General features: G+C 44.9%; 3 protein-coding genes across 3 annotated transcripts in view; 2 read left to right on the top strand and 1 right to left on the bottom strand.

Annotated features, from left to right (window-relative positions):
* LOC120065978 (reelin-like) overlaps positions 1–17,100 on the top strand; it is a 64,502-nt gene extending 47,402 nt beyond the window's left edge. Inside the window, exons 24-39 of the mRNA XM_039017018.1 lie at positions 144–337; positions 746–1,002; positions 2,613–2,767; positions 3,017–3,231; positions 3,856–4,033; positions 4,223–4,398; positions 4,579–4,685; positions 5,958–6,200; positions 6,357–6,532; positions 6,807–6,880; positions 7,618–7,779; positions 8,425–8,582; positions 10,708–10,927; positions 11,512–11,709; positions 12,019–12,117; positions 15,862–17,100. Of these exons, the coding sequence (XP_038872946.1) occupies positions 144–337; positions 746–1,002; positions 2,613–2,767; positions 3,017–3,231; positions 3,856–4,033; positions 4,223–4,398; positions 4,579–4,685; positions 5,958–6,200; positions 6,357–6,532; positions 6,807–6,880; positions 7,618–7,779; positions 8,425–8,582; positions 10,708–10,927; positions 11,512–11,709; positions 12,019–12,117; positions 15,862–15,955 (2,706 nt within the window). The 3' untranslated portion in view covers positions 15,956–17,100. The remainder of the gene's footprint in view (positions 1–143; positions 338–745; positions 1,003–2,612; positions 2,768–3,016; positions 3,232–3,855; positions 4,034–4,222; positions 4,399–4,578; positions 4,686–5,957; positions 6,201–6,356; positions 6,533–6,806; positions 6,881–7,617; positions 7,780–8,424; positions 8,583–10,707; positions 10,928–11,511; positions 11,710–12,018; positions 12,118–15,861) is intronic.
* Positions 17,101–29,300: 12,200 nt separating this feature from the next.
* Positions 29,301–75,233, top strand: pik3c2g (phosphatidylinositol-4-phosphate 3-kinase catalytic subunit type 2 gamma). Its single transcript, XM_039017915.1, has 32 exons — positions 29,301–29,512; positions 30,325–30,581; positions 31,024–32,355; positions 33,143–33,260; positions 35,586–35,697; positions 36,704–36,774; positions 37,387–37,450; positions 41,391–41,516; positions 41,843–41,873; positions 46,507–46,690; positions 47,057–47,179; positions 47,398–47,526; positions 51,439–51,553; positions 51,845–51,978; positions 52,276–52,464; positions 52,846–52,939; positions 53,061–53,155; positions 53,897–54,077; positions 55,437–55,544; positions 55,658–55,750; positions 55,969–56,098; positions 57,246–57,382; positions 58,721–58,890; positions 60,568–60,724; positions 61,722–61,831; positions 62,301–62,475; positions 64,335–64,453; positions 64,593–64,689; positions 66,922–66,994; positions 67,423–67,502; positions 68,239–68,364; positions 69,309–75,233. Exons 3-32 carry the CDS (start codon positions 32,352–32,354, stop codon positions 69,489–69,491), a joined length of 3,528 nt encoding a protein of 1,175 aa, XP_038873843.1. The 5' UTR covers positions 29,301–29,512; positions 30,325–30,581; positions 31,024–32,351; the 3' UTR covers positions 69,492–75,233.
* A 1,157-nt stretch (positions 75,234–76,390) lies between these two features.
* LOC120066503 (1-phosphatidylinositol 4,5-bisphosphate phosphodiesterase zeta-1-like) lies at positions 76,391–125,364 on the bottom strand. Its single transcript, XM_039017917.1, is given in 12 exon segments — positions 76,391–76,473; positions 77,034–77,180; positions 87,264–87,390; positions 95,996–96,168; positions 96,747–96,863; positions 97,589–97,729; positions 98,037–98,165; positions 98,253–98,301; positions 118,563–118,718; positions 119,420–119,564; positions 122,790–122,991; positions 125,175–125,364. Coding segments are annotated over 12 exon segments (1,659 nt in total).
* Positions 125,365–144,179: the final 18,815 nt, after the last annotated feature.

Raw genomic sequence — 144,179 nt, 5'->3', positions numbered from 1 at the left:
GTTCTCTCTCGCTCTCTCTCTCTCTCTCTCTCTCTCTCTCTCTCTCTCTCTCTCTCGCTCTCTCTCTCTCTCTCGCTCTCTCTCTCGCTCTCTCTCTCGCTCTCTCTCTCGCTCTCTCTCGCTCTCTCTCTCTCTTTCTGCAGAGTTGTAGTCGTCAGCTGGTGACGGTGGACCTGAACCTGACCAACGCGGAGTTCATCCAGTTTTACTTCATGTACGGCTGCATGACCCCACCTAGCAACCGTAACCAGGGCGTGCTGCTGGAGTTCAGTCTGAACGGAGGCATCAACTGGAATCTTCTGACAGAGATCTTCTATGACCTGTACAGCAAGCCTGGGTGAGTGTTCTACATTACACCTACTGTACTGTGTATATATACACACGGTTGGAAGTGTAACAGACTGGTTCGTTGTCCTGTCACGACCTGGGTTCCAACCAGGGACACTCTGCACAACAACACGGCATATTCACTGCCCCCCCCCCCCCCCCCAATAAAAAACTCCTAGGAGGAGATCAAGAAGGACTGTTTACGGAAACTTCTACGAATCTTACTGGGACTCTGCTTTCTCCTTCCCAGGTATTTCACATCAGATGTTCCAGTCCTAACCTCTGTCTGTGTGCGTGTGTGTGTGTGTGTGTGTGTGTGTGTGTGTGTGTGTGTGTGTGTGTGTGTGTGTGTGTGTGTGTGTGTGTGTGTGTGTGTGTGTGTGTGTGTGTGTGTGTGTGTGTGTGTGTGTGTGTCTAGATTTGTCAACGTGCTGCTACCCCCAGCAGCCCGTCAGGAAGGGGTGCGTGTGCGCTGGTGGCAGCCGACACACGAAGGAGCGGACCACAGCGACTGGGCGCTGGACAACCTTCTGATAGCCGGCTCTGACCCGCGGGCTCAGATAACTGACACATTTGGAGGGGTGGCGCTGCCCAACCACGAGAGAGCTCCCGCTGATGGTACACCCACAGGCAGGATAGGACTCCTTAGTGAGGGAGAGGAGGAGAGCACCTCAGGTATATACACAGGGGATCTGGACAAGGCCAGCACACACACCGCCACAAGTACACACACAACTACAGGTACACACAACTACAGGTACACACAACCACAGGTACACACACACTGCCACAGGTACACACACAACTACAGGTACACACAACTACAGGTACACACACAACCACAGGTACACACACACTGCCACAGGTACACACACAACCACAGGTACACACAACTACAGGTACACACAACCACAGGTACACACACACTGCCACAGGTACACACACAACTACAGGTACACACAACTACAGGTACACACACAACCACAGGTACACACACACTGCCACAGGTACACACACAACTACAGGTACACACAACCACAGGTACACACACACTGCCACAGGTACACACAACCACATGTACACACAGCCACAGGTACACACACAACCACAGGTACACACACAACCACAGGTACACACACAACTACAGGTACACACAACTACAGGTACACACACAACCACAGGTACACACAACTACAGGTACACACAACTACAGGTACACACAACCACAGGTACACACACAACCACAGGTACACACACAACCACAGGTACACACACAACCACAGGTACACACACAACCACAGGTACACACACTGCCACAGGTACACACACTGCCACAGGTACACACACAACCACAGGTACACACAACCACAGGTACACACAACCACAGGTACACACAACTACAGGTACACACACAACCACAGGTACACACACAACCACAGGTACACACACAACCACAGGTACACACACAACTACAGGTACACACAACTACAGGTACACACACAACTACAGGTACACACACAACTACAGGTACACACAACTACAGGTACACACAACTACAGGTACACACACAACTACAGGTACACACAACTACAGGTACACACACAACTACAGGTACACACAACTACAGGTACACACACAACTACAGGTACAACTACAGGTACAACTACAGGTACACACAACTACAGGTACACACAACCACAGGTACACACACAGCTACAGGTACAACTACAGGTACACACAACTACAGGTACACACACAACTACAGGTACACACAACTACAGGTACACACACAACTACAGGTACAACTACAGGTACAACTACAGGTACACACAACTACAGGTACACACAACCACAGGTACACACACAGCTACAGGTACAACTACAGGTACACACAACTACAGGTACACACAGGGGCTATGTCAGTCACGCAGGCTCCAGTTCCTGCGCATGATTTTAGTGATCGTCGAGTTTAACGAGCGACAAGTTCGGTTTCCTTCTAATAAGCAAAGACCACGTCAAATACAACTGCTTTAGGAGAAAACGAATATACAGAATCTGTACAAAGTCAATGGAAAAATACATTTATTTTTATATTTTTTGTAATTCTCTCCCCCTTATTTCTCTCCCTTTTTCTACCCCTCTCTCTCTCTCTCTTCCCTCACTCTCTCTCCCTCTTCCTCTCCCCTATCCCTCCCCCTCTCCACTCACTCTCTCTCCCTCCCCCACCTGCTCCCCTATCCCTCTATCTCCCTATCCCCATCTCTCCTTCCCTCTCTCCCCTCCAGTGAGTGACCATTGGCTGTTCAGTGAGGACTGTGTGGTACAGAGATTCTGTAGTTCTCCAGACGGTGTGATGGTGTGTGGTAGTGACGACGGGAGAGAGGTCTACGCTGTCACACATGACATCATACCTGACAAAGACTGGGTCATGCAGTTCAAGGTAAGACTGTGTCTGTTTGTGTGCAGTGATTTAATTAGGTACCGGTGCCTCTTGTAATATATTGAACACCTGTTCCCGGCACTTAAAACGAGTACTGTCACCTTTGTTATTCTGCAATGGCTTAGATAGATGTGTATCTCTGTTAACAGATAGCCGTCATCTTTGTTTGGGTGTGTACACAGAAACCATTAACATATGTGTCCATTGAGGTTACGATAACGGATAATGTATCCCTGTGTGTCTTTACAGATAGCAGTGGGCTGCGGTGTTCCAGAGCGCCAGGCGGAGCGGCAGGTCCACGTCCAGTACTCTGTGGACTTCGGTGTGTCCTGGAGGTACCTGGTGTTTCAGTGTCTCCCTGCGGACCCTCGCTGTGGAGGACATGTCTCCCAGCCCAGCGTCTTCTTCCCTGCCCAGGGCTGGAAAAGGGCCGTCTACCCCCTACCGGACAGCCTGGCAGACACGTGAGTGACACGTACATACAGTGGGAAGAACAAGTATTTGAAACACTGCCGATTTTGCAGGTTTTCCTACTTACAAAGCATGTAGAGGTCTGTAATTTTTATCATAGGTACACTTCAACTGTGAGAGACGGAATCTAAAACAAAAATCCAGAAAATCACATTGTATGATTTTTAAGTAATTAATTTGCATTTTATTGCAGGGGTCCTGTTCTATCAGCAGCTCTTGGGGGGGGGGTCCTGTTCTATCAGCAGCTCTTGGGGGGGGGTCCTGTTCTATCAGCAGCTCTTGGGGGGGGGGGGGGGGGGGTCCTGTTATATCAGCAGCACTTGGGGGGGGGGGTCCTATTCTATCAGCAGCACTTGGGGGGGGTTCTGTTATATCAGCAGCACTTGGGGGGGGTCCTGTTCTATCAGCAGCTCTTGGGGGGGGGGGGGGGTCCTGTTCTATCAGCTCTTGGGGGTGGGGGGGGGTCCTGTTCTATCAGCAGCTCTTGGGGGGGGGGGGGGGTGGGGGGTCCTGTTCTATCAGCTCTTGGGGGTGGGGGGGGTCCTGTTCTATCAGCAGCTCTTGGGGGGGTCCTACATTGGTTCTGAAACTATATTATGTGTTGTTATGTTCTGCAGCGCGGTCCGTTTCCGGTTTTACCAGCAGCACTCGGACACCCAGTGGGCTGTGGAGAACTTCTACATCGGGCCGGCCTGTGACGGCCACTGTGGGGGACATGGAGACTGTCTAGACCAGAGATGTCTCTGTGACCCTGGCTTCACTGGACCCAACTGCTACGCCAGCACTTCTCTCAAGGTATCAATCAGTTCATCAATCTTTATTTATTTAGTACATTTTCACACAAGTTGTTCCTATCCGGCTCAAAGACCATGTCTTTTGTACACTCCATGCCTCTTTAACTCTTGTGTGTGTAACAAAGTGTTGGGAAAAGAGAAGACACATTACCCTTCTGTGGTCAATAAAGTATCTATTCTATTCTTATAGGCGTCTCTGAAGGAGCGTTTTGACTGGGAGGGGGCCCCAGGCCCTCAGTGGCAGGTCCTGGAGGGGGGCCATCCCTGTACCGACTGTGGGGTGCTGGTGGAGGGGACAGCCCTGTACTTTGGAGGGGCAGATGCCAGACAGGCCGTCTCTACTGACCTGGACCTCCGCGGAGCCAAGTTAGTAACTCTACTGTTCGTCTTCTCAGGGTTCGGTTATACTATTTGTGTATAGTCATTTTCTGTCAATTCAGGCTTTTAAGATTCCCTTTCAGTGTGTGTGTGTGTGTGTGTGTCTCGTTTGGAGGAGTTGGGAGAAAACACTACACTAAATGTAATCTTCCTCTTCTTCTTCTTCAGGTTTGTAGAATACTGGGCCAGGATCGGCAGTGAAGACAACATGACCATGTGCCATCGCCCAACCTGTCGTAAAGAGGGAGTGCTGCTGGACTACTCCACAGATGGAGGTATGAAACAACATAAACAAATAGACGTTTAGAAACAAATCCACGTAGCTCCATCAGCAGGGGAATGCTAACGATTAACCTGATGGAAACCAGCAGGGGAATCCTAACGATTAACCTGATGGAAAACCAGCAGGGGAATCCTAACGATTAACCTGATGGAAACCAGCAGGGGAATCCTAACGATTAACCTGATGGAAAACCAGTAGGGGAATCCTAACGATTAACCTGATGGAAAACCAGCAGGGGAATCCTAACGATTAACCTGATGGAAACCAGCAGGGGAATCCTAACGATTAACCTGATGGAAAACCAGCAGGGGAATTCTAACGATTAACCTGATGGAAAACCAGCAGGGGAATCCTAACGATTAACCTGATGGAAAACCAGCAGGGGAATCCTAACGATTAACCTGATGGAAAACCAGCAGGGGAATCCTAACGATTAACCTGATGGAAAACCAGCAGGGGAATCCTAACGATTAACCTGATGGAAAACCAGCAGGGGAATCCTAACGATTAACCTGATGGAAAACCAGCAGGGGAATCCTAATGATTAACCTGATGGAAAACCAGTAGGGGAATCCTAACGATTAACCTGATGGAAAACCAGCAGGGGAATCCTAACGATTAACCTGATGGAAAACCAGCAGGGGAATCCTAACGATTAACCTGATGGAAAACCAGCAGGGGAATCCTAACGATTAACCTGATGGAAAACCAGCAGGGGAATCCTAACGATTAACCTGATGGAAAACCAGCAGGGGAATCCTAACGATTAACCTGATGGAAAACCAGCAGGGGAATCCTAACGATTAACCTGATGGAAAACCAGCAGGGGAATCCTAACGATTAACCTGATGGAAAACCAGCAGGGGAATCCTAACGATTTACCTGATGGAAAACCAGCAGGGGAATCCTAACGATTTACCTGATGGAAAACCAGCAGGGGAATCCTAATGATTAACCTGATGGAAAACCAGTAGGGGAATCCTAACGATTAACCTGATGGAAAACCAGCAGGGGAATCCTAACGATTAACCTGATGGAAAACCAGCAGGGGAATGCTAACGATTAACCTGATGGAAAACCAGCAGGGGAATCCTAACGATTAACCTGATGGAAAACCAGGAATAATATTAGAATATTACAGAATATTACAGAGATCCATCACTTCATGTCTGTCCCTCCCTCCCTCCCTCCCTCCCTCCCTCCCTCCCTCCCTCCCTCCCTCCCTCCCTCCCTCCATCCATACATCCATCCATCCCTCACCCAGGTGTGTCCTGGACCCTGCTCCATGAGATGGACTATCTGAAGTATGTGTCTGTGAGGCGTGATTACATCGTGCTACCAGAGGGGGCGTTATCTAATGCTACACGGTTGCGGTGGTGGCAGCCCTTCCACGTCTCCTCTGGTCTGGCGACATCCGGGCCGGAGCGCGCTCAGTGGGCCGTCGACAACATCCTGGTGGGAGGGTCTGACATCAACCCTTCCAGCCTGCTCGACAACTTCGATGACGGTAAACAGATTGTGCCGTATCACCTTCGCAAAGGAATGGGAGTCTCTTTCTAGGGTTTTTTATGCCCTTAGACAAATCTAAAAAAGACAATGGACAACCAACTATTCTTCTTCTCTTTCTCGTACCCCCCCCCCTCCCCCCGTCTCTCTCTCTCAGAGGGTGTGTCACATGAGGAGAGCTGGAGCTTCTATCCCAATGCGGTGCGTACAGCAGGCTTCTGTGGGAACCCCTCTTTCCACCTCTACTGGCCCAACAAGAAACAGGACAAAACACACAACATTCTGGCCACCCGCGAGCTCATCGTACAGCCTGGGTACATCCTACAGTTTAAGGTATAACCTCTCTGCATTTACAGCTTGGCAGCATCCTACAGTCTTACATAATTAACATGAACAATAATAGAGGTCCAAGAATCAATCCCTGTGGAGCACCGTATTTAATCTCAAGAGGGGCTCCTTTGAAAAGGATAGAATTAATTATTGGTTTTAGATAGCTGCTGCAAACCGTAGCATTTACAACATGGCTACATCACAGAGTTTAAGGTAAGTGTTACTGTTATCATTTCTTGTATCTCCTAATTCCTACACTCCTCTGTCTTCTGTGTAGATTGTGGTTGGTTGTGAGGCAGACAGCTGTGAAGACCACCATTCTGTCCTGCTGCAGTACAGGAAGGATGCCAGGTGAGAGAGAAAGCGATATGGATCTTCTTATCTATGCTGCTAATGTAGTGTTCCGATGCGCTAGCTAGCTAAATGCCTTCCTCACACAGTACACAGCCAGGGTTTGGGTCAATTCAGGGGAGAATGACTGCCCCCCCCCCCCCTCTCATTGATGACAGGAAGTTCAAGGCAGACCGCGGTACTGCATTGCAATGTTTACAGAAAACAGAATCCCATATTACAGTGAAGGGGAAAATGGCAATGTATGTGTAAATAAATACACATTTTGAAGACAATCACCGTACCAATAATTACTTCTATTTACCAGATGTCCTTTTATATTTAAGGATAATTTAGTAGCCTGCAGTACCCCGGTCGGCCTTCAACTTGAGATAATCAATGAGAGGGGGCAGCACTGAGCTAGCCTGCAAAGCCACTTCCCGAAGTAGCTCAAACTGCGCATGTAATGTCTACATACATTTTCCACAAGACGCCATCTTAACCAACTTCTTGGGCTCCAAATGCGCTATTGAGTCTTCCCAAAGATAAATGGTGTCATGTGACCGATGACTTTGTCCATTCATATATACAGTCATTGGATCAAATCCATGTCAATTCAGTCAATTCAGGAAGTACACTGAAATTCTAATTACAAAATGTTCCTCATTAAAAAGTAATTGGAATTGACAACAACCCTTCTTTCTCCTCCCTCTATCTCTCTCTCCCTCTCTCTCCATCCTCCCTTTCTCCCTCTCCAGGTCTGACTCATGGCAGCTGGTTCAGTCAGAGTGTATTCCCTCCTCTGTGAACAACGTGGGCTGTTCTCCCTTCATGTTCCATGAGTCCACCATCTACAGTCCAGTCAACAGCTCCAGCTGGACCAGGGTCACTGTTCAGCTGCCTGACCACGTCTCCTCAGGGTAGGACGGCTGTGTGTTTCTGACCACGTCTCCTCAGGGCAGGACAGCTGTGTGTTTCTGACCACGTCTCCTCAGGGTAGGACGGCTGTGTGTTTCTGACCACGTCTCCTCAGGGTAGGACCGCTGTGTGTTTCTGACCACGTCTCCTCAGGGTAGGACGGCTGTGTGTTTCTGACCACGTCTCCTCAGGGTAGGACGGCTGTGTGTTTCTGACCACGTCTCCTCAGGGTAGGACGGCTGTGTGTTTCTGACCACGTCTCCTCAGGGTAGGACCGCTGTGTGTTTCTGACCACGTCTCCTCAGGGTAGGACGGCTGTGTGTTTCTGACCACGTCTCCTCAGGGTAGGACGGCTGTGTGTTTCTGACCACGTCTCCTCAGGGTAGGACGGCTGTGTGTTTCTGACCACGTCTCCTCAGGGTAGGACGGCTGTGTGTTTCTGACCACGTCTCCTCAGGGTAGGACCGCTGCAACCAGAAGGCTGCTGGTTTCAGATCATGCGTTTAGAACTTAATTCGTACACCGCCCCAGAAGCCCTGAAACTGGATGCTGTCATTCAGGTGTTGATAGTCCCCCCCTGACTGTATGATAAAGCAAGTCCTATACGTTTTGTCTCATCTCCTCCCCTCCCGTCTCCTCCCCTGCAGAGCCACGCAGTTCCGTTGGATCCAGAAGGAGGGTGCTGGCGAGCGTCATGGCTGGGGGGTGGACAATGTCTACATCGGGGAGGCATGTCCTGGGATATGTAGCGGTCATGGTTACTGTACCAGCGGGGTGGTCTGCATCTGTGACGAGGGACACCATGGTGGGTAACTGATAAGACTACAACACTGACACAAAGACTACAACCTCTAACACAAAGACTACAACACTGACACAAAGACTACAACCTCTAACACAAAGATTACAACCTCTAACACAAAGACTACAACACTGACACAAAGACTACAACCTCTAACACAAAGACTACAACCTCTAACACAAAGACTACAACACTGACACAAAGACTACAACACTGACACAAAGACTACGACACTGACACAAAGACTACAACACTGACACAAAGACTACACCACTGACACAAATACTACAACCACTGACACAAAGACTACAACCTCTAACACAAAGACTACAACCTCTAACACAAAGACTACAACACTGACACAAAGACTACACCACTGACACAAAGACTACAACCTCTAACACAAAGACTACAACCTCTAACACAAAGACTACAACCTCTAACACAAAGACTACGACACTGACACAAAGACTACAACCTCTAACACAAAGACTACACCACTGACACAAAGACTACAACCTCTAACACAAAGACTACAACCTCTAACACAAAGACTACAACACTGACACAAAGACTACGACACTGACACAAAGACTACAACACTGACACAAAGACTACACCACTGACACAAAGACTACAACCACTGACACAAAGACTACAACCTCTAACACAAAGATTACAACCTCTAACACAAAGACTACAACACTGACACAAAGACTACAACCTCTAACACAAAGACTACAACCTCTAACACAAAGACTACGACACTGACACAAAGACTACGACACTGACACAAAGACTACAACCTCTAACACAAAGACTACAACCTCTAACACAAAGACTACAACACTGACACAAAGACTACACCACTGACACAAAGACTACACCACTGACACAAAGACTACAACCTCTAACACAAAGACTACAACCTCTAACACAAAGACTACAACCTCTAACACAAAGACTACAACCTCTAACACAAAGACTACAACCTCTAACACAAAGACTACAACCTCTAACACAAAGACTACAACCTCTAACACAAAGACTACAACACTGACACAAAGACTACAACACTGACACAAAGACTACGACACTGACACAAAGACTACAACCTCTAACAGAAAGACTACAACCTGTAACACAACGACTACAACACTGACACAAAGACTACAACCTCTAACACAAAGACTACAACCTCTAACACAAAGACTACAACACTGACACAAAGACTACAACACTGACACAAAGACTACAACCTCTAACACAAAGACTACAACCTGTAACACAACGACTACAACACTGACACAAAGACTACAACCTCTAACACAAAGACTACAACCTCTAACACAAAGACTACAACCTCTAACACAAAGACTACAACCTCTAACACAAAGACTACAACACTGACACAAAGACTACAACACTGACACAAAGACTACAACCTCTAACACAAAGACTACAACCTGTAACACAACGACTACAACACTGACACAAAGACTACAACCTCTAACACAAAGACTACAACCTCTAACACAAAGACTACAACCTCTAACACAAAGACTACAACACTGACACAAAGACTACAACCTCTAACACAAAGACTACAACACTGACACAAAGACTACAACACTGACACAAAGACTACAACCTCTAACACAAAGACTACAACCTCTAACACAACGACTACAACACGGACACAAAGACTACAACCTCTAACACAAAGACTACAACACTGACACAAAGACTACAACCTCTAACACAAAGACTACAACACTGACACAAAGACTACAACACTGACACAAAGACTACAACCTCTAACACAAAGACTACAACCTCTAACACAAAGACTACAACCTGTAACACAACGACTACAACACTGACACAAAGACTACAACCTCTAACACAAAGACTACAACCTCTAACACAAAGACTACAACCTCTAACACAAAGATTACAACACTGACACAAACCACTCTTGTAATCATAACCTGATGGTCTTAACTTCTTCCCCTCTGAGTCTGGTTCCTCTCAGTCTGCTGTCTTTCTTACAGAGAGTTCTAATTGACAATTGATTGATTGATTGAAATCTAGCATTCATATTGGTTCTCCTGCCTCCATCTCCCAGGTGATGACTGCTCCCTGTCCAGCAGTGACCTACCTAGCTCAATAAAGGATAACTTTGAGTCAGGCAGCGTGTCAGAGGAGAGCTGGCAACTCATCCAAGGGGGCGGGGTGGGTAGTGGGTGTGGCCAGCTCTCTCCCCACGCCCACGGAGACTCGCTCTACTTTAACGGCTGTAAGACGAGGCAGGCGATCACCAAGCCTCTGGACCTGACACGAGCCAGGTATGGACTGGACAATGGATTGTACTGTACTAGCCTAGCCTAGCCCACAGTCTATCCAACTACTGAAGGTACAGTGAGATAAGTTTGTTATACAGTACAGTACCTGTAAGACGAGGCCTGCGGTCACCAAACCTGTTGACGTCACACGAGACATGTACTAGTGGACACTGGACCATACTTGCGTAGCATAGCCTAGCATAGCTTGTCCTAGCCTTGCCCACACAGGACCATACTAGCGTAGCCTAGCATAGCTTGTCCTAGCCTTGCCCACACAAGACCATACTAGCGTAAGCTAGCATAGCTTGTCCTAGCCTTGCCCACACAGGACCATACTAGCGTAGCCTAGCATAGCTTGTCCTAGCCCACTACTGAGACCATTGAGATCAATATACAGTATTACTAAAATGGAAAACTTGGAGGCTAAACTTGTAGGACCTAGTCCATCCAAAAATACCAAGGTATTTACCAGAACTCTCTCTCGCTCCCTCTTTCTCTCTCTCCTTCACCCCACCACCTCCCCCCCTCTCTCATCCTTCTCTCCCCCCTCCCCTCCTCCTCCCTCACTCTTTCTCTTTCACCTACAGTAAGATCATGTTCGTGCTGCAGATAGGCAGTGTGTCCCAGACAGACAGTTGTAACACAGCCCTGGACCAGGCTGACACAGTGGACAGGGCAGTTCTGCTGCAGTACACGGTCAATAACGGAGTCAGCTGGCACGTTATCGCCCAACACCAGCCCAAAGACTTCATCAAGGCCCAGAGGGTTTCCTACAACATCCCACTGTGAGTGAACACAACGCTAACACACACACACACACACACACACACACACACACACACACACACACACACACACACACACACACACACACACACACACACACACACACACACACTCTGAAAGCTAGAGAGTGTACAGGTCTTTGTTCCAGTCCAGGGCTAACACACCTGACTAGTTAATCCAGTGTTTCCATGAACTACCTGTTACTTTCCAGCAGCAAAGTTGATGTCCACTAGTCTAAAAACACCTACTGACACGCTAACTGCCTACTTTTGACCTCTGACCTCCTCTCCTCCTGTCGCCTGCCCCAGAGAGGCGAGGGTTAAAGGGGTGGAGCTGCGGTGGTGGCAGCCACGTCACGACGGAGCGGGACATGACCAGTGGGCGCTGGACCACGTGGAAGTAGTGCTGTGAGTATCTCCGACCAACCTGGTACCCCTTGTCCCTAGAGAACCTAGAGAACATCAGTCTGAGAACCTAGAGAACCCCAGTCTGAGAACCTAGAGAACCTCAGTATGAGAACCTAGAGAACCTCCGTCTGAGAACCTAGAGAACCTCCGTCTGAGAACCTAGAGAACCTAGAGAACCTCAGTCTGAGAACCTAGAGAACCTCCGTCTGAGAACCTAGAGAACCTCCGTCTGAGAACCTAGAGAACCTCCGTCTGAGAACCTAGAGAACCTCCGTCTGAGAACCTAGAGAACCTCAGTCTGAGAACCACTTATTGTGTGAGACCACTTAATGCATACACAAAGCTTGTCACACACCGTTTACACACACCATCTTCACACCTGCATAACCGTCTACATAGCAGAAGCATAGAGCATTTTAATGCCTATTGCATGTTGCTGAAGGCTTTATATCAATGATAAAGGTCATTGATTATAACATGTTAATAAAGAATGTCATGCATTGCAAGTGTTTCATCTAACAGTCATGAAATGTGTATGTAAAGGCCTGATGTAGTTTCGTTAAGTGCAGGTGTTTAAGTCGTTTAGGCAAACAACAGATAGCCCATTGTTTTGTACCACTTCACACAGAGTGGAATGATATCTGTAGAACAAGGTCTTGTATGTGTAGAGTCAACACGCAAACTACACAAAAACACACACCTGCGCTGTCCCTGGTTTGGTGTGGCCTTGACCTGTCCTCTCCTACTCTCTTACTCCTACGGTTGGTTCTCAACATTCAACAACAGTGTCTGATGAACAGAATAAACGTTCGATCCTCACACTTCTCTTTTTTATTTCTGTCTCTGTTTCACAACTCCACCACCATTTCTCTCCTCCTTTTCAATTGTTTCTTTGTCATCGTGTGTCTCTCCTCTCCTCCCTGATCTCACGACACTAACATGCGTGACCACATTGCTTCTCTTCCTCCACCGCCTGTGCTTGTGCTCACCTGCTGGCTCATCATGTCCTATTATGTCTTCTGTCTCCTCCTCCTCTTTCTCCTTCTCCTCATCTCCTCCACTTCCATCTCCTCTTCCATCTCCTCATCCTCTTCCTCCACTTCCATCTCCTCATCCTTCCTCAATCTCCTCCTCCTCTTCCACCTCCTCCTCTGCCTCCTCTTCTTCATATCATCTTCCTCCTCTTCCATCTCCTCCTTCCTCTTCCTTCCCTCTCTCTTTCTTTCTGGATGTGTTTGGTCCTTTTTCTCTCCATCTGTTATTGTCTTTACATCTTTCTGTCTCTCTCTCCACCCTCTCCCTACGTTCTATATCCCTTCCTCTCTATTTCTCTCTGACTCTCTTACTCCCTGCTCCCTCTCCTCTCTTTCGCCCCCCGTCTCTCTGGGCCCCCTTCGCCTCCCCAGGCGGCCGGGGTTCCTTCCCCCCCAGATCTTTCTGCGAGCCAGCAGCATCCCCATCCTCCCCTCTCGCGCTCTAACCTCTGCTCTCTTCTGTATTCTGCTCCCTGTGGCATGGCTGTAGAGTCAGGTAAGTCTTCCTCTTCTCCCCGAATGCAGTCCCCTCCTCTTCCTCCTGTGACACCCCCCCACCTTATACCCCTGACCCTCCTCTTCTGTCATCCTCTACCTCGCCTTAACCCCCCCACACACACACACACACCACCACTACACACACACACACACCACCTCCTCCACAGAGACACACACCACCACTACACACACACACACACACACACACACACACACACACACACACACACACACACACACACACACACACACACACACACACACACACACACAGGCCACCGACTGTCATAACCCAGAGGCAGGCTCTTCTCAAAGGCTTGTCCATGACACAGACAGAACTGATTGAGGAAGCAGACATCAGGAGAAAAAAGACATCATGACATGACTGCTATCGTCCATGTCTAGGTAGTGGATATTATAAATGTCACACACACACACACACCACCTCCTCCACAGAGACACACACCACCACTACACACACACACACACACACACATGACTGCTATCGTCCATGTCTAGGTAGTGGATATTATAAATGTCACCAAAACACCTCGGGGTCCCAAATACCTATATGACATATCTGAAATACTATTTCTCAACTAAAAAAATCCCCTTTTGTGTCAATTGGTCTGTATATTTTAAACACACACATCTCAATGGTATCAATCAATGTGTGTGTATATGTGTGATGCAAGCCTTCACTATATGAATGTATCGTTACCATTTGAGTGTTTTGGGTCTTGCTACGTGTCCGCACACAGCCTAATAAGGAGTTGAGGCTGACTTTGACACACACACACACACACACACACACACACACACACACACACACACACACACACACAGAGAGAGAGAGAGGCACATGTTACAACCTCCGCTTCATTCTAATGTGGACATCAAACGTTGATCATTCACTCGGTACAGACGTTATTCACACCAGCAGTGGTGTAATGCAGAGACGGCATAACTCCAGAGCTCGAGACATCCACATAAACAAAAGACCTAGATCTCATCAAGCCCTTCATCAGAGTAACCAACCTCCATCCAACTCCTTGCATGATGGCTTTTTAATTCCAACGTTGCAAAGCCCCCCTATCCCCGCCCATCCATGGCTGCCTGTCCATGGAAAACATCATTCTGTGAATCAGGAGCCCTCTCCATACTGGCCGTCCTCTAACTCGCTCTGCGAAGGACACAAAAAAACAACAACATAGAAGTGGAAAGACAGACATCCCACTTTGTCAGCCCCTCGTCCCCCTCCCATCCCCCTTCTCTACCCCCCCCCCTCCCCCCCGCTTTGCAGGGTGCCACATGCTGCGCTCCTGGCATCACCTGCTGGATGGACGAGGCAATGACAGGCTAAGCAAGAAGAGCGATCTTCAATCACGGCTCCTCTTTGTGTCTATTTAGTTCAGTTTGCCCCTCCCCCCTTTTGTTGGTCTGTTTGTTTTCCCCTTCTGATATGGATGTTACTCAACGAGCTCAGACACTCTTCCTATAGAACCTTAGAACCTTAGAACCCTGATCAGAGTTAGAACCCCCCCCCCCAGAAACCCCGACCCTGTTTGTAGCTAGTGCCTGTGACCCTGTCTGTAGCTAGTGTCTGTGACCCTGTCTGTAGCTAGTGTCTGTGACCCTGTTTGTATCTAGTGTCTGTGACCCTGTTTGTAGCTAGTGTCTGTGACCCTGTTTGTATCTAGTGTCTGTGACCCTGTCTGTAGCTAATGTCTGTGACCCTGTTTGTATCTAGTGTCTGTGACCCTGTCTGTAGCTAATGTCTGTGACCCTGTCTGTAGCTAATGTCTGTGACCCTGTCTGTAGCTCTCTAGCCAGCCATGTGTCCTCTAGTTGTGTCCCATCATGTCTTGTCCTGTTGACTCTTTGCGTATGATACTGCCATTGAGAACATGTCAAAACCAGCTGTTGATCAATATTTATATATATTTATATACAGTTCAATATAAAGTAAGTCATGAATAGTCCACTATTTGCTTAGTTTGAATGTTTGAGGTTAGGGGTGAAACCCAACAGAAAATACCAACATGGATCTAGGAATGTGTGAGCTCGCATATGAGACTGTGTGTGTGTGTGTATTTCAGACGGTGTGTGCATGGATGCATGTGTAGATACTGTAAATGACTCTTCCTTGGTTACTAACAGTCACCATCCTCTTCCTCCCTCTCTCTCTCTCACTGTCTTTGTCTCCCTACAGCACCCGTAAACAAAACTACATGATGAACTTTGCCAGACAGACCGGCCTACGTCACTACTACAGCCGAAAGAGGCGGGCACTGCAGCATGCCTAACCAATGGATTTTCCCTACGACCTGCCAATCACACATATGACCGACCGACCGACCGACCGACCAACCACATTCCTTTCTCCTGATGCCATATCACCCTGTCAAGTCCTGCCCTCCAGCCAATGGATTCCAGTCAGCCTTAGACCACACCCCTTCCCTCTCCAACCCCCACTGCCAGAAAACATGGACCATCCCATCAGTTTACGCTGCAACCAATCAGAAGCCTTCCCCACCCCCAATGTGACTGGAAGGAAGGAGACGTGAAGGAGCAACAAAGGCGGACATTTTGTTTACTTTTAATGGACTTCCGGGTTTCTAGTTGTTTTCTAATCGTTGCTGTACGTGGTTATTATATGATGATTCCCTGTTCCAGTTGCGATACGATGATGATACTACCCACCCCTGGATTTCCCCCTATCACCCCATCCTACCCGCCTAGTCCTACTACTACCACACTGTGAAATTATTAAGAGAAATATCACTGATGACCAATGACATAGAGTTGGATAGAGGGCACACAGTCACAGAAGCGATAATGGCAAAGCTAGGAGGGGGGGCCCTGTTTCCAACTCTATGCCAGGTTACTGGGGTGTATTCATTAGTCCGATTCCATTGCAAAACGTTTTACAACAAAAACCATTTACTGTTTACTCTAGGAACCAAACGGAAACAAGCGGAGGGAAAACGGAACGAAAATGGAGAGAGACCTAACTGAATTTGTCCAATAGAAACTCTTTTGGACTAAACGGTTTCCATTGCAAAACGTTTTTGCGACAGAATCTGACGAATTAATATACCGCAGGGCTAGTTGGCTGAGCCGGAAGGAGAGGGGGAACACTCCTCCGCCTGCACCGGTATCTAGGAGGAAGATCATTACAGTGATAACGACGCTAAAAAATATAGTACTGTGTTCTTCCTGTTCTGTGAGTTATTTTCGTGATGAGTCGACTGTGGCCGTGTTTCGTTTAATTGGTTTGTTTTTTTACTAATTCACATTGCGCAATTTTTCGGTTGGATGAGTTTTTTTTCTCCCCTTGTTTATTGGATGAGGGACAGATGGATAAGGGGCAGGGTGGATGAACGAAACCCTGCCGTCAAGGTAGGCGGAAGGAAGAAACAAATCGCAAAAATAAAGGGAAAATACATAAGAAAAAAAGGTTAAATACCGAACAATGATTATTATTTTTTTTTTATATATATGTTGGCTCCTGAAAATACAGATATTTATGGTAAGCGGTTCTCCACGTAACCTATTTAAAGATACACTGTGCGTGAAATCTGTGTTATTTTCTAGTGTTAAGTTATTAGGCAGTTATTCAGCCTCTCGGCCTACAACGTCTCCCACCCCTCCCCCCAGCATCCCTCCCTCTCCCTGTGCTGTTACCACATCCCTCTCCCCCTCCCTCTCCCCGTGCTGTTACCACATCCATCTCGTGCTGTTACCCTCTCCCCCTCCCCATGCTGTTTCCCCCATCCCTCTCCCCCTCCCCCTTCTCGTGCTGTTACCCCCATCCTCCCTCTCCCCATACTGTTACCCCAATCCCTCCCTCTCCCCGTGCTGTTACCCCCAATCCCTCCCTCTCCCCCCCGTGCTGTTACCCCCAATCCCTCCCTCTCCCCCCGTGCTGTTACCCCCAATCCCTCCCTCTCCCCCCCGTGCTGTTACCCCCAATCCCTCCCTCTCCCCCCCGTGCTGTTACCCCCAATCCCTCCCTCTCCCCGTGATGTTACCCCCATCCCTCCCTCTCCCCGTGATGTTACCCCCATCCATCCCTCCCTCTCCCGTGCTGTTACCCCCATCCCTCCCTCTCCCCGTGCTGTTACCCCCATCCCTCCCGCTCCCCGTGCTGTTACCCCCATCCCTCCCACTCCCTGTGCTGTTACCCCCCCATCCCTCCCTCTCCCCGTGCTGTTACCCCCCATCCCTCCCTCTCCCCGTGCTGTTACCCCCATCCCTCCCTCTCCCCCCCGTGCTGTTATCCCCAATCCCTCCCTCTCCCCCCGTGCTGTTACCCCCAATCCCTCCCTCTCCCCCCCGTGCTGTTACCCCCAATCCCTCCCTCTCCCCCCCGTGCTGTTACCCCCAATCCCTCCCTCTCCCCGTGATGTTACCCCCATCCCTCCCTCTCCCCGTGATGTAACACCCATCCCTCCCTCTCCCGTGCTGTTACCCCCATCCCTCCCTCTCCCCGTGCTGTTACCCCCATCCCTCCCGCTCCCCGTGCTGTTACCCCCCCATCCCTCCCGCTCCCCGTGCTGTTACCCCCCCATCCCTCCCGCTCCCCGTGCTGTTACCCCCCCATCCCTCCCGCTCCCCGTGCTGTTACCCCCCCATCCCTCCCTCTCCCCGTGCTGTTACCCCCCATCCCTCCCTCTCCCCGTGCTGTTACCCCCCATCCCTCCCTCTCCCCGTGCTGTTACCCCCATCCCTCTCTTTCTCTCTGCTGATTTCTGCTCCCCGGAGATGAGGCTCCACCAGTGTTGTTTTTTGAAGTCTACTGTGTAATATGGACCCTCTCCCACCCTTCTCTCTGTAACTCCACTATAGCAATCTCCTGTACATATAAGTATATCCACTATGGGGAGACCCAGCAGCCTTATAAAAGGGAAATAAAGAACTGTCCAAACCTCAAGACATAGTCAGTGTGTGTGTGTGAGTTGTGCGTATATATAGATTTATATTATAACGTCATCGCCACATTCAAAAAAAGAGAAATTGCTGATTCAACAAAAACACATAGTCCAGTTAGTGTATAAAACATTTATTTCACAATCATAAAAATATAAATTTCTCTCTATAAAAAAAAAAAAGAGCCAAATGCATAATCTTCCGTTGTATTTGGTATAAAAAAAAAAATGTTTTTAACTTGGTTGTCCAGGTTGATGCATACCTCCGTTTGGTTGGACTGAGTATGCAGCAGTAGATGGTAAAACCATTCAACCAACAAATCCCTAGTACTCCTCACGTCCTTTAGAAGAACCAGCACCTATCTAAAAAAATTACATGATTTTTTAAAGTAGGCTTGTGAGAGTTACAGGCCCGTTAATAACAGCATAGTCATCGCCACCACGAGGGGGACCGAATTAACCGCAACACGGTGTCCGGCGTTACAGTAGTTATAGTCACAGCACGCATACGTCATGGTGTAGACAGTTCCTTTCAGTGGGAGAGGGTGTACCTGACCGCAGCCCGTCGGCGCCATGCAACCCCGGGTGGACAGGGCGCTGTGGTTGCCATAGCGACCGTTGCCCGTCATGCAGAGTTCCGTGGGAGGGCACTCTGTCAGGATGAGGTCGAAGGTCTTGTTCCGGTACATGATAGGGCTGTAGTAACACAGCAGGTTGTTGTTACAGTGGAGGGCTGGGAGGAGCAGGGACAAACACAGGATGGCGGATAGAACCGGGAACATCTGGGGCCTGAGAGAAAATAGACATCTGGTGGTGAACATTCATGTCAGTCAGCGTTAGAGAGTAGCCTGGTCCCAGATCTGTTTGTACTGTATAGCTAGCTCCTTAGGCTGCGTTTAAACATGCAGCCCAATTCTGATGTTATTTCCACTCATACTAGTTCTTTACATCCAATCACAGCAGATCTTTTCTCAGAGCTGATCTGATTGGTCAAAGGGGCAATTAGTGAAAAATAGATCAGAATTGGGCTGCCTGTGTGAACGCAGACCTAGTCAAACATTGAACGTCATCATCACATGAAAACAACTATAGGAGTTGTCCAGACATCACAACGGATCTGGGACCAGGCTAGAATTGGAGTGGTATTGGAATGTAACAGAAACTGCTGATTGGTAACCCACCGGGCTAATTAGTCAATTGGAACAAGAGCTTGATGGGTAGGTTGCCGACTTGCAATAAAAAGGAAAATACCAACTTGTCAAACAAAAAACAGTCATGCTTACATGAAGTTACAGGTAATGTCCTAGTAATGAACCTTCTAGTCTCAGTTTTATCTAAAAGACAGGTTGAAAGCCTTGTATGAGTGCTCTCAACCACATAAATTACTAACATCTTGCTCATGCAATGTCAATATGTAGGATGAGGACTTACCTGCCCATTCTTACGACTCTGGGGGTTGAGAAGAATTTCAAACTGGATAGAACAGGTGGTGTAGAATGGATGACAGATGCTCTGTATACTATCCCAACACTTACTGCTGGTCGAACCTGTACCATCTAACCTCAAACGAAGTGACCACACCCACTTCCAGACACCTGTTATTCAGATCAGGACAGACTGAAAAAAAAATAAAGGATTTTAAAGTAACTGTTCAGTGAAAATCTCGTTCTGTTAACGTACACCCAAATAATGTTGACTGATATACTCGTGTTGCCAAAGCATAATTTGAACACTTAAAAAAATAAAAACACCTCAGTGTTTCATCGGTATACGCCCACCATTCCAACACAAAAAGGGCTACATTGGATCTTTGTTAATATGTTCTATCTCAATATCATGATTTCTGGGTAACAATTTAGTACCTTAATGTGATTTATTTTTGACCGTTTGAATTAAGTGACAAAAATAGCTTCTTAGTAAATAGCAACTTCAAGAATTTAGCTAGGCCTGGGTGTGGTCTAAGAGGGGAAGGGAAAACTGATAACTAGCTCTTATTGGCAGAGGGGATTGAAACTCTTATTGGACTATCAACTAATTTACCACCTGGTGATGTCACTGGGCTGGCCAAAACTCCAGCCCACCAAAACAGGCATCCTTTTTAAAAATCACCTCTTACACTAAAAAGGGCATTATCACAATATTATGCCAACCTAAGTGTGGAAATATATATAAAACACAAAGAATTCATGTTTTTTGTTTTTTTACTGCACTGGGCCTTTAATTCCCATTGTTTTGGAAGGAAAATGATTTCACTCATTGTTCTATTTCATAGAAATGTAGAGACACTGGACAGTTACATGCTCTCTTTATTCACACCGTTCACCAGCTACCACACTGAGAACTACAGCTTTTAACATATTGCAACATCACTAAAACATAGATTACAATTCATGTAAGTTATTACAAATAATTGAATAAATAAGCACATTTACACAGGAAATAAAATCTATTTGAATAAGTGTCATCCCTTGTATGAGGGTGAGGGCAGTGACTGTGGCTAACAGGCCTGCCCCCCGGCGACAAGTAGGGCTGAATTCCAGATGGACCCCTAGCCTCTACTCTTTAGCCACTCCTGGAGATCTGAGAGGACTTTATAGATGGAATGCATGTTGTTTTCTCCATGTAGCGGAGTGACGGTGTCATCCTCCGCCACGTCCTCGTCTCCAGGGCATCTATCCAGAGGGTCCGTCGCGGTAGGAGGCTTCTCACTGTGCCCCGACGTCACTCCTAACAGCCTCTGAATGTAGGTATCAGAGGCTGGAGGCTGGTTACACTGGGCACTACAGCAACACCTAGAGAGTTAGTTAGGAAAATGTAAGTCACTCAGTATTACAGAAATTGGCAGTGGTGGAAATAGATAAAAAAGTAACCAATTGTCATAAAAGTATAGATCCCTTAATTAGAAAGTTACTCATATAACCCAGTAAAATACTACTTGAGTAAAAGTCTAAATATATTTAGGACCAAATATTTTTAAGTATCATAAATGTAATTGCTAAAACATACTTAGGTATCAAAAAGTATAAATAATTTCAAATGCCTTCTATTAAGCAAAGCAGGCGGCACCATTTTCTTGTTTTTAAATGTATACTGATAGCCAGGGCCACACCCCAACACTCAGACATCATTACTGATAGCCAGGGCCACACTCCAACACTCAGACATCATTACTGATAGCCAGGGCCACACCCCAACACTCAGACATCATTACTGATAGCCAGGGCCACACTCCAACACTCAGACATCATTACAGATAGCCAGGGCCACACCCCAACACTCTGACATTATTACAGATCGCCAGGGCCACACTCCAACACTCAGACATCATTACAGATAGCCAGGGCCACACCCCAACACTCAGACATCATTACAGATAGCCAGGGCCACACCCCAACACTCAGACATCATTACAGATAGCCAGGGCCACACCCCAACACTCAGACATCATTACAGATAGCCAGGGCCACACCCCAACACTCAGACATCATTACTGATAGCCAGGGCCACACCCCAACACTCAGACATCATTACTGATAGCCAGGGCCACACCCCAACACTCAGACATCATTACTGATAGCCAGGGCCACACCCCAACACTCAGACATCATTACTGATAGCCAGGGCCACACCCCAACACTCAGACATCATTACAGATAACCAGGGGCCACACCCCAACACTCAGACATCATTACTGATAGCCAGGGCCACACCCCAACACTCAGACATCATTACTGATCGCCAGGGCCACACCCCAACACTCAGACATCATTACAGATCGCCAGGGCCACACCCCAACACTCAGACATCATTACTGATAGCCAGGGCCACACCCCAACACTCAGACATCATTACAGAGAGCCAGGGCCACACCCCAACACTCAGACATCATTACTGATAGCCAGGGCCACACCCCAACACTCAGACATCATTACTGATAGCCAGGGCCACACCCCAACACTCAGACATCATTACTGATAGCCAGGGCCACACCCCAACACTCAGACATCATTACTGATAGCCAGGGCCACACTCCAACACTCAGACATCATTACAGATAGCCAGGGCCACACCCCAACACTCGGACATCATTACAGAGAGCCAGGGCCACACCCCAACACTCGGACATCATTACAGAGAGCCAGGGCCACACCCCAACACTCGGACATCATTTACAAAAGACGCATGTGTTCAGTGAGTTCGCTAGATCAGAGGCAGAAGGGATGACCACGTGTTCTCTTAATAAGTGTGTGAATTGGACCATTTTCCTGTCCTGCAAAACGTTCAAAATGTAACGACTACTTTTGGGTGTCAAGTACTTTTTACATGATTTTCTTTAGGAATGTAAGTGAAGTAAAAGTTGTCAAATATAAATAGTAAAGTACAGATATCCCAAAAAATAACTTAAGTAAAAATACTTTAAAGTACTACTTAAGTAATTTACACTATTGGCAATTGGCAATATATGACATATGTAAAACCACACCCATAGACCACTCAGCCTGTAGGTTCAGTCCAACCCTAATTTAACACACCTAATTAGCTGCTCGACAAGACCTTAACTAGCTGAATCAGATACGCTAAATTAGGGTTGGACTGAAAACCTACAGGACAGTAGTAATCCAGGAAGAGAGTTGGACAGCCCTGCTATAGGCAATCATAGTACAGCGTATCAGAGCTATAATACAGGAGGCGGACACCATTTTGGAACATTCAGATAGAAATATGCTAAGTAGAAGAAACATGACATGTAGAATAAGGAACTACGTCAGCTCTGTTTGTGGCATTTCTATCTGACGACTGGCTAAAACAGGGCCACTAATGTTGATGTGCGACTGTCCCCATGAAACTACATTTAATAAAGTCAAATTTGGCTACTGAACCTGTATGTCACATTATAGCTGACCCCTCGGTAGGTCACGGCATGGGTGGAGTTACAGAGGTCAGGGGTCAAGCAGCCCTGTGCAGACAGGATGTGAGTGGAACCGAAACGCCCACTACTAGTACCACAGCGCTCTTGCGGGAGACACTCGGTGGTGGAATCGTTACTGCAGGACCTGGAAAAAACATGGGAGAATCTCAATTGCATTTTCCATGATTCCTTAAAACCCATTGGATGAGAAGGTCAGAGAGGCGGGACCTTCCTTGAGAAGGAAGCAAGATGATGTGAGGAGACAAGATATTGCAATTGAGATTCTCCCCAGGAGTGAGTTGACAGACCCAAAACGGGAAACTCTAAACAAGAATCCTTAGGGAGTCCCAACTCTGACTTCACGCCATTGAAGTTGAAATTTAAAACAGTTAGGGTAGGGACGTCCCAAGGATAGCACTAACCGACTCAACATTTTTTAAGAGGAAACTTTGAAAGTCAAATTACTATGGAACGATTTTCTATATAAAAGATCAAGCCTAGTCCTGACATAAAAAGCTTTTTCAATGGAAAAAAAAATCTCCTTTGAGAATGCTTTTCAGTCCCGGACTGGGCTTAATCGGACTGTGTCTAGTCCGGGAAACTGCTTCCCAGTGATGTAATGGGTGGGGGACGACACCAACCTTCCTTTGTGCTGTAGAGGGCAGAAGTTACACAGCAGACTGGTACTAGGAATATGACTGCCCATGGATGTCACAGTTAGGACCAGGAGGACACAGAGGTAGGCTGCTGGAGCCAGGGGTTGGGGAGCGGTCAACCTGGGAGATGCACAAAATACATTCACAATCTTGAGTTTGTAAAAGACTTTTTTTTTTTTTTTAAAACCTCTATTTCTAGTCAAATGTTTATTATAGATATACCAAAGAGGTGTGGGTAAAAACCCTTTAGTGTGGCAGCAGCATGTAACATGGGCGCAGTTTTTAATCGAGGTGGTTTGAAACGTTTGAGCAAAACGTCAACAGACATTCCCAAAAAATCAAAAGCAGACACTGCTGAACATTTGTAATGTGAGTAAAGAAGCTGTTGTTCACCTGTGTTTTCTCTGTGACGCCATTTTTCCTGGTCCTGTGTTTATAAAAGACATCTTGGTCGACTGTGCCTGAAGAAGAGTCGCAAGCCCAGCAGGGTTGTGTTCATTAGGACACATAACAGAAAACTGTTTTAAAACTTTTTTTACAAAGAGGAGAGGAAATTAGTGTTCCTTATTGGACAGGTTGGATAGTCCCACCCTGTTTTTATTCAATTTTCAACTGTTTGGTGCCCAATGAACACAACCCACGGGGCTGCTGATTAGTAAAGCGGAGACAGCTGTGTCACTCAGCTATAATCAACATCTCTGTGTGTTGGATTTACATAATCAGCCGTCTTAAAATCATAACATCTAAAACTTCTTCTAACAAAACAAACCAGTAATACAACTGAAAGTAGACTACATTGTTTATTGTGGAAAAATATATAAATGTCATGCTCTTTTTTTTTTGTGGGTCTCGAAACATGTTCATGCGTCTCTAGTACTGAAGGTAAATGTGTGACTGCAGCACTATCTACTACACAGACAACACTTACACCCCTCTTCTTGAGGATTCACTGGTAGCATCAAGTGAAGGTTAATGCCACATTCAAAACAACTGGGAACTGTGGGGGGGACGAGCTCCGACTAGGTAAAATAGTTTTGAACGGTCATCCAACTCGGGAATTCCAACTCAGGAATATCAGGCCTCTTTCTGAAGCTCCGATTTTCCCGACCTGAAGATCACTGGCGTCATGATTTGACCTGATATTGTTCAGAGTTCCCTGTTGTTTTGCACGCGGCAAAAGTCGCACAACATGACACCCGCATCAGGGTTTCGGGTCAGTTCCATTTCAGTTCAAATTAATTCAGAAAGTAAAACCAAATTCTAAATCTTGACATACATAGAGGATGCATCCTGATTCTAAGCCATTTAACAACAAAAAAAAGTGTTCAAGTACACACTTAGGGAGAAGGGTGCAAATTGGGATGCATGCAGCCAGTCTTCTTTTTGATAAAAAAAAAAAAATCTAAATCAAGTTTATTTTATATAGCCCTTCGTACATCAGCTAATATCTCGAAGTGCTGTACAGAAACCCAGCCTAAAACCCCAAACAGCAAGCAATGCAGGTGTAGAAGCACGGTGGCTAGGAAAAACTCCCTAGAAAGGCCAAAACCTAGGAAGAAACCTAGAGAGGAACCAGGCTATGAGGGGTGGCCAGGATATGTGTAAAGGAAGGGAAGGCCAGTCTATAGTGTATGTGTCTCTTCAGGTAGACGTGAAGAAATCCTCAAGGAGAATTCCCTTCCAGGTAGACGTGAAGAAATCCTCAAGGAGAATTCCCTTCCAGGTAGACGTGAAGAAATCCTCAAGGAGAATTCCCTTCCAGGTAGACGTGAAGAAATCCTCAAGGAGAATTCCCTTCCAGGTAGACGTGAAGAAATCCTCAAGGAGAATTCCCTTCCAGGTAGACATGAAGAAATCCTCAAGGAGAATTCCCTTCCCGGTAGACTTTAAGAAATCTGCAGAAGGGCAGGTGATGAGCAATTTGTTACATTTAAATGTACATTATAAGAGTGTAAACTGTCACCGATCCTCAGGCCAGGTCCTCTAGCACCCCTAGAGCCCAATCTGTGCACGTGCCTGGTTGAAGGACAGCTTTCCTTCCATATAGAGAGGCTCCTGAACCCCCCCCCCCCAAAAAAAGAGATGAGATCAAATTAAACAATTTAATCAAATGTGTATCTACAGTATAAATAAAGCCATTTTTACATCAACAGACTCATAAAATGTTGCGGGGAGTGTGTTAGATATCATTTAAGAATATTGTTGTTTTATAAATACAAAAGAAAACAGCAACACGAATAAAGACAAACTAAATCATGTTTAGTCTCTCACCATCTCTTCCTCGTCTTCGTCTCGATCTTCATGCCCCCAGTCTTCCTCACTGTGTTGGTCATATTCACTGGGATCATGGCTGTACTGGGGAATCAGCACATGGTGAAGCCTGTCCTGTCTGGTCACAACATTATGTATTATTAATAATATCAAACATTTATATTATAATATATATATATTTTTTTTTACATATCTTTGGTACCAGGAATCGAAACCACTATCTTTACGTTGCAAGCATCAGGTTCTACTAACTGAGCTACAGAGGACATATGTTACCAAACACCTGATACAGGAAAAACAAGACTAGCCACCACTTAAGGTACCAATCATTCACAACTGACATTTATCCCACTCACTTTATTTTCCTTCGTATGTAAACGACCTGGAAGAATGAAGAACAACACACAACGTATTAGTGATGCCGTACGACACAGAGGCAAAATAGCAGGTCAAACAAAACCATCAGTCGTCTTACAAATGACAAAATACACTTGAACAATCAGTGGATACTAGTCATGTCTCTTAATGCTCATCCTTGAACACATTATATATTGAACTGACCTATCATACTATCATACATGTATCTCTGTACCAGACCTATCATACTAACATACATGTATCTCTGTACCAGACCTATCATACTAACATACATGTATCTCTGTACCAGACCTATCATACTAACATACATGTATCTCTGTACCAGACCTATCATACTAACATACATGTATCTCTGTACCAGACCTATCATACTAACATACATGTATCTCTGTACCAGACCTATCATACTAACATACATGTATCTCTACACCAGACCTATCATACTAACATACATGTATCTCTACACCAGACCTATCATACTATCATACATGTATCTCTGTACCAGACCTATCATACTAACATACATGTATCTCTACACCAGACCTATCATACTATCATACATGTATCTCTGTACCAGACCTATCATACTAACATACATGTATCTCTGTACCAGACCTATCATACTAACATACATGTATCTCTGTACCAGACCTATCATACTATCATACATGTATCTCTGTACCAGACCTATCATACTAACATACATGTATCTCTACACCAGACCTATCATACATGTATCTCTACACCAGACCTATCATACTAACATACATGTATCTCTACACCAGACCTATCATACTATCATACATGTATCTCTGTACCAGACCTATCATACTAACATACATGTATCTCTACACCAGACCTATCATACTATCATACATGTATCTCTGTACCAGACCTATCATACTAACATACATGTATCTCTGTACCAGACCTATCATACTAACATACATGTATCTCTGTACCAGACCTATCATACTAACATACATGTACAGTTGAAGTCTGAAGTTTACGTACACTTAGGTTGGAGTCATTAAAACTCGTTTTTCAACCACTCCACAAATTTATTGTTAACAAACTATAGTTTTGGCAAGTTGGTTAGGACATCTACTTTGTGCGTGACACAAGTAATTTTTCCAACAATTGTTTACAGACAGATTATTTCACATATAAATCACTGTATCACAATTCCAGTGGGTCAGAAGTTTACGAACACTAAGTTGATTGTGCCACGTATAAATAAGTGTACACTTACCAGTGCTATCACGCACCCTATCAATGTGAACCCTGTGAAGGGGATGAGTACATAGTACACAGGGAACAGCGTTCCATGATCAGGGGTTGAAATGTCTGGAGATGTGCTGTTGATATCCATGTCTCTATAGTATACCCCCACGCTGTCAGTCCCCTTCCTCTTCTAATACTTTGTCTCAGTGTCTCAAGTTCCTAAATTTCACTGTAATGATAGAGTTTGATATATGGTCAGTTGTACAAATGCCCAGAATGTTGTATTGCATTAGTGTGTTAAAAGAACTAGTTAGTACTAATGCTTCAACTTTTAAAAAAAGAGTCAATTCACAGGCAATGAAGCGACACAACAACAAAAAATATATATTTGTTCAAATGATCGCCAACTTACCTATGTTTGAATTATCCTTTTGAAGTGTACATCCCTTTTCTGATGTAGATAACAGGTCTATTCTAACATGTATACATGTCTAGACGCTGAGGAAACATCACAGGACACAGTATAGCTGAGGGAAAACACTACTGGCAACAGTAGTACACCTCAACCTGCTTAATGACATTCCTCAATGAGGAGAGGAGGGAGGCGACTGCAGAGAAGAGTCCGAGTTGAACTGGTAATACGTGTATTTACAGTAATGGAGGAAATTATAACATACCTACATTTAACTTTTAATTTATCTTTAAAGAGTAAATGTATTAGAGGACTTACGTTTGTATTCTACACTGATATGTAATATACGTAATATATGTAGTATACACTAGGGGTGGAAGGTAGCCTAGTGGTTCGAGCGTTGGACTAGTAACCGCAAGATCGAATCCCCGAGCTGACAAGGTACAAATCTGTCGTTCTGCCACTGAACAAGGCAGTTAACCCACTGTTCCTAGGCCGTCGTTGAAAATAAGAATTTGTTCTTAACTGACTTGCCCTAGTTAAATAAAGATTTAAAAAATGTATATAGAATAGAGTAAGCTATTCTGGGGAAGCCATACACTACAGAAATAAATATATTTTCTGTTAAAGTATTCACACAAATAGCCTACATAATGGGCAGCTGTAATAGCCTTCTCTACGTCTACCACCAATTTAGGCAGATTTGTCCACATCTGTTCACTATTGTAATGTTTATTTCATTCCACTAGAGGGCCTGGTTGCACCCCAAAGAGAGAGTTAAGCTATCCTCATGAACCAAAAGTGATTTGACTGTAAATATCACACTTCACGTCCATTACGCGCGACCTCTTTGTCGAGGAGAGCGCGCATTCGAGCACTTTGTTTATTACCGGCGACGCCACTGCCACCGTGGAGAGCTATTATTAGCATAGCCGGGGAAACCGATCCAGAAACAATTCTATACTTTGATAGTAGTTTGACTTGTTAATTGACGCACAGTCGTCTACGGTGCATACGCATACCTTCATACCTTCGCCCCGACAGGTAGCCTACTGTGCTGTGACAATGTCGGAGTTCTGACGGTAAGAATCTGACATGAGTAATGCTATTACATTTCACACAATTATGTTTCTTAAACAGTTTTTTAACGAGTTTTTTTTTTTTTTTTTTACTATTGAAACTTGAGGCATAAATATTATTTTCCAGAAATATTTTTTGGCGGTCAGAAATATGATCTGTGCCTGCTTTTATCTTGTCTGGAAATTATAGCAAATGTATGATTGTGTTGTTGTTAAATATGGATCAGGCTGACCCAAATGTCCCTCTCTGTGGTCAGTAAAAACATGTAAATAGTGGTGTCTTCAAAATAATGGTTTTGAACTTTATTCTAGCCTACAGTCTCAAAAAGAACAGCTATCTGAAACGGGCTCTGGTAAAATGTCCTGTTAACCTTTTGAAAAGTCTGTTAATTATTAGACTAACTGAAATGATGGTTTAGTAATATTGTCCGTTTGTGCTGCAGAAGTAGGCTACATACAAAAAATGACTTGTAAGGGACTCTTCAGTTATTTGGCGAATGTCATACTACATATTTGGATTGGCAGTAATTACAATACACTCTTTGATGACACCATGACTTCAACATGCCACAGAGTGAACAGAGTCCACTGATTTACCACTGAGCTGTGGCATCTGATTTGTATTTGTTTTTGTATTTAGGGTTTACCAACCTATTTTTTTTTTTTTTACCACAACTTCCCAGAGTTCAACATGCCATGGACTGAACTGAGTACACTGATTGGTTATTGAGTTGTGAAGTCTGACAGACACAGGAGTTGCATGTCTTTACTTTAGTACCCAATCAATCCTTTTGATTACGGATTATGACTCACAGAGACAAGAAGACAACTTTTCCCCAGCGTGCCTCATGGAACGATACCAGGAAGACTTAGCTGATCTGGACCCTGTCTTTCTAGAGGAGGAGGAATGGGATCTGTACAACTCCCTCTCGGCCCTGTCCCTGCCCAGCCCCCAGCCCCAACCCCGCTCCCCTCTCTGGTCCCAGGGCGGAGGCAATGGGGGCTCCAATGACCCTAACACCCAGGGGGTGGGGGGAGGGGTCCCCAACCCAAACTCCTACCTGAGATTCAGGTATGTCGAATGGTTTTAATGTTCACCTGCCATGGACAAGGGCAGCAGGTAGCCTAGTGGTTAGGAGCGTTGGGCCAGTAACCCGAAAGGTCACTTGTTGAAATCCCAAAGCCCCTTAGGTCAAAAATCTGTTGATGTGCCCTTGAGCAAGCCACTTAACCATAATGCCTCTATAATAGCTGATCCCTGGCTCTGACACCATTCTCAGGGGGAATACGATATGCAAAAAAACACATTTCCAATTCGCACTTGTACATGTGTGAAATAGGACAAATGTAAGCATCTAATTATTATATGAAAATTAGCTGTGTTAACTATATCTGATAACATTCATCAAGTTTTCTGATTTATATTTTATTTGTACTGTATATAAATCCCTGTCCAATAAACTTCATGTAATAAATTATATAACACTTTTTAATTTTTTCTTGAACATATACAGGACCCAGGCGACAGAGGTCCCCCAGAGAGGAGCAGCCCCCCTTCCCCCTCCAGTACCCCCTCGGAGGAGAACCACCAGGGCTGCTCTGCTGACTAATGCTCAGAAGAGGTTCTCCTGCGACCTGACAGTACCCGCTATCAGACTGAACCGCTTTAATACAGCCAGAGAAAGTCATGTGAGTATCACTGGTTTGGCCCTCGCAAAATAGGTTTCTAACCTCAAGAGGGTCTTTAAAATAAAAGTCAAAGATAAAACTAGCGTACTGCGGGATGGGGATTTCATTCACTGGAAACAAAGAGATCTCTGTGGAGATGAAGGAAACATGTTAAAGGTCCAATGCAGCCATTTTTATCTCAATATCAAATCATTTCTGGATAACAATTAAATACCTTACTGTCATTGTTTTCAATAAAAATTGTAAAAAAAAAAAAGGAAACCAAAATTAGTTTCTTAGCAAAAAGAGCAATTTCTCAAGCAATAATTTTGCTAGGACTGTCTGGGAGTGGTCTGAGTAGGAAGGGGAAAATTGAAAACTTTCTTTCTTATTGGTCTATTAAAACTCCATCCAACCAAACAGGCTGAAATGTCAGGCATTATTTTCACACAGCTTCTACACTAAAAGAGCACAATTCACAATTTCTCAGTATTATTCCAAACTCATTGTTTATAAATATATATAAAACACGGGAAAATCTAATTTTTTGACTGCACTGCACCTTTAACAATAAGTGTTATTTTAGTCAATGCGGCTTTATTTTGTCTTTGTCGTGGGTTCGATTCCTGCTGGGGTCACATACTAAAAATGTATGCCCTCACTGTACTGTAAGTCGCTTTGAATAAAAGCTTCTACTAAGTTGGATATACAGTATTATATATTTTTAGCTGGATACCTGGAACATCAAACTGATAGACACTCCACAAGGAAGCACCAAACAGCTGGCTTCTCTCTGCATGTTGACGTCCAAGTAAGAAAAGTCATGTCCCTTTTTAAGATGTTTGAATTTCAAGTCCAATGAATCATTTTAACATTCAAGATAAGACAAACCGTGGAACGTCTTTGCGTTGCCACTCTTCAAGTTTCTTCTTGAGACACCAAGAAATGATCCATAGCGGTGCACTTTCATTAAAATAAAAAACCGTTCTAAAGGCCTCTCCGTCTCTCTCTCTCTGTCAGACTGGTGTCTAGGTACCCCCACACTGACCAGGTGTCTAACTCAGGGGTGGTGTGGGGGCGTGTGTCACCTATCCACCCCTCCTTACTGCAGGAGGCTGAGATCACCGTCAATGTGTCCACTCCCTGGGTCCTTCACCAATTACCCATTCCCACCATGTGTAAGTAAGACACACAGCTCACGCATATGTATAACGCTGTAACGTGTGCGAGCTAAGCTACAATTATATTTCCACATATTATGGCAACTTAATTTCTGTTCACGTTTAAATGTATCGGCAATCAAATTGTATAAAAGAATATGTGAGATGTAATGGTTTATCCCAGACGTATTGCTGTATTTTTCATTGTGTGTTACGTTAAAGTGTCTTTAGAAAAAGGAGATAGGTTTAAAAATCCATATGGATTTTTTGGGACTGTGTCTAGAGTTGACCCCTTGTTGACCTTGACCCCTTGTTGACCTTGACCCCTTGTTGACCTTGACCACCTGTTGACCTTGACCACCTGTTGACCTTGACCACCTTGTTGACCTTGACCCCTTGTTGACCTTGACCACCTTGTTGACATTGACCACCTTGTTGACCTTGACCACCTTGTTGACCTTGACCACCTTGTTGACCTTGACCACCTTGTTGACCTTAACCACCTTGTTGACCTTGACCACCTTGTTGACCTTGACCACCTTGTTGACCTTAACCACCTTGTTGACCTTGACCACCTTGTTGACCTTGACCACCTTGTTGACCTTAACCACCTTGTTGACCTTGACCACCTGTTGACCTTGACCACCTTGTTGACCTTGACCACCTTGTTGACCTTGACCCCCTGTTGACCTTGACCACCTGTTGACCTTGACCACCTTGTTGACCTTGACCCCCTGTTGACCTTGACCCCCTGTTGACCTTGACCACCTTGTTGACCTTGACCACCTTGTTCTCTCTCCTCCAGTGAACAAGACAGTCCAGACCCTGATAGATGAGATCTTGCTGCTCCTGGAACAGACTAACCCAAGAGACAGTGGATACTACCTCCTGAAGCTGTGTGACTCTGAGGAGTACCTCAGGAAGTAAGTATACCGCTCCGCAAACCTAACTCCAACCCAAGCACCGTTCCCTAGCCCTCCCTGCATTCATTCCCCTTTAAGGCTGCTTATACCGTTGCTCTATCCACACGTCTGTAGACATTTGTCGCAGTGACATCGTGAGCATTCTATTGTCGTCCGGCATCAAACATGTCGTCGTCGTCATGACAAAAGTCTAAACACAGAAACGACAGGCTGCATTAACAGCCTGCTGGTCCAAAATAGCATAACTGGTGTATTTTAACAGCAATGAAACCCATCCGTTTAAACATGAATTTAGTAGGTGTCAATCTAGCAACAACTAAAATAAACTTTCTAGACAATGTTTTGGTTCATTTCAAGCTTGTTAGCTAGCTACCTAGCTAGCTGGCTAGCCAGTTCAAATAATGACCATGTCATAGCTGATAATGTCTTAACTTTAGCAAATTTGTATTTATTATTACAGGAAAATAAACTCACAACAAGATAATTATTTACAAATGAATGTCGAGCTAACAGAAAATATCTTATGTTTGTGAGTGTGACGAAATAAAAGCAGTAGAATCGTATAACTTTTTTTTGTCTCGTTGCGGTTTCAGAGACAGATCTGTCCCGTCTATAGACATTCCACCGGAGTATAAAAATGTAAATGTGGTTTTGAGCAGCGACATTTGTCTCGATATTTTTGTATTTTTTTTACCTTTTATTTAACTAGGGCAAGTCAGTTAAGAACAAATTCTTATTTTCAATGACTGCCTAGGAACAGTGGGTTAACTGCCTTGTTCAGGGGCAGAACGACAGATTTTTACCTTGTCAGCTCGGGGATTCGATCTTGCGGTTACTAGTCCAACGCTCTAACCGCTACCCTGCTGCCCTGTATTGTCGTTTATAAACCAGCCTTCACCCTCTCTAGTCCTCAGGAAACTCTACCCTCCTAGCCTTGACCTAATTCCAAGTGTGAGGACAAGCCCTCTTTGTTTTGTATCTCTCCCTGCACAATAACACTTCAGCTGATAGTCTTCCTGTCTGCTGTTACTTCCTGTGTAATATTCTTCATGTCTGCTGTTACTTCCTGTGTAATATTCTTCATGTCTGCTGTTACTTCCTGTGTAATATTCTTCATGTCTGCTCTTCTTGTGTGATATTCTTCATGTCTGCTGTTACTTCCTGTGTGATATTCTTCATGTCTGCTGTTACTTCCTGTGTAATATTCTTCATGTCTGCTCTTCCTGTGTAATATTCTTCATGTCTGCTGTTACTTCCTGTGTAATATTCTTCATGTCTGCTGTTACTTCCTGTGTAATATTCTTCATGTCTGCTGTTACTTCCTGTGTGATATTCTTCATGTCTGCTGTTACTTCCTGTGTAATATTCTTCATGTCTGCTCTTCCTGTGTGATATTTGTCATGTCTGCTGTTACTTCCTGTGTAATATTCTTCATGTCTGCTCTTCCTGTGTGATATTCTTCATGTCTGCTGTTACTTCCTGTGTGATATTCTTCATGTCTGCTGTTACTTCCTGTGTAATATTCTTCATGTCTGCTGTTACTTCCTGTGTAATATTCTTCATGTCTGCTCTTCCTGTGTGATATTCTTCATGTCTGCTGTTACTTCCTGTGTGATATTCTTCATGTCTGCTGTTACTTCCTGTGTGATATTCTTCATGTCTGCTGTTACTTCCTGTGTAATATTCTTCATGTCTGCTGTTACTTCCTGTGTAATATTCTTCATGTCTGCTCTTCCTGTGTGATATTCTTCATGTCTGCTCTTCCTGTGTAATATTCTTCATGTCTGCTCTTCCTGTGTGATATTCTTCATGTCTGCTGTTACTTCCTGTGTAATATTCTTCATGTCTGCTCTTCCTGTGTGATATTCTTCATGTCTGCTGTTACTTCCTGTGTGATATTCTTCATGTCTGCTGTTACTTCCTGTGTGATATTCTTCATGTCTGCTGTTACTTCCTGTGTGATATTCTTCATGTCTGCTGTTACTTCCTGTGTGATATTCTTCATGTCTGCTGTTACTTCCTGTGTGATATTCTTCATGTCTGCTGTTACTTCCTGTGTGATATTCTTCATGTCTGCTCTTCCTGTGTGATATTCTTCATGTCTGCTCTTCCTGTGTGATATTTGTCATGTCTGCTGTTACTTCCTGTGTAATATTCTTCATGTCTGCTCTTCCTGTGTGATATTCTTCATGTCTGCTGTTACTTCCTGTGTGATATTCTTCGTGTCTGCTGTTACTTCCTGTGTGATATTCTTCGTGTCTGCTGTTACTGTGTCTTCCTGTACGTTTCCTGTTCTTAATGCCTTTACTTTGTTGTATTCCTCAGTGAGGAGGAGCTGGGTATGCACGGGAGCATCCAGGACTATCATAAGTGTTCCCTGGAAGTCCCTCTCAGATTACTACAGGTTAACACACTACAGAACCTGTTGGCAAGGGACGTAAGTAGTTAATAATACCAATACCAACAACAATAATACACCCCACGTCATCAGAAGAGATTTTATCTAGTACAATTACATTACATTTTAGTAGGGTGTATGTGATCATGCCATTGCAAGTGTGTGCACAGGCACCAACTAAGACATACAGGACTAAAGGTTTCACACGGCTTTCTTTTGAGTGTTGCTTTCCCACCCAAACGGTCAGTCAGTAGAACATTAACCAAGGAGAGACAGGTTTCAGTGCTCTGTCTTCAAACTGCTCATGTTGCAATGGTCTCCTTCTAACTACCGTCTCCTGGCTGGCTCCTAGCCAGGCCGCTTCCCTCCAGGGGCGTGCTGGTGTGTGTGAGAGAAACAGAGAGAGTGAGAGAGTGAGAGAGTGAGTGAGTGAGTGAGTGAGTGAGTGAGTGAGTGAGTGAGTGAGTGAGTGCTGGTGTGTGTGTGTGAGAGAGAGCCCGAGAGAGACAGAGAGAGAGAGAGAGAGTGTGAATGAGTGAGTGAGAGAGAGAGACAGAGAAAGAGAGATACAGACAGAGAGAGAGAGAGAGCGAGAGAGAGGGAATTAGTGAGTGAGGGCTGATGTTTGAGAGAGAGACAGAGATATAGAGAGAGTGAGACAGAGAGAGGGAATGAGTGGGTGAGGGCTGGTGTTGCTGTGAAAACCTCCACCCTGATTCCTAGACTTTGCTCTGTTTACCTCCGCGTCACGCCTGGCATTTAGAAGCTATAAGCAAATGGAACGTGCATACTTTAAAGGTGCAATCTGCAATAGTTTCTTCTGTTCAATGTTTAAAAAATGTGGTGGGGCTTACAAATTACAGATTGTGGCTTTACAGGTGTCGTTTGAGGCAGACTCATAAAAACTTGGCCTGCCTAAACACAATTAACTTTGTGGATATGATTTATTGATCTGATTTTAATACCTGGTGTATTTATTTGAGATGTTTGTGTATTCCTAGTTGCTATGCAGTAAATAGACTGTGTATTGTGTTCCTTCTGTAAGGTTGAGGATGACAGAGCTCCATGTCACCTGTACCGGCTCCTTGGCTCTGCTTGTGTCTTCAACACATCAAGGTACAATGCAGACTTGACGTCTGCTCTATATCATTATGCTGTTGTCTCTTAGGGTACGAGTGACTGGCTCAGACCAAAAGATTATTGATGATCTAAAACACTATAGAGAGTCTTATTTATGCAATGCTTTTCTCCCCCAACAAAAAGGCACCACCTTTCACGGCGTTATGAGGAGGGCTAAAGCCACTGAAACGTGTCAGAGTTTTTAAACTTTCTTTCCATCCAACATGCCATACAAATAAAGGCATTTTAATTCATTATATGAAGAGTGCCTTGGTCGTCCTTTCTTTTTGATACGCTGTGTTTATTGTTTCTCTCTCTCTCTCTCTCTCTCAATCTGTCTCTCTCTCTCTCTCTCTCTCTCTCTCTCTCTCTCTCTCTCTCCCAATCTGTCTCTCTCTCTCTCTCTCCCAATCTGTGTCTCTCTTACTCTCACTCTCTCTCTTTCTGTCTCTCTCTCTCTCTTTCTGTCTCTCTCTCTCTCTCTCGCTCTCTCTCTCTCTTTCTGTCTCTCTCTCTCTCTCTTTCTGTCTCTCTCTCTCTCTTTCTGTCTCTCTCCCTCTCTCTCTCTCCCTCTCACTCTCTCCCTCTCTCTTTTTCTCCCTCTGTCAGGATAAGCCTCCAGGAGAAGCTGAGTTGCTATAACAAGGAGGTTAACAAACTGATGAGGAGCAAGGTTAGTGGTTGGTTACAATATATCCTGGGTTCAAATATTATTGGTTCTCCTTGAGCCTTGACTCCAGTCATTCTAGGGTTTTGGAAAGTGACTTGTGGATTGTTGGTGCAAACTTCAAACCCCGCCCATCCGGCACTTCAGGGCTGGCTGAATCAAAGCTAGCTCCAGCTTCAGTTAGCTTCACATTCCAGCTCAGGCTTCTCTAACACGAACCAGCTTCAGTTAGCTTCACATTCCAGCTCAGGCTTCTCTAACACGAACTAGCTTCAGTTAGCTTCACATTCCAGCTCAGGCTTCTCTAACACTAACCAGCTTCAGTTAGCTTCACATTCCAGCTCCGGCTTCTCTAACACTAACCAGCTTCAGTTAGCTTCACATTCCAGCTCAGGCTTCTCTAACACTAACCAGCTTCAGTTAGCTTCACATTCCAGCTCAGGCTTCTCTAACACGAACCAGCTTCAGTTAGCTTCACATTCCAGCTCAGGCTTCTCTAACACGAACCAGCTTCAGTTAGCTTCACATTCCAGCTCAAGCTTCTCTAACACTAACCAGCTTCAGTTAGCTTCACATTCCAGCTCAGGCTTCTCTAACACTAACCAGCTTCAGTTAGCTTCACATTCCAGCTCAGGCTTCTCTAACACTAACCAGCTTCAGTTAGCTTCACATTCCAGCTCAGGCTTCTCTAACACTAACCAGCTTCAGTTAGCTTCACATTCCAGCTCAGGCTTCTCTAACACTAACCAGCTTCAGTTAGCTTCACATTCCAGCTCAGGCTTCTCTAACACTAACCAGCTTCAGTTAGCTTCACATTCCAGCTCAGGCTTCTCTAACACTAACCAGCTTCAGTTAGCTTCACATTCCAGCTCAGGCTTCTCTAACACTAACCAGCTTCAGTTAGCTTCACATTCCAGCTCAGGCTTCTCTAACACTAACCAGCTTCAGTTAGCTTCACATTCCAGCTCAGGCTTCTCTAACACTAACCAGCTTCAGTTAGCTTCACATTCCAGCTCAGGCTTCTCTAACACTAACCAGCTTCAGTTAGCTTCACATTCCAGCTCAGGCTTCTCTAACACTAACCAGCTTCAGTTAGCTTCACATTCCAGCTCAGGCTTCTCTAACACTAACCAGCTTCAGTTAGCTTCACATTCCAGCTCAGGCTTCTCTAACACTAACCAGCTTCAGTTAGCTTCACATTCCAGCTCAGGCTTCTCTAACACTAACCAGCTTCAGTTAGCTTCACATTCCAGCTCAGGCTTCTCTAACACTAACCAGCTTCAGTTAGCTTCACATTCCAGCTCAGGCTTCTCTAACACTAACCAGCTTCAGTTAGCTTCACATTCCAGCTCAGGCTTCTCTAACACTAACCAGCTTCAGTTAGCTTCACATTCCAGCTCAGGCTTCTCTAACACTAACCAGCTTCAGTTAGCTTCACATTCCAGCTCAGGCTTCTCGAACACTAACCAGCTTCAGTTAGCTTCACATTCCAGCTCAGGCTTCTCGAACACTAACCAGCTTCAGTTAGCTTCACATTCCAGCTCAGGCTTCTCGAACACTAACCAGCTTCAGTTAGCTTCACATTCCAGCTCAGGCTTCTCGAACACTAACCAGCTTCAGTTAGCTTCACATTCCAGCTCAGGCTTCTCGAACACTAACCAGCTTCAGTTAGCTTCACATTCCAGCTCAGGCTTCTCGAACACTAACCAGCTTCAGTTAGCTTCACATTCCAGCTCAGGCTTCTCGAACACTAACCAGCTTCAGTTAGCTTCACATTCCAGCTCAGGCTTCTCGAACACTAACCAGCTTCAGTTAGCTTCACATTCCAGCTCAGGCTTCTCGAACACTAACCAGCTTCAGTTAGCTTCACATTCCAGCTCAGGCTTCTCGAACACGAACCAGCTTCAGTTAGCTTCACATTCCAGCTCAGGCTTCTCGAACACTAACCAGCTTCAGTTAGCTTCACATTCCAGCTCAGGCTTCTCGAACACGAACCAGCTTCAGTTAGCTTCACATTCCAGCTCAGGCTTCTCTAACACGAACCAGCTTCAGTTAGCTTCACATTCCAGCTCAGGCTTCGTCCGTACCAATACAGTGGATATAGCTCGTTCTCCTGCTGCTACCTCTAGCAGGCTTGTTAACTGAGTGTGCATGTCACACATGGCTAGTCGGACGCCAAACTATTTGTTGAGACAATGCTGAAACATCAAATCCAATTTATTTATAAAGCCCTTCTTACATCAGCTGATATCTCAAAGTGCTGTACAGAAACCCAGCCTCAAACCCCAAACAGCAAGCAATACAGGTGTAGAAGCACGGTGGCTAGGAAAAACTCCCTAGAAAGGCCATAACCTAGGAAGAAACCTAGAGAGGAACCAGGCTATGAGGGGTGGCCAGTCCTCTTCTGGCTGTGCCGGGTGGACATTTTCATTTGTGCCTGAAATCAAAATGACGGAAAAGTTATCTTAAATTCATCAGGCTATGGTGTTAAATAGGCTTGTTAAAGTAGCGTTTTTATTTTATTAACTTTTCGTTAATGCCGTCTTTGGTGTGCTTTGGTGACCTTATCAATGCACAAGCGCCTTTTTCCCAATTCCTATTGATAAAATAAAATACGTTTTACTGAACATTGTCACGTTCTGACTATAGTTCTTTTGTGTTTTCTTTGTTTTAGTGTTGGTCAGGACGTGAGCTGAGTGGGCATTCTATGTTGTGTGTCTAGTTTTCCTGTTTCTATGTTTGGCCTGATATGGTTCTCAATCAGAGGCAGGTGTTAGTCATTGTCTCTGATTGGGAAACATATTTAGGTAGCCTGTTTTGTGTTGGGGTTTTGTGGGTGGTTGTCTGCTGTCTTTGTGTCTATTCACCAGATAGGACTGTTTCGGTTTTTTCACATTTATTGTTTTGTAGTTTGTAGTGTTCATGTTTTTGTCATTATTAAAACATGATAAACACTAACCACGCTGCACTTTGGTCCGATCCCTGCTAGAGGAGGAAATCTGCCGTTACATACATGAAGTTTGAAATACATTTTGTCATTACTAAATGTGTAATGTGATAGTTATTTTAACATTATTCTTCTTTATTTTTACACACAAAAAAAAACATTTGATTAATAAAATATTAAATCAGTCGTCTTCATTAAAGCTGCAATATGAAATGTGAGCTATAGATCTGTCATTTACATTGAAATCAAGTCTAAGAAGCGGTAGGTCTATTCTATGTGTGCTATTTCTATGCTTCCTGTTCTTACGTTTCTTTTTTTTGCGTCTTTTACTTTCGGTTTTCTACACCAGCTTCAAAACAAACTGAAAATACAATATTTTTGGTTATGGAAAAAAATATTTCACAGCGGTTTAGATGGTACAATGATTCTCTATACTATACTTGCTTGTTTTGTCACATAAACTGAAATTAGGCAAACTATTAGAATTTTAGGAACCAGGAAATGGCGGAGCGATTTCTGCATTGTGCAGCTTTAAATGAAGGGGATGATGATACAATCTTTGCGAGAGGGAGGTAATCTGATTTGATTGGTCCTCAACTCCCGGCTCGGACACTTCGTTCAGGATAAATGCAGTTAGCCCAGAGTTAGCCTGCCCGCCCGGTAGCAGGTTCGTTCTGAAGGATGCGTTGCCATAGAATTTTACCTGGCTTAAAGGTGAGCCACTTTCGTGGTACCGGTTATCCCCGAGTTGAACTCAACAGTTGACTAAAATTACCTCCCTAACTCCTCAAAGCACATAGTAGTTCAGCACTCTGGTCTAGTTACATCAATACACATATCGGCTAACTGTGCAATCAAGTATCCCAGTACAGCCCTATAGTAAATGCATAAGTTACAGCTTTAAATGTCCTCAACTTTGCTTTTGGCATCACAGTGGCATACACATAATACACACGTTTCTAATGTATGTCTATTATATTCTATTTTCTGTCTCCAAAGTGTGGAAGCAATCTTAACCTACTAGTGGATGAGGTCCGTACCATCATCAACCTGCTCTGTGGGATCTCTACTGGAGAGCTGGAAGAGGCTATCGGCAAGCTACGGAGGATTAAACCTGTAGCACTGGTACAAAATCTGGATTTAATGTATAGCACTAAATACAGTAATATAAATACTGTTGATTCCTAAAGCACTGGTAGTAAATCTGGATGTAATGTATAGCACTAAATACAGTAATATAAATACTGTTGATTCCTAAAGCACTGGTAGTAAATCTGGATGTAATGTATAGCGCTAAATACAGTAATATAAATACTGTTGATTCCTAAAGCACGTTGTTAAAATTATACCACGTTCACAGAAAAATATGAAGTGGGAAAAAATTCTTTACTCTGACGGTTTCATTGTGAAAAATGCAAAATCATGTTTCCTTGTTTGTTCTTCTCCTCCAGGACCATTTGGAAATGTACGAGTGTGAGACCTGTAAGTCCCGTTATTAAGGAAGTCTATGAGATACACGCTATGAGCTCAAACCAAGCATGCTGTTAAACAAAGGTTTCAGGTTAGCCTACATCTGAGAACATGCAGTGTGAAAATCCCCTATTGTTTGCTGAGTGCTTGGCTGAAAACACCTGAATGGTTTCATGTGTACACTATTGTAGTTTATTTAACACACCAGATTTTCCTATGTGACTGGTTTTGGATTAAACCTCTGTTCTTGTGTGTCTGTTCTATAACTGTAGTATGTTGTTCTATAACTGCAGTATGTTCTATATCTGTAGTCTGTTCTATGACTGTAGTCTGTTGTTCTATAACTGTAGTCTGTTGTTCTATAACTGTAGTCTGTTGTTCTATATCTGTAGTCTGTTGTTCTATATCTGTAGTCTGTTGTTCTATACCTGTAGTCTGTTGTTCTATACCTGCAGTCTGTTCTATGACTGTAGTATGGTGTTCTATAACTGTAGTCTGGTGTTCTATAACTGCAGTATGTTCTATGACTGTAGTATGGTGTTCTATAACTGTAGTCTGGTGTTCTATAACTGTAGTCTGGTGTTCTATACCTGTAGTCTGTTGTTCTATACCTGTAGTCTGTTGTTCTATACCTGTAGTCTGTTGTTCTATACCTGTAGTCTGTTGTTCTATAACTGTAGTCTGTTGTTCTATACCTGTAGTCTGTTGTTCTATAACTGTAGTCTGGTGTTCTATAACTGTAGTCTGGTGTTCTATAACTGTGGTCTGTTGTTCTATATCTGTAGTCTGTTGTTCTATGACTGTAGTCTGTTGTTCTATATCTGTAGTCTGTTGTTCTATAACTGCAGTATGTTCTATATCTGTAGTATGTTCTATATCTGTAGTCTGTTCTATGACTGTAGTATGTTGTTCTATATCTGTAGTCTGTTGTTCTATATCTGTAGTCTGTTGTTCTATAACTGTAGTCTGTTGTTCTATAACTGCAGTCTGTTCTATGACTGTAGTATGTTGTTCTATAACTGCAGTCTGTTCTATGACTGTAGTCTGTTGTTCTATATCTGTAGTCTGTTGTTCTATAACTGTAGTCTGTTGTTCTATACCTGTAGTCTGTTGTTCTATACCTGTAGTCTGTTGTTCTATAACTGCAGTCTGTTCTATGACTGTAGTATGGTGTTCTATAACTGTAGTCTGGTGTTCTATGACTGTAGTCTGGTGTTCTATAACTGTAGTCTGGTGTTCTATAACTGTAGTCTGGTGTTCTATAACTGTAGTCTGGTGTTCTATAACTGTAGTCTGTTGTTCTATGACTGTAGTCTGTTGTTCTATGACTGTAGTCTGGTGTTCTATAACTGTAGTCTGGTGTTCTATGACTGTAGTCTGGTGTTCTATAACTGTAGTCTGGTGTTCTATGACTGTAGTCTGTTGTTCTATGACTGTAGTCTGTTGTTCTATGACTGTAGTCTGTTGTTCTATGACTGTAGTCTGTTGTTCTATAACTGTAGTCGGTTCTATGACTGTAGTCTGTTGTTCTATGACTGTAGTCTGTTGTTCTATGACTGTAGTCTGTTGTTCTATAACTGTAGTCTGTTGTTCTATAACTGTAGTCTGTTGTTCTATACCTGTAGTCTGTTGTTCTATACCTGTAGTCTGTTCTATAACTGCAGTCTGTTCTATGACTGTAGTATGGTGTTCTATAACTGTAGTCTGGTGTTCTATAACTGTAGTCTGGTGTTCTATAACTGTAGTCTGGTGTTCTATAACTGTAGTCTGGTGTTCTATAACTGTAGTCTGGTGTTCTATGACTGTGGTCTGTTGTTCTATGACTGTAGGCTGGTGTTCTATAACTGTAGTCTGGTGTTCTATAACTATAGGCTGTTGTTCTATGACTGTAGTCTGTTGTTCTATGACTGTAGTCTGTTCTATGACTGTAGGCTGTTGTTCTATAACTGTAGTCGGTTGTTCTATGATTGTAGTCTGCTGTTCTATGACTGTAGTCTGTTGTTCTATGACTGTAGTCTGTTGTTCTATGACTGTAGTCTGTTGTTCTATAACTGTAGTCTGTTGTTCTATAACTGTAGTCTGTTGTTCTATGACTGTAGTCTGTTGTTCTATGACTGTAGTTGGTTGTTCTATGACTAGTTTGTTGTTCTATACCTGTAGTCTGTTGTTCTATAACTGTAGTCTGTTGTTCTATAACTGTAGTCTGTTGTTCTATAACTGTAGTCTGTTGTTCTATGACTGTAGTTGGTTGTTCTATGACTGTAGTTGGTTGTTCTATACATGTAGTCTGTTGTTCTATAACTGTAGTCTGTTGTTCTATAACTGTAGTCTGTTGTTCTATGACTGTAGCCTGTTGTTCTATAACTGTAGCCTGTTGTTCTATAACTGTAGTCTGTTGTTCTATACCTGCAGTATGTTGTTCTATACCTGTAGTCTGTTGTTCTATAACTGTAGTCTGTTGTTCTATAACTGTAGTCTGTTGTTCTATAACTGTTGTCTGTTGTTCTATAACTGTAGTCTGTTGTTCTATGACTGTAGTTGGTTGTTCTATACATGTAGTCTGTTGTTCTATGACTGTAGTCTGTTGTTCTATACCTGTAGTCTGTTGTTCTATACCTGTAGTCTGTTGTTCTATACCTGTAGTCTGTTCTATACCTGTAGTCTGTTGTTCTATACCTGTAGTCTGTTGTTCTATACCTGTAGTCTGTTGTTCTATACCTGTAGTCTGTTGTTCTATACCTGTAGTTGGTTGTTCTATAACTGTAGTCTGGTGTTCTATAACTGTAGTCTGGTGTTCTATAACTGTAGTCTGGTGTTCTATAACTGTAGTCTGGTGTTCTATGACTGTGGTCTGTTGTTCTATGACTGTAGGCTGGTGTTCTATAACTGTAGTCTGGTGTTCTATAACTATAGGCTGTTGTTCTATGACTGTAGTCTGTTGTTCTATGACTGTAGTCTGTTCTATGACTGTAGGCTGTTGTTCTATAACTGTAGTCGGTTGTTCTATGATTGTAGTCTGCTGTTCTATGACTGTAGTCTGTTGTTCTATGACTGTAGTCTGTTGTTCTATGACTGTAGTCTGTTGTTCTATAACTGTAGTCTGTTGTTCTATAACTGTAGTCTGTTGTTCTATGACTGTAGTCTGTTGTTCTATGACTGTAGTTGGTTGTTCTATAACTAGTTTGTTGTTCTATACCTGTAGTCTGTTGTTCTATAACTGTAGTCTGTTGTTCTATAACTGTTGTCTGTTGTTCTATAACTGTAGTCTGTTGTTCTATGACTGTAGTTGGTTGTTCTATACATGTAGTCTGTTGTTCTATAACTGTAGTCTGTTGTTCTATAACTGTAGTCTGTTGTTCTATGACTGTAGCCTGTTGTTCTATAACTGTAGTCTGTTGTTCTATAACTGTAGTCTGTTGTTCTATACCTGTAGTCTGTTGTTCTATACCTGTAGTCTGTTGTTCTATACCTATAGTCTGTTGTTCTATACCTGTAGTCTGTTGTTCTATACCTGTAGTCTGTTGTTCTATACCTGTAGTCTGTTGTTCTATAACTGTAGTCTGTTGTTCTATACCTGTAGTCTGTTGTTCTATACCTGTAGTATGTTCTATAACTGTAGTCTGTTGTTCTATAACTGTAGTCTGTTGTTCTATAACTGTAGTCTGTTGTTCTATACCTGTAGTCTGTTGTTCTATACCTGTAGTCTGTTGTTCTATAACTGTAGTCTGTTGTTCTATAACTGTAGTCTGTTGTTCTATAACTGTAGTCTGTTGTTCTATACCTGTAGTATGTTCTATAACTGTAGTCTGTTGTTCTATAACTGTAGTCTGTTGTTCTATACCTGTAGTATGTTCTATAACTGTAGTCTGTTGTTCTATAACTGTAGTCTGTTGTTCTATATCTGTAGTATGTTCTATAACTGTAGGATGTTGTTCTATAACTGTAGTCTGTTGTTCTATAGCTGTTGTATGTTCTATAGCTGTAGTATGTTCTATAACTGTAGTATGTTGTTCTATAACTGTCGTCTGTTGTTCTATAGCGATCATGATGCTCCACCAGGCCCTGGGCAAACTGTTGTTCTATAACTGTAATCTGTTGTTCTATAACTGTAGTTTGTTGTTCTATAACTGTAGTCGGTTCTATAACTGTAGTTGGTTCTATAACTGTAGTCTGTTCTATAACTGTAGTTGGTTCTATAACTGTAGTCTGTTCTATAACTGTAGTCTGTTGTTCTATAGCGATCGTGATGCTCCACCAGGCCCTGGGCAAACTGCTGTTCTATAACTGTAGTCTGTTGTTCTATAACTGTAGTCTGTTGTTCTATAACTGTAGTCTGTTGTTCTATAGCTGTAGTCTGTTGTTCTATGACTGTAGTCTGTTGTTCTATGACTGTAGTCTGTTGTTCTATAGCTGTAGTCTGTTGTTCTATAACTGTAGTCTGTTGTTCTATAACTGTAGTCTGTTGTTCTATAACTGTAGTCTGTTGTTCTATAACTGTAGTCTGTTGTTCTATAACTGTAGTCTGTTGTTCTATAACTGTAGTCTGTTGTTCTATAACTGTAGTCTGTTGTTCTATAGCGATCGTGATGCTCCACCAGGCCCTGGGCAAACTGCTGTTCTATAACTGTAGTCTGTTGTTCTATAGCGATCGTGATGCTCCACCAGGCCCTGGGCAAACTGCTGCACGTTTTCTTTGACAACTTCGGCTCAGACTTCAGGGGCCAGGATGTGTACCACAACCCTCCTGTCTGTGACGTAGACCACAGCTCCGACATCCTCCAGCTCAACGTCGCAGCGCTCTACAGGCTACAACCCAACTGGTTAAACAGGTATTACACTCAGGAGACAGGGGGAGAGAGAAACCTCAACATATTGTAACAGAACCAAAACATTGACTGTTTACACAGACCTTTTTACAGCTCTGACGGCGGATTCAACTAAAGTGGTCAAAACAGGCACATATCACAGTCATTGAAAGTGAAATCTTTCTCAAATAGTGTGCTAGTCAGAGTGAAAGAAAAACAAGGACAACAGTTCATTGCTAGTACCTTTTTCTTAGTGCAGGAGGAAGTAATCTTACTGGGTGTTTTGTTCTGTAGGGGTTTTGTCAAACACCACAATACAAACGATGCGTAGAGGAAGTGCAGTGAGGTCTTATGAATTTATTTTGGTCCTCCTCTGTTTGTCGTTATCAGTTTTAATTACTTCTCCATTTCCTGTTCGCTGACGTACGGAGGGAAAGATATCTGTGAGACGGGCGTCTCCGAGAACATCAGCACAGCCTTGTCGCTTGGCAACAAGATTCAGTGTCACCGCATGTAAGGGTATCTTCAACCAGTCGACTCAGTTATTTACGTGTTATTCTGGATCCAACTCCACTTCCACTAAAATCAAGTCTCATTTCCTGCCGGGACTTTTCTTCCAGTTTTAGTCAATTTCACCTTTTTTAAATTATGTTTTTTTTTCTTTTTTCGTTTAGAATATAGAATATAAATGGATTCAGATATACTGTATATATATATGTGTGTGTTTTCAGGATGGTGTTCCCAAAACAGATCAAACAGCTACCCTATGAGTCCATGTTGACTATACGTCTCCAGGGGACGAAACAGGGCAAGTCTCCTGAACTGTTACGCTGGGCCGTCCTGCCTCTATACAGTAACAGGTAGGCTCTGTTCACCACATACAACGCTATATCTATAATATCACTGGTCTATCTATAACACACTGGTCTATCTATAATATCACTGGTCCATCTATAATATCACTGGTCCATCTATAATATCACTGGTCTATCTATAACACACTGGTCTATCTATAATATCACTGGTCTATCTATAACACACTGGTCTATCTATAATATCACTGGTCTATCTATAATATCACTGGTCCATCTATAATATCACTGGTCTATCTATAATATCACTGGTCCATCTATAATATCACTGGTCTATCTATAATATCACTGGTCCATCTATAATATCACTGGTCTATCTATAACACACTGGTCTATCTATAATATCACTGGTCTATCTATAATATCACTGGTCTATCTATAACACACTGGTCTATCTATAATATCACTGGTCTATCTATAACACACTGGTCTATCTATAATATCACTGGTCTATCTATAACACACTGGTCTATCTATAATATCACTGGTCTATCTATAATATCACTGGTCCATCTATAATATCACTGGTCTATCTATAATATCACTGGTCCATCTATAATATCACTGGTCTATCTATAATATCACTGGTCCATCTATAATATCACTGGTCTATCTATAACACACTGGTCTATCTATAATATCACTGGTCTATCTATAATATCACTGGTCTATCTATAATATCACTGGTCTATCTATAACACACTGGTCTATCTATAACACACTGGTCTATCTATAATATCACTGGTCCATCTATAATATCACTGGTCTATCTATAATATCACTGGTCCATCTATAATATCACTGGTCCATCTATAATATCACTGGTCTAGCTATAATAGCACTGGTCTATCTATAACACACTGGTCTATCTATAACACACTGGTCTATCTATAATATATCTATAATATCACTGGTCTATCTATAATATCTCTGGTCTATCTATAATATCACTGGTCTATCTATAATATCACTGGTCTAGCTATAATAGCACTGGTCTATCTATAACACACTGGTCTATCTATAATATCACTGGTCCATCTATAATATCACTGGTCTATCTATAATATCACTGGTCTATCTATAATATCACTGGTCTAGCTATAATAGCACTGGTCTATCTATAACACACTGGTCTATCTATAATATCACTGGTCTAGCTATAATAGCACTGGTCTATCTATAACACACTGGTCTATCTATAATATCACTGGTCTATCTATAATATCTCTGGTCTATCTATAATATCACTGGTCTATCTATAATATCACTGGTCTATCTATAATATCACTGGTCCATCTATAATATCACTGGTCTATCTATAATATCACTGGTCTATCTATAATATCACTGGTCTATCTATAATATCTCTGGTCTATCTATAATATCACTGGTCCATCTATAATATCACTGGTCTATCTATAATATCACTGGTCTATCTATAACACACTGGTCTATCTATAATATCACTGGTCTATCTATAACACACTGGTCTATCTATAACACACTGGTCTATCTATAACACACTGGCGTATCTATAACACACTGGTCTATCTATAATATCACTGGTCTATCTATAATATCACTGGTCTATCTATAATATATCTATAATATCACTGGTCTATCTATAATCTCACTGGTCTATCTATAATATATCTATAATATCACTGGTCTATCTATAATATCACTGGTCTATCTATAATATCACTGGTCTATCTATAATATCTCTGGTCTATCTATAATATCTCTGGTCTATCTATAATATCTCTGGTCTATCTATAATATCTCTGGTCTATCTATAATATCTCTGGTCCATCTATAATATCACTGGTCTATCTATAATATCTCTGGTCTATCTATAATATCTCTGGTCCATCTATAATATCACTGGTCTATCTATAATATCTCTGGTCTATCTATAATATCTCTGGTCTATCTATAATATCACTGGTCTATCTATAATATCTCTGGTCTATCTATAATATCTCTGGTCTATCTATAATATCTCTGGTCTATCTATAATATCACTGGTCTATCTATAACACACTGGTCTATCTATAACACACTGGTCTATCTATAATATCACTGGTCTATCTATAATATCACTGGTCTATCTATAATATCACTGGTCTATCTATAATATATCTATAATATCACTGGTCTATCTATAATATCACTGGTCTATCTATAATCTCACTGGTCTATCTATAATATATCTATAATATCACTGATCTATCTATAATATCACTGGTCTATCTATAATATCACTGGTCTATCGATAATATATCTATAATATCACTGGTCTATCTATAATATCACTGGTCTATCTATAATATCACTGGTCTATCTATAATATATCTATAACACACTGGTCTATCTATAACATCACTGGTCTATCTATAACATCACTGGTCTATCTATAATATCACTGGTCTATCTATAATATCACTGGTCTATCTATAATATCACTGGTCTATCTATAACACACTGGTCCATCTATAATATCACTGGTCTATCTATAATATCACTGCTCTATCTATAATATCACTGGTCTATCTATAACACACTGGTCTATCTATAATAGCACTGCTCTATCTATAATATCACTGGTCTATCTATAACACACTGGTCTATCTATAACACACTGGTCTATCTATAATATCACTGGTCTATCTATAATATCACTGGTCTATCTATAATATCACTGGTCTATCTATAATATCACTGGTCTATCTATAATATCACTGGTCTATCTATAACACACTGGTCTATCTATAACACACTGGTCTATCTATAACACACTGGTCTATCTATAATATCACTGGTCTATCTATAACACACTGGTCTATCTATAACACACTGGTCTATCTATAATATCACTGGTCCATCTATAATATCACTGGTCTATCTATAACACACTGGTCTATCTATAACACACTGGTCTATGTATAACACACTGGTCTATGTATAACACACTGGTCTATGTATAACACACTGGTCTATCTATAACACACTGGTCTATCTATAACACACTGGTCTATCTATAATATCACTGGTCTATCTATAACACACTGGTCTATCTATAATATATCTATAATATCACTGGTCTATCTATAACACACTGGTCTATGTATAACACACTGGTCTATGTATAACACACTGGTCTATCTATAACACACTGGTCTATCTATAACACACTGGTCTATCTATAATATCACTGGTCTATCTATAACACACTGGTCTATCTATAATATATCTATAATATCACTGGTCTATCTATAATATCACTGGTCTATCTATAGACTCGAAAAAGAGAACTCGAAAATAAGTGGTTGAAATTGTAGGGTACTAGCTATAGGTAAGCACCATCTGTATATAGGTTTTATCCTTTATCTATAACACAATACACAGGGTGGTCCTGTGCTGCTCAGTTGGTAAGAGGGTGGTCCTGTGCTGCTCAGTTGGTAAGAGGGTGGTCCTGTGCTGCTCAGTTGATAAAGAGGGTGGTCCTGTGCTGCTCAGTTGGTAAGAGGGTGGTCCTGTGCTGCTCAGTTGGTAAGAGGGTGGTCCTGTGCTGCTCAGTTGGTAAGAGGGTGGTCCTGTGCTGCTCAGTTGGTAAGAGGGTGGTCCTGTGCTGCTCAGTTGGTAAGAGGGTGGTCCTGTGCTGCTCAGTTGGTAAGAGGGTGGTCCTGTGCTGCTCAGTTGATAAGAGGGTGGTCCTGTGCTGCTCAGTTGATAAGAGGGTGGTCCTGTGCTGCTCAGTTGGTAAGAGGGTGGTCCTGTGCTGCTCAGTTGGTAAGAGGGTTGCCCTGGCAATGTGGGTTCAATAACACCATATAGATTTCTCCATCTATAGCACATGTACTCGCATAACATAACGTGTGTGACTATGTGTTTCCACAGGACCCTGGTGAGTGGTACTGTCCTGCTCAGCATGTCTATGCTGGTGGAGCTGTCTGAGCCTCCCTCTCCTGCCCTGTCAGACAGTCACAGCCAGGCTACTGGCGTCATCCTGCAGGTGAGAGCCCTCTTGTGGTGAAAGAACACATTACACCCTCCTATAAGTTTCTGAAGTTTCTTGGTATTTTGAATGCTGCTGTTATTGTAAGAAGTTTGATGAGCAATGAATCTATGACATATGGCAAATAGACTATTTCTCAAATCTATGTGTGATGCTTTCAGAAGAAACATGAACAAGCACCTTTTAAAACAATGTTTTTAACTGAAAACACATCCTCCAACAGTGGCTGGATATCTGTTGTACGGCCTACATATCGTCACTGTTGGCCTGGTCTTTGTGTGTTTCCAGTTGGAGTTCCCGGAGACAGCTGAGTGGAGGTATGAAAGGCCCATCTCCCTACCAGGGTCTGTCCTGATCAGTCCTCCGTGCGATGAGCTACACAAGAAGATATCAGAGGTCTCCCAGAAACACTGCCTCTGCTTGTGAGTGAAACAGGGGAAACTACACTCCCTGTGATTCTGCCCAGAAAGACACACTGTATCTATTGATTCTGTCCCTCCGTTCCCTTCACATTTCATGTTTTGCATATGAACTTACAATTCATTTGGTGATGGTTTTCAATTAAGTTGAGTTGAGTTCATCTTTACTCAACCACTGTAGTCCACTCAGCGATAGGCTCATGTTACCGCACTTCCAAGTCTCGTACTTGTGAAATTGAGGTTCACTCAGAAACAGTTAGAGTCCTGGGATTGTTGAGGTCTCTTATTTGTTTTTCCCAGTTTGTCAGAGAATGAGAGGGCATTACTGTGGAGTAAGAGACACTGCTGTGATGGGAGTACCACCTTCCTGCACCTGCTGCTGGGTGGCGCCCCCCAGTGGGCTCCAGAGAACCTGACTGAGATCTACACCATACTAGAACACTGGACAATATACCACCCTGAGGAAGCACTGTTTCTACTGTCTAACAAGTAACACTCACACACACACACACACACACACACACACACACACACATACACACTCACACTCACACTCACACACTCATACACACTCATACACATATACTCACACTCACACACACACACACACACACACACTCATATACTCACACTCACACACACACACGCACACACACACTCACACTCACACACTCTCTCTCTCACACACACACTCTCTCTCTCTCACACATACACTCACACTCTCTCTCACACACACACACACACTCACGCTCACACACACACAGGCCTACACCATCCTATGCCACTGACCCTTACACAACCCTGAAGAGGTTCTGTTTCTACTGAGCGACAGGTAACACGACAGGTAGTGATGCAAGTCTTTTGTCTCAGTTTCCATGACCAGACGGTGCGTAGAAAAGCTGTGCAGCACTTTGAGCAGACTTCTGATAGAGAACTAGAGGAATATCTACCTCAACTGGTACAGGTAAACGTTATTCATCTCTTATCCAATTACTAAACTGAAAATGTCAACGCAAAGCAACGGACACAAGGTGTGTCACTACAGAAGCATTGTGGATCACGTAACACTGTCTATCTCTTCCTAGGCTCTGAAGAGTGAGTGGGAGTTGAATGGACCTCTGGTGATGCTGCTGTTGGACAGGTCACTGAAGAGTATCAGGATAGCCCAGCAGCTCTACTGGTGACTACAGAATGTCTGGTCTGGTCTGGTCTGTCTGTCTCTGTCTGTCGTCTGTCTGTCTGTCGTCTGTCTGTCTGTCTCTGTCTGTCTGGTCTGTGTCTGTCTGTCTGTTCGGGTCTGGTCTGTCTGGTCTGTCTCTGTCTGTCTGTCTGTCTGTCTCTGTCTGGTCTGTGTCTGTCTGTCTGTTCGGGTCTGGTCTGTCTGGTCTGGTCTGTCTGGTCGGGTCTGGTCTGGTCTGTCTGTTCGGGTCTGATCTGTCTGGTCTGGTCTGTCTGTTCGGGTCTGGTCTGTTCGGGTCTGGTCTGTCTGTCTGTCTGTCTGTCTGTCTGTCTGTCTGTCTATCTGTCTGGTGTGGTCTGTGTGTCTGTCTGTCTCTGTCTGTCTGTCTCTGTCTGTCTGTCTGTCTGGTCTGTCTGTTCGGGTCTGTCTGTCTGTCTCTCTGTCTGTGTCTGTCTGTGTCTGTCTGGTGTGGTCTGTGTGTCTATGTCTGTCTGTCTGTGTGTCTCTGTCTGTCTGTCTGTCTGTCTGTCTGGTGTGGTCTGTCTGTGTGTCTGTCTCTGTCTGTCTGTGTGTCTGTCTGTCTGTCTGGTGTGGTCTGCCTGTGTCTGTATCTGTCTGTCTGTCTGTCTGTCTGTCTGCCTGTCTGCCTGCCTGCCTGCCTGTCTGTCTGTCTGTCTGCGTGTGAACTTGGCGTACCTTGCTTAAAATGAACTTGTGTGTATACGTATTTCCTCCTGTCAGGCTGTTGGTAGATGCCCAGGATGACACCCATTACCAGAGCTGGTTCAGTAAGGTGCAGGCTGCCCTGAAACACTGCTGTGGTAAAGCACTGAGGAAGGAGCTGGAAGACGAAACCCGGCTGGTAACCCTGCTCACGCAGGTGGCTGAGAGCGTCCGCATAGCTGACAAAAACCGCAGGAAGGTCTGTACTGTTTGGTCATCTGTTCACTGTCAACTAGGAAACACTTCATTCAGTTTCTATACCACATGATGGACTAAAGGCTTTTTGGGTATGCCAGTGGTTCTCAGTCCTGGGGACTACAGGGGGTACCTGGCCTATCTACAGGGGGTACCTGGCCTATCTACAGGGGGTACCTGGCCTATCTACAGGGGGTACCTGGCCTATCTACAGGGGGTACCTGGCCTATCTACAGGGGGTACCTGGCCTATCTACAGGGGGTACCTGGCCTATCTACAGGGGGTACCTGGCCTATCTACAGGGGGTACCTGGCCTATCTACAGGGGGTGCCTGGCCTATCTACAGGGGGTGCCTGGCCTATCTACAGGGGGTGCCTGGCCTATCTACAGGGGGTGCCTGGCCTATCTACAGGGGGTGCCTGGCCTATCTACAGGGGGTGCCTGGCCTATCTACAGGGGGTGCCTGGCCTATCTACAGGGGGTGCCTGGCCTATCTACAGGGGGTGCCTGGCCTATCTACAGGGGGTGCCTGGCCTATCTACAGGGGGTGCCTGGCCTATCTACAGGGGGTGCCTGGCCTATCTACAGGGGGTGCCTGGCCTATCTACAGGGGGTGCCTGGCCTATCTACAGGGGGTGCCTGGCCTATCTACAGGGGGTGCCTGGCCTATCTACAGGGGGTGCCTGGCCTATCTACAGGGGGTGCCTGGCCTATCTACAGGGGGTGCCTGGCCTATCTACAGGGGGTGCCTGGCCTATCTACAGGGGGTGCCTGGCCTGTCTACAGGGGGTGCCTGGCCTGTCTACAGGGGGTGCCCGGCCTGTCTACAGGGGGTGCCCGGCCTGTCTACAGGGGGTGCCCGGCCTGTCTACAGGGGGTGCCCGGCCTGTCTACAGGGGGTGCCCGGCCTGTCTACAGGGGGTGCCCGGCCTGTCTACAGGGGGTGCCCGGCCTGTCGACAGGGGGTGCCCGGCCTGTCGACAGGGGGTGCCCGGCCTTCCCTCAGGTAGTACCCGGCCTGTCTACAGGGGGTGCCCGGCCTGTCTACAGGGGGTGCCCGGCCTGTCTACAGGGGGTGCCCGGCCTGTCTACAGGGGGTGCCCGGCCTATCTACATGGGGTACCCGGTCTATCTACATGGGGTACCTGGGAAGCTTCATAGGAACATAGTCCTAATGATCAGTTGCATGCGACAGGGTACTTCAGTGAAGAGCAAAATGTGATTGGTGGTAGCTAGTAACCAGGACCGGTGGAGAACAGCAGGTGTGTGCTCTGTGTAGATGTGGTGTGTGCTCTGTGTAGATGTGGTGTGTGCTCTGTGTAGATGTGGGTATTTATTATAAGTCTTCTATTGTGTTGTGCAGGATGTGTTGAAGAGAGAGAAGTGGAAGATTGAAGGCTTCTTCAAGAACGGGATCAGCTGTCGTCTACCGTTGGACCCTGCTGTCCTCGTGAAGGGAGTTCATTTGGATGTAAAGACAGAGATCTATAAAGTCATGTTCAACATTTTATTAAAGGCAGTGTATACAGCTGTCAAATGTTGAATGGATCAACATTACCCTAAACCCTAAAATCTTAATCCTAGGCCTGTAAATTCTATAACTCCCACGCTGCTCCTCTGGGAATCTCCTTCATCAACACAGATCCTCTGGGCAGGAAAATCTCTGTCATCTGCAAGGTAACTCTCTCTCTCAGAGGCTATTTCAAAATAAAAGTTTGGAATTTTAGACCGTAAAGATATATGGTTCCTTACCCTGACAGTAGTCTATGAGCCAGGAGAAACTGTAAACCAACCTTGCACTGTTGTCCTGATCTCTCCCATAGATTTTTGTTTTAGCAGTGTCTGAAATAGGTTGAAGGTAGATGTGGCTAACTGCTAAGTTTGTATGTGTCCAGACAGGGGATAACCTGCGGCAGGACATGCTGGTGCTGCAGATAGTGCGTGTGATGGACAAGGTGTGGCTGCAGGAGGGACTGGACATGAGGATGATCACTTATAGGTGTCTCTCTACAGGGCGAGACCAGGGTCAGTAGTTTTAGACACATAGTTATACCAGACTACAGTCTGTGGTAACATATACATACTTAATATATCACCATCTACAGTGCATTCGGAAAGTATTCAGACCCCTTGACTTTTTCCACATTTTGGTACGTTACAGCCTTATTCTAAAATGGATTCCATCTGGGGGGTTTTCAATCTACACACATTACCCCACAATGACAAAGTGAAAACAGGTTTTGAGAAATGTTTGCAAATTATTATTATTATTAAACTGAAATATCACATTAACATAAGTATTCAAACCATTTACTCAGTACTTTGTTGAAGCACCTTTGGCAGCGATTACAGCCTCGGGTCTTCTTGGGTATGACGCTACAAGCTTGGCACATCTGTATTTGGGGAGTTTCTCCCATTCTTCTCTGCAGACCCTCTGAAGCTCTGTCAGGTTGGATGGAGAGCGTCGCTGCACAGATATTTTCAGGTCTCTCCAGAGATGTTAGATCGGGTTCAAGTCCGGGCTCTGGCTGGGCCACTCAAGGACATTCAAGGACTTGTCCTGAAGCCACTCCTGCGTTGTCTTGGCTGTGTGCTTAGGGTCGTTGTCCTGTTGGAAGGTGAACCTTCACCCCAGTATGAGATCCTGAGCGCTCTGGAGCGGGTTATCATCAAGGATCTTTCTGTACTTTGCTCCGTTCATCTTTCCCTCAATCCTGACTGGTCTCCCTGCCGCTGAAAAACATCCCCACAGCATGATGATGCCACCACCATGCTTCACCGTCGGGATGGTGCCAGGTTTCCTCCAGATGTGACACTTGGCATTCAGGCCAAATAGTTCAATCTTGGTTTCATCAGACCAGAGAATCTTGTTTCTCATGGTCTGAGAGTCTTTAGGTGCCTTCTGGAAAACTCCAAGCGGGCTGTCATGTGCCGTTTTGTGTGTAGATTGATGAGGAACATTTTTTACTTTTATCAATTTTAGAATAAGTGAAGGGGTCTGAATACTTTCCAAATGCACTGTCTGTGTGCCTCTGTATTCAAATGTGTGTGTGTGTGTGCGTGTGTGCGTGTGTGCGTGTGTGCGTGTGTGTGCGTGTGTGTGTGTGTGTGTGTGTGTGTGTGTGTGTGTGTGTGTGTGTGTGTGTGTGTGTGTGTGTGTGTGTGTGTGTAGGTCTGGTGGAGGTGGTTCCAGAGGCAGTGACCCTGGGTCAGATCCAGCAGGAGTGGGGTCTGGGTGGGGCGCTGAGAGAGGACACCCTGGAGAAATGGTTCCACATGTGGAACAAGACTGAGGAGGATTATGAGGAGGTGAACATACATGTATACTGCATGTACTAGTCTAGTGTTTAGGATGTGTATCTTGGGTAGCAGCTTGTGCCAAACCTTTGACCTTGCAGTTGTGGGGTCAGAGACAGTAAATATAAAATAATGTAAATGGTTTAAACTAAGATGCAGTAGATTTCCTCTGGATTTGGCCTCTATACTCCACATTCCTTTGAAAATAAAATAAAATAGTAGATTATTGGACAAAAAAGTAACTTAAGAAGTACAACTTTCTATTGTCCATATTATCTATTTTGAAGGAATACAGAAAAGCCTACTGTATAACCTTAACCTGTATAACCTTATGACCACATGTAACGGATGTGAAATGGCTAGCTAGTTAGCGGTGGTGCGCGCTAATAGCGTTTCGATTGGTTACGTCACCCGCTTTGAGACCTTGAAGTAGTGGTTCCCCTTGCCCTGCAAGGGCCGCGGCTTTTGTGGAGCGATGGGTAACGATGCTTCGTGGGTGACTGTTGTTGATGTGTGCAGAGGGTCCCTGGTTCGCGCCCGGGTCGGGGCGAGGGACGGATTAAAGTTATACTGTTACACACAGACAGAGCTGTGATATAATATTCCTGTATCTCCCTACACAGGCTGTAATGTATTTCCTCCTGTGCTGACTGGTGTTGTTGACGTGGTTGTTGTTGTTGTCGTGATACAGATGTAGGATCTTAATTTGAGCCAGTTCTGCTACAGTAGGAAAATAATCCTGCAGCAACAGGAAATAGGAATTATTATGTGGATTATAATTAATGGACATTTTCTTTGTAGGGGTTGATCATTTTTTTTGTTACGACAAGTAAAGTCTGACATTTTTAACCTCGACGGAATCGGTGTCCCTATATCGCGACGGTTGAGCTAACGTGCGCTAATGTGATTAGCATGACGTTGTAAGTAACAGCAAACTTTCCAGGATATAGGCATGTCTTATGTGGGCAGAAAGCTTACATTCTTGTTAGTCTAACTTTACTGTCCAATTTACAGTAGCTATTACAGTGAAAAAATACCGTGCTATTGTTTGAGGAGAGTGCACAACAACAAAAAACTTTTATCATGGCAACTGGATTGATACATTCACCTCTGAAGGTAAATAATGTACTTACATTCAGTAATCTTGCTCTGCTTTGTCATCCTGAGGGTCCCAGAGATAAAATGTAGCATAGTTTTGTTTGATAAAATCTATTTTTAGAAGCCTTTTTTAAATCTTGAATACACTACAAGGTTGCATTTCCTGCGGTGCAGGAAAGTTCTCATCAACAAAAGAGTGATCAAATTAAGATCCTACATCTGTAGACTATTCTCCTGTATCTCCCCATTCAGGCTGTGATGAATTTCCTCCACTCCTGTGCTGGCTGGTGTGTAGCGACCTTCATCCTGGGTATCTGTGACCGCCACAACGACAACATCATGTTGAAACACAGCGGTCACATGTTCCACATCGACTTCGGCAAGATTATGGGCAATGCACAGAAGTTCGCCAGCATCAAAAGGCAAGTCCCAGAAGACACTATAACCATGACTGAAGTCCCCACCGCTGAATGCCAAATCAACCCCTGTAGATCTGAAAGGATATGTAATAAGCAGTACATAATGTCCTACCAGCTTCACCTTGCCTTCTGATAGGCTGGCTGGAATTTCCCCATATTTCTTACACCTATCCAATCCCTTTGGATCTACTGGTGTGCATATGGAGGAGGGACTAGGACTTTAGATTTTTACAGGAGTACTTAAATAAAGGAGCTCCATTCTATTTACTCCCCCGTGTTAGGAGCTCCATTCTATTTACTCCCCCGTGTTAGGAGCTCCATTCTATTTACTCCCCCGTGTTAGGAGCTCCATTCTATTTACTCCCCCGTGTTAGGAGCTCCATTCTATTTACTCCCCCGTGTTAGGAGCTCCATTCTATTTACTCCCCCGTGTTAGGAGCTCCATTCTATTTACTCCCCCGTGTTAGGAGCTCCATTCTATTTACTCCCCCGTGTTAGGAGCTCCATTCTATTTACTCCCCCGTGTTAGGAGCTCCATTCTATTTACTCCCCCGTGTTAGGAGCTCCATTCTATTTACTCCCCCGTGTTAGGAGCTCCATTCTATTTACTCCCCCGTGTTAGGAGCTCCGTTCTATTTACTCCCCCGTGTTAGGAGCTCCGTTCTATTTACTCCCCTGTGTTAGGAGCTACATTCTATTTACTCCCCTGTGTAAGGAGCTCCATTCTATTTACTCCCCTGTGTTAGGAGCTCCATTATATTTACTCCCCTGCATAAGTTACCAACTGTTAGTGCTGAACGATTAGTGCTTTTTGAGGTCGGTTCGGTTTTCGGTTCGATTATTAAAAAATAAAAAAAATCATGGTTTTTCGATTTAGATTATATTTTTTGAACATGAAATAATGACATTACAATGATTGTAGAGCTTTTTAATGATAATCTCTGATCAGACAGTAGCAGCCAGCCAGACCATCTAACGTTATGTCTCTCCATACTGTACTGTCTGTAGTCATCCTATTTGTCTGACAAAATCATTTTACATTTCACGTGAACTATCTCTGTCTCTCTCGTCATTGTGTTGTGTACATTCCTCTCTCATGCGGTCTGTGTGTATCTAACCTAACGTAGCGGGCGTAAAAGTCTATCTGTCCAGAGATCTCTATATAATGATGAGATGCTCATGTCTATGCCCTAACAATGGGAGTCGTTGTCCCAAAGCCGGGAAGGCAGGCAACAAGTTTAGGTCCAATATGACAATAGAAATGCATTGGGATTATTTTGGACAAGATTCTGTCGAGAGTGAAACTTCTCGATTAGCCTCTTCCTCTCTGACGTGTCCGAGACGGGGAAAAATGGTGCAATGGATTATGGTCATCGTAGTTAATTAACATGTTTCTGCGCTGAACTAGGTTGAATATTTGTTTAATGGGAACGACACCTCCCTTCAGCCCAGCGTCCCACATAGGTCTAGAGTTGATTTCTCTCGTGGATGATTTGATTTCTCTCTAGAGAAACGGCACGTTGGGCTCACAAATAAATAAATGTAATTCAAGTAATTTAACCGATGTCAGTCAATTCGTTGTTTAATAACCCCCCCAAAAATTAACTAAATGTTGGTTAATCGCGCAGCACTACCAACTATCTACCATGTGACTGACACCCCTCTTCTCTGTGATGGTAGGGACCGGACTCCATTCGTCTTCACCTCAGAGATGCAGCACTTCATCACCGGCGGGGGTCAGAAACCCCAGAGGTTTCATCGCTTCGTAGAGCTCTGCTGTGAAGCCTACAACACCATCCGACGACGCACCGCCCTGGTGCTCAGCCTACTGCAGCTGGTCAGTATACCTCTTAACACCTTATGAAGCATTATGACAGGCTTATGACCACCCTGGTGCTCAGCCTACTGCAGCTGGTCAGTATACCTCTTAACACCTTATGAAGCATTATGACAGGCTTATGACCACCCTGGTGCTCAGCCTACTGCAGCTGGTCAGTATACCTCTTAACACCTTATGAAGCATTATGACAGGCTTATGACCACCCTGGTGCTCAGCCTACTGCAGCTGGTCAGTATACCTCTTAACACCTTAGTGACACTTTATGAAGCATTATGACAGGCTTATGACCACCCTGGTGCTCAGCCTACTGCAGATAGTCAGTATACCTCTTAACACCTTAGTAACACTTTATGAAGCATTATGACAGGCTTATGACCACCCTGGTGCTCAGCCTACTGCAGCTAGTCAGTATACCTCTTAACACCTTAGTGACACTTTATGAAGCATTATGACAGGCTTATGACCACCCTGGTGCTCAGCCTACTGCAGCTGGTCAGTATGCCTCTTAACACCTTAGTAACACTGTATGAAGCATTATGACAGGCTTATGACCACCCTGGTGCTCAGCCTACTGCAGCTGGTCAGTATACCTCTTAATAACACCTTAGTAACACTGTATGAAGCATTATGACAGGCTTATGACCACCCTGGTGCTCAGCCTACTGCAGCTGGTCAGTATACCTCTTAACACCTTAGTGACACTTTATGAAGCATTATGACAGGCTTATGACCACCCTGGTGCTCAGCCTACTGCAGCTGGTCAGTATACCTCTTAACACCTTAGTAACACTGTATGAAGCATTATGACATGCTTATGACCACCCTGGTGCTCAGCCTACTGCAGCTGGTCAGTCCCTCTAACTACTTACTAACTACAATTCTACTTACGAAAAAAACCTTAGTAAAAGTTTACGAAGCATTATGACATGCTTATGACATTGTCATGAAGGTGTGTTACATTGTAGAATGCTTAAATGTGTGCCTGTGGGTGTAGATGCTGGGTGCAGGCATGCCGGAGCTGAACGACATCCAGGACCTGCTGTATGTTCAGAACAACCTGAAACCTCAGGACTCTGAGATGGAGGCTACGTCCTACTTTACCAAGTAATATGATTCTGACACTCCTCTTCTCGTCTGGAAACATCTTACATACTAAAGACACTCGTACTATTACTAATAAATACACGGACACCTCTTTCCATCTCTCTCTGGGTTCTTTCCTTTTAATGTCCGTGTATGAACCTAAAAACGACAGGTTTTTGCCTGTCCATCCATCCAGCTACTGCTACTCTCTGTTCATCATATATGCATAGACACTTTAACCATATCTACATGTACATACTACCTCAATCAGCCTGACTAACCGGTGTCTGTATGTAGCCTCGCTACTGTTATTGTTCACTGTCTTTTTACTGTTGTTTTATTTCTTTACTTACCTATTGTTCACCTAATTCCTTTTTTTGCACTATTGGTTAGAGCCTGTAAGTAAGCATTTCACTGTAAGGTCTACACCTGTTGTATTCGGCGCACGTGACAAATAAACTTTGATTTGATTTGTACTTCTGTCTTGCAGGAAGATCAAGGAGAGCATGGGCAGTTTCCCGGTCAAGCTCAACTTCCTGATCCACACCATGGTCCAGTCCTCTGGGAAGAAGCTGGCGCCACCCAGCCCTTCTCAGAACACCTCCCCCAACACCAACATCCAGGAAGCTGTCATACAGAAGTACACCGTGAAGGGCAAGGATGTGGTGAGTGTCTCTGTCCCCCCCCCCCCCCCCTAAGCAATGTGGTGGAATTGGTAGCTCCATCTTGTCCTCTGATAGGCCAGGTAAACATTGTTGCCGTATCGTTTAAGGCGTCTGCGTTCTTCCCAGCCAAAATCGTTTCAGAACACTTGGTGTATTTTATATGACGGCATTTTGGTAGACGTTTTAGTTCGTTTTGGACTTTTGGGGCACAGCACATTTTTTGTCAAGGCAAGTCGGTAGCCGAAGTCTCCGCCCCTTCGTCATTGATTGGTCAACATTAGGGATTCTTCAATAAAGTTTTTGTTGTCATTCGACGAGAGACGACTCGACGAGAGACAATGCACATTTTTTCATTGAGAAATATTGCGCCAAACATCTTAGTTAGGTGTAAAATGTCTTGAGTTATCTTAGATTGATTCTGACTATTTTGAGGAAGTGAATACTGGCTACGGCGTCTCAAAATGGACAAATAGGACTATTGCTGACTCCTTTACACCTATCAGATACACAGCATTTCCCTCATTGGGCCTAAGTGCTATGGCCATGTTAAGCTCACTGTCAATTTAAAACTTTATAAACACTTAGGCCTATGTGCTAAACTCTCAATTAGATGATGAAATGGCATAGAGATAGCAAGTTTACACATATTAGTATTGAGAGAAATGCTGACTGAGTGTAAAGACATCTAGCTATCTGTTAAAAAAGACAGACTGGATATACTAGCCAGTCTCTTCCAGAGCCACCCTCTCCACCTCTTCACCCCCTCTCCATCTCTCCCACTCTCTACGTCTCCCTCTCTCCCCCTCTCTACCTCTCCCTCTCCCACTCTCTACGTCTCCCTCTCCCACTCTCTACATCTCCCTCTCCCACTCTCTACCTCTCCCTCTCTCCCCCCCTCTACCTCTCCCCCCCTCTACCTCTCCCCCCCTCTACCTCTCCCCCTCTCTCCCTCTCCCTCTCCCACTCTCTACCTCTCTCTCTCTACCTCTCCCCCTCTCTACCTCTCCCTCTCTCCCACGCTATACCTCTCCCTCTCTCCCAATCCACCCTCTCCCCCTTTCCACCCTCTCCCCCTTTCCACCCTCTCCCCCTTTCCACTCTCCACCATCTCCCCTTCTCCCCCTCTCCACCCTCCCCTACCCTTTCCCCCCTCTCCCACCCTTTCCCCCCTCTCCCACCCTTTCCCCCTCTCCCACCCTCCCCTACCCTCTCCCACCCTCCCCTACCCTCTCCCACCCTCCCCTACCCTCTCCCACTCTCCCCTACCCTCTCCCACTCTCCACCCTCTCCCACCTCTCTACCTCTCCCCCCTCTCTACATCTCCCCCTCTCCACATCTCCCATTCTCCACCTACCTACTCTCCACCTACCTCTCCCCTTCTCCACCCTCTCCACCCCTCTGTTATAAAGACAGACTGGATATACTAGCCAGGCTGTTTCCAGAGCCACCCTCTCCCCCTCTCTGTCCGGTGAGTAGGCAATGGGTTGTCTGTCCGGTGAGTGGGAGATGGGTTTTCGGTCTGGTGGGTAGAAGATCGGTTGTCCGTCTACGTGGAACCCAAAAGGGTTCTTCCTGGAACCCCCCCAAAAATATACCTGGAACCATAAAGGGTGCTAATGTCGGAACACCCCAATAACCTGTTTTCTAAAAGTGTAGTATTTTCATGCAGTGACTCCTAAAATCCTTTTTTTACAATTGTGTAATTTCGAGGGAGATAACGTGATAATGATACGATGTGTGATAAATGTGAGATTTTTACTAAGATACCTACTTCTGTCAATGTCAAAGTGCTCCTGAGCAGTTTAAAGTGTACACTTCATTGTGTCTTCGGGAAGACTTTTGACGATGTGTAATTTCAGACTTATGAGTTGAGGGTGACCATCGAGGACGGCTTTCTGATCAGTGAGAAGACGTTTGGCCAGTTTGGGCTGATACACAAAGAGCTGAAGAAACACTTCATAGAGTCTACGCTCCCACAGTGAGTCTGAGCTACAATACTGTTGAATTACACCATCTACTCACTCCTTGACACACATAGAAGTGTGTCCCATTTTAATGTGAATACATTCAATTCAATTTAATTCATATTTATTCATGCTCTTTTCATTATTGGTTAGATTCCCCAAATGGTTCAAGATGTCGTTCACTCCAGGCAGAAAAATGTCCCTGCTGAATAAGTATCTGAAGGAACTGTTCGAAGGACCATGTAAAGGCGTAAGTTCTAGTCCTCCTTCTCCATCTTCCTCCTCTTCTTCTTCTTCTTCGTCTTCTTATTCGAGTCACGGAAAAGGCCGTCATTGTTTGATCTTCACCGTTTGAATCCCATGAACTGACCCGGGGTCTAAAGCATATTTAACTGTGTTTGAATCCCACTGACCCGGGGTCTAAAGCATATTTAACTGTGTTTGAATCCCACTGACCCGGGGTCTAAAGCATATTTAACTGTGTTTGAATCCCACTGACCCGGGGTCTAAAGCATATTTAACTGTGTTTGAATCCCACTGACCCGGGGTCTAAAGCATATTTAACTGTGTTTGAATCCCACTGACCCGGGGTCTAAAGCATATTTAACTGTGTTTGAATCCCATGAACTGACCCGGGGTCTAAAGCATATTTAACTGTGTTTGAATCCCATGAACTGACCCGGGGTCTAAAGCATATTTAACTGTGTTTGAATCCCATGAACTGACCCGGGGTCTAAAGCATATTTAACTGTGTTTGAATCCCATGAACTGACCCGGGGTCTAAAGCATATTTAACTGTGTTTGAATCCCATGAACTGACCCGGGGTCTAAAGCATATTTAACTGTGTTTGAATCCCATGAACTGACCCGGGGTCTAAAGCATATTTAACTGTGTTTGAATCCCATGAACTGACCCGGGGTCTAAAGCATATTTAACTGTGTTTGAATCCCACTGACCCGGGGTCTAAAGCATATTTAACTGTTTGAATCCCACTGACCCGGGGTCTAAAGCATATTTAATTGTGTTTGAATCCCACTGACCCGGGGTCTAAAGCATATTTAACTGTGTTTGAATCACACTGACCCGGGGTCTAAAGCATATTTAATTGTGTTTGAATCCAACTGACCCGGGGTCTAAAGCATATTTAATTGTGTTTGAATCCCACTGACCCGGGGTCTAAAGCATATTTAATTGTGTTTGAATCCCATGAACTGACCCGGGGTCTAAAGCATATTTAACTGTGTTTGAATCCCACTGACCCGGGGTCTAAAGCATATTTAACTGTGTTTGAATCCCACTGACCCGGGGTCTAAAGCATATTTAACTGTGTTTGAATCCCACTGACCCGGGGTCTAAAGCATATTTAACTGTGTTTGAATCCCACTGACCCGGGGTCTAAAGCATATTTAATTGTGTTTGAATCCCACTGACCCGGGGTCTAAAGCATATTTAACTGTGTTTGAATCCCACTGACCCGGGGTCTAAAGCATATTTAATTGTGTTTGAATCCAACTGACCCGGGGTCTAAAGCATATTTAATTGTGTTTGAATCCCACTGACCCGGGGTCTAAAGCATATTTAATTGTGTTTGAATCCCACTGACCCGGGGTCTAAAGCATATTTAACTGTGTTTGAATCCCACTGACCCGGGGTCTAAAGCATATTTAACTGTGTTTGAATCCCACTGACCCGGGGTCTAAAGCATATTTAACTGTGTTTGAATCCCACTGACCCGGGGTCTAAAGCATATTTAACTGTGTTTGAATCCCATGAACTGACCCGGGGTCTAAAGCATATTTAACTGTGTTTGAATCCCATGAACTGACCCGGGGTCTAAAGCATATTTAACTGTGTTTGAATCCCATGAACTGACCCGGGGTCTAAAGCATATTTAACTGTGTTTGAATCCCACTGACCCGGGGTCTAAAGCATATTTAACTGTGTTTGAATCCCACTGACCCGGGGTCTAAAGCATATTTAACTGTGTTTGAATCCCACTGACCCGGGGTCTAAAGCAAATTTAATTGTGTTTGAATCCCACTGACCCGGGGTCTAAAGCAAATTTAACTGTGTTTGAATCCCACTGACCCGGGGTCTGAAGCATATTTAACTGTGTTTGAATCCCACTGACCCGGGGTCTAAAGCATATTTAACTGTGTTTGAATCCCACTGACCCGGGGTCTAAAGCATATTTAACTGTGTTTGAATCCCACTGACCCGGGGTCTAAAGCATATTTAACTGTGTTTGAATCCCATGAACTGACCCGGGGTCTAAAGCATATTTAACTGTGTTTGAATCCCATGAACTGACCCGGGGTCTAAAGCATATTTAACTGTGTTTGAATCCCATGAACTGACCCGGGGTCTAAAGCATATTTAACTGTGTTTGAATCCCACTGACCCGGGGTCTAAAGCATATTTAACTGTGTTTGAATCCCACTGACCCGGGGTCTAAAGCATATTTAACTGTGCCATCTACAGAATGAGTATGTGTGCCGTTTGTTTCTGGATGGACCCAAGACCAGGACTCCCAACTCTGTGAAATCAGACAGAGGTAATGCAATGCTCCTTTATGAGCGGCAGGTAGTCTAGCATTGAGCCAGTAACCAAAAGGTCGCTGGTTTGAATCCCTGAGCCGACTAGTTGAAAGATCTGCCGATGTGCCCTTGAGCAAGGCACGTAACCCTAATTGCTACTATAAGTCGCTCTGGAGAAGAGCGTATGCTAAATTACTCAAATGTAAATGTAAAATGTTATGTTTTATGTTTGTAATCTGCCAATTGATTACCTAAAATGATAGGGTAGCATCATTTTTGCAATATACATTTTTTTTCAAGGGTTTTGGGAGGGCTGTCTGTTCAATGAGGTAGTTTCTGGACAATATTTCCGTGCATTTTGGCTGGGGAACCTTTTTGGCTCAAGAGCACCCCTAGAGGAAAATGTTATGTGTAGTATATTTAACTCTTAACTGTTGTGTTGCAGACGGTGGACCCCAGATTCAACTCTACATTTCCTACAACGACCACAAGCTCTCTGTCCTGGTCAAACACCTCAAGAACATTGTGAGTCGTGTTCTTCTACTTCTTCTCCTTCTCCTTCTTCTTTATCTTCATCTCCTTCTTCTTCTCCTCTTTCTTCTCCTCCTTCTTCTTCTCCTCCTTCTTCTTTATCTCCTTCTTCTTTATCTCCTCCTTCTTCTCCTCCTTCTCCTCTTTCTTCTCCTCCTTCTTCTTCTCCTCCTTCTTCTTTATCTCCTTCTTCTTTATCTCCTACTTCTTTATCTCCTCCTTCTTCTCCTCTTTTTTCTCCGTCTTCTCCTCCGTCTTCTCCTCCGTCTTCTCCTCTTTCTTCTCCTCTTTCTTCTCCGTCTTCTTCTCCTCCGTCTTCTCCTCTTTCTTCTCCTCCTTCTTCTTTTATCTTCTTCTCCTCCTTCTTCTCCTCCTTCTTCTTTATCTTCTTCTCCTTCTTCTTTTATCTTCTTCTCGTCCTTCTTCTTCTCCTCTTTCTTCTCCTCCTTCTTCTTCTCCTCCGTCTTCTCCTCCTCCGTCTTCTCCTCCTCCGTCTTCTCCTCTTTCTTCTCCTCCTTCTTCTTCTTTATCTTCTTCTTCTTCTCCTTCTTCTCCTCCTTCTTCTTTATCTTCTTCTCCTTCTTCTTTTATCTTCTTCTCGTCCTTCTTCTTCTCCTCTTTCTTCTCCTCCTTCTTCTTCTCCTCCTTCTTCTTTATCTTCTTCTTCTTCTTCTTCTTCTTCTTCTTCACCACTAACTGTTGTACTTGTCTCTCTGCTCTAATACATCAGAGGTTGGCCAATGGTTCGTGTCCAGATGCCTATGTGGTCACCAGGCTGAAGCCAGACCCCCTCAAAAGATCCAAGAGGAAGACCAAGGTGGTCCGCAACAACCACAACCCTACCTTCAATGAACTGGTACATTATTATTTACCTTTAACCTGGCAAATCAGTTAAGAACAAATTCTTATTTTACAATGATGGCCTACCCCAGCCAAACCCGGACGACGCTGGACTAATTGTGCACCGCCGCTATGGGACTCCCGATCACGGCCGGGGTTGTGATACAGCCCGGGATCGAACCAGGGTCTGTAGTGACGCCTCTAGCATTGAGACGCAGTGTCTTAGACCGCTCTGCCACACATAAAGTTAGGTTTCCTTGTTGAGAAACTCAAAATGTATGTATGTCCGTAAGTAAAGGGAAGAAGGAATATTCAACTGTCACTTTAGCAGTGTGAGCAGCACGTTATCTACAGTTATGCCTCAACACGGCTTCAATTATGAAACAGTCAAACATACTTAGTCTGATGTTTTCAATAGCTAGAATTGCAGCCTCTGTTTTGAGTTATTTATGACAATAGGCCTGCTGTGGACCGTCCTCATTAAGCAATAAAAGGCTTGTAGACTGGAGAGCCATGGGGCCAGAGTATATGGGTTTCGTCACATCAATCATGTAGACTCTGTGGGAGTGTAGACTCTGTGGGAGTGTAGACTCTGTGGGAGTGTAGACTCTGTGGGAGTGTAGACTCTGTGGGAGTGTAGACACGGTGGGAGTGTAGACACTGGGAGTGTAGACACTGTGGGAGTGTAGACACGGTGGGAGTGTAGACACGGTGGGAGTGTAGACACGGTGGGAGTGTAGACACGGTGGGAGTGTAGACACTGTGGGAGTGTAGACACGGTGGGTGGCGGTGGTGCAGATGAAAGTCAGTAGTTTGCAGTTAGTATGGCCAGACATTCCCTGTGCTACATTTTATAATCTGTCTCTGACCTTTTTGCTAAATGCAACAAAAAATAACATTTTAAAATATTTAAACGTAAAAATGAATAACAAAGTATTGTTTTTCTCCGTCTGTCTGTAGATAGAGTACCGTGACATGTCGTCCGTGCAAGACCGCGAGTTAGAGGTAACCGTGAAGAGCAGGAAGGTCTTTGTGGCCTCAACCAACGTCAGACTGGAACAGAACAACATAGACACAGAGGAGTGGTTCCTACTGGACAATCGGGTGCCTGGGGCCTTTTCATTAGGGCGCATCGTAGCATAACTTTTTACACCGTTGCACAGTGGTTCCTACTGGGAAATCTGATGCCTAGTGCGGAAACCGAAGATGAGCGTTTCTTATTGGACACAATCCAAGTAGCACTGTCCCTCCCTGTTTCACTCCGTTTGAAAACGTTTGGAAAAACAAAAAGAAGTGTCTTTCATTGGGCAAGAACAGGTAGTACCTCATTCCGTTTCAAAATGTTTTCTCCCTACTGAACACCATTCTGGAGAGGTGATGTGATGCCAGCCTGCCACCACTAGATGGCAGTGCTATACAAGAACTTCCATGGAGCATTAGAGGATTTGTTACACTTAAAACTTGTCTGTTCTATTGGCACTGATCTGGGATCTGTTTAACAATCCTCATCTAATCCAGAACTCTACCATGAGAGAGGGAAGTAAAAACTCAACCCTAGATCAGCATCTAAGGATAATTCTACAACGGGTTGGTCAAAACAAGCATTGTGATTGGTTGAGACGTGTTCTAAGCCATTCTAAGAAACCTGTTTAGCACAGGTACATCTACGATGCAAAAAAACGGCCATTTTGTTTTCTGTTTAATCTGAGAAATCTTTGAGCATCCAGTGTCCCATCAGCCCAGCGAAGCCAATTCATTAACATGATGTCCACTGTAAAACACACCTAGACATGATGTCACCTCGCTTCCAGCCTAACATTTGGTTTGTATAAACATTGCTGTCTGTCTCTCGACATATGCAACATTGTTTCCAGTATTGAAGTTCGATCTCTACTGTCCTATTGAGAATTAACGCGTCAGGACGAGACGGACATCTTTTCTCAGCCAGTCGAAATCATGAATCGGCATCTTTTTTTATGGATATACAAAGAAATGTCAATAGAACAACAGGTCAAACGACTTGAAATGCAGCTAGTTTTCTGTCTTACCAGCATTTTTCTGTGTATATATCCATATAAACATTTAGCTGATTCATGACTGGCTGAGATAAGATCGGGTTCGGTTCTCAGTCGTGCAGTCTTTTGTTCTATGGACGCGACCCAGTCGTTAGTTCTAAATATTCCGTTGCCATGCTGGCCGGCAAATGAATGTCAATAGAAAAATAGGTCAAACGACTTGAAATGCAGCTAGTTTTGCTGTTTTACCAGCTTGAGTTTGAAGTGATTGCTTTAGCTTCGTAGTTGGCTAGCTCCTCTGAACAGTTTCCCGACGAGAGACAGCAAATGTTGTATGCCAGACGAAATCGCGCATCATTAGCTCATCGTTATGGATGTACCCAAAATAGCTTAAACAAACACAGCTCCTTTGCTTTTATTCTAGCTGCACTGTTTGACCTGATTGTGCTAGCCGTAGTTGGCTAGCTAGCAAGCGAGGGGTAAGAGCGTTGCTAGCCACCATGGCGACGAAACATTTAGAACGAACAACTTGGTCGCGTCCATAGATGTAGAACAAAAATACTTAACGACTGGGTCACGTCTCTGGCAACCTAACAAATAGAATGAACGGACAGCCGGAAAGCTGCAGTAGCAACCATAGATGTGTTGTTGTCCTTTATATAGACGAGTCAACATCCTACTCCTTCATATAGACGAGTCAACATCCTGCTCCTTTATATAGACGAGTCAACGTCCTGCTCCTTTATATAGACGAGTCAACATCCTGCTCCTTCATATAGACGAGTCAACAGCCTGCTCCTTCATATAGACGAGTCAACATCCTACTCCTTCATATAGACGAGTCAACATCCTGCTCCTTCATATAGACGAGTCAACATCCTGCTCCTTTATATAGACGAGTCAACATCCTGCTCCTTCATATAGACGAGTCAACGTCCTGCTCCTTCATATAGACGAGTCAACGTCCTGCTCCTTCATATAGACGAGTCAACGTCCTGCTCCTTCATATAGACGAGTCAACGTCCTGCTCCTTCATATAGACGAGTCAACGTCCTGCTCCTTCATATAGACGAGTCAACGTCCTGCTCCTTCATATAGACGAGTCAACGTCCTGCTCCTTCATATAGACGAGTCAACGTCCTGCTCCTTCATATAGACGAGTCAACGTCCTGCTCCTTCATATAGACGAGTCAACGTCCTGCTCCTTCATATAGACGAGTCAACGTCCTGCTCCTTCATATAGACGAGTCAACGTCCTGCTCCTTCATATAGACGAGTCAACGTCCTGCTCCTTCATATAGACGAGTCAACGTCCTGCTCCTTCATATAGACGAGTCAACGTCCTGCTCCTTCATATAGACGAGTCAACGTCCTGCTCCTTCATATAGACGAGTCAACGTCCTGCTCCTTCATATAGACGAGTCAACGTCCTGCTCCTTCATATAGACGAGTCAACGTCCTGCTCCTTCATATAGACGAGTCAACGTCCTGCTCCTTCATATAGACGAGTCAACGTCCTGCTCCTTCATATAGACGAGTCAACGTCCTGCTCCTTTATATAGACGAGTCAACGTCCTGCTCCTTCATATAGACGAGTCAACGTCCTGCTCCTTCATATAGACGAGTCAACGTCCTGCTCCTTTATATAGACGAGTCAACGTCCTGCTCCTTCATATAGACGAGTCAACGTCCTGCTCTTTTATATAGACGAGTCAACGTCCTGCTCCTTCATATAGACGAGTCAACGTCCTGCTCCTTTATATAGACGAGTCCACGTCCTGCTCCTTCATATAGACGAGTCAACGTCCTGCTCCTTCATATAGACGAGTCAACGTCCTGCTCCTTCATATAGACGAGTCAACGTCCTGCTCCTTCATATAGACGAGTCAACGTCCTGCTCCTTCATATAGACGAGTCAACGTCCTGCTCCTTCATATAGACGAGTCAACGTCCTGCTCCTTCATATAGACGAGTCAACGTCCTGCTCCTTCATATAGACGAGTCAACGTCCTGCTCCTTCATATAGACGAGTCAACGTCCTGCTCCTTCATATAGACGAGTCAACGTCCTGCTCCTTCATATAGACGAGTCAACGTCCTGCTCCTTCATATAGACGAGTCAACGTCCTGCTCCTTCATATAGACGAGTCAACGTCCTGCTCCTTTATATAGACGAGTCAACGTCCTGCTCCTTTATATAGACGAGTCAACGTCCTGCTCCTTCATATAGACGAGTCAACGTCCTGCTCCTTCATATAGACGAGTCAACGTCCTGCTCCTTCATATAGACGAGTCAACATCCTGCTCCTTCATATAGACGAGTCAACGTCCTGCTCCTTCATATAGACGAGTCAACGTCCTACTCCTTCATATAGACGAGTCAACATCCTACTCCTTCATATAGACGAGTCAACATCCTGCTCCTTCATATAGACGAGTCAATGTCCTACTCCTTCATATAGACGAGTCAACATCCTACTCCTTCATATAGACGAGTCAACATCCTGCTCCTTCATATAGACGAGTCGACATCCTGCTGCCGCTACTAGTGGTTCTGGGAGGGTGTTTGGATTCAAAGAATGAAATGTTACAAGGGACTAGGGCTAGCAGGGACACTCTAGTCTGATTCTGGACACTAGATTTAGAATATATTCTCTACACTGTATCTTCCTTGTCTTTTTATATCTCAATGTGAACAAAATGAAGGATATTTAATTTAATTTAAAAATGAAGGAAATGTATGTTTTGAAAAAGTGTAATTAATTGTAACCATTATTTAACTCATAATTGACTATTTGTTATGTGTGTAGATCATTTGTTGTAAAATGTAATATTGTTTATACTGTGATTCCTATCTCATGTCTTAATGGCCTGATTGTGTTAGTACAGTGATAGATGAGAGCGTGTGGCTGGCTCCATCCCTCCCATCTCCAGACTTAGTCAGTCACACTCCCCTCACTCCAGCCTTCCCTCCCATCCCCAGCCCTAGTCCCATCCTCAGCTCAGCCCTAGTCCCATCCTCAGCTCAGCCCTAGTCCCAGCTCAGCCCTAGTCCCATCCCCAGCTCAGCCCTAGTCCCAGCTCAGCCCTAGTCCCAGCTCAGCCCTAGTCCCATCCCCAGCTCAGCCCTAGTCCCATCTCCAGCTCAGCCCTAGTCCCATCCACAGCTCAGCCCTAGTCCCATCCACAGCTCAGCCCTAGTCCCATCCTCAGCTCAGCCCTAGTCCCATCCTCAGCTCAGCCCTAGTCCCATCCTCAGCTCAGCCCTAGTCCCATCCCCAGCTCAGCCCTAGTCCCATCCCCAGCTCAGCCCTAGTCCCATCCCCAGCTCAGCCCTAGTCCCATCCCCAGCTCAGCCCTAGTCCCATCCTCAGCCTAGTCCCATCCCCAGCCCAGTCCTAGTCCCATCCCCAGCCCTAGTCCCATCCCCAGCTCAGCCCTAGTCCCATCCTCAGCTCAGCCCTAGTCCCGTCCCATCCTCAGCCCTAGTCCCATCCTCAGCCCTAGTCCCATCCTCAGCTCAGCCCTAGTCCCATCCCCAGCCCTAGTCCCATCCCCAGCTCAGCCCTAGTCCCATCCCCAGCCCAGCCCTAGTCCCATCCTCAGCTCAGCCCTAGTCCCATCCCCAGCTCAGCCCTAGTCCCATCCCCAGCCCAGCCCTAGTCCCATCCTCAGCTCAGCCCTAGTCCCATCCCCAGCTCAGCCCTAGTCCCATCCCCAGCTCAGCCCTAGTCCCATCCCCAGCTCAGCCCTAGTCCCATCCTCAGCTCAGCCCTAGTCCCATCCCCAGCTCAGCCCTAGTCCCATCCCCAGCTCAGCCCTAGTCCCATCCCCAGCTCAGCCCTAGTCCCATCCTCAGCTCAGCCCTAGTCCCATCCTCAGCCCTAGTCCCATCCCCAGCTCAGCCCTAGTCCCATCCTCAGCTCAGCCCTAGTCCCATCCTCAACTCAGCCCTAGTCCCATCCTCAGCCCTAGTCCCATCCCCAGCTCAGCCCTAGTCCCATCCCCAGCTCAGCCCTAGTCCCATCCTCAGCCCAGCCCTAGTCCCATCCCCAGCTCAGCCCTAGTCCCATCCTCAGCTCAGCCCTAGTCCCATCCTCAGCTCAGCCCTAGTCCCATCCTCAACTCAGCCCTAGTCCCATCCTCAGCCCTAGTCCCATCCCCAGCTCAGCCCTAGTCCCATCCTCAGCCCAGCCCTAGTCCCATCCTCAGCCCTAGTCCCATCCTCAGCTCAGCCCTAGTCCCATCCTCAGCTCAGCCCTAGTCCCATCCTCAGCCCTAGTCCCATCCCCAGCTCAGCCCTAGTCCCATCCCCAGCTCAGCCCTAGTCCCATCCTCAGCTCAGCCCTAGTCCCATCCTCAACTCAGCCCTAGTCCCATCCTCAGCCCTAGTCCCATCCCCAGCTCAGCCCTAGTCCCATCCCAAACTCAGCCCCTATGAATGTAATTAGTCTGAGTCATGCGTAGGAATGTATTGATTTGATGCAGAGGTGGGATGCAGGGATCCATTGAAGAGATTTACCAGTCATGTAATCTTAATGCCATCAATCACCATTCTCCCAGGAGGCTACTGACCTGGGCTACTTGCTCTGCACTGCACTGAGTCATTCATAGGGACTGAGTCCCAAATGGGACAATATTCCCTATATAATGCACTACTTTTGACCAGGGCCACATGGGCCACTAGGGACTCATAGAGGGAGTTATTGAGGGTAGGGATGAGAATAGACTACATTGTATACTGTATTGGTTTCAATAATATAAACGTCTTATGAAATGTTATTTATATTACCCACAGCCCCCCGGGGCCTTTCTCAAGGGTTTGGGCTTTTAACTTTTAAACTGTGGCGGCTGCTGCTAGCCCTTTTGAATGCTTTGTTTTATGTGTTATTTGTATCTTAACTCTGAGACAATCACATTGGTCTTAAGAGAATCTCTTTAGTCCGGGGACGATTCCATTGTTAGAGCTGTGGCACATTGATTGGTTCCTTGTAAAGTATTGTAAGTCATGAACGTTTTTAATGTTTTTGTTACAAGGTTTTCCATCATTGTAAGCGGTTGATTGTCATATCTGTAATAGATTATTCTACTTTATTCTCCATCCAGCCTTCCCTCCCTTCCATCCAGCCTTCCCTCCCTCCCGTCCCCAGCCTTAGTCAGTCCCATTCAGCCTTCCCTCCCAGCCTTAGTCAGTCCCAGTCCCATCCAGCCTTCCCTCCCGTCCCCAGCCTTAGTCAGTCCCATCCAGCCTCCCCTCCCTTCCATCCAGCCTTCCATCCCTCCCATCCCCAGCCTTAGTCAGTGCCAGTCCAATCCAGCCTTTCATCCCTCCCATCCCCAGCCTTAGTCAGTCCCATTCAGCCTTCCCTCCCAGCCTTAGTCAGTCCCATCCAGCCTCCCCTCCCAGCCTTAGTCAGTCCCATCCAGCCTTCCCTCCCGTCCCCAGCCTTAGTCAGTCCCATCCAGCCTTAGTCAGTCCCAGTTCCATCTCTTGCCAAGTACCTCAACTCCACCATGACTTCATCCACAGAGTTGAATACAGACTCAAGTTTTTGAAATGAACTTCGGGAACTCCTTCGAGTCACTATGTGTCAATACTTCAACGATTGAAATACCCTTACTTTGTACAGTGACTTCAGAAAGTCTCAGTCCCATCGTCCTGCTGATCCCTTGAGATCTATACCACTAGTTTCAGTACAATACTGTATATCAGACTTGTTCCATGCCAATAAATCAGATATCTATATCATACAGTACCTAAATCCACTTTTATTGACTTCCTGCTGCCTGGAACTAGCAAATGGCCTTTATCAATGCTGAGCCTGGGTAATGGAGGAATGAAGTGGTACTAGATATGCCACACATGGAGACGTTCTAGGAAGATTCCAGGGGGTTCTAGAAGTAGCAGACGAAGACGAAGAGAGATGCTGAATCCAGGCTGAGATGTAATGGTTAGGCCTGGAGAAGGAGAAGCTCTAACAAGGAGAAGTTATCCGATGGAGACGTTCTAGGAGGTGCTAGGAAGGTTCTAGGAGTACCAGATGAAAACAAAGAGAGAAGCTGGATCCAGGCTATAGCCCTCTCTAGACAGGAGAGGAACCCAGCGGTACCCTGGAGAGATGGAATACAAGCACAGTCAACTAATGGATACGATGTCTCAATACAAAGGATGCTGCCTACCTGCCTCGAAAGGAAGCATCCTTGTGGATTGGAACACAGCCAATGTCACTGTTTAGGCCTGATTAAGTCAATCACTCCTGACTGTGTGTTCTCTCTCTTTACCCCTCTCTTCCCCTCTTCCTCTTCCTCCCCCTCCCTCTCTAACCCTCATCCTCCCTCTCTTCCTCTCTCTCCTCTTCTTCCCCGTCCCTCTCTTCCTCTCTCTCCTCTTCTTCCTCTCTCTCCTCATCCTCCCCCTCCCTCTCTTCCCTTCTTCCTCCCCCTCCCTCTCTTCCCTTCTTCCTCCCCCCCCCTCTCTTCCCCTCATCCTCCCCCTCCCTCACTAACCCTCATCCTCCCCCTCCCTCGCTAACCCTCATCCTCCCCATCTCTCCTCATCCTCCCCATCTCTCTCTTCCCCTCTTCCTCTTCCTCCCTCTCCCTCTCTTCCCCTCTTCCTCCCCCTCTCTCTTCCTCCCCCTCCCTCTCTCTCCTCTTCCTCCACCTCTCACCTTTCTTCATGCTGATGAAGGGGATGGTGTACTGTCCTATAAACTCAGAGGTGAGTCCTGTCTGGTCTCTTACAGTGAAGCGGATGAGGCTGAGGTCAGGGACAGAGACGGTGAAGTTCATGGCCGAGTCCCAACGAGGGCTCAGAGCTGTGGGAGGGAGCCAGAACAGTTACTATTTCCACCCTCAATCCCCCATCAACTCAAAGCTCCTATGAATAGGTGAACTCTATCTATTTCTCCCTCTCCCCCTACCCTCCCTCCCCACCCTGTCATCTATCCCCCCTCCCCCCCGTCATCTATCTCTCCCTCTCACCCCCCACCCTGTCATCTATCTCTCCCTCTCACCCCCCCCATCCTGTCATCTATCTCTCCCTCTCACCCCCCCATCCTGTCATCTATCTCTCCCTCTCCCCCCCCCTGTCATCTATCTCGCCCTCTCTCCACCCTGTCATCTATCTCTCCCTCTCACCCCCCTCCACCCTGTCATCTATCTCTCCCTCTCACCCCCCCCCCTCCACCCTGTCATCTATCTCTCCCTCTCACCCCCCCCCTCCACCCTGTCATCTATCTCTCCCTCTCACCCCCCCTCCACCCTGTCATCTATCTCTCCCTCTCACCCCCCCATCCTGTCATCTATCTCTCCCTCTCTCTCCACCCCCCCTCCACCCTGTCATCTATCTCTCCCTCTCCCCCCCCCTGTCATCTATCTCGCCCTCTCTCCACCCTGTCATCTATCTCTCCCTCTCACCCCCCTCCACCCTGTCATCTATCTCTCCCTCTCACCCCCCCCCCTCCACCCTGTCATCTATCTCTCCCTCTCACCCCCCCCCTCCACCCTGTCATCTATCTCTCCCTCTCACCCCCCCTCCACCCTGTCATCTATCTCTCCCTCTCACCCCCCCATCCTGTCATCTATCTCTCCCTCTCTCTCCACCCCCCCTCCACCCTGTCATCTATCTCTCCCTCTCTCCCCCCACTGTCATCTATCTCTCCCTCTTGTCTCAACCCCCCCTCCCCCCCACCCTGTCATCTATCTCTCCCTCTCCCCCCCTGTCACCTATCTCTCCCTCTCCCCCCCTGTCATCTATCTCTCCTCCCCTGTCATCTATCTCCCCCCCGTCATATATCTCTCCTCCCCTGTCATCTATCTCCCTTCCCCCGTCATCTATCTCCCCTCCCCCTGTCATCTATCTCTCCCCCCTGTCATCTATCTCTCCCCCCTGTCATCTATCTCTCCCCCCTGTCATCTATCTCTCCCCCCTGTCATCTATCCCCCTCCCTGTCATCTATCCCCCCCTGTCAGCTATATACAGTAGAGAGGCTATATACAGTAGAGAGGCTATATACAGTAGAGAGGCTATATACAGTAGAGAGGCTATATACAGTAGCGAGGCTATATACAGTAGCGAGGCTATATACAGTAGCGAGGCTATATACAGTAGAGGATGTATACAGTAGTGAGGCTATATACAGTAGAGGCTATAACAATAGAGAGGCTATGTACAGTAGCGAGGATGTGTACAGTAGTGAGGCTATATACAGTAGTGAGGCTATATACAGTAGTGAGGCTATATACAGTAGTGAGGCTATATACAGTAGTGCGGCTATATACAGTAGTGAGGCTATATACAGTAGTGAGGCTATATACAGTAGTGAGGCTATAACAATAGAGGCTATGTACAGTAGAGAGGATGTGTACAGTAGTGAGGATGTATACAGTAGTGAGGCTATATACAGTAGCGAGGCTATATACAGTAGTGAGGCTATATACAGTAGTGAGGCTATATACAGTAGAGGCTATATACAGTAGCGAGGCTATATACAGTAGCGAGGCTATATACAGTAGCGATGCTATATACAGTAGAGGCTATATACAGTAGCGATGCTATATACAGTAGCGAGGCTATAACAGAGAGGCTATATACAGTAGCGAGGCTATATACAGTAGAGACTATATACAGTAGCGAGGCTATATACAGTAGCGAGGCTATATACAGTAGCGAGGCTATATACAGTAGCGAGGCTATAACAGTAGCGAGGCTATATACAGTAGCGAGGCTATATACAGTAGCGAGGCTATATACAGTAGGGAGGCTATATACAGTAGGGAGGCTATATACAGTAGGGAGGCTATATACAGTAGCGAGGCTATATACAGTAGCGAGGCTATATACAGTAGCGAGGCTATATACAGTAGGGAGGCTATATACAGTAGCGAGGCTATATACAGTAGCGAGGCTATATACAGTAGCGAGGCTATAACAGTAGCGAGGCTATAACAGTAGCGAGGCTATATACAGTAGCGAGGCTATATACAGTAGCGAGGCTATATACAGTAGGGAGGCTATATACAGTAGGGAGGCTATATACAGTAGGGAGGCTATATACAGTAGCGAGGCTATATACAGTAGCGAGGCTATATACAGTAGCGAGGCTATATACAGTAGGGAGGCTATATACAGTAGGGAGGCTATATACAGTAGGGAGGCTATATACAGTAGCGAGGCTATATACAGTAGTGAGGCTATAACAGAGAGGCTATATACAGTAGAGACTATATACAGTAGCGAGGCTATATACAGTAGCGAGGCTATATACAGTAGCGAGGCTATAACAGTAGCGAGGCTATATACAGTAGCGAGGCTATATACAGTAGCGAGGCTATATACAGTAGCGAGGCTATATACAGTAGCGAGGCTATATACAGTAGGGAGGCTATATACAGTAGCGAGGCTATATACAGTAGCGAGGCTATATACAGTAGAGAGGCTATATACAGTAGAGGCTATATACAGTAGAGGCTATATACAGTAGAGAGGCTATATACAGTAGAGAGGCTATATACAGTAGAGAGGCTATATACAGTAGCGAGGCTATATACAGTAGCGAGGCTATATACAGTAGAGGATGTATACAGTAGTGAGGCTATATACAGTAGAGAGGCTATAACAATAGAGAGGCTATGTACAGTAGCGAGGATGTGTACAGTAGTGAGGCTATATACAGTAGTGAGGCTATATACAGTAGTGAGGCTATATACAGTAGTGCGGCTATATACAGTAGTGCGGCTATATACAGTAGTGAGGCTATAACAATAGAGGCTATGTACAGTAGTGAGGATGTATACAGTAGTGAGGCTATATACAGTAGCGACGCTATATACAGTAGTGAGGCTATATACAGTAGTGAGGCTATATACAGTAGAGAGGCTATATACAGTAGCGAGGCTATATACAGTAGCGATGCTATATACAGTAGAGGCTATATACAGTAGCGATGCTATATACAGTAGTGAGGCTATAACAGAGAGGCTATATACAGTAGCGAGGCTATATACAGTAGAGACTATATACAGTAGCGAGGCTATATACAGTAGCGAGGCTATAACAGTAGCGAGGCTATATACAGTAGCGAGGCTATAACAGTAGCGAGGCTATATACAGTAGCGAGGCTATATACAGTAGCGAGGCTATATACAGTAGGGAGGCTATATACAGTAGGGAGGCTATATACAGTAGGGAGGCTATATACAGTAGCGAGGCTATATACAGTAGCGAGGCTATATACAGTAGCGATGCTATATACAGTAGCGAGGCTATAACAGAGAGGCTATATACAGTAGCGAGGCTATATACAGTAGAGACTATATACAGTAGCGAGGCTATATACAGTAGCGAGGCTATATACAGTAGCGAGGCTATAACAGTAGCGAGGCTATATACAGTAGCGAGGCTATATACAGTAGCGAGGCTATATACAGTAGGGAGGCTATATACAGTAGCGAGGCTATATACAGTAGCGAGGCTATATACAGTAGCGAGGCTATATACAGTAGGGAGGCTATATACAGTAGGGAGGCTATATACAGTAGCGAGGCTATATACAGTAGTGAGGCTATATACAGTAGTGAGGCTATATACAGTAGAGAGGCTATATACAGTAGCGAGGCTATATACAGTAGGGAGGCTATAACAGAGAGGCTATATACAGTAGAGAGGCTATATACAGTAGAGAGGCTATATACAGTAGAGAGGCTATATACAGTAGTGAGGCTATATACAGTAGAGAGGCTATATACAGTAGAGAGGCTATATACAGTAGGGAGGCTATATACAGTTGAGAGGCTATATACAGTAGCGAGGCTATATACTGTAGCGAGGCTATATACAGTAGAGACTATATACAGTAGCGAGGCTATATACAGTAGCGAGGCTATATACAGTAGCGAGGCTATATACAGTAGCGAGGCTATATACAGTAGCGAGGCTATATACAGTAGGGAGGCTATATACAGTAGCGAGGCTATATACAGTAGCGAGGCTATATACAGTAGCGAGGTTATATACAGTAGCGAGGCTATATACAGTAGAGACTATATACAGTAGCGAGGCTATATACAGTAGCGAGGCTATATACAGTAGAGACTATATACAGTAGCGAGGCTATATACAGTAGGGAGGCTATATACAGTAGCGAGGTTATATACAGTAGCGAGGCTATATACAGTAGAGACTATATACAGTAGCGAGGCTATATACAGTAGGGAGGCTATATACAGTAGCGAGGCTATATACAGTAGGGAGGCTATATACAGTAGGGAGGCTATATACAGTAGAGACTATATACAGTAGCGAGGCTATATACAGTAGAGACTATATACAGTAGCGAGGCTATATACAGTAGCGAGGCTATATACAGTAGCGAGGCTATATACAGTAGCGAGGCTATATACAGTAGCGAGGCTATATACAGTAGGGAGGCTATATACAGTAGCGAGGCTATATACAGTAGCGAGGCTATATACAGTAGCGAGGTTATATACAGTAGCGAGGCTATATACAGTAGGGAGGCTATATACAGTAGGGAGGCTATATACAGTAGCGAGGCTATATACAGTAGCGAGGCTATATACAGTAGCGAGGCTATATACAGTAGGGAGGCTATATACAGTAGAGAGGCTATATACAGTAGCGAGGCTATATACAGTAGCGAGGCTATATACAGTAGGGAGGCTATATACAGTAGCGAGGCTATATACAGTAGCGAGGCTATATACAGTAGGGAGGCTATATACAGTAGTGAGGCTATATACAGTAGAGAGGCTATATACAGTAGCGAGGCTATATACAGTAGCGAGGCTATATACAGTAGGGAGGCTATAACAGAGAGGCTATATACAGTAGAGAGGCTATATACAGTAGGGAGGCTATATACAGTAGCGAGGCTATATACAGTAGCGAGGCTATATACTGTAGCGAGGCTATATACAGACACCGGTTAGTCAGGCTGATTGAGGTAGTATGTACATGTAGGTATCGTTAAAGTGACTTTGCATATATGATGAACAGAGAGTAGCAGTAGCGTAAAGAGGGGTTAGCGGGTGGCGGGACACAATACAAATAGCCCGGTTAGCCAATGTGCGGGAGCACATATAGAATCCTATTCCCTATATAGTGCACTACTTTAGACCAGAGCCCTATAGAATCCTATTCCCTATATAGTGCACTACATTAGACCAGAGCCCTTATAGAACCCTATCCCCTATATAGTGCACTACTTTAGACCAGAGCTCTATGTGGGCCCTGGTCAAAGCAGTGCACTGAGTAGGGTGCTACTATATCAGATGCTATCAAGAAACAATTAGCCTCTTGAGTTGCATCTTTCACACTCTGTTGATGAGTTCAGTATTGCTGAGGGCAGTTGAAAGCAGACAGAGGAGGATGAATGAGACATGTCCTGTGTTTGTTTTCTAATTGATGTTTTTAAAACAGACAGAAACATGTGTTATTGTACACCCAGACTTCAAATTATGGAAATGCTACGCAAGTTGTTATTGAAATGGTCCACATTGACCTGTGTATACGTGATATACTTGAATATGCAAATACAACTTGTTATATAGTCTCAAGTAGCAAAAATCGAAGTCACAAATGTCATTACTGTATTGTAGGTATAGTGTATACGCCTAGTGTGCTCTCCTTGTCTGGCCCCTCTCTAGTGAGTGTAGCCTGTCCTCTCTCCTCTCTAGTGAGTACAGCCTGTCCTCTCTCCTCTCTAGTGAGTACAGCCATTCCTCTCTCCTCTCTAGTGAGTACAGCCTGTCCTCTCTCCTCTCTAGTGAGTGCAGCCTGTCCTCTCTCCTCTCTAGTGAGTGCAGCCTGTCCTCTCTCCTCTCTAGTGAGTGTAGCCTGTCATCTCTCCTCTCTAGTGAGTACAGCCTGTCCTCTCTCCTCTCTAGTGAGTGCAGCCTGTCCTCTCCTCTTTAGTGAGTGCAGCCTGTCCTCTCTCCTCTAGTGAGTACAGCCTGTCCTCTCTCCTCTCTAGTGAGTACAGCCTGTCATCTCTCCTCTCTAGTGAGTGCAGCCTGTCCTCTCTCCTCCCTAGTGAGTGTAGCCTGTCATCTCTCCTCTCTAGTGAGTACAGCCTGTCCTCTCTCCTCTCTAGTGAGTGTAGCCTGTCCTCTCTCCTCTCTAGTGAGTACAGCCTGTCCTCTCTCCTCTCTAGTGAGTGCAGCCTGTCCTCTCTCCTCTCTAGTGAGTGCAGCCTGTCCTCTCTCCTCTCTAGTGAGTACAGCCTGTCCTCTCTCCTCTCTAGTGAGTACAGCCTGTCCTCTCTCCTCTCTAGTGAGTACAGCCTGTCCTCTCTCCTCTCTAGTGAGTACAGCCTGTCCTCTCTCCTCTCTAGTGAGTACAGCCTGTCCTCTCTCCTCTCTAGTGAGTACAGCCTGTCCTCTCTAGTGAGTACAGCCTGTCCTCTCTCCTCTCTAGTGAGTGTAGCCTGTCCTCTCTCCTCTCTAGTGAGTACAGCCTGTCCTCTCTCCTCTCTAGTGAGTACAGCCTGTCCTCTCTCCTCTCTAGTGAGTACAGCCTGTCCTCTCTCCTCTCTAGTGAGTACAGCCTGTCCTCTCTCCTCTCTAGTGAGTACAGCCTGTCCTCTCTCCTCTCTAGTGAGTGTAGCCTGTCCTCTCTCCTCTCTAGTGAGTGTAGCCTGTCCTCTCTCCTCTCTAGTGAGTGTAGCCTGTCCTCTCTCCTCTCTAGTGAGTGCAGCCTGTCCTCTCTCCTCTCTAGTGAGTGCAGCCTGTCCTCTCTCCTCTCTAGTGAGTACAGCCTGTCCTCTCTCCTCTCTAGTGAGTACAGCCTGTCCTCTCTCCTCTCTAGTGAGTACAGCCTGTCCTCTCTCCTCTCTAGTGAGTACAGCCTGTCCTCTCTCCTCTCTAGTGAGTACAGCCTGTCCTCTCTCCTCTCTAGTGAGTGTAGCCTGTCCTCTCTCCTCTCTAGTGAGTACAGCCTGTCCTCTCTCCTCTCTAGTGAGTGCAGCCTGTCCTCTCTCCTCTCTAGTGAGTACAGCCTGTCCTCTCTCCTCTCTAGTGAGTACAGCCTGTCCTCTCTCCTCTCTACTGAGTACAGCCTGTCCTCTCTCCTCTCTAGTGAGTGCAGCCTGTCCTCTCTCCTCTCTAGTGAGTGCAGCCTGTCCTCTCTCCTCTCTAGTGAGTGTAGCCTGTCCTCTCTCCTCTCTAGTGAGTACAGCCTGTCCTCTCTCCTCTCTAGTGAGTGCAGCCTGTCCTCTCTCCTCTCTAGTGAGTACAGCCTGTCCTCTCTCCTCTCTAGTGAGTACAGCCTGTCCTCTCTCCTCTCTAGTGAGTACAGCCTGTCCTCTCTCCTCTCTAGTGAGTACAGCCTGTCCTCTCTCCTCTCTAGTGAGTACAGCCTGTCCTCTCTCCTCTCTAGTGAGTACAGCCTGTCCTCTCTCCTCTCTAGTGAGTACAGCCTGTCCTCTCTCCTCTCTAGTGAGTGTAGCCTGTCCTCTCTCCTCTCTAGTGAGTACAGCCTGTCCTCTCTCCTCTCTAGTGAGTACAGCCTGTCCTCTCTCCTCTCTAGTGAGTACAGCCTGTCCTCTCTCCTCTCTAGTGAGTACAGCCTGTCCTCTCTCCTCTCTAGTGAGTACAGCCTGTCCTCTCTCCTCTCTAGTGAGTGTAGCCTGTCCTCTCTCCTCTCTAGTGAGTGTAGCCTGTCCTCTCTCCTCTCTAGTGAGTGTAGCCTGTCCTCTCTCCTCTCTAGTGAGTGTAGCCTGTCCTCTCTCCTCTCTAGTGAGTGCAGCCTGTCCTCTCTCCTCTCTAGTGAGTGCAGCCTGTCCTCTCTCCTCTCTAGTGAGTGCAGCCTGTCCTCTCTCCTCTCTAGTGAGTACAGCCTGTCCTCTCTCCTCTCTAGTGAGTACAGCCTGTCCTCTCTCCTCTCTAGTGAGTGCAGCCTGTCCTCTCTCCTCTCTAGTGAGTGCAGCCTGTCCTCTCTCCTCTCTAGTGAGTGCAGCCTGTCCTCTCTCCTCTCTAGTGAGTGCAGCCTGTCCTCTCTCCTCTCTAGTGAGTGCAGCCTGTCCTCTCTCCTCTCTAGTGAGTACAGCCTGTCTTCTCTCCTCTCTACTGAGTACAGCCTGTCCTCTCTCCTCTCTAGTGAGTGCAGCCTGTCCTCTCTCCTCTCTAGTGAGTGCAGCCTGTCCTCTCTCCTCTCTAGTGAGTGCAGCCTGTCCTCTCTCCTCTCTAGTGAGTGGACCCTGTCTGATATAATGTATGTGGTTGAGTATGTAGTACATAGTAAGAATATCTCATCCCTCTGTGTTCTTTCTGAGGTCTCGTGTCTCTCTGTCCTCTGTGTTCTTTCTGAGGTCTCGTGTCTCTCTGTCCTCTGTGGTCTTGCTGAGGTCTAGTGTCTCTCTGTCCTCTGTGTTCTTTCTGAGGCCTAGTGTAGCCTACTGTAGTTAAAGGATGAGCCCTCTACTCCTCTAAAGGCAAACCAGACAGGGTGCATCTCAAATCACACCCTATAGCCTAAAGTGCACTACCTGGACCCTGGTCAAAAGTAGTGGACTACATAGGGGAAAGAGTGCACTTTGGGACACACACTGTGCCTTTTGAAGAGGCTAGCTCATCAGCACATTTCACCCTCGGAAGCCCAAGAGCTGTCGGCCCGGGAATTGGATTCACGGGGAGAAGAATTAAAGTTGTATAAAGTGGTTTCCTAGGGCAGGAGACTGGTCTCTATGAGTATGAGTTCTGACTGTAGATTAAAACAGTACTCTGAGATCACAGCTAGTCTGCTCCTTTGTACACTGTATCACTCTGAGATCACAGCTAGTCTGCTCCTCTGTACACTGTATCACTCTGAGATCACAGCTAGTCTGCTCCTCTGTACACTGTATCACTCTGAGACTGTGTAGGGTGAGCCCGTTTTTTCTTCCAGACATTAACTGTCTTTTCCCCAGACATTGACTGTCTTTTCCCCAGACATTGACTATCTTTTCCAGACATTGACTGTCTATTCCCGACATTGACTGTCTTTCCCCGACATTGACTGGTGGTCCCGTGTGGCTCAGTTGGTAGAGCATGGCGCTTGCAACGCCAGGGTTGTGGGTTCATTTCCCACGGGGGGACCAGGATGAATATGTATGAACTTTCCAATTTGTAAGTCGCTCTGGATAAGAGCGTCTGCTAAATGACTTAAATGTAAATGTAAATTGACTGTCTATTTCCAGACATCATTGACTGTCTATATCCAGACATTGACTGTCTATTCCCGACATTGACTGTCTATTCCCGACATTGACTGTCTTTCCCCGACATTGACTGTCTATTTCCAGACATCATTGACTGTCTATATCCAGACATTGACTGTCTTTTTCAAGACATTGACTGTCTATTTCCAGACACCGACTGCCTTTTCCAGACATTGACTGTCTTTCCCCGACATTGACTGTCTATTTCCAGACATCATTGACTGTCTATTTCCAGACATTGACTGTCTATTTCCAGACTTTGACTGTCTATATCCAGACATTGACTGTCTATTTCCAGACCTTGACTGTCAAAGGTTCCTTCACATACTCTAGTTTTGTTTGCTTCACCGTCATGTTTGTTCATGCCTCTTTGTAACAGGACTCACTCACACTCCAATCTAACCACGTCTGAGTCGCGGTGCCTCTCATGTGTACTCGTCTCTATCTATGCTTCAGCACACACAGTTGCTCGGTTACCATTAAGTAGATTCAATCCGGACCGCGGGAGATCCGCGTCATAGCGCAATTGACATTTTAAAGGTAATTTCCGATTGATCTGACTTATGCAACGTTTACCGTGAGTGCGGTCTCTACGAACAAGGAAACATTGCCTCTAAAAAGGTGCATAGATGGAAAAAGGGGTGATCATATTGAATCCGTGGGCCAGTCGCTTGGAGAACTCACAGTTGTGTCTGACAGTGTCTGTGTGTCTCCTGCAGGAGTCTGAGTGGACACTGTGGATCTCCACGCGTACGAAGGGGTCCAGGGCCTTGCCGCTCCGCGGGACAGGCAGGTTGGAGCCACTGATAACCTTCACACAAGAGACAGAGATCGAGACAGGGACAGAGGGACAGAGACAGGGGGACAGAGAGACAGAGACAGAGACAGAGGGACAGGAGCTGTTAGTGTTTTTCCCTCTGAGCACCTGACATTATTGCTGTCTCTGTGACCCCAGAGACGGTTGAACCCAGCATGCCATGGTGTAAGACAGACAGGTGGTAGACATACAGACAGACAGACAGACAGACAGACAGACAGACAGACAGACAGACAGTTGGTAGACAGGTGGTAGACAGACAGACAGACAGTTGGTAGACAGGTGGTAGACAGACAGACATGTGGTAGACAGACAGACATGTGGTAGACAGACAGACAGGTGGTAGACAGACAGACAGTTGGTAGACAGTTGGTAGATAGACAGGACAGACATGTGTTAGACAGACAGACAGACAGACAGACAGACAGACAGGTGGTAGACAGACACAGACAGACAGACGTGGTAGACAGGCAGGTGGTAAACAGACAGACAGACAGACAGGTGGTAGACAGACAGACAGACAGGTGGTAGACAGGCAGGTGGTAAACAGACAGACAGACAGGTGGTAGACAGACAGACAGCCGTGTGGTAGACAGGCAGGCAGGCAGGCAGACAGACAGACAGACAGACAGACAGACAGACAGACAGACAGACAGACAGACAGACAGACAGACAGACAGACAGACAGACAGACAGACAGGTGGTAGACAGACAGACATTGGAATTTCAGTTTCCTTCCTGAATTCAAAATTCAAAATTTTTTCTCATTGCTTTTCAATGAGGATGTAAATGTTCCAATCGGATGGGGCGTGTATTCTTCTGCCTGCCTCGGGGCCTGGGGCCAGGGATACATCAGCACTAGGAGTGGGTATGGGGGAGAGAACCGAGGGAGGGAGGGAGGAAGGGAGGAGGGAAGTAGAAGTTTAATTACACCAGTCTGGCAGGCTTATCTGTAGTCCGCTCTCTCCACCTTCTGTCGTCCCTATGCCCAACCCTGATCAAAGACAAACCTGCGTGCAGTTATCTGGATATGCCTGCCTGGCACCGATGGATCCGCCTCACTCAGGAAATGGGAAGTCAATGACCCCCCCCCCCCCCCCCAACTGCCTCATAGTGATGCCATAGGTATTGTGAGGTTTGATCATCAGTCCGGTAATTACCAGGCTAGTGGAACATGTGTGGGACTGTACATCAGTTAAATCACTGTGTGATGGACTGACCCATGACTCATTGATTTAGGGTAAAGTGGAACTATGCATGACTATGGGTTTATTGGGGGGGGGGGTTTATGGTAATTATACAGAATCCCAAAACTCACTCAGATTGGGTCAGTAAAGTCCATTCTCCTGCTCAAGGAAACCGATTGTTAAGAAATAGATTGGTAAAAACAGTATGAAAAAATAGATCCATAAGAGTTGAAAAGTAAGCAACGTTTTTTTCTTACCTCTTCTAGTTGAATTATTCAATACAGCAGCATCCCTATTTATAAGTGAACATATTCTATTTATAAATCTGATTCCACTGGACTTGAAAGCTCTGCAGGAGGCTTTCTAGAAGGCTTTCCCTGGAGTGGAGTGACAGACCAGAAGGATGATGTTGTTGATACATAAAGGTGCTTTTGTTTCCTCTGATAAGAGATGACATGTATTTTTCATGCGCAGGGGGAGTCTAATTTAGTCTACTGAAGCAATAAGGCCCGGGGGGGTGTGGCGTATGGCTAATATAGCACGGCTAAAGGCTGTTCTTACGCACAACGCAATGCAGAGTGCCTGGATACAGCTCTTAGCTGTGTTTAATTGGCCTTATACCACAAACCCCAGAGGTGCCTTATTGCTATTATAAACTGGTTACCAACGTAATTAGAGCAGTAAACAGGTCATTCTACGTCATACCCGTGGGATATTGTCTGTTATAAACTGGGTGGTTCGAGCCCTGAATGCTGATTGGCTGACAGCCGTGGTATATCAGACTGTATACCACGGGTATGACAAAACATTTATTTTTGCTGCTCTAATTACGTTGGTAACCAGTTTATAATTGCAATAAGGCACGGGGGGGTCTGTGATATATTGGCAATATACCACAGCTAAGGGCTGTTTCCAGGCACTCTGCATTGCGTTGTGCATAAGAACAGCCTTTAGCAGTGGTATATTGGCCATATACCACACGTGCCTTATTGCTTAAATATACCACAGCTTTCAGCCAATCAACATCCAGGACGCAAACTACCAAGTTTATAAATATGCATGTTGCTCCTTAGACCTCTACACATAAACTGGGAATTAAAATACTTTGAGAATTCAAAACAAAATGCATTCCACTGCGCTTGACCTTTGAGTGTATTTGGAATGCATTCCACTGCGCTTGACCTTTGAGTGTATTTGGAATGGAACAGTGTCTTCTGAATAAAACCCACAAGCATCTCTCTTTCTCGTGCACTGATGCAGCTTGTTTACATATCGATTTGCCCAGAGAGTTTTCAGCTATACTTTTCGTGGCTGTTTATTTACCACCACAGACAGATGCTGGCACTAAGACCGCACTCAGTCAGCTGTGTAAGGAAATAAGCAAACAGGAAACCGCTCACCCAGAGGCGGCGCTCCTAATGGCCGGAGACTTTAATGCAGGGAAACTTAAATCAGTTCTACCTAATTTCTATCAACATGTTAAATGTGCAACCAGAGGGAAAAAAATTCTAGATCACCTGTACTCCACACACAGAGACGTGTACAAAGCTCTCCCTCGCCCTCCATTTGGTAAATCCGACCACAACTCTATCCTCCTGATTCCTGCTTACACGCAAAAATTAAAGCAGGAAGCACCAGTGACTAAAGTGGTCAGATGAAGCAGATGCTAAACTACAGGACTGCTTTGCTATCACAGACTGGAACATGTTCCGGGATTCTTCCGATGGCATTGAGGAGTACACCACATCAGTCACTGGCTTTATCAATAAGTGCATCGAATACGTCATCCCCACAGTGACTGTACGTACATACCCCAACCAGAAGCCATTGATTACAGGCAACATTCGCACTGAGCTAAAGTGTAGAGCTGCCGCTTTCAAGGTAGCTTATAAGAAATCCTGCTATGCCCTGCGACGAACCATCAAACAGGCAAGGCATCAATACAGGGCAAAGATTGAATCATACTACACCGGCTCCGACGCTCGTCTTATGTGGTAGGGCTTGCAAACTATTACAGACTACAAAGGGAAGCACAGCCGCGAGCTGCCCAGTGACACGAGCCTACCAGACGAGCTAAATCACTTCTATGCTCGCTTCGAGGCAAGCAACACTGAGGCATGCATGAGAACATCAGCTGTTCTGGAGGACTGTGTGATCACGCTCTCCGTAGCCGACATGAGTAAGACCTTTAAACAGGTCAACATACACAAGGCTGTTGGGCCAGACGGATTACCAGGACGTGTGCTCCGGGCATGTGCTGACCAACTGGCAGGTGTCTTCACTGACATTTTCGACCTGTCCCTGACCGAGTCTGTAATACCAACATATTTCAAGCAGACCACCATAGTCCCTGTGCCCAAGAACACAAAGAAAACCTGTCTAAATGCCTACAGACCCATAGCACTCACGTCCGTAGCCATGAAGTGCTTTAAAAAGCTGGTAATGGCTCACATCAACACCATTATCCCAGAAACCCTAGACTCACTCCAATTTGCATACCGCCCAAACAGATCCACAGATGAAGCAATCTCTATTGCACTCCACACTGCCCTTTCCCACCTGGACAAAAGGAACACCTAAGTGAGAATGCTATTCATTGACTACAGCTCAGCGTTCAACACCATAGTACCCTCAAAGCTCATCACTAAGCTAAGGATCCTGGGACTAAACACCTCCCTCTGCAACTGGATCCTGGACTTCCTGACAGGCCGCCCCCAGGTGGTGAGGGTAGGTAACAACACATCTGCCACTCTGATCCTCAACACTGGAGCCCCCCATGGGTGCGTGCTCAGTCCCCTCCTGTACTCTCTGTTCACCCACGACTGCATGGCCAGGCACGACTTAAACACCATTATTAAGTTTGCAGACAACACAACAGTGGTAGGCCTGATCACCGACAACGACGAGGCAGCCTATAGGGAGGAGGTCAGAGACCTGGCCGGGTGGTGCCAGAATAACAACCTATCCCTCAACTTAACCAAGACTAAGGAGATGATTGTGGACTACAGGAAAGAAGGACCGAGCACGCCCCCATTCTCATTGACGGGGCTGTAGTGGAGCAGGTTGAAAGCTTCAAGTTCCTTGGTGTCCACATCACCAACAAACTAGTGTCGTGTCTTTGCTATCGTTAAATTGAAGACTTATAGTTTTTATCATAGATTCCTGTAATTAGGGATTACGCGATCACTTGAGTAATAACGTAATTAATTAACTATGAATTCGAGGGCACCAGGGAAAGTTATTAGATTACAAAGTTATAATTTCCCAATATAACCTTTCAGATATTTTCATATCTGATCAATAGTCTTCTAATTAATGATTTATTTACTCTACCTCACGTCAGTCTCATTCCAAACGTCGTAAATCGTTGATTATCTGCACGAACCCAGTCTTCACTATGAGTCATCCATACATCAATTGTCTTAAATCATTTATTTATTACTAACTAATTAATTCACAGAAATGCATAAACAAACAAACAAACTTAAAATAGTTACATGAAATGATGGGAGCAATATGCCCTAGTGGGCTGAACCGGCATGGCGGCTGTTAGACAAGGGGAAAATGGCGTTCGACTAAGAATTCACTACAGAGTCCATAATTATAACAATTGAAATGCTAATCCTTACACATGAACGCTCACTCATTCGGGAACAATTGCAATCAATATATATATAGTTACGCTCGGTGTGTGTGTCGTCTTGATCGTTGGAGTGAAGTTAGTTTCTGTTGGAGTTCCTTCTGTCTCGGTGTTATTGTGGAGAGTTCAGAGTCACATTCGTTATAGAATGGATGTTTCGGGGGTTGTCTTTCTTCGCGTTCAATGATACCGAATTCCTAGCTGCAGACTAGTAGTCAATATCAAAGACTTGTTCTCATTCGTCTTAAGAGTTTAACCACGTGGTATGGTTAAAGATTCGCCAATGATACTTTAACCTTCGTTCTCCTCCTAATGGAGAAAAGCATGGTCTAAATGGTAATTTCTTAAAGTTGGCTTTTATTCAGATAGCAGAGAGGGGTGGTTCCATGGTCTCTGACCCAACTGGCTCAGGGGCGGTCCTTGGATTTAGTTCAAATACAACAGGGAGTTGTATTTTCCTTCATTAAACAGTTCAAAATCATATTACACAATTATACAAACAGTATCATACTCACTCATTCATTTTATACAACACACAGATGTAAACCTCATATCTGAGGTTATTATATAAACAGCGGTATGGTAATGTGGTCCCACAGTCTCACATGAGTTTCCCACGTGGTGACAAATGGACCGGTTCATAGCTGGACTGTCCACCGATCTTTCATACTTTTGCAGGAATATGAAATATGTTCGTACCCCAAGTTCTGTGAGGTGGAAGAGAATTCCTTTGTCCTGAAAGTTTACCCTCTCTCTTAATACTGTTTGTGGTGGGGGGATTCTCAGGAATTTACAACATCTCTCTGTGATCACCGCATGGGTTGTGGTGGAAAGGGAGAGGCAGGGAGAGGGGGATGGGGTTTGCAGTACCCAAGCAGGCAACATCATGACACTAGGTAAGGTCCAAACACACCAAGACAGTCGTGAGGAGGACACGACAAAGCCTATTCCCCCTCAGGAAACTAAAAAGATTTGGCATGGCTCCTGAGATCCTCAAAAGGTTCTACAGCTGCAACATCGAGAGCATCCTGACTGGTTGCATCACTGCCTGATACGGCAATTGCTCGGCCTCCGACTGCAAGGCACTACAGAGGGTAGTGCGTACGGCCCAGTACATCACAGTGGCTAAGCTGCCTGCCATCCAGGACCTCTACACCAGGCGGTGTCAGAGGAAGGCCCTAAAAATTGTCAAAGACCCCAGCCGCCCCAGTCATAGACTGTTCTCTCTACTACCGCATGGCAAGCGGTACCGGAGTGCCAAGTCTAGGACAAAAAGGCTTCTCAACAGTTTTTACCCCCAAGCCATAAGACTCCTGAACAGGTAATCAAATGGCTACCCGGACTATTTGCATTGTGTGCCCCCCCCCCCCCCCCCCCCCCCAACCCCTATTTTACGCTGCTACTCTGTTTATCATATATGCATAGTCATACATTCATGTACATACTACCTCAATTGGCCTGACCAACCAGTGCCACCGCACATTGGCTAACCGGGCTATTTGCATTGTGTCCCGCCAACCCCTCTTTTACGCTACTGCTACTCTCTGTTCATCATATATGCATAGTCACTTTAACCATATCTACATGTACATACTACCTCAATCAGCCCGACTAACCGGTGTTTGTATGTAGCCTCGCTACTGTATGTAGCCTCTCTACTGTATATAGCCTCTCTACTGTATATAGCCTCGCTACAGTATATAGCCTCGCTACTGTATATAGCCTCTCTACTGTATATAGCCTCGCTACTGTATATAGCCTCGCTACTGTATATAGCCTCTACTGTATATAGCCTCTCTACTGTATATAGCCTCGCTACTGTATATAGCCTCGCTACTGTATATAGCCTCTCTACTGTTATTTTTCACTGTCTTTTTACTGTTGTTTTTATTTCTTTACTTACCTATTGTTCACCTAATACCTTTTTTGCACTATTGGTTAGAGCCTGTAAGTAAACATTTCACTGTAAGGTCTACTACACCTGTTGTATTCGGCGCACGTGACAAATAAACTTTGATTTGATTTGTATTTGGAATGCATTCCACTGCGCTTGACCTTTGAGTGTATTTAGAATGGTACAGTGTCTTCTGAATAAAACCTACAAGCATCTCTCTTTCTCGTGCGCTAGAGCAGCTTGTTTAAATATTCAGTACAAAAAGGACAACGTTTAATTGGACTCTGTAGAGTATTCTCCTTGAGTGTGCTAATGTAGACCGGGCGGCCAGAGCGTGATGACTAACAAACTGAAACTGGTCTTTGACTTCGCAGAGATAATGTGTTTTAGTCTATCTATGTTGCTGTGGAAGTGGATGTTGTAACGTAACCCCAAAAAGTTAGAGGTACAGAAGCAGTAAGTTAGAGAAGCAGTAAGTTAGAGAAGCAGTAAGTTAGAGAAGCAGTAAGTTAGAGAAGCAGTAAGTTAGAGGTAAAGAAGCAGTAAGTTAGAGGTAAAGAAGCAGTAAGTTAGAGGTAGAGAAGCAGTAAGTTAGAGGTAAAGAAGCAGTAAGTTAGGTGGATAAGCAGTGTTAGGTAGAGAAGCAGTAAGTTAGAGGTAAAGAAGCAGTAAGTTAGAGGTAGAGAAGCAGTAAGTTAGAGGTAAAGAAGCAGTAAGTTAGAGGTAGAGAAGCAGTAAGTTAAAGGTAGAGAAGCAGTAAGTTAGAGGTAAAGCAGTAAGTTAGAGGTAATGAAGCAGTAAGTTAGGTGGAGAAGCAGTAAGTTAGAGGTAGAGAAGCAGTAAGTTAAAGGTAGAGAAGCAGTAAGTTAGAGGTAAAGCAGTAAGTTAGAGGTAATGAAGCAGTAAGTTAGAGGTAAAGAAGCAGTAAGTTAGAGGTAAAGAAGCAGTAAGTTAGAGGTAGAGAAGCAGTAAGTTAGAGGTAGAGAAGCAGTAAGTTAGAGGTAAAGAAGCAGTAAGTTAGAGGTAAAGAAGCAGTAAGTTAGAGGTAAAGAAGCAGTAAGTTAGAGGTAGAGAAGCAGTAAGTTAGAGGTAGAGAAGCAGTAAGTTAGAGGTAGAGAAGCAGTAAGTTAGAGGTAGAGAAGCAGTAAGTTAAAGGTAGAGAAGCAGTAAGTTAAAGGTAGAGAAGCAGTAAGTTAGAGGTAAAGCAGTAAGTTAGAGGTAATGAAGCAGTAAGTTAGGTGGAGAAGCAGTAAGTTAGAGGTAGAGAAGCAGTAAGTTAAAGGTAGAGAAGCAGTAAGTTAGAGGTAAAGCAGTAAGTTAGAGGTAATGAAGCAGTAAGTTAGAGGTAAAGAAGCAGTAAGTTAGAGGTAAAGAAGCAGTAAGTTAGAGGTAGAGAAGCAGTAAGTTAGAGGTAGAGAAGCAGTAAGTTAGAGGTAAAGAAGCAGTAAGTTAGAGGTAAAGAAGCAGTAAGTTAGAGGTAAAGAAGCAGTAAGTTAGAGGTAGAGAAGCAGTAAGTTAGAGGTAGAGAAGCAGTAAGTTAGAGGTAGAGAAGCAGTAAGTTAGAGGTAAAGAAGCAGTAAGTTAGAGGTAAAGGCAGAGATAAATGTTCCAGATAGGATGGACACCCCTCCCCCCACATTCACCCCCTCCCCCCCACATTCACCCCCTCCCACAAAACACCCCCTCCCCTCCCCACACACCTCCTCCCACACAACACCCCCTCCCACACAACACCCCCTCCCCCCACATTCACCCCCTCCCCTCCCCACACACCCCCTCCCCTCCCCACACACCCCCTCCCCCCACTCACACCCCCTCCCCACTCACACCCCCTCCCCACTCACACCCCCACATCGTTGCATCACTCAGTTCTAGTACCTTCAGCAGTAGGTGTGCTGGCTTCAGGTTGTGACGGTAACTGTTCGGATTAAAGCCCCACTGATTGACTCTGAGGAAGAGGGGTTTGAGGACGTAACCACAGCCACCGTTGTCCTGGAAACGCCCGTTGTTCAGGTCCATGGGCAGGCCCAACGACTGGAAGTTGAGAGCCACTGTAAGAAGAGTCCAGATGACACAATGTCAGCATTGCCACACGGGCACAGACAAGACCAGACAGATTACATTCTCCAGCTCTCCGTCAGCCTAGATTAGACTGGGATTGGACTACAAAAACAAAAAATTTAAACATTCAATGTATTTCCTTACAGTTCAACATTACCAAGCACAGCCAGGGGTCTTTGAATAGAGTTTGATTTGTTTATTGATGTCAAATATAATGACAAAGGGGTTTCATCTCCTTCTGCCTTCAAGCAATTAAAATGATGTTGTCATAATCTCAGTCTTACCAAAGAAACAAAGATGTCATGAAAGGAATATGAACTGAATGTCTGTGCCAGAAAAACATTTTATTTTTTTAATGTTTTTTGACTATTCTCAAATTAAACGTCAAGTTTATTTTCCATAATGAATGAATTGAAGATCGCATTCACCCAAGCTCTCACATTTAAACACGGCAAGAAATAACGATCACACCAAAGCGGTCCAAAGACCATTAGCGTTCTGATTGGCATTTCAGGAAGTTTTGGGTGTGAACATGGAGCTCATTCAAAAACTTTTTCTGTCCACCTACCCAGCTGTGAGCCCACATTCCAGAACCCCTGAGGGTTGTAGTTGGAGGACATGGTTCTAGATCCTGCTGGGTAGATCCTGGTGATAAACACCATGTTGTGCTGGATGAAATCTGGAGCTGAGAGATGAGAATATGTGGTTGTTGTACGTTTCTCTGGATACGATGGACTGCTATGTGAACTAAAATGACACGAGGAGACTAGAAAGACTAGGAAAGTACACGGTAACTTCATTAGCATCACATCAACTAGAAGTTACGGTCATCATGTGACCTCCTTATCAGATTCGGTGAAGACGAAGGATAAGCATTTGTCACAAACGGCTGATTAAATTGGTACTACTCGTTCGGGGACAGGGTGTCCTTGCAGCATTATACGTAGGCTTTGTGCTTTAAAGAAATATCACATCAAGGAGCCATTACAGTAACAAGAGGCTGATAATGGCTGTTGAGTGAAATCCATCATAACTCATCTCTCAATGCGTCATTCCCCTCCACTCTATCTCCACGCCGTAGCACAATGACCTGTTTACTGATTGTGCTTTGAAATCGAATCTCAACAGTCTCTTTTCATTCAAATCTCAACAGTCTCTTTTCATTCAAATCTCAACAGTCTCTTTTCATTCAAATCTCAACAGTCTCTTTTCATTCAAATCTCAACAGTCTCTTTTCATTCCAATCTCAACAGTCTTTTTTCCTTTTCACTAGCAGTATGAATATGAGACACTCAACTCCTGTTTTTACTGCTGCCTGTGTTCAACATTTCATACATTGCTAGATACCCCCCCCCCCCCCCCATGTGCAGTTTTAAACACTAATTTGGTAAGTCTTCCAAGGTACAAAACCTGAGGTCTTGACCAGCTTGTGAGCCTTCTTCTCCCCCAGAGAGCTATTCTCATAGTACTGCTGGTGTTCTCTGGCATGGCTGAAGCTGTGGAACTTCACTGACTTGGTGTAGACCACCAGGTTAGATAGAGACTCAGCAACTACTGCTGCCTTCTTCCTCTTCGGGGGGGGGGGAGGGGGGGGGGGGAGAGAGAGAGAGAGAGAAAGAGAGAGAGGTTAAGGTTGTGGCTAGGGTTAGGGTTGAGCTGGGGAGTGGAAATTAAGCTCTAGGGTTAGAGTTAGGATTTTAGGTTAGGGACAGGACAATCTCCGCATATGTCTAACCTCACTGACCGTGCTTTAGTGCTAGTGTTTATAGGGAGATGTACAGGAACAGTTTCTCTGTGTCCTCTAATCTAGTATACCAGTGTACAATACCTGATATCATACCTCATTAAGAACCCTGACTTACTTTCTTCCCTGACCGTTTCAATTTGGAATGGTGCTTTGTTTTGAGATTAGGCTCCTCTTCCTCATCCTCATCATCATCCTCTTCCTCACTGTCTTCCCCCTCTGAGTTTCTCTCCCTCCTGTCCTCTGAGTCTCTCTCTCTCCTGTCCTCTGAGTCTCTCTCTCTCATGTCCTCTGAGTTTCTCTCCCTCCTGTCCTCTGTCTCTGGCTCACACTGAGGACTGAGCTTTTTGTTCTTAATCAGGATTTTATATTTCAGCTCCTGTCAACCCAGAGACATAATCCACATATCTGATCTGTCTCAGTGGGAAACAGACAGTCAAGAAAACGTTTCACAAAGAAAATGTTTACGTTTCCGGTTCCAGTGACATGCGTAGATACGCATGGCCTTATCGTGGCTTTCTTTAGCTGACAATGAATTAATGGACTTGTTTTCTACCGATTGTAAATAGTAAACACCATATTAAGGTGTGGGACATTCATTGTATGACAAGAAAAAACAAGCAGGTCTATTTCACTTTAGCAGATTGAATAATCTGGCCATCCACAATTCACCTGAAGCTGGAGTCTCATATCTCCCTCACTAACTGGCCATCCACAATTCACCTGAAGCTGGAGTCTCATATCTCCCTTTAACAGATAGAATAATCTGGCCATCCACAATTCACCTGAAGCTGGAGTCTCATATCTCACTTTAACAGATTGAATAATCTGGCCATCCACAATTCACCTGAAGCTGGAGTCTCATATCTCACTCACTAACTGGCCATCCACAATTCACCTGAAGCTGGAGTCTCATATCTCCCTTTAGCAGATTGAATAATCTGGCCATCCACAATTCACCTGAAGCTGGAGTCTCATATCTCACTTTAACAGATTGAATAATCTGGCCATCCACAATTCACCTGAAGCTGGAGTCTCATATCTCACTCACTAACTGGCCATCCACAATTCACCTGAAGCTGGAGTCTCATATCTCCCTTTAGCAGATTGAATAATCTGGCCATCCACAATTCACCTGAAGCTGGAGTCTCATATCTCACTCACTAACTGGCCATCCACAATTCACCTGAAGCTGGAGTCTCATATCTCCCTTTAGCAGATTGAATAATCTGGCCATCCACAATTCACCTGAAGCTGGAGTCTCATATCTCACTTTAACAGATTGAATAATCTGGCCATCCACAATTCACCTGAAGCTGGAGTCTCATATCTCCCTTTAGCAGATTGAATAATCTGGCCATCCACAATTCACCTGAAGCTGGAGTCTCATATCTCCCTTTAGCAGATTGAATAATCTGGCCATCCACAATTCACCTGAAGCTGGAGTCTCATATCTCCCTCACTAACTGGCCATCCACAATTCACCTGAAGCTGGAGTCTCATATCTCACTTTAACAGATTGAATAATCTGGCCATCCACAATTCACCTGAAGCTGGAGTCTCATATCTCACTTTAACAGATTGAATAATCTGGCCATCCACAATTCACCTGAAGCTGGAGTCTCATATCTCACTTTAGCAGATAGAATAATCTGGCCATCCACAATTCACCTGAAGCTGGAGTCTCATATCTCACTTTAACAGATTGAATAATCTGGCCATCCACAATTCACCTGAAGCTGGAGTCTCATATCTCACTTTAACAGATTGAATAATCTGGCCATCCACAATTCACCTGAAGCTGGAGTCTCATATCTCACTTTAGCAGATAGAATAATCTGGCCATCCACAATTCACCTGAAGCTGGAGTCTCATATCTCACTTTAACAGATTGAATAATCTGGCCATCCACAATTCACCTGAAGCTGGAGTCTCATATCTCACTTTAGCAGATAGAATAATCTGGCCATCCACAATTCACCTGAAGCTGGAGTCTCATATCTCACTTTAACAGATTGAATAATCTGGCCATCCACAATTCACCTGAAGCTGGAGTCTCATATCTCACTTTAGCAGATTGAATAATCTGGCCATCCACAATTCACCTGAAGCTGGAGTCTCATATCTCACTTTAACAGATTGAATAATCTGGCCATCCACAATTCACCTGAAGCTGGAGTCTCATATCTCACTTTAGCAGATAGAATAATCTGGCCATCCACAATTCACCTGAAGCTGGAGTCTCATATCTCACTTTAACAGATTGAATAATCTGGCCATCCACAATTCAACGGAAGCTGGAGTCTCATATCTCACTTTAACAGATTGAATAATCTGGCCATCCACAATTCACCTGAAGCTGGAGTCTCATATCTCACTTTAGCAGATAGAATAATCTGGCCATCCACAATTCACCTGAAGCTGGAGTCTCATATCTCACTTTAACAGATTGAATAATCTGGCCATCCACAATTCACCTGAAGCTGGAGTCTCATATCTCACTTTAGCAGATAGAATAATCTGGCCATCCACAATTCACCTGAAGCTGGAGTCTCATATCTCACTTTAACAGATTGAATAATCTGGCCATCCACAATTCACCTGAAGCTGGAGTCTCATATCTCACTTTAACAGATTGAATAATCTGGCCATCCACAATTCACCTGAAGCTGGAGTCTCATATCTCACTTTAGCAGATTGAATAATCTGGCCATCCACAATTCACCTGAAGCTGGAGTCTCATATCTCACTTTAGCAGATAGAATAATCTGGCCATCCACAATTCACCTGAAGCTGGAGTCTCATATCTCACTTTAGCAGATAGAATAATCTGGCCATCCACAATTCACCTGAAGCTGGAGTCTCATATCTCACTTTAGCAGATTGAATAATCTGGCCATCCACAATTCACCTGAAGCTGGAGTCTCATATCTCACTTTAGCAGATTGAATAATCTGGCCATCCACAATTCACCTGAAGCTGGAGTCTCATATCTCACTTTAACAGATTGAATAATCTGGCCATCCACAATTCACCTGAAGCTGGAGTCTCATATCTCACTTTAGCAGATAGAATAATCTGGCCATCCACAATTCACCTGAAGCTGGAGTCTCATATCTCACTTTAACAGATTGAATAATCTGGCCATCCACAATTCACCTGAAGCTGGAGTCTCATATCTCACTTTAACAGATTGAATAATCTGGCCATCCACAATTCACCTGAAGCTGGAGTCTCATATCTCCCTTTAACAGATTGAATAATCTGGCCATCCACAATTCACCTGAAGCTGGAGTCTCATATCTCACTTTAACAGATTGAATAATCTGGCCATCCACAATTCACCTGAAGCTGGAGTCTCATATCTCACTTTAGCAGATTGAATAATCTGGCCATCCACAATTCACCTGAAGCTGGAGTCTCATATCTCACTTTAGCAGATAGAATAATCTGGCCATCCACAATTCACCTGAAGCTGGAGTCTCATATCTCACTTTAGCAGATTGAATAATCTGGCCATCCACAATTCACCTGAAGCTGGAGTCTCATATCTCACTTTAGCAGATTGAATAATCTGGCCATCCACAATTCACCTGAAGCTGGAGTCTCATATCTCACTTTAGCAGATTGAATAATCTGGCCATCCACAATTCACCTGAAGCTGGAGTCTCATATCTCACTTTAGCAGATAGAATAATCTGGCCATCCACAATTCACCTGAAGCTGGAGTCTCATATCTCACTTTAGCAGATTGAATAATCTGGCCATCCACAATTCACCTGAAGCTGGAGTCTCATATCTCCCTTTAACAGATAGAATAATCTGGCCATCCACAATTCACCTGAAGCTGGAGTCTCATATCTCACTTTAGCAGATAGAATAATCTGGCCATCCACAATTCACCTGAAGCTGGAGTCTCATATCTCCCTTTAACAGATAGAATAATCTGGCCATCCACAATTCACCTGAAGCTGGAGTCTCATATCTCACTTTAGCAGATAGAATAATCTGGCCATCCACAATTCACCTGAAGCTGGAGTCTCATATCTCACTTTAGCAGATAGAATAATCTGGCCATCCACAATTCACCTGAAGCTGGAGTCTCATATCTCACTTTAGCAGATAGAATAATCTGGCCATCCACAATTCACCTGAAGCTGGAGTCTCATATCTCCCTTTAACAGATAGAATAATCTGGCCATCCACAATTCACCTGAAGCTGGAGTCTCATATCTCACTTTAGCAGATAGAATAATCTGGCCATCCACAATTCACCTGAAGCTGGAGTCTCATATCTCCCTTTAACAGATTGAATAATCTGGCCATCCACAATTCACCTGAAGCTGGAGTCTCATATCTCACTTTAGCAGATTGAATAATCTGGCCATCCACAATTCACCTGAAGCTGGAGTCTCATATCTCACTTTAGCAGATAGAATAATCTGGCCATCCACAATTCACCTGAAGCTGGAGTCTCATATCTCACTTTAGCAGATAGAATAATCTGGCCATCCACAATTCACCTGAAGCTGGAGTCTCATATCTCACTTTAACAGATTGAATAATCTGGCCATCCACAATTCACCTGAAGCTGGAGTCTCATATCTCACTTTAACAGATTGAATAATCTGGCCATCCACAATTCACCTGAAGCTGGAGTCTCATATCTCACTTTAACAGATTGAATAATCTGGCCATCCACAATTCACCTGAAGCTGGAGTCTCATATCTCACTTTAGCAGATAGAATAATCTGGCCATCCACAATTCACCTGAAGCTGGAGTCTCATATCTCCCTCACTGATTTTAAGCATCAGCTGTCAGAGCAGCTAACCGATCATTGCATCTGTACATGTAAATAGCCCATCTGTAAATAGCCCACCCAACTACCTCATCCCCATATTGTTATTAATTTTTTTGCTCCTTTGCACCCCAGTACCTCCTCTTGCACATTCATCTTCTGCGCATCTATCACTCCAGTGTTAATGCTAAATTGTAATTATTTCCCCACTATGGCCTATTTATTGCCTTACCTCCCTAATCTTACTACATTTCAACACACTGCATATAGACTTTTCTATTGTGTTATTGACTGTACGTTTGTTTATCCCATGTGTAACTCTGTGTTGTTTGTGTCGCACTGCTTTGCTTTGTCTTGGCCAGGTCGCAGTTGTAAATGAGAACTTGTTCTCAACTGGCCTAACTGGTTAAATAAATGTTAAATAAATAAATAAATAAACCTGTGGGAACATAAACCATTTTTCTGATAATAAATTCTGCCAATGGATTAAGAGCTAGTGCTCCTGCAGCTAGAAGTGTCTATTTGACTGTTTACATTCTGTAATATTTACTTGTTTCTTTCTTTTATCTTCATTACCCACCGTAACATCAAGTCTACTAACTAAACTATGAAGGTCTGAAAATGGTTCCTTATCATTTGTATTTCTTTTTTATTATTTTGGTGGGGGAAGTAGGGAGGGGGGAACCGGAGAGGGAGGGCTGGGGGCTAGGGAGGGGGGAACCAGAGAGGGAGCCCAGGACCTCCACACCAGCCCAGGACCTCCACATCCTTCACCTCCTTCCCCTGTGGGATCATCTGAGACCAGCCACCCGGACAGGTGAGGAAACTGTGGGTTTCCACAACCGTAGAATTTCTACACAAACTGTCAGATACCGTCTCAGGGAAGCTCATCTGCGTGCTCGTCATCCTCACCGGGGTCTTGAACGTCTCAGGGAAGCTCATCTGCGTGCTCGTCATCCTCACCAAGGTTTTGACCTGACTGCAGTTTTCTGAACCACACCCCTACTTTTTTTTAAAAAAGATATCTGTGACCAACATACGCATATCTGTATTCCCAGTCATGTGACATCCATGCATTAGGGATTTATTTAAATTTATTTAAATTTGAATTTATTTAAATTGCAACTCAGTAAAATCTTTGAAAATGTTGCGAATATATCCCCATAAAAATCTGTGAGTTTGCTAGAGATATCTGTTTTTTGACAATGAGACATCCCAAAGTCGTATGTAGCGTCTGAACCATTTGGCCTACAAAACTATTATTACCCCTTTTATGGAAAGACGAGACTCTCACGAACACGATGTGTTCCGTTTTCTGGGGGGAGGGTTTGGGGGTGCAGGTAGAGATGTGTTTCTGGGGGGAGGGTGTGTGGGGGCAGGTAGAGATGTGTTTCTGGGGGGAGGGTGTGTGGGGGGGCAGGTAGAGATGTGTTTCTGGGGGGGGACAGGTAGAGATGTGTTTCTGGGGGAGGGTGTGGGGGGGCAGGTAGAGATGTGTTTTTGGGGGGAGGGTGTGGGGGGGGCAGGTAGAGATGTGTTTATGGGGGGAGGGTGTGGGGGGGCAGGTAGAGATGTGTTTATGGGGGGAGGGTGTGGGGGGGGCAGGTAGAGATGTGTTTATGGGGGGAGGGTGTGGGGGGGGCAGGTAGAGATGTGTTTCTGGGGGGGGACAGGTAGAGATGTGTTTCTGGGGGAGGGTGTGGGGGGGCAGGTAGAGATGTGTTTCTGGGGGGAGGGTGTGGGGGGGGCAGGTAGAGATGTGTTTCTGGGGGGGGACAGGTAGAGATGTGTTTCTGGGGGGAGGATGTGGGGGGGGACAGGTAGAGATGTGTTTCTGGGGGGAGGATGTTGGGGGGGCAGGTAGAGATGTGTTTCTGGGGGGAGGGTGTGGGGGGGCAGGTAGAGATGTGTTTCTGGGGGGAGGGTGTGGGGGGGCAGGTAGAGATGTGTTTCTGGGGGGAGGGTGTGGGGGGGCAGGTAGAGATGTGTTTCTGGGGGGAGGGTGTGGGGGGGCAGGTAGAGATGTGTTTTTGGGGGGAGGGTGTGGGGGGGGCAGGTAGAGATGTGTTTTTGGGGGGAGGGTGTGGGGGGGGCAGGTAGAGATGTGTTTCTGGGGGGAGGGTGTGGGGGGGGCAGGTAGAGATGTGTTTCTGGGGGGAGGGTGTGGGGGGGCAGGTAGAGATGTGTTTTTGGGGGGAGGGTGTGGGGGGGGCAGGTAGAGATGTGTTTATGGGGGAGGGTGTGGGGGGGCAGGTAGAGATGTGTTTATGGGGGGAGGGTGTGGGGGGGGCAGGTAGAGATGTGTTTATGGGGGGACAGGTAGAGATGTGTTTCTGGGGGAGGGTGTGGGGGAGCAGGTAGAGATGTGTTTCTGGGGGAGGGTATGGGGGAGCAGGTAGAGATGTGTTTCTGGGGGGGGACAGGTAGAGATGTGTCTCTGGGGGAGGGTGTGGGGGGGGCAGGTAGAGATGTGTTTCTGGGGGGAGGGTTAAAACATCTCACAATTTTTTTTTTTATAACACCTCACAACACTACAAGACAGTAGTAGATTTACTTATAATCTGTTAAACTTTAGGAAAAACAAATAACTTAAAGAGCAACTGCAAGATAGTGGGTTTAATTCCCAGGACCACCCGTATGTAAAATGTATGCACGCATGAATGTAAGTCGCTTTGGATTAAAGCATCTGCTAAATTGCATATTACATATTATTATATATTATTAACCTTGTACTTTATACTCTGGATAAATCTTTCTGCCACGCCCATTGTTGAATGTCTTTGTCAATACAGGGTTAATAACGGTGTCCCATTTTATTACCAATAATATTGTCACGCTCGTCGTATTGTGGAAGAGAAGAGGACCAAGGCGCAGCGTGATATCTATACATCTTCCTTTTTTAATGAAGACGAAACGAACAACACTTTACACAATAAACAAAAGTGAAGCTATACAAACACTAAGTGCAGACACTGGCAACTTACACATAGACAATTACCCACAACCTACCTAATGACTATGGCTGCCTAAATATGGCTCCCAATCAGAGACAACGATAGACAGCTGTCTCTAATTGAGAACCAATCTAGGCAACCATAGACTTACATAGACACCTACACTGAACACAACCCCATGAACTCTACAAAAAAAAACCTAGACGAGACAAACACCCTAGACGAGACAAAAACACACAAATGTCACACCCTGACCTAACTAAAAGAATAAAGATAACTAAGGCCAGGCCGTATTATGTCCAATATTATGTATAAATCATTGAGTTCATATCCCCACACAGTCAGTCAACAACACACACACACGTAGCGATGGTAGAAAGAAACACCCAACAGCTCCGGATGTTAAATCACTTATATGTATGCTCCGTTTTAAAATCAAAGACAATATCACAGAACTCTGGTTTCACTTGATGAGCAGCAATGTGTTGAGAGTTAAGAAACGGTGGTTTGGTATTTTTCAAAAGCCATCTTGGTTCCATAACCATATACAAACAATGCAGGGCGAACTGAAAATATATGATATCCTGAAGCATCCAGAGCCAATACATATGGGATAGTGGAATCTCCTCCACCAGTAAATAGACTCACATACCTTTCACTTTGAATTTCATACCTTTCAAATCCATGTGGTTACGACAATCCTTCCTCAAGCACTCTGCTCTCTAACGTCTGGGTAACATTACAGTGCCTTTGGAAATAATTTTACTTTTTCCACATTTTGTTAGGTTACAGCCTTATTCAAAAATGTATTACATTTTATTCCCCCCCCCTCATTAATCTACACACAATACCCCATAATGACATCACAATACCCCATAATGACATCACAATACCCCATCATGACAAAGCTAAAACAGGTTTTTAGAAATGTTTACATAAGTATTCAGACCCTTTACTCAGTACTTTGTTGAAGCCCGTTTGGCATTGATTATAGCCTCAAGTTGTTTTGGGTATGACGCTACAAGCTTGTCACGTGTATTTGGGGAGTTTCTCGCATTCTTCTCTGCAGATCCTCTCAAGCTCTGTCAGGTTGGATGGGGAGCGTCGCTGCACAGATATTTTCAGGTCTCTCCAGAGATGTTTGATCAGGTTCAAGACCGGGCTCTGGGTGGGCCACTCAAGGACATTCAGAGACTTGTCTTTGAAGCCTCCTGTGTTGTCTTTGCTGTGTGCTTAGGGTCGTTGTCCTGTTGCAAGGTGAACATTCGCCCCAGTCTGAGGTCCTGAGTGCTCTGGAGCAGGTTTTCATCAAGGATCTCTCTGTACTTTGCTCCGTTCATATTTGCATTGATCCTGACTAGTCTCCCAGTCCATGCCACTGAAAAACATCCCCACAGCATGATGCTGCCACCACCATGCTTCACCGTAGGGATGGTGCCAGGCTTCCTCCAGACTTGACGCTTGGCCTTCAGGAAAAAGAGTTCAATATTGGTTTCATCAGACCAGAGAATCTTGTTTCTCATGGTCTGAGAGTCTTTAGGTGCCTTTTGCAAACTCCAAGCGGGCTGTCATGTGCCTTTTACTGAGGAGTGGCTTCCGTGTGAACACTCTACCATTAAGGCCTGATTGGTGGAGTGCTGCAGAGATGGTTGTCCTTCTGGAAGGTTCTCCCATCTCCACAGAGGAACTCTAGAGCTCTGTCAGAGTCACCTCCCTGACCAAGGCCTTTCTCCCCCGATTACTCAGTTTGGTCGGGTGGCCAGCTCTAGGAAGAGCCTTGGTGGTTACAAACTTCTTCCATTTAATAATGATGGAGGCCAATGTGTTCTTGGGGACCTTCAATGCTGCGTACATTTTTTTGGTAAACTTCCCCAGATCTGTGCCTCAACACAATCCTGTCTCGGAGCTCTACGGACAATTCCTTTGACCTCATGGCTTGGTTTTTACTCTGAAATGTATTGTCAACTGTGGGACCTTATATAGGCAGGTGTGTGCCTTTCCATATCATGTCCAATCAATGTAATTTACCACAGGTGGACTCCAATCAAGTTGTAGAAAGATCTCAAGGATGATCAATGGAAACAGGATGCACCTGAGCTCAATTTCGAGTCTCATAGTAAAGGGTCTGAATAGTTATGTAAATAAGGTATTTCTGTTTTTAATTTTTATACATTTGCTAAAATGTATATATATTTATTTTTTTCTTTGTCATTATGGGGTATTGTGTGTAGATTGCTGAGGATTTTTTATTTATTTAATACATTTTAGAATAAGGCTGTAACGTGAAAAAATTTGGAAAAAGTCAAGGGGTCTGAATACTTTCTGAAGGCTCTGTATATAAGATAATATAATATGGTCTAAGGGGAAGTCGGCCATGACCTCACTCTACAAGGGTGTCTCGGGGGGGAGTCGGCCGTGAACCCACTCTACGAGGGTGTCTCGGGGGGGAGTCGGCCGTGACCCCACTCTACGAGGGTGTCTCGGGGGGGAGTCGGCCGTGACCCCACTCTACGAGGGTGTCTCGGGGGGGAGTCGGCCGTGACCCCACTCTACGAGGGTGTCTCGGGGGGAGTCGGCCGTGACCCCACTCTACGAGGGTGTCTCGGGGGGGAGTCGGCCGTGACCCCACTCTACGAGGGTGTCTCAGGGAGAGTCGGCCGTGACCCCACTCTACGAGGGTGTCTCGGGGGGGAGTCGGCCGTGACCCCACTCTACGAGGGTGTCTCGGGGGGGAGTCGGCCGTGACCCCACTCTACGAGGGTGTCTCGGGGGGGAGTCGGCCGTGACCCCACTCTACGAGGGTGTCTCGGGGGGGAGTCGGCCGTGACCCCACTCTACGAGGGTGTCTCGGGGGGAGTCGGCCGTGACCCCACTCTACGAGGGTGTCTCGGGGGGAGTCGGCCGTGACCCCACTCTACGAGGGTGTCTCGGGGGGGAGTCGGCCGTGACCCCACTCTACGAGGGTGTCTCGGGGGGAGTCGGCCGTGACCCCACTCTACGAGGGTGTCTCGGGGGGAGTCGGCCGTGACCCCACTCTACAAGGGTGCAAAAAAAAAATAATCCTGTTCACACATGCCTACAAAACACACTTGTATATGTGTGGAACAGGACAAAAATAAGCACCCACTAAATTATTATTACTATTATTATTATACCATGGAGCAGCGTTCATGCAGGCTAGATTTCCCCTTTCAGTCATTCAGCAGACACTCTCATCCAGAGCAATTTACAGTTTGATGAGTCAGTTAGCCTACAATCGTTTTGACAACATTTCATGTGAGCCAGAGTGATTTAGTAACATGATCATTTGTGTGTAATAATAATAACACAATAGTGCTCTAGAGTTCCTCTGTGGAGATGGGAGAACCTTCCAGAAGGACAACCATCTCTGCAGCACTCCACCAATCAGGCCTTAATGGTAGAGTGTCCACACGGAAGCCACTCTTCAGTAAAAGGCACATGACAGCCTGCTTGGAGTTTGCCAAAAGGCACCTAAAGACTCTCAGACCATGAGAAACAAGATTCTCTGGTCTGATGAAACCAATATTGAACTCTTTTGCCTGAAGGCCAAGCGTCACGTCTGGAGGAAGCCTAATATTAGTGTATATGTTGTGACACCATATATGCTAGGACTGGCCGTTCTGTACATGACTGTCTGTCACTATAAGTACGGCTCATCTCAGATCACATGACGACTGAGTGACCGTGTATGAGTAAGGGGCTGGGAACTCATCCCAGATCACATGACGACTGAGTGACCGTGTATGAGTAAGGGGCTGGGAACTCATCTCAGATCACATGACGACTGAGTGACCGTGTATGAGTAAGGGGCTGGGAACTCATCTCAGATCACATGACGACTGAGTGACCGTGTATGAGTAAGGGGCTGGGAACTCATCCCAGATCACATGACGACTGAGTGACCGTGTATGAGTAAGGGGCTGGGAACTCATCTCAGATCACATGACGACTGAGTGACCGTGTATGAGTAAGGGGCTGGGAACTCATCCCAGATCACATGACGACTGAGTGACCGTGTATGAGTAAGGGGCTGGGAACTCATCTCCGATCACATGACGACTGAGTGACCGTGTATGAGTAAGGGGCTGGGAACTCATCCCAGATCACATGACGACTGAGTGACCGTGTATGAGTAAGGGGCTGGGAACTCATCCCAGATCACATGACGACTGAGTGACCGTGTATGAGTAAGGGGCTGGGAACTCATCCCAGATCACATGACGACTGAGTGACCGTGTATGAGTAAGGGGCTGAGAACTCAGATCAAGCTCTAAACCCATTCAAACCTGTGCATTCCACTTAATTATATTATATATTCCTCAAAAGACGTAAAAAATGATGATTGATATGTACATCAAATCATATTCTCACACAGTCATGCATAATACCCATCTATGACTTCTTTAATACATCTATAACACACACACACACAAACATATACACACGCACAAACACACACACATAAACACGCACACACACGTGCACACACACACACACACACATACAAAACCTCTGTCCTCTAATCAGACAGTCATCACCAGCAGGCAGCCTGTACCAGTCTCCTTCCTGCCCTATCAGACAGTCATCACCAGCAGGCGGCCTGTACCAGTCTCCTTCCTGCCCTATCAGACAGTCATCACCAGCAGGCGGCCTGTACCAGTCTCCTTCCTGCCCTATCAGACAGTCATCACCAGCAGGCAGCCTGTACCAGTCTCCTTCCTGCCCTATCAGACAGTCATCACCAGCAGGCAGCCTGTACCAGTCTCCTTCCTGCCCTATCAGACAGTCATCACCAGCAGGCAGCCTGTACCAGTCTCCTTCCTGCCCTATCAGACAGTCATCACCAGCAGCCAGCCTGTACCAGTCTCCTTCCTGCCCTATCAGACAGTCATCACCAGCAGGCAGCCTGTACCAGTCTCCTTCCTGCCCTATCAGACAGTCATCACCAGCAGGCAGCCTGTACCAGTCTCCTTCCTGCCCTATCAGACAGTCATCACCAGCAGGCGGCCTGTACCAGTCTCCTTCCTGCCCTATCAGACAGTCATCACCAGCAGGCGGCCTGTACCAGTCTCCTTCCTGCCCTATCAGACAGTCATCACCAGCAGGCGGCCTGTACCAGTCTCCTTCCTGCCCTATCAGACAGTCATCACCAGCAGGCGGCCTGTACCAGTCTCCTTCCTGCCCTATCAGACAGTCATCACCAGCAGGCAGCCTGTACCAGTCTCCTTCCTGCCCTATCAGACAGTCATCACCAGCAGGCAGCCTGTACCAGTCTCCTTCCTGCCCTATCAGACAGTCATCACCAGCAGCCAGCCTGTACCAGTCTCCTTCCTGCCCTATCAGACAGTCATCACCAGCAGGCAGCCTGTACCAGTCTCCTTCCTGCCCTATCAGACAGTCATCACCAGCAGGCAGCCTGTACCAGTCTCCTTCCTGCCCTATCAGACAGTCATCACCAGCAGGCAGCCTGTACCAGTCTCCTTCCTGCCCTATCAGACAGTCATCACCAGCAGGCGGCCTGTGCCAGTCTCCTTCCTGCCCTATCAGACAGTCATCACCAGCAGGCGGCCTGTGCCAGTCTCCTTCCTGCCCTATCAGACAGTCATCACCAGCAGGCGGCCTGTACCAGTCTCCTTCCTGCCCTATCAGACAGTCATCACCAGCAGGCGGCCTGTACCAGTCTCCTTCCTGCCCTATCAGACAGTCATCACCAGCAGGCGGCCTGTACCAGTCTCCTTCCTGCCCTATCAGACAGTCATCACCAGCAGGCGGCCTGTACCAGTCTCCTTCCTGCCCTATCAGACAGTCATCACCAGCAGGCAGCCTGTACCAGTCTCCTTCCTGCCCTATCAGACAGTCATCACCAGCAGGCAGCCTGTACCAGTCTCCTTCCTGCCCTATCAGACAGTCATCACCAGCAGGCGGCCTGTACCAGTCTCCTTCCTGCCCTATCAGACAGTCATCACCAGCAGGCAGCCTGTACCAGTCTCCTTCCTGCCCTATCAGACAGTCATCACCAGCAGCCGGCCTGTACCAGTCTCCTTCCTGCCCTATCAGACAGTCATCACCAGCAGGCGGCCTGTACCAGTCTCCTTCCTGCCCTATCAGACAGTCATCACCAGCAGGCGGCCTGTACCAGTCTCCTTCCTGCCCTATCAGACAGTCATCACCAGCAGCCAGCCTGTACCAGTCTCCTTCCTGCCCTATCAGACAGTCATCACCAGCAGCCAGCCTGTACCAGTCTCCTTCCTGCCCTATCAGACAGTCATCACCAGCAGGCGGCCTGTACCAGTCTCCTTCCTGCCCTATCAGACAGTCATCACCAGCAGGCGGCCTGTACCAGTCTCCTTCCTGCCCTATCAGACAGTCATCACCAGCAGGCAGCCTGTACCAGTCTCCTTCCTGCCCTATCAGACAGTCATCACCAGCAGGCGGCCTGTACCAGTCTCCTTCCTGCCCTATCAGACAGTCATCACCAGCAGGCAGCCTGTACCAGTCTCCTTCCTGCCCTATCAGACAGTCATCACCAGCAGGCAGCCTGTGCCAGTCTCCTTCCTGCCCTATCAGACAGTCATCACCAGCAGGCGGCCTGTACCAGTCTCCTTCCTGCCCTATCAGACAGTCATCACCAGCAGGCAGCCTGTACCAGTCTCCTTTCTGCCCTATCAGACAGTCATCACCAGCAGGCGGCCTGTACCAGTCTCCTTCCTGCCCTATCAGACAGTCATCACCAGCAGGCGGCCTGTACCAGTCTCCTTCCTGCCCTATCAGACAGTCATCACCAGCAGGCGGCCTGTACCAGTCTCCTTCCTGCCCTATCAGACAGTCATCACCAGCAGGCGGCCTGTACCAGTCTCCTTCCTGCCCTATCAGACAGTCATCACCAGCAGGCAGCCTGTACCAGTCTCCTTCCTGCCCTATCAGACAGTCATCACCAGCAGGCAGCCTGTACCAGTCTCCTTCCTGCCCTATCAGACAGTCATCACCAGCAGGCAGCCTGTACCAGTCTCCTTCCTGCCCTATCAGACAGTCATCACCAGCAGGCAGCCTGTACCAGTCTCCTTCCTGCCCTATCAGACAGTCATCACCAGCAGGCAGCCTGTACCAGTCTCCTTCCTGCCCTATCAGACAGTCATCACCAGCAGGCGGCCTGTACCAGTCTCCTTCCTGCCCTATCAGACAGTCATCACCAGCAGGCGGCCTGTACCAGTCTCCTTCCTGCCCTATCAGACAGTCATCACCAGCAGGCGGCCTGTACCAGTCTCCTTCCTGCCCTATCAGACAGTCATCACCAGCAGGCGGCCTGTGCCAGTCTCCTTCCTGCCCTATCAGACAGTCATCACCAGCAGGCAGCCTGTACCAGTCTCCTTCCTGCCCTATCAGACAGTCATCACCAGCAGGCAGCCTGTACCAGTCTCCTTCCTGCCCTATCAGACAGTCATCACCAGCAGGCGGCCTGTGCCAGTCTCCTTCCTGCCCTATCAGACAGTCATCACCAGCAGGCAGCCTGTACCAGTCTCCTTCCTGCCCTATCAGACAGTCATCACCAGCAGGGGTTCAAATAGAGGCAGACTATTCCACAGATGAACTGCGGGCAGAGGAATGAGGAAATCTAAATATGCAATGGCACTCTATTCCCTATATAGTGCCCTACTTTAGACCAGAGCCCTATTCCCTATGTAGTGCCCTACTTTAGACCAGAGCCCTATTCCCTATATAGTGCACTACTTTAGACCAGAGCCCTATTCCCTATATAGTGCACTACTTTAGACCGGAGCCCTATTCCCTATATAGTGCCCTACTTTAGACCAGAGCACTATTCCCTATATAGTGCCCTACTTTAGACCAGAGCCCTATTCCCTATATAGTGCCCTACTTTAGACCAGAGCCCTATTCCCTATATAGTGCCTTACTTTAGACCAGAGCCCTATTCCCTATATAGTGCCCTACTTTAGACCAGAGCCCTATTCCCTATATAGTGAACAACTAGTGACCAGAGCCCTATTCCCTATATAGTGCCCTACTTTAGACCAGAGCCCTATTCCCTATATAGTGCCCTACTTTAGAACAGACCCCTATTCCCTATATAGTGTACTACTGCAGACCAGAGCCCTATTCCCTATATAGTGCCCTACTTTAGACCAGAGCCCTATTCCCTATATAGTGCCCTACTTTAGACCAGAGCCCTATTCCCTATATAGTGCCCTACTTTAGACCAGAGCCCGATTCCCTATATAGTGAACAACTAGTGACCAGAGCCCTATTCCCTATATAGTGCACTACTTTAGACCAGAGCCCTATTCCCTATATAGTGCCCTACTTTAGACCAGAGCCCTATTCCCTATCTAGTGCCCTACTTTAGACCAGAGCCCTATTCCCTATATAGTGCCCTACTTTAGAACAGACCCCTATTCTCTATATAGTGTACTACTGCAGACCAGAGCCCTATTCCCTATATATTGCCCTACTTTAGACCAGAGCCCTATTCCCTATATAGTGCCTTACTTTAGACCAGAGCCCTATTCCCTATATAGTGAACAACTAGTGACCAGAGCCCTATTCCCTATATAGTGCACTACTTTAGACCAGAGCCCTATTCCCTATATAGTGCCCTACTTTAGACCAGAGCCCTATTCCCTATATAGTGAACAACTAGTGACCAGAGCCTTATTCCCTATATAGTGCACTACTTTAGACAAGAGCCCTATTCCCTATATAGTGCCCTACTTTAGACCAGAGCCCTATTCCCTATATAGTGAACAACTAGTGACCAGAGCCCTATTCCCTATATAGTGCACTACTTTAGACCAGAGCCCTATTCCCTATATAGTGCCCTACTTTAGACCAGAGCCCTATTCCCTATATAGTGAACAACTAGTGACCAGAGCCCTATTCCCTATATAGTGCCCTACTTTAGACCAGAGCCATATTCCCTATATAGTACCCTACTTTAGACCAGAGCCCTATTCCCTATATAGTGAACAACTAGTGACCAGAGCCCTATTCCCTATATAGTGCCCTACTTTAGACCAGAGCCCTATTCCCTATATAGTGCCCTACTTTAGACCAGAGCCCTATTCCCTATATAGTGCACTACTTTAGACCAGAGCCCTATTCCCTATATAGTGCCCTACTTTAGACCAGAGCCCTATTCCCTATATAGTGCCCTACTTTAGACCAGAGCCCTATTCCCTATATAGTGAACAACTAGTGACCAGAGCCCTATTCCCTATATAGTGCACTACTTTAAACCAGAGCCCTATTCCCTATATAGTGCCCTACTTTAGACCAGAGCCCTATTCCCTATATAGTGAACTACTAGTGACCAGAGCCCTATTCCCTATATAGTGAACTACTAGTGACCAGAGCCCTATTCCCTATATAGTGCACTACTTTAAACCAGAGCCCTATTCCCTATATAGTACCCTACTTTAGACCAGAGCCCTATTCCCTATATAGTGCCCTACTTTAGACCAGAGCCCTATTCCCTATATAGTGCACTACTTTAAACCAGAGCCCTATTCCCTATATAGTACCCTACTTTAGACCAGAGCCCTATTCCCTATATAGTGCCCTACTTTAGACCAGAGCCCTATTCCCTATATAGTGCACTACTTTAAACCAGAGCCCTATTCCCTATATAGTACCCTACTTTAGACCAGAGCCCTATTCCCTATATAGTGCACTACTGCAGACCAGGGTTCCATTTGGGACATAGCCAACTGAACTATTTAAACGCTGTTCGTGTGGTGGACCTTTTCAGACGATCTCATCCATTGATTTCCCCGGATGGAGTGTGAGATTGGACAGCCCAGAGGATCTCATCTAAGGCCTAGATTCAATCAGATCAAACGTTAACCACCGCGAAGGCAGACACCTGCATAGCTGATGTTGTTTTGGTGGTGTCGGAGGTGGAACTGAGCTGGAGCCGTCAAATCGATCGCTGTCACGAAGCCGTACCCGTCCCCACTCGCGTTAGCCGCTCAGAAGGAAAAAGTGTAGGAATACAGAAATAATTATTAGGCTCAAATTGAAAAATCATTAACCTAATTAATTCATGTTTCTATCATCTTAACGGAGGTGTAGATCACATCGAACATTCCACTGTTCCAACTTGTGAACAAGGCTGTATGGGATTTCGGTTCACGCGACTCCGTGTAGCCAATGTCCGCATTAGGTATAATGCCAGGAGCCACTTGCGGATTTGACAGCTCTAACGCAGTTCCACCTCTGACATCGCCAAAACAACCGCCATGTGGATGTTGGTTAAAGCGGATCTGATTTAATCGAGCACTAAGTTTATCTATTTTCTGTCATTTTTAAAATTATTATTTATTTTTTTAAATTTATTTTTAATTGTATCTATTTTCTGTGCTGCAATCTGCAATGAGCCGCGTAATATAAACTCTGTTTCTCTTTCCTCAGTGGAGAAAAGTCACTCAATCAGACCAGGGGCATATATCTTGTGAGCTGGCTCAGGCACAAGCTTACGACACCGTCTACACTTACTGAACAAGTTTCAGTTCCGTCTGACAGAGTTCAGCTTTGGCAGAGTTCACAAAGCGAAGGGACTTTATTGATCTCCTCTGCTGTAGCTTCAACAGCACAAACTGAGCATGGACATTATTGATCCAGTCCACATAACATCTCCTCTGCTGTAGCTTCAACAGCACAAACTGAGCATGGACATTATTGATCCAGTCCACATAACATCTCCTCTGCTGTAGCTTCAACAGCACAAACTGAGCATGGACATTATTGATCCAGTCCACATAACATCTCCTCTGCTGTAGCTTCAACAGCACAAACTGAGCATGGACATTATTGATCCAGTCCCACATAACATCTCCTCTGCTGTAGCTTCAACAGCACAAACTGAGCATGGACATTATTGATCCAGTCCACATAACATCTCCTCTGCTGTAGCTTCAACAGCACAAACTGAGCATGGACATTATTGATCCAGTCCACATAACATCTCCTCTGCTGTAGCTTCAACAGCACAAACTGAGCATGGACATTATTGATCCAGTCCACATAACATCTCCTCTGCTGTAGCTTCAACAGCACAAACTGAGCATGGACATTATTGATCCAGTCCCACATAACATCTCCTCTGCCGGAGCTTCAACAGCACAAACTGAGCATGGACATTATTGATCCAGTCCCACATAACATCTCCTCTGCCGGAGCTTCAACAGCACAAACTGAGCATGGACATTATTGATCCAGTCCACATAACATCTCCTCTGCTGTAGCTTCAACAGCACAAACTGAGCATGGACATTATTGATCCAGTCCCACATAACATCTCCTCTGCCGGAGCTTCAACAGCACAGACTGAGCATGGACATTATTGATCCAGTCCACATAACATCTCCTCTGCTGTAGCTTCAACAGCACAAACAGAGGCACAATAATGAATGTAGCTCAAAAGCTATATTCTATGTTTACGTTGTGAAGATGACGTGGCTTGTGGTATATTCTATGTTTAAGTAGTGAAGATGACGTGGCTTGTGGTATATTCTATGTTTAAGTTGTGAAGATGACGTGGCTTGTGGTATATGTAACAGTATAACTTTAAACCGTCCCCTCGCCCCGACACGGGCGCGAACCAGGGACCCTCTGCACACATCAACAACGGTCGCCCACGAAGCATCGTTACCCAGCGCTCCACAAAGGCCGCGGCCCTTGCAGAGCAAGGGGCAACACTACTAATAGGTTTCAGAGCAAGTGACGTAACTGATTGAAACGCTACTAGCGCGTACCCGCTAACTAGCTAGCCATTTCACATCCGTTACACTCACCCCCCTTTCAACCTCCTCCTTTTCCGCAGCAACCAGTGATCCGGGTCAACAGCATCAATGTAACAGTATAACTTTAAACCGTCCCCTCGCCCCGACACGGGCGCGAACCAGGGACCCTCTGCACACATCAACAACGGTCGCCCACGAAGCATCGTTACCCATCGCTCCACAAAGGCCACGGCCCTTGCAGAGCAAGGGGCAACACTACTAATAGGTTTCAGAGCAAGTGACGTAACTGATTGAAACGCTACTAGCGCGTACCCGCTAACTAGCTAGCCATTTCACATCCGTTACATATATTCTATGTTTAAGTTGTGAAGATGACGTGGCTTGTGGTATATTCTATGTTTAAGTTGTGAAGATGACGTGGCTTGTGGTATATTCTATGTTTAAGTTGTGAAGATGACGTGGATTGTGGTATATTCTATGTTTAAGTAGTGAAGATGACGTGGCTTGTGGTATATTCTATGTTTAAGTAGTGAAGATGACGTGGCTTGTGGTATATTCTATGTTTAAGTAGTGAAGATGACGTGGCTTGTGGTATATTCTATGTTTAAGTAGTGAAGATGACGTGGATTGTGGTATATTCTATGTTTACGTAGTGAAGATGATGTGGATTGTGGTATATTCTATGTTTAAGTAGTGAAGATGATGTGGCTTGTGGTATTCTATGTTTAAGTTGATTTACTAATATTTGAAAACCGGGAATCTTATTACTTTCACTAAGCTTGTAAACAAATGTTAGCTGTTCTAGCAGGTAACCTGGCAGGTAACCTAGCAGGTAACCTAGGGTGGCAGGCAACCTGGCAGGTGACCTAGGGTGGCAGGTAGCCTGGCAGGTAACCTAGGGTGGCAGGTAACCTAGGGTGGCAGGTAACCTAGGGTGGCAGGTAACCTAGCGGTTAAAAGCGTTGGGCCAGTAACTGAAAGGTCACTGGTTTGAATCCCAGAGCCTACTATGTGAAAAACCTGTAATGGCATTTAAACCTAATTTCTCCTGTAAGTCGCTCTGGATAAGAGCGTCTGCTAAATGACTCAAATGTAAATGTACTGTTTACGTTAGGGCTGGGCAGTTGTCCAGGCTGATTGGTGAGGTCCAGGCTGGTGGACAGCAGTTTTTCCCCCAGGATGGAGGTGAGGTACTGGGCCATGACATCCTGCTGAGTCGGGGTACAGTGGTTCTCCAGGGACAGGATCACTGGGTACGGAGACACCTGGCACAGAATAGTCTCTCTCAAGGTTCTGTCATGCCAGCAAGACACAAGATCAACATACCAGCGATGGAGATCCTGTGTGGCTCAGTTTGGGTTCAATTCCCAAAGGAATCCCATACACATACTAAAAATATAAACACGTTTCACAGTAAATAGCCCATTGCCAAGCAACCAGAATCAAAGAGACCCCCCTTCAGTGTATAACACCTCTATTAGAGATGGTAGCCAGTGAACTGGAATACCCACACAACACGCCAGGCAGTACATTTTACATTTACATTTTAGTCATTTAGCAGACGCTCTTATCCAGAGCGACTTACAGTAGAGTGCATACATTTTATTACATTTTACATACTGAGACAAGGATATCCCTACCGGCCAAACCCTCCCTAACCCGGACGACGCTATGCCAATTGTGCGTCGCCCCACGGACCTCCCGGTTGCGGCCGGCTGCGACAGAGCCTGGGCGCGAACCCAGCCCAGCCTGGGCACGAACCCAGAGACTCTGGTGGCGCAGCTAGCACTGCGATGCAGTGCCCTAGACCACTGCGCCACCCGGGAGACCGTACAGTAGAACCCTGAGGCAACGTTCTGTTTCCATTACCCTCCTAGACAACACTATGGGACTTATATCAAAGTAAGTGGGTATGTCCTAAAAATGTACACTGTTGTTAGTTCTTTATCTGTGGTGTAGGTCCTACCTCGAAGGCATGCTGCTCCACGGTAGTGATGACGTCCTTGAACAGGATCTTGCTGGTCAGAGTGTGACCATGGTAGACTATAGGCTCTGCACTAGGACCGTCCCAGCAGTCAATCTCCAAACAACGACAACCTCTCCTCAGCGCACTGAGGACACAGAGAGATGGATGGACACAAGATGATTACTAGGAGGAGGAATGAGGACAGTTTACCAGCGACATACAGGCAACAACTGATAAAAGTAGATAATAGACCCAAACCTTATTTCTTTCCTAGTATATCACTCACACTGTTTTACAGGATATGAAAGTTCATTCTGCAGACCGGTCAAAGAAATTATGTTTTCGATTATGATTTGATTTCCAATTTTGCGTTATTCAGTACCAAAACGTTGAATGATTAATGAGTTAATAACCATCATATCAAAATGTATGGCCATTTAAAAGCACAGAAACAAAAAGGGAGGATTTCCTTCTGGCACACTAGCTACCATCTGCACAGACTTGTCACACTGAACGTACAGTAATATTGGTTTGATTCATTGTTGGTCTTTGTGTTCTTTACGCTCCTGATTCAGTTCTCCCTTTCCTCCCTTTGCTCCCCTGCAGGGCTAGACACAGAGTCCAGTCACCTCCCCGTTCTTTAGCTGTGTAAACCAGACCTCCCCTCCCCAGTCACCTCCCCTCCCAAGTCACCTCCCCTCCCAAGTCACCTCCCCTCCCAAGTCACCTCCCCTCCCTAGTCATCTCCCCTCCCCAGTCACCTCCCCTCCCCAGTCACCTCCCCGTTCATTAGCTGAGTGAACCAGGCCCACCCATCAGGCCCCCCCACCAGACATCCTCCCCAGTCACTCAATTAGAGGGCTTTACTACAGTCTATTACAGACGAGTGTGAGACAGGACTGCATCCCAAATGGCACCCTATTCCCTACATAGTGCACTACTTATGACCAGAACCTTCAAAAGTAGTGCACTATATAGGGAATAGGGTGTCATTTGGGATGCAGACATTGTATTAGACAGGAGTGAGAGAGTACTCTATATTATACACAGGGGAAAGACAGTATATTACAGCAGAGAGAGAGAGAGAGAGAGAGTACTCTACTGGTCTCAGAGGACCAATAATGGCCTAGTTCTGCTGCCATCAGCCCCTTCTCACTCAGTTCACCTCCTTTTTGTCCTTTAGTTAGCGGATGGAGAGGCTGCATTACTGAATATGAAGGAGAGACTAAGAGAGCAGACACTGCGGTTTGAGAGGAGAGGGTTTAATCTTTAAAGAACAGCAGTGGATATACAACCAGCAGAAGCCATTTCTTAACTAGTTGTATTACCTGACATAGGTAGTGTTATTACCTGACATAGGCAGTTGTAATTACCTGACATAGGTAGTGTTATTACCTGACATAGGCAGTTGTAATTACCTGACATAGGTAATGTTATTACCTGACATAGGCAGTTGTAATACCTGACATAGGCAGTGTTATTACCTGACATAGGCAGTTGTAATTACCTGACATAGGCAGTTGTAATTACCTGACATAGGTAGTGTTATTACCTGACATAGGCAGTTGTAATTACCTGACATAGCTAGTGTTATTACCTGACATAGGCAGTTGTAATTACCTGACATAGCTAGTGTTATTACCTGACATAGGCAGTTGTAATTACCTGGCATAGGTGGTGTTATTACCTGACATAGGCAGTTGTAATTACCTGACATAGGTAATGTTATTACCTGACAGGCAGTTGTAATACCTGACATAGGCAGTGTTATTACCTGACATAGGCAGTTGTTATTACCTGACATAGGCAGTTGTTATTACCTGACATAGGTAATGTTATTACCTGACAGGCAGTTGTAATACCTGACATAGGCAGTGTTATTACCTGACATAGGCAGTGTTATTACCTGACATAGGCAGTTGTAATTACCTGACATAGGTAGTGTTATTACCTGACATAGGCTGTTGTAATTACCTGACATAGGTAGTGTTATTACCTGACATAAGTCGTGTTATTACCTGACATAGGCCGTTGTTATTACCTGACATAGGCAGTTGTAATTACCTGACATAGGTAGTGTTATTACATGACATAGGCAGTTGTTATTACCTGACATAGGCAGTTGTAATTACCTGACATAAGTAGTGTTATTACCTGACATAGGTAGTGTTATTACCTGACATAGGCAGTTGTAATTACCTGACATAGGTAATGTTATTACCTGACATAGGCAGTTGTAATTACCTGACATAGGTAATGTTATTACCTGACATAGGCAGTTGTAATTACCTGACATAGGTAGTGTTATTACCTGACATAGGCTGTTGTAATTACCTGACATAGGTAGTGTTATTACCTGACATAAGTCGTGTTATTACCTGACATAGTCCGTTGTTATTACCTGACATAGGCAGTTGTAATTACCTGACATAGGTAGTGTTATTACATGACATAGGCAGTTGTTATTACCTGACATAGGCAGTTGTAATTACCTGACATAAGTAGTGTTATTACCTGACATAGGTAGTGTTATTACCTGACATAGGCAATTGTAATTACCTGACATAGGTAATGTTATTACCTGACATAGGCAGTTGTAATTACCTGACATAGGTAGTGTTATTACCTGACATAGGCAGTTGTAATACCTGACATAGGCAGTGTTATTACCTGACATAGGCAGTTGTAATTACCTGGCATAGGTGGTGTTATTACCTGACATAGGCAGTTGTAATTACCTGACATAGGTAATGTTATTACCTGACATAGGCAGTTGTAATACCTGACATAGGCAGTGTTATTACCTGACATAGGCAGTTGTAATTACCTGATATAGGCAGTTGTAATTACCTGACATAGGCAGTTGTAATTACCTGACATAGGCAGTTGTAATTACCTGACAAATGTAGTGTTATTACCTGACATAGGCATTTGTAATTACCTGACATAGGTAGTGTTATTACCTGACACAGGCAGTTGTAATTACCTGACATAAGTAGTGTTATTACCTGACATAGGCTGTTGTAATTACCTGACATAGGTAGTGTTATTACCTGACATAGGCTGTTGTAATTACCTGACATAGGTAGTGTTATTACCTGACATAGGCAGTTGTAATTACCTGACATAGGCAGTTGTAATTACCTGACATAGGCAGTTGTAATTACCTGACATAGGTAGTGTTATTACATGACATAGGCAGTTGTTATTACCTGACATAGGCCGTTGTAATTACCTGGCATAGGTAGTGTTAGTACCTGACATAGGCAGTTGTAATTACCTAACATAAGTAGTGTTATTACCTGACATAGGCAGTTGTAATTACCTGACATAGGTAGTGTTACTACCTGACATAGGCAGTTGTAATTACCTGATATAGGCGTCCAGGGTGCTCTTGCCGACCAGCTGGTCCCCGGTGAGGTAGGTGTTGTGAGAAGACGAGATGAAGTAGTGACACAGAGGCTGGTCCATATCCTGGTACACAGACGTGTGTATCTGGTCAAACACACTACAGTCTTTAGACTCCATGTATCTGTAGAATCCCTCGAATGTCATGGTTCTGTTCTCTCTAGCTGCCAGGGATACGCAGAGGTTGAGTTTTTTTTTTTTTAAATCAACAGAAAACAATCACTCAGTTGGATGTACTACTTTACTTGCATATGTACCGTGAGGACGTGAGGAGAGAAGGAAGTATTTGGAAGGTAAAAATCTGTCTTTCTGCCCCTGAACAAGGCAATTAACCCCTTGTTCCCCGGTAGGTTGTCATTGTAAATAAGAATTTATTCTTAACTGACTTGCCTAGTTAAAAAAAATAAAGGTTAAATAAATAAATAAATGTGACAATTAAGAAAGTGTCTTGTTGTGCTAGTCCACTGATGAGCTTGACTGTCTTCGTTTTATTTCCTGTCTCGTCATGTCAGACGGATGCCTCTATGCCTGTCGCAGCGTGGCATTTCTATGGTGCTGTTTGTATAGCGGCAGGAGATGCTAAAAAGACTTGTGTCTGTTCTAATCTGAAACAAGTGGTGTCATCACATGTGACTCAGCTGAGGCTAACAAAATGCCTGGTAGGGGTACAGTCATACATAACTACTGTACAGTCGTAGCCAAACGTTTTGAGAATGACACAAATATTAATTTTCACAGTCTGCTGCCTCAGTTTGTATGATGGCAATTTGCATATACTCCAGAATGTTATGAAGAGTGATCAGATGAATTGCAATTAATTGCAAATTCCCTCTTTGCCATGCAAATGAACTGAATCCCCAAAAAACATTTCCACTGCATTTCAGCTCTGTCACAAAAGGACCAGCTGACATCATGTCAGTGATTCTCTCGTTAACACAGGTGTTGATGAGGATAAGGCTGGAGATCACTCTGTCATGCTGATTGAGTTTGAATAACAGACTGGAAGCTTCAAAAGGAGGGTGGTGCTTGGAATCTTTGTTCTTCCTCTGTCAACCATGGTTACCTGCAAGGAAACATGTGCCATCATCATTGCTTTGCACAAAAAGGGCTTCACAGGCTAGGATATTGCTGCCAGTAAGATTGCACCTAAATCAACCATTTATCAGATCATCAAGAACTTCAAGGAGAGCGGTTCAATTGTTGTGAAGAAGGCTTCAGGGCGCCCAAGAAAGTCCAGCAAGCGCCAGGACCGTCTCCTAAAGTTGATTCAGCTGCGGGATCGGGGCACCACCAGTACAGAGCTTGCTCAGGAATGGCAGCAGGCCGGTGTGAGTGCATCTGCACGCACAGTGAGACTTTTGGAGGATGGCCTGGTGTCAAGAAGGGCAGCAAAGAAGCCACTTCTCTCCAGGAAAAACATCAGGGACAGACTGATATTCTGCAAAAGATACAGGGATTGGACTGCTGAGGACTGGGGTAAAGTCATTTTCTCTGATGAATCCCCTTTCCGATTGTTTGGGACATCCGGAAAAAGCTTGTCCGGAGAAGACAAGGTGAGCGCTACCATCAGTCCTGTGTCATGCCAACAGTAAAGCATCCTGAGACCATTCATGTGTGGGGTTGCTTCTCAGCTAAGGGAGTGGGCTCACTCACAATTTTGCCTAAGAACACAGCCATGAATAAAGAATGGTACCAACACATCCTCCGAGAGCAACTTCTCCCAACCATCCAGGAACAGTTTGGTGATGAACAATGCCTTTTCCAGCATGATGGAGCACCTTGCCATAAGGCAAAAGTGATAACTAAGTGGCTTGGGGAACAAAACATCGATATTTCGGGTCCATGGCCAGGAAACTCCCCAGACCTTAATCCCATTGAGAACTTGTGGTCAATTCTCAAGAGGTGGGTGAACAAACAGAAACCCACAAATTCTGACAAACTCCAAGCATTGATTATGCAAGAACGGGCTGCCATCAGTCAGGATGTGGCCCAGAAGTTAATTGACAACATGTCAGGGCGGATTGCAGAGGTCTTGAAAAAGAAGGGTCAACACTGCAAATATTGACTCTTTGCATCAACTTCATGTAATTGTCAATTAAAGCCTTTGACACTTATGAAATGCTTGTAATTATACTTCAGTATTCCATAGTAACATCTGACAAAAATATCTAAAGACACTGAAGCAGCAAACTTTGTGAAAATTAATATTTGTGTCATTCTCAAAACTTTTGGCCACGACTGTACTGTAACAATAAAAATGAGTAAAAGTGAACAAGGAAACCTAATTAATTGTGCATCATGATAGTACAGAACTGTACCAAGTCCCACCTCATCCCCTTTCACTCACCTGTCTCCTCAATCTCATATCTGTCAATCAAGCCCTCCGCTGTCTCCTGATTGGCTGCTGCCTCCATCTGCTCCATGTGTAGGAACCTGAGGAGAGCGGAGGCGGCCAGAGTATTCCTCCCGGAGGAGTAGCACTGGTAGATGTTCTGTATCTCTGACCTTCTGGAGGTGGGGGCCTTGTTCTTCTTCATTGTCCCCCAGCAAACAGAGTCCTCAAGCCCCCTGACCCAGGTCTCACCCTGGCCCCTGTGGAAACAAACCCGTTTGACTTCATTGTTTTTTCATCCTCAATGGTTTTTCATTTGTGCTATTGTTGTATTCGCGTGGCTGAGGTAACTTATTTTTTAAATTGTTAAATAAAATGCATTTCTTCTTTAAGACACAGTCCCCAAGAACCCACTGGGACATAGAAGGGACTCATAGTATACAGTTTATAATAGTTTACAGTTTATAATAGTTTACAGTTTATAATAGTTTACCGTTTACAATACTCATACTGTAGTTGACATAATCCTAGACCCTAAGGCTTTATCAAACTCTGATTACGACTAATGTGTTTTATGGAAACGCTTGAATGCTCACTGGGAATGGCATTGAGTGGAATGACATAGAGTGTAATGGCATTTTTCGCAGCACTGACTGTGACAAATAGCCAGCTATACTGCTTCAAAGGAACATGAAAAAAAGACAGGTGCCTCTATCGATTCCACTGACTGCAAAGTAGCACTCTTTCTCAATGATTTGGACCTGAAAATGTAATGCTGTGGGCACCAATCAAATGTGGGCTGACTGTTAATAGTACACACGGATTGGCTGTATTGAAGTGTCACTCTTCCGGGTGCAGATGTAACATGTACCTGAGCTGAGTGCTACACTAGGGTGTTATTTTTCTCTCCTCCGCTGACTCAGAAGAGGGGGATGACAGGGAATCAAGGGTGCTTGTTCTCAGAGAGGAATGCTCCCATCTCTTTCTCTTTCCTCAGACACGCAGGGGAGAACAGCCTGGGTGATTCTTCCTATCTGCTTGTCTCTCTCTCTCTCTCTCTCTCTCTCTCTCTCCCCCCTGCTTCCCTCTGTTCAGCAGCCCTTCAACATTTCAAACACATGCCTTACATACCGTTGTCTCAGCTCAGTGTGTGCTGTTCAGTGTGCTAGCATTGCCTCACACTGTAGTCTCCCACTGAGGATGTCATCGCCTCTGTGTGCTATAGGCCTACAAACCCGCCAGCACTGACAATCGTGTCGTTCACTTTTCATAACTGGGTATTTCACCACAGTTTCCCTGAGATTGTTTTATGTCTGTACATGGCAAGTAGTATCTACTGTTGTGAAAGTAGGGTTAGTAGTATCTACTGTTGTGAAAGTAGGGTTAGTAGTATCTACTGTTGTGAACGTAGGGTTAGTAGTATCTACTGTTGTGAAAGTAGGGTTAGTAGTATCTACTGTTGTGAAAGTAGGGTTAGTAGTATCTACTGTTGTGAACGTAGGGTTAGTAGTATCTACTGTTGTGAAAGTAGGGTTAGTAGTATCTACTGTTGTGAACGTAGGGTTAGTAGTATCTACTGTTGTGAACGTAGGGTTAGTAGTATCTACTGTTGTGAACGTAGGGTTAGTAGTATCTACTGTTGTGAAAGTAGGGTTAGTAGTATCTACTGTTGTGAACGTAGGGTTAGTAGTATCTACTGTTGTGAAAGTAGGGTTAGTAGTATCTACTGTTGTGAAAGTAGGGTTAGTAGTATCTACTGTTGTGAAAGTAGGGTTAGTAGTATCTACTGTTGTGAACGTAGGGTTAGTAGTATCTACTGTTGTGAACGTAGGGTTAGTAGTATCTACTGTTGTGAACGTAGGGTTAGTAGTATCTACTGTTGTGAAAGTAGGGTTAGTAGTATCTACTGTTGTGAACGTAGGGTTAGTAGTATCTACTGTTGTGAACGTAGGGTTAGTAGTATCTACTGTTGTGAACGTAGGGTTAGTAGTATCTACTGTTGTGAAAGTAGGGTTAGTAGTATCTACTGTTGTGAACGTAGGGTTAGTAGTATCTACTGTTGTGAACGTAGGGTTAGTAGTATCTACTGTTGTGAAAGTAGGGTTAGTAGTACCTACTGTTGTGAAAGTAGGGTTAGTAGTATCTACTGTTGTGAAAGTAGGGTTAGTAGTATCTACTGTTGTGAAAGTAGGGTTAGTAGTATCTACTGTTGTGAACGTAGGGTTAGTAGTATCTACTGTTGTGAACGTAGGGTTAGTAGTATCTACTGTTGTGAACGTAGGGTTAGTAGTATCTACTGTTGTGAAAGTAGGGTTAGTAGTATCTACTGTTGTGAACGTAGGGTTAGTAGTATCTACTGTTGTGAACGTAGGGTTAGTAGTATCTACTGTTGTGAACGTAGGGTTAGTAGTATCTACTGTTGTGAACGTAGGGTTAGTAGTATCTACTGTTGTGAAAGTAGGGTTAGTAGTATCTACTGTTGTGAAAGTAGGGTTAGTAGTATCTACTGTTGTGAACGTAGGGTTAGTAGTACCTACTGTTGTGAACGTAGGGTTAGTAGTATCTACTGTTGTGAACGTAGGGTTAGTAGTATCTACTGTTGTGAAAGTAGGGTTAGTAGTATCTACTGTTGTGAACGTAGGGTTAGTAGTATCTACTGTTGTGAACGTAGGGTTAGTAGTATCTACTGTTGTGAACGTAGGGTTAGTAGTATCTACTGTTGTGAACGTAGGGTTAGGGATAACAGACGGTACAACCTACCTTATGCTGATTCCTGTGGTTCGATAGCATGAACCACTCCCAGAAAACGACTCACCTAAGAAAGCGATGGAACACTAAGGGAATGGAATGTTTGGAACTGTTGCTGCCCTGGTGCTTGAGATATGTGTTCCGATTCTACGCTCTTCATTGTGATGTAAAAGAACACAACGTTCCATTACAATAGTTGGTGATGTCACAATGGGAGCTGTCATCTCTCTTCTTTCACAGAGATCAGAGACACGTTTCCTTGATGGCTTCCAAATAGTTTGGATTTCTTTGAACTTTCTGACAAACTCATTAAATCAACTTTTATTTTTGGTGCATGACACAAAACCACTCCCAACTTTTGTTTTTTCCCTTCCCCAGCGTGTGTAAATAATGTTTGGACAGAGCTTATTGAACACACTAGACTAGCCCACACTAGACTAGCCGTTTGGAGAGCCACACACTTTTGTGGAGGTGTGGATGGGTCACTGAACCGGTCCCATATGATAGACATCCCATTATACCAGATGTAGATACTAGTCATCACGCATCAAACATATCAAACCTATTGAAACCACATGTTTGACTACGTTCCGTTTATCAAAATAAAATCTAATTTTATTGGTCACATACACATGGTTAGCAGATGTTAATGCGAGTGTAGTGAAATGCTTGTGGCTTCTAGTTCCGACTATGCAGTAATATCTAACAAGTAATCTAACAAATTCACAACAACTACCTTATATATTAGTCCATTCCAGCCATTGCAATGAGCCCATCCTTCTATAGCTGCTCCCACCAGCTGCCACTGGGGCACATTCACAGCATGTTGATGAATAGTGAGTGAAAGGGATGGCACATTTCTGGTTAAAGGTGTTTCAGCTCCAGCATTTCTTCATAGCGCTCAGACATGGATTCCCCTGCTGCTGTGATTCAACTAGCAGACACTGGTCATAGCAAAGTCCCAGTTCTAGTCCCAGTCCTAGTCCCAGTCCTACTCCCAGTCCTAGTCCCAGTCCTAGTCCCAGTCCTAGTCCCAGTCCTACTCCCAGTCCTAGTCCCAGTCCTACTCCCAGTCCTAGTCCCAGTCCTAGTCCCAGTCCTAGTCCCAGTCCTAGTCCCAGTCCTAGTCCTAGTCCCAGTCCTAGTCCCAGTCCCAGTCCCAGTCCTAGTCCTAGTCCTACTCCCAGTCCTACTCCCAGTCCTAGTCCCAGTCCTACTCCCAGTCCTAGTCCCAGTCCTAGTCCCAGTCCTAGTCCTAGTCCTAGTCCCAGTCCTAGTCCCAGTCCAAGTCCCAGTCCTACTCCCAGTCCTACTCCCAGTCCTACTCCCAGTCCTACTCCCAGTCCTAGTCCCAGTCCTAGTCCCAGTCCTAGTCCCAGTCCTAGTCCCAGTCCAAGTCCCAGTCCCAGTCCCAGTCCTAGTCCCAGTCCAAGTCCCAGTCCTACTCCCAGTCCTACTCCCAGTCCTAGTCCCAGTCCTAGTCCCAGTCCTAGTCCCAGTCCTAGTCCCAGTCCTAGTCCCAGTCCAAGTCCCAGTCCTACTCCCAGTCCTAGTCCCAGTCCTACTCCCAGTCCTAGTCCCAGTCCTAGTCCCAGTCCTAGTCCCAGTCCTAGTCCCAGTCCTAGTCCCAGTCCTAGTCCTAGTTCCAGTCCCAGTCCTAGTTCCAGTCCTAGTCCCAGTCCCAGTTCCAGTCCTAGTCCCAGTCCATGTCCCAGTCCATGTCCCAGTCCATGTCCCAGTACCAGTCCAAGTCCCAGTCCTAGTCCCAGTCCTAGTCCTAGTTCGTCCTAGACCTAGTCCCAATCCAAGTCCCAGTCCCAGTCCCAGTCCCAGTCCAAGTTCCAGTCCTAGTCCCAGTCCAAGTTCCAGTCCTAGTCCTAGTCCTAGTCCCAGTCCTAGTCCATGTCCCAGTACCAGTCCAAGTCCCAGTCCTAGTCCCAGTCCTAGTCCTAGTTCGTCCTAGACCTAGTCCCAATCCAAGTCCCAGTCCCAGTCCCAGTCCAAGTTCCAGTCCTAGTCCCAGTCCCAGTCCCAGTCCTAGTCCTAGTCCTAGTCCTAGTCCCAGTCCCAGTCCTAGTCCCAGTCCCAGTCCCAGTCCTAATCCCAGTCCCAGTGTGGCACAGTTAGGGTGAGTCCCAAATGGCACCCTATTCCCTATATAGTGCCCCACTGCAGACCAGAGCCCTATTCCCTATATAGTGCCCTATTGCAGACCAGAGCCCTATTCCCTATATATAGTGCATTACTTTTGAGGTCAATGTGGGGAATCGTTTTAATATAGTATTTAAAGAGCAGGTTGGCATTTATTGTCATGAATCTTGCCCTGGAGGCATCTCTGCAGAGTGGTCACAAAGCTGGCAGAGGCACAAAGTCATAAAATCTGATTTTAAACCTAACTGTTACAGGTCTGAGGCATAAAACCAAGAAAACAGATCATGTGTTCCTGTAAAACAGGAGAAATAATGAGACAGAGAAAATTTGGCTTGTGTCGTGAAATCTTCTCTCAGTTGAATTTAATAAAACATTTATAAAGGTGCAACAGGGTCAATTATATTACTTCACATTATCATGAATTCTCAATATCCGTACAAAAAAATAACTATAGTAAAAAAAAGTACATTCCCACCTTTTTCCATTCCATATTCAGTCCCATTAACCAATACACAACTATAGCTATTGCTATCCAATAAGAACAGTACCTAGTACGTTAAACAACCAGTGACGACCCGTCATTCAGGGCAGGCAGGGCAGTTTTTTGGGGGGGGGGGGGGCTTGCCTGTTTGGCATGTTATTTTGGCATTAACACGTGTCACATATCAGTTTGCAAACAATGTAAAAAAAAGAAAATACATATCATTGAGTTTATAAAGCCGCATACTAACATGGTCTCTCTTTTGTTTTCTTGAGTAAGGCAGCTCCAAAATGCAGGTGTTTCAGACTAGCTCAGTGCTTTCTGTGGCGGTGGAAATACGGAGCGTTGCGCCGTGATTGGCTCAGTGTTCTGTCACACATGGAGACACTACGTCACCACCAAGTCTAAGGGCAGAGCTAGAAAATTCAAGCCCCTTGGGTGCTGCCATAGAGTTACATTAGATGTGCCCATCCAAGAAGGCTCATGGTCATTGGCCACAGATAAAATTACGTCAAATCCCGTTATGTGTACAGAAGCTTTGATTGGACTGATCATGTCAACCTCATACTTTAAAAATCGTAAGTTATATTGACTACGTCTGTCCTAGCGCGCTCATTAGTGTCTTTAATAGAAATTATGGATTGCCTCTTATCTGCTCGTCGTCCCCTTATGCCGTAGTTTGTACATCTCGATTGGCATTAGAAACCATATTTGTTTAAGCAAGTCAGCCATATCAGCTATGTTTTTTTAAAAAGCAGTAAATGAGGCTGAATGAATTGTTTCGCTGCCAGACAAGGCTCCGCTGATAGCCAGGTGTAGCGGTGGTAAGATGTTGGGACTCTATTGTTGGGACAGCTTTATGTAGAGGCCCTAACAGTTTGTGGGCACCGTTTGTCACCGTTATAGTGCAATTCATGTATTGTTTAGTGTTGCATTGTGTTGTGTAGTGACTTTGCTGCCATGCATCCCACATGTTTGTTTTTGCCCCACCAAGATTTACATGCTAAAATCACCAATGAAAATCACCAATCTGTATATTTGTCCAACACATCTCGAAAGATGACCCACTATAGTAATGTAATTAAACATGCTACTCAAAGCTCGGAGGTTTGTGGTATCATTACAAACTGGATGGTTCGAGCCCTGAATGCTGATTGGCTGACAGCCGTGGTATATCAGACCGTATACCTCAGGTATGACAAAATATGTATTTTTACTGCTCTGATTACGTTGGTAACCAGTTTATAATAGCAATAAGGCACCTCGGGGGTTTGTGGTATATGGCCAATATACCACGGCTAAGGGCTGTGTCCAGGCACTCCTCGTTGTGTCGTGCTTAAGAACAGCCCAGCCATGGTATATTCACCATATACCGTACCAAACCCCTCGGGCCTTATTGCTTAAATATACCACGGCTAAGGGCTGTTCTTTCGCGTCGTGCCTAAAATTTGGCTTACATCAGTTGAATGAAGAAGTGAGGTCACGATCCCTGTGAAAAGGTCACCAACCATCAGATCTACTGGCGCCATCTAGTGGTACCAACACATTTCAGTGCATGTCAATGCAGAAGCTTGGAGGACTGTCAAATAAAGAAAAAGTAATAGACTCAAAATAATAAAATCATTCTTTCAAATCAAAATCAATAATCACAAAACTGTGACCATACATTTTGTGTGCGTCACATAACCCTAACTTTAACCACACTGCTAACCATAATGCCAAACCCTAACGTTTAAATTAATACCAAACAACAATTTTTTTGTTTTCATTAATTGTTACAATAGAGCCAATTTCGACTATGCAGCTGGCGCACCTAGCACAAATCGCTCAGTTCTGCTTCCAAGATTCATGATAATAAACGTCAACCTGCTTTTAAAGACGAGAGGAAATTGCCCTCATAAATCAAATATAATCAAATATGAAGCCATTAATTTCTTCAGGCTTATGGAGGTTCCCTATAAAAACTGTATAAGAGAATTATTAAACATGTACAGTGGCCCAGAGAGAACACATAGAGCTGACGACACTCTCACTCACGTCAGAGACAGTGGGTCAATGCAAACAGTGGTGGTGTACAAGGTGGGAGTTAGACAGTCCTATACTATACAATTTTCTATTATAATATATTATACTATACTTTACTACACTACATTATACTATATTACTATATTATACTGCACTATATTCAACTATAGTATACTATGCTATACTTTACTATGCTATACTTTACTAGATTATACTATACTTTACTATATTATATTATACCATATTATACTTTACCATATTATACTATACTATATTTTACTATACTATATTATACTATACTGCACTATACTATAATATACGTTACGTTACCTTACTTTACTATACTATACTATATTATGCGCTACTATGTTATATTACACGGTACTATACTGTACTACACTACCATACTTAACTATACTATGCCACACACAACAGTATACTATACTGTAGTATAGTATACTATATTACACAACACGTTGCTATGCTATACTATACTTCACCACACTACACTGTACTATATTATACCATACTATACTATACTTTGCGATACCATACTATACTGTATTATACCATACAATACTTCACTATACCATGCTACACTGTACTGTATTATACTATACAATATTATACTATTCTATACTATAATATACCGCATTATGCTATACTATAGTATGCTATACTATACTATACTACAGTATACTATACTTTACTATAATATACTTCGCCATACTTTGTTATGCTATCTATACTATATTATACTTTACTTCACTATACTACGCTATACTTTATTATACCATACTTTACTATACTATACTGTACTATACTATAGTATACTATATTATATTTTATTATGCCATACTATATTATACTATACTATACTGTGCTATACCATATTATACTATACTGTACCATATTATACTATACTATATTTTACTATACTATATATATTTTTTTCACCTTTATTTAACCAGGTAGGTTAGTTGAGAACAAGTTCTCATTTGCAACTGCGACCTGGCGACATATTATACTATACTGTACTATATTTAAACTATACTATATTATACTAAACTATACTTTGCTATACAATACTATACAATATTATGCTATACTATATTATACTACACTATACTGCACTTTACGATATTATACTATACTTTCCTATACTATATTATACCATATTATACTATGCTACACTATACTATACTATGCTATTCTTTACTTTACTATACTGTAATATACTGTACTACATTATACTATACTATGCGACACTATACTTTGTTATACTTTACTATACTATAGGATTGACCTGTGCAAGCTTTATCACCTGACTAGAGACTGAGCTGTCTGGAAGCACAAAAGGATCAAAGCTGCTATGCTGTAGAAACACTTCATAAACGCGTGCTTCATAAACGTGCCCGCTGCGCTAGGAGAGCTGTGCTGTTATAAACTATAAATCACACGCACGCACACACACACACACATTCTGTAATCCATAGACTTCATTTAATAGGAGACAATTTTACGGTGGGGTTGAGGAGAGAGAGAGAGTGTGGGTGTGTATGGGGCGGGGGGGGGGGGGGTGCATAGCATTGCTAGATATAAGTGCTTCATGAATATAGAGCATGTTTAGATACATGTATATGGCTTGTCTCCTCTCCTGCTCTCAGATTTACAATCTGGAGACACCAAAAACGCTCAGACATAGCAAGGATATTGTCTAGTTGTCGAGAAGGGGGGTGTGTGTGTGTGTGTGTGTGTGTGTGTGTGTGTGTGTGCGTGCGTGCGTGCGTGCGTGCGTGCGTGCGTGCGTGCGTGCGTGCGTGCGTGCGTGCGTGCGTGCGTGCGTGCGTGCGTGCGTGCGTGCGTGCGTGCGTGCGTGCGTGCGTGCGTGCGTGCGTGCGTGCGTGCGTGCGTGCGTGCGTGCGTGCGTGCGTGCGTGCGTGCGTGCGCGCGCGCGCGCGCGTGCGTGTGTGCGCGTGCGTATGCGTGTGTGTGTGTGTGTGTTGGACTACACAACACTGGATGGGGAAGGCCAGCACGTCAACACCTCACTGTCCTGTTGGGAATCAGGGGCTATGTACAACAGAAGGACACATAAGGATACTGACGAAGCCTAATGATGACAAAGTGCCTGAACGCAGAGTTAATGTGCCAGATTAAAGAGGGGAGCCATATAAATGACGCAATTAAGTGAAAATTAATTTGAGCAAGCTAAAGCTATAAGACGTGAAATACTTTTTCTTATCTGTTTAATGGATGCTGCCTGATGGTGAAAATATTGGAGAGAGAGATGAGACGTAGAATATATATTAAATAGAGGTATTGATGACTATCAATGATTTTGATATGAAGTGGATGCTGAAATGCAACTAACATACTCACATGTGATTACTATGCATCAGCTTCTATGCATCAGATTCTATGCACTGGGACTAAACACCTCCCTCTGCAACTGGATCCTGGACTTCCTGACGGTCCGCTGCCAGGTGGTGAGGGTAGGTAACAACACGTCCGCCACGCTGATCCTCAACACAGGGGCCCCTCAGGGGTGCGTGCTCAGTCCCCTCCTGTACTCCCTGTTCACTAATGACTGCATGGCCAGGCACGACTCCAACACCATCATTCAATTTCCCGATGACACAACAGTGGTAGGCCTGATCACCGACAACGACGCAACAGCCTATAGGGAGAAGGTCAAAGACCTGACCGTGGGGTGCCAGGACAACAACCTCTCCCTCAACGTGATCAAGACAAAGGAGATGATTGTGGACTGCAGGAAAAAGAGAACCGAGCACGCCCCCATTCACATTGACGGGGCTGCAGTGGAGCAGGTTGAGAGCTTCAAGTTCCTTGGTGTCCACATCACCAACAAACTGACATGGTCAAAGCACACCAAGGGCACGACAAAACGTATTCACCCTCAGACTAAAAAGATTTGCCATGGGTCCTCAGATCCTCAAAAGGTTCTACAGCTGCACCATTGAGAGCATCCTGACTTGTTGCATCACTGCCTGGTATGGCAACTCCGACCGCAAGGCACTACAGAGGGTAGTGCGAACGGCCCAGTACATCACCGGGGCCAAGCTTCCTGCCATCCAGGACCTCTATACCAGGCGGTGTCAGAAGAAGACCCTAAAAATTGTCAGACCCCAGCCACCCTAGTCATAGACTGTTCTCTCTGCTACCGCACGGCAAGTGGTACCGGAACGCCAAGTCTAGGTCCAAGAGGCTTCTAAACAGCTTCTTCCCTAAGCCATAAGACTCCTGAATATCTAGTCAAATGGCTACCCAGACTATTTTCAGTGCCCCCCCCCCTCACCCCTCTTTACACCACTGCTACTCTCTGTTGTCATCTATGCATAGTCACTTTAATAACTCTACCTACATGTACATACTACCTCAACTAACCGGTGGCCCCGCACATTGACTCTGTACCGGTACCCCCCTGTATATAGTCTCGCTATTGTTATTTTACTGCTGCTCTTTAATTACTTGTTACTTTTATCTCTTATTCTTACCCTTATTTTTTTGAAACTGCATTGTTGGTTAGGGGCTTCGTAAGTAATCATTTCACTGTAAGGTTGTATTCTGTTGTATTCGGTGCATGTGACTAATAACATTTGATTTGATTTGATCTGATTCTATGCATCAGTTTCTGTGCATCAGTTTCTATGCATCAGTTTCTATGCATCAGATTCTATGCATCAGATTCTATGCATCAGATTCACTTCAAATCAATTCAAGGGGCTTTATTGGCATGGGAAACATATGTTAACATTGACAAAGCAAGTGAGGTAGATAATATACAAAAGTGAAATAAACAATAAAAATTAACAGTAAACTTTACACATACAGAAGTTTCAAAAGAATAAAGACATTACAAATGTCATATTATGTATATATACAGTGTTGTAATGATGTACAAATGGTTAATGTACAAAAGGGAAAATAAATAAGCATAAATATGGGTTGTATTTACAATGGTGTTTGTTCTTCACTTGTTGCCCTTTTCTTGTGGCAACAGGTCCCAAATCTTGCTGCTGTGATGTCACACTGTGGTATTTCACCCAATAGATATGGGAGTTTATCAAAATCAGGTTTGTTTTCGAATTCTTTGTGGATCTGTGTAATCTGAGGGAAACATGTGTCTCTGATATGGTCATACATTGGGCAGGAGGTTAGGAAGTGCAGCTCAGTTTCCACCTCATTTTGTGGGCAGTGTGCACATAGCCTGTCTTCTCTTGAGAGCCATGTCTGCCTACAGCGGCCTTTCTCAATAGCAAGGCTATGCTCACTGAGTCTGTACATAGTCAAAGCTTTGCATCAGATTGTATGCATCAGATTGTATGCATCAGTTTCTATGCATCAGTTTCTATGCATCAGTTTCTATGCAACTGTTCCTATGCAACTGTTCCTATGCAACTGTTCCAATGCATTATTTCTTAACCTTGTGTTTTGACTCTAACCTGACAGAATAGCTCTGTTCTAAATTAGAGTTTTGAAACAGTTTTGTTCATTAGAAGTTGAAAAAGTGATGCAATTATACACTATAGTGTATGTCTGGCATAGTGAGCTCCTTGAATCATTTTTCTAATTTGCAGATCGGGACCGCTGTGAAAGTCAATTAATGAATCCATTATTTAATTAGTCTGTATGGTGCTTAACCATCTCCTTTAAAAGAGGAGCCTCAACTGAACCTTTCCCGTCAGTGAGCAGTAGTACACACAGCAATACACTTTGTAATGTTTAATAAACACTATATAACATGTTCAATAGACTGGTTGTAACGGCTCTCGTCGTTGGAAGGAGAGGTGGACCAAAGCGCAGCGTGGTATGTATCCATATTTATTAGAATACTACTTTCAATACTAACAAAAAACAATAAACAGACGAAAACCAACTAAGCTACAGTCCTGAACCTGAGAACATAAAACACATGAACGCACGAACAGGAACAATCACCCACAAAACAAACAGTGAAAACAGGCTACCTTAATATGGTTCCCAATCAGAGACAATGACAAACACCTGCCTCTGATTGAGAACCATATTAGGCCAAACAGCAAACCGAACATAGAAACGCAAAACATAGAATGCCCACCCAGCTCACGTCCTGACCAACTAAACAAAGACTAAACAAAGGAAATAAGGTCAGGAACGTGACACTGGCTTGATTTCAAATGAGTCTCTGGTGATTATCTAGCTAGTTCCTCAACTGAACCAGTCTCTGTCTGCTCTTGGAATTAAAACCTCAACCATCACTGAGACGATAGTTAAACACTGTATCACACTCTTCTTTGTTCTTTTAAAAATATTACATTTTAATCAAAAGGTAAGTATTTCAAGTATCCTGAATCCAAACAGTATTGTTCAGCTGGGGGAGGGGGGGGGGGTTCTGTGTGATTTGGGATCATCACGTCACTCCCAGGGCATACCACTCTCTTTCTGTCTGAGGTGACATAGATGTCAAACCACGTGTGAAGTAGTCAGGAGCCTATTGTTGTGAATGAGTCAGTCACAGAGCTATGCAGAGGACAGAGCTTCTCTTGGATACAGTCCTGAAGCTGCCATGTTCCTGTAGTCTAGGTTGAAAATGGGCAGGTTAAGACAACGTAATAATTCCATGCGGAAGCGTTAGAAAATTAACAAATTCATGGGACCAGCGCCGTTGCTGGATTCTACAGGATTAGCAGTGAAAACGTGACCAGCGGTCGGGAGACACGGTAATAAAGTGGCTGTAGATTATCAGTCATAGGGATAGCAACTTTCCAACAAGTCAGTTTGTCAATTTCTGCCCTGCTAGAGCTGCCCCGGTCAACTGTACGTGCTTTTATTGTGTAGTGGAAATGTCTATGAGCAACAACGGCTCAGCCACAAAGTGGTAGGCCTCACAAGCTCACAGAACAGGTCCGCCGAGTGCTGAAACACGTAGCGTTTAAAAATGGTCTGTCCTCGGTTGCAACACTCGCTACCAACTGCCTCTGGAAGAAACGTCAGCACAAGAACTGTTCGTCGGGAGCTTCATAAAATGGGTTTCCATGGCCGAGCAGCCGCACACAAGCCTAAGATCACCATGCACAATGACAAGCTTCGTTTGGTGTGGTGTAAAGCTCGCCGCCATTGGACTCTGGAGCAGTGGAAACTTGTTCTCTGGAGTGATGAATAAGGGCGGCAGGTAGCCTAGCGGTTAACATCGTTGGGCAAGTAACTGAAAGGTCGCTGGTTCGAATCCCTGAGCCGAGTAGGTGAAAAATCTGTTGATGAGCCCTTGAGCAAGGCACTTAACCCTACCTGATCTGGATAAGATTGTCTGCTAAATGACTGAAATGTAAATTTAATTACGTTTCACCATCTGGCAGTCCGACGGACAAATCTGGGTTTGGCGGATGCCATGGGAACGCTACCTTCACCAATGAATAGTGCCAACTGTAAAGTTTGGTGGAGGAGGAATAATGGTCTAAGGCTATTTTTCATGGTTAGTTCCAGTGAAGGAAAATCTTAACGTTACAGCATACAATGACATTCTAGACGATTCTGTGCTTCCAAATTTGTACAACAGTTTGGGGAAGGCCCTTTACTGTTTTAGCATGACAATGGCCCGTGCATAAAGCGAGATCCATACAGAAATGGTTTGTCGAGATCGGTTTGGAAGAACTTGACTGGACTGCACTGACCTCAACCCCATCGTACACCTTTGGGATGAATTGGAATGCCGACTGCGAGCCAGGCCTAAATCGCCCCAACATCAGTGCCCGACCTCACTAATGCTCTTGTGGCTGATTGGAAGCAAGTCCCTGCAGCAATGTTCTAACATCTAGTGGAAAGCCTTCCCAGAAGAGTGGAGGCTGTAATAGCAGCAAAGAAGGGACCCACTCCATATTAATGCCCATGGTTTGGGAATGAGATGTTTGACGAACAGGTGTCCACATACTTTTGGTAATCTAGTGTATGTTACAGTGCCTTCGGAATGTATTCAGACCCTTTGACTTTTTCCACATTTTGTTACTTTACAGCCTTACTCTAAAATGGATTCAATTGTTTTATCCTCATCAATCTACACACAGTACCCCATAATGACAAAGCGAAAACAGTTTTTTATGAAATGTTGGCTAATTAATTCTAATTATTTACATAAGTATTCAGATCCTTTGCTATGAGACTCGAAATTGAGCTCAGGTGCAATCCTGTTTCCATTGGTCATCCTTGAGATGTTTCTACAACTTGATTGGAGTCCACCTGTGGTAAATTCAATTGATTGGACAATATTTGGAAAGGCACACACCTGTCTATATAAGGTCCCACAGTTGACAGTGCATGTCAGAGCAAAAACCAAGCCATGAGGTCAAAGGAATTGTCCCCAGAGCTCCGAGTCAGGATTGTGTAGAGGCACAGATCTGGAGAAGGGTACCAAAAATGTCTGCAGCATTGAAGGTCCCTAAGAACACAGTGGCCTCCATCATTCTTAAATGGAAGTTTGGAACCCCCAAAACTCTTCCTAGAAATGGCCGCCCGGCCAAATTAAGCAATCGGGGGAGAAGGGCCTTGGTCAGGGAGGTGACCAAGAACCCTCTGAGCTCTAGAGTACCTCTATGGAGATGGGAGAACCTTCCAGAAGGACAACTATCTCTGCAGCACTCCACCAATGAGCCTTTTATGGTAGAGTGACCAGAAGCCACTCCTCCAGTGAAAGGCACATGACAGCCCACATGGAGTTTGCCAAAAGGCACCTAAAGACTATCAGACCATGAGAAACAAGATTCTCTGGTCTGATGAAAGCAAGATTGAACTCTTTGGCCTGAATGCCAAGCGTCACGGCTGGAGGAAACATGGCACCATCCCTACGGAGATGCATGGTGGTGGCAGAATCATGCTGTGGGGATGTTCTTGAGCGGCAGGGACTGGGAAACTTGTCAGGATAAGGGGAAAGTTGAACGGAGCAAAGTACAGAGCGATCCTTGATGAAAACCTGCTCCAGAGCACTCAGGACCTCAGACTGGGGCGAAGGTTCACCTTCCAACAGGACAATGACCATTAGCACACAGCCAAGACAACACAGGAGTGGCTTCAGTGCAAGTCTCTGAATGTCCTTGAGTGGCCCAGCCAGAGCCCGGACTTGAACCCGATCTAACATCTCTGGAGAGACCTGAAAATAGCCGTGCAGCAACGCTCCCCATCCAACTTGACAGAGCTTGAGAATGAGAGAAATTCCCAAAATACAGGTGTGCCAAGCTTGTAACGTCATACCCAAGAAAATTCAAAACTGTAATTGACCTACCACTTGCATGTCAATATCAGACCGAGAAGAATTGACGTTTGTGATCTCCCCCTATCTGCAATTATGACCTCAGTGATGTGTAAATTCAACCAAACGATAGGGATAAATAGACATTGAGTACATATTTCTGCGGTTTCCCCAAGATCCCCAAGATCTGGGGAAAACACACTTTTCACTTCAAATTAAACAGAGTTTTGTTGAGTCGTATTTGGTTGTAAGGTCATGAACAATGTAAAAAAGACCCTTCTTTTTCCAAAATAGTTGTAATTTTATGGTGAAAAATATGATATGCATGCATGATTGTAAGTCCCGTTGGATAAAAGTGTCTGCTAAATGGTATATATTCGATTATCAGAGTAGTGACAGAAGAGACCTTGTTAGGTCCATAGAGATTTGGTTTATCTGAAGTAAACTGTAACTATCTCAGCCCCTTGCATGTACAGTTGACATCGTGAAGTTTACATACACCTTAGCCAAATACATTTAAACTCAGTTTTTCACAATTCCCTGTCTTGGGTCAGTTAGGACCACCACTTTATTTTAAGAATGTGAAATGTCCGAATAATAGTAGAGAGAATGATTTATTTCAGCTTTTATTCCTTTCATCACATTCCCAGTGGGTCAGAAGTTTACATACACTCAATTAGTATTTGGTAGCATTGCATTTAAATTGTTTAACTTGGGTCAAATGTTTCGGGTAGCCTTCCACAAGCTTCCCACAATAAGTTGGGTGAATTTTGGCCCATTCCTCCTGACAGAGCTGGTGTAACTGAGTCAGGTTTGTAGGTCTCCTTGCTCGCACACGCTTTTTCAGTTCTGCCCACAAATGTTCTATAGGATTGAGGTCAGGAATTTGTGATGGCTGCTCCAATACCTTGACTTTGTTGTCCTTAAGCCATTTTGCCACAACTTTGGAAGTATGCTTGGGGTCATTGTTCATTTGGAAGACCCATTTGTGACCAAGCTTTAACTTCCTGACTTATGTCTTGAGCTGTTGCCTCAATATATCCACATAATTTTCCTCCTCATGATGCCATCTATTTTGTGAAGTGCACCAGTCCCTCCTGCAGCAAAGCAGCCCCACAACATGATGCTGCCACCCCCGTGCTTCACGGTTGGGATGGTGTTCTTCGGTTTGCAGGCCTCCCCCTTTTTCCTCCAAACATAACTATGGTCATTATGGCTAAACAGTTCTATTTTTGTTTCATCAGACCAGAGGACATTTCTCCAAAAGTATGATCCTTGTCACCATGTGCAGTTGCAAACTGTAGTCTGGCTTTTTTATGGCGGTTTTGTAGCAGTGGCTTCTTCCTTGCTGAGAGGCCTTTAAGGTTATGTCGATATAGGACTCGTTTTACTGTGGATATAGATACTTTTGTACCTGTTTCCTCCAACATCTTCACAAGGTCCTTTGCTGTTGTTCTGGGATTGAGTTGCACTTTTCGCAGCAAAGTACGTTCATCTCTAGGAGACAGAACACGTCTCCTTCCTGAGCGGTATAACGGCTGCGTGGTCCCATGGTGTTTATACTTGCGTACTATTGTTTGTTCAGATGAACGTGGTACCTTCAGGCATTTGAAAATTGCTCCCAAGGATCAACCAGACTTGTGAAGGTCTACAATTCCTTTTTCTGAGGTCTTTTGATTTTCCCATGATGTCAAGCAAAGAGACACTGAGTTTGAAGGTAGGCCTATAAATACATCCACAGTTACACCTCCAATTGACTCAAATTATGTCAATTAGCCTATCAGAAGCTTCTAAAGCCATGACATCATTTTCTGGAATTTTCCAAGCTGTTTAAAGGTACAGTCAACTTAGTGTATGTAAACTTCTGACCCACTGGAATTGTGATACAGTGAATTATAAGTGAAATAATCTGTCTGTAAACAATTGTTGGAAAAATTATTTGTGTCATGCACAAAGTAGATGTCCTAACCGACTTGACAAAACTATAGTTTGTTAACAAGAAATTTGTGGCGTTGTTGAAAAACGAGTTTTAATGACTCCGACCTAAGTGTACGTAAACTTCCGACTTCAACTGTATGTGTCAACAATAAGCAAGCGCTGTGATAGAAGGTGATGCCGGTGAGAACCATGAATAAGCCTGAGTCTAAACATCCTTGTATTCTTTAAAAAAAAAACATCCAATAAACTTAGCCTGATGGCTTGGCTAGAAAAGCTTAGAAATATGCAAAATGTGCTGTCAGACTAAATTTGAGCAGCGGTTATTTACTTACTCTGAGTGGGCCTGTTGGGCTTCACAATAACAAGCAAACACACACACACACACACACACACATAGACACACCAGTCCACATCATCTCCGTCAGGTGTGTAGATTGTGTGTGATATGTCACAGACCTGCCAGATGTTGCCAAGCAACTGATTAATTAGTCCAGTGTATTGAGTGTTGATCATTACCTCCCGACGCTCTCTGGGGATGCTCTATGTCTCTGATTGAACCACCTTGGGGAAGAAGAAGAACGTTTCAGTTCCACTGGATTTAAGACACGTATAGCTAGGTACAAATAGTATATCTGGTTCTGGTCCTCTATCTAGTTCTGGTCCTCTATCTAGTTCTGGTCCTCTATCTGGTTCTGGTCCTCTATCTGGTTCTGGTTCTGGATATGGTTCTAGTTCTGGCTCTCTATCTGGTTCTGCTCCTGTATCTGGTTCTAGTTCTGGTCCTGTATCTGGTTCTAGTTCTGGGCCTCTATCTGGTTCTGGTCCTCTATCTGGTTTTGGTCCTCTATCTGGTTCTGGTTCTGGTTCAAGTTCTGGTCCTCTATCTGGTTCTGGTCCTCTATCTGGTTTTGGTCCTCTATCTGGTTCTGGTTCTGGATCTGGTTCAAGTTCTGGTCCTAGATCTGGTTCTGGATCTGGTTCTAGTTCTGGTCCTATATCTCGTTCTGGTTCTAGATCTGTTTCTGTTTCTGGTCCTCTATCTGGTTCTGGATCTGGTTCTAGTTCTGCTCCTCTATCTGGTTCTGGTTCTAGATCTGGTTCTGGTTCTGGTCCTGTATCTGGTTCTGGTTCTGAATCTGGACCTCTATATGGTTCTGGTTCTAGATCTGGTTCTGGTTCTAGATCTGTTTCTAGATCTGTTTCTGGTTCTGGATCTGGTCCTGTATCTGGTTCTGGATCTGGTTCTGGATCTGGTTCTGGATCTGGTTCTGGTCCTGTATCTGGTTCAGTATCTGGTTCTGTATCTGAACCTGTATCTGGTTCTGGTTCTGGATCTGGATCTGGATCTGGACCTCTATCTTGTTTTGGTTCTAGATCTGTTTCTGGTTCTGTATCTCGACCTCTATCTGGTTCTAGTTCTGTATCTTCTTGACTA

Source organism: Salvelinus namaycush, chromosome 21, assembly GCF_016432855.1.
Source record: "Salvelinus namaycush isolate Seneca chromosome 21, SaNama_1.0, whole genome shotgun sequence".
Classification (NCBI taxonomy): Eukaryota; Metazoa; Chordata; class Actinopteri; order Salmoniformes; family Salmonidae; genus Salvelinus; species Salvelinus namaycush.
Note: the sequence above shows the minus strand (reverse complement) of the source record. Positions and strands in the feature narration are given on the sequence as shown.

Coding starts and splice junctions, on each gene's coding strand:
- pik3c2g (XM_039017915.1), top strand. Junction 46,691..47,056: donor CAACCCAACTGGTTAAACAG/GTATTACACTCA, acceptor TGTCGTTATCAG/TTTTAATTACTTCTCCATTT. Junction 52,940..53,060: donor ATCTACCTCAACTGGTACAG/GTAAACGTTATT, acceptor ATCTCTTCCTAG/GCTCTGAAGAGTGAGTGGGA.